General features: G+C 46.7%; 1 protein-coding gene across 4 annotated transcripts; it reads left to right on the top strand.

Annotated features, from left to right (window-relative positions):
* The first annotated feature begins 77836 nt into the window (after positions 1-77836).
* KY (kyphoscoliosis peptidase) lies at positions 77837-136980 on the top strand. Of its 4 annotated transcripts, XM_053600421.1 has the most exons (12): positions 77837-78064; positions 81296-81358; positions 85004-85066; positions 110834-110908; positions 112723-112785; positions 115755-115837; positions 120026-120134; positions 121580-121697; positions 130282-130470; positions 130664-130714; positions 131721-131911; positions 135822-136980. In XM_053600421.1, exons 1-12 carry the CDS (start codon positions 77929-77931, stop codon positions 136715-136717), a joined length of 2037 nt encoding a protein of 678 aa, XP_053456396.1. In that variant the 5' UTR covers positions 77837-77928; the 3' UTR covers positions 136718-136980. The 4 variants fall into 4 exon arrangements, with proteins under 4 accessions (XP_053456396.1, XP_053456398.1, XP_053456397.1 ...); XM_053600423.1 differs by lacking the exon at positions 85004-85066; XM_053600422.1 differs by lacking the exon at positions 130664-130714.
* The last annotated feature ends 7199 nt before the right edge of the window (positions 136981-144179 follow it).

The following is a 144179-nucleotide window of genomic DNA, read 5'->3' as shown; positions in this document are numbered from 1 at the left end:
ACTCGCTTGGTAGATGCTGGGCTGCAGAATGTCCTCCCAGATGAGTCTGCAGGCCACTTGGGGACTAAAGTATGGGTCCTACCTCCCATCCTGCCCCAGGCCCCCTCACACCCAACCTCCACAATAATTTCCCCATTGTCCCTGCTCCTTACCAACCATCCTTCTCATTCAGAATCACAGGGAGGGGAATGAATGAAATTTAGATTGAAAAGACCCTGTGTTCAAATCCATGCCCAATCCAACCATCTGTGTAATCACAGATGATTCATTTCTCTGTCATTGACTGATCGCCATCCTATTCTAATAATGCCAGGTGCATTCTAAATATCTTAGCTCTCTTAATCAAGAGTTAAATGACTCAACTACAGCCACACAGGTCATAAATACTAACTCAGCTCTGTTGGCACCAAAGTCGGAATTCTTTCCATTATTTCAGATCTGCTGTAAATAGAGAGAGACATATCTTATTCCCAGGAGGAATGCAAAGTTTCATTGGGAGAATGTTTGTAAACAAGTACTGCACAAATATTCATTTGTTAATTCAAGAATTATTTATGCAAGACCTATGCTAGGCGCAGTCCCTGTCCTCAAAGAGGGCAAGTCCAGCGTAGAAGAAAGACGCCATAACAAACAACTACCACTCCCTGAGAAGTGTCTTTGACCCCCTTCCCACTCGCCATTTACTGGGAGTCCTCAGATGTCTACTCTGTGCTTGTGAACGTGTCCCATGACTAATCAATCACATAGCAGCAGTCATTCTTCTCCTCGCCCATTCCTTGTTTCCCGAGACTATCCGTGTGGCTATTTCCAAGCACCCCAGTGTCAAGGTGCAGCCATCCTCACCTGCCTCCATCACCTCCCTCACCAGCAATGTACAATGCTCTGGAGTCCTGAAGCTGCCAAAACGGGGTGACAACCTCTGGAGCCCAAGAGCACCAAAGCCACACTGCATTCTGTGCTAACCCAGTGCCAAAAAGAGGTTGCCACACTCTTAAATCTTATCATTTGGGACAAAAGGGGGCAGGAAAGTACGTGCCTCCCCCTCAAACTCCCTCTTGCTACATCTCAGGAAAATGTACTGAAGTTTCAAGGGATAGAAATATTTAATAATTGATGGCTATGTAATAGAACATAAAACAAGGTAGTCTGGGAATAAGATGTACAATATGGGAGACATATCAGAACTGTACTTCATTCTGCAATGGGCTGAAAGGCACAAGTTTTCCAACCAGCTAGACACTGCAGAACGGGAGAAAAAGAGGAAGGTCACTCCAAGCCTGGAGTGGCTTGACTAACAGGCCCCTTCATGACCCACTGTTACACCGAGTTTATAAATTTCCAGACTTCCTGCTCACAATGACCCATCAAGATAATAAAAACTCCATCTTCTGTAACCCATTCCCCCGGGACCTTGTCTCTGCCAGGCAAAGCTTTATTATTGTTGACAATTCCTGACTAATTGGACAAACTAATCTGTGATAAAAGATTAATGCAAAGATGGCAAATGAACTTCATTTCTGCTACCAGCTGTAATTGGTGGGGGCTCTCTGGAGTGCTCATTTGAGAAGGACCACTGAGGTCAGCAAGCAAGTGTGCCAGGATTGATTTGCAATGTCTGCCCTGAGCCCTCCAGGGACCAGGGCAGCGCAGGTGCTGCTTGCTTGCCATCCTAGAACTAGCAGCTGCCCTTGCCCTAGGTTAACCTGCATCTCCCTTCATGTATACATACTTGAATTTCGGCACTGCCCTTAGGGAGGGAAATCTTATCCCAGTCAGTGAAGGGCCTTGAGGCCTTGAGGCCTTGAGGATATGGGTGGATCACATAGATCCTACTAGCCCTCTCTCCATGCACTGGGAAGACCTGACCTCATGAGCAGCATCTCAAGGGCTCTCAACAGTGCTGCAACCCAGGGGGAAAGGAAGATTGAGCAGTCATCAGTTCCAGTACATTTCAATGAGCATCATTAACTGTGTTCTCCAAGGAAAGGAAATGAGCAAAAGCACACAAATGTATTTCTTCTTTGCTAGGGGTGTATCTATCCCAATACATGGGAGAAAGCTGCACTGCTCTCAGCATCACCATGGTGCAACCTGAAGTTCTCTGTGCCTAGCAGCTGTTGCAAGCTCTACTCCCTCTCCTCTCTGCAGGGAAGAGCCAGAGAGGGCAGGGGTAGTTGAAACTAGTAGAACTGATCCAGCTGAAATATTGGTTAATGGGAAGATGCCTTCAGCCTAGAGAAAGGACAAGCAGGAATCCCTCATCCCCCTTGCTTGTGGTCATCCAGTTGCTTGCTCTGCCCACTCAGTCAGGTGTACCTAGCCCTTGATCGCCACCCCTTTTTCTCCTGGTGACCTCAGTCCTACTGGACTGTGTATCAGGCCTTACTGTTTTTGTATTCGTTGGGCTGGTTGTTCTGCCTCTGAGCTCCTAAAAAACCTTCTGAATATCTCAACTATTGCACCTAACATCAGAGTGTTAATTATCTATTTACATGTCTGCTTCCATTCTAAGGATCCTCCCTCCTGCACGGTACATAGACAAGAGCACTCATCACTCTAGAACAGGCCCTGTAAAGCTGTAAGCATTCGATGTAATTTTTTTTAGTGAATAGTGAAATGTGAGGCTATCGTGGTTAAATAGTATCCCCTTAAAAGAATATGTTCAAGTCCTAATCCCCGGTACCTGTGAATGTGAACTTGTTTGAAAATAGGGTCTTTGCAGACGTAACTAAGTTAAAGATCTTAGAGTGAGATAATTCTACACTTAGGGTGGGCCCCAAATCCAATGACTGGCATCTATATCAGAGAAAGGGGAGAGATGTTTGACACACAGAGATATATAGAAGGGAAAACCATGCGAAGACAGGAGTAGTGACTGGAGGGTGTATCTACAGGCTAAGGAACACTTAAGGATCACTGGAGCCACCAGAAGCGAGGGGAGAGGCATGGGGCAGATTCTCCTCAGAGCTTGCAGAACTAACCAACACTACCAACATCTTGATTTCAGACTTCCAACCTCAGAACTGTGGGAGAATAAGTTTTCACTGTTTTAAGCCACCAAATTTGTATAATGTGTTAAGACAACCCTAGGAAACTCCTGCATAAACTTAGAGGAAAACCTTCAACCTTGAGAACATCAACCATCTGCCTCACCCTAGGCCCCTCATCCTGGAACTAGGTGAGGCAGGGACCTAAGAACATCTCCTAAAAAGGCTACTTCTCAGGGCCATACAGGTGCCTCTCACCATAGAGCTAACAGTCCCTGCCTGGAGGGTCCCCAAGTACAAACTCACTCATTTTTTTGGACAGGAAACAGGCCTATATAGGAAAATAACTTGCTCGAGATAATAAAACCAATTAATTGAAGATCTGAGACTATCAGTTGAGTATAGGCTTATATCTAGCAAGAACCCTAGAGATCAAATAACCCTATTCCCTCAATTTCCAAGAATCCAAGCAATAGTTTGTCTAAGGCCTTTCTCTACCATATCAAGTTTTTCATGAAGTTGTGGAAAGAGATGGGTCAGGAACATTAGGGAACTTCTAATCAACCTGCTAAAATTTCTACCACTTAGTTCTATCCTCTCCCCACTACTCCCTAAACCCTGCTCCCATTTACCCTGTGGCCTTGAGTTAGTGTCCCCCACCCTGAGCCTTTCTGAGTCTCTCTCTATCTGTGAAATATAGGATTAGAGCCACGGACCTCTGGTTTTTCCAGTAGGTATTCCTGGCTTGTAACCAGTGCTTTAGCTTTTTCAGTAAAGAAATCACTTGATGTGCAGCAAGTTATATGAGGTTGTGAATCAAAAGCCTCCAGCTCCATCCAAATTCCCACCTGTATCCTGAGTCTACACCACCAAAAGCCTCCAGGACACTGACAGCTACCAACAGATGACTAGTGCAAGCTGCTCACTGGCACTCAGACCCAGGTAAAGGTGAGCAGCCACCACCCCTCTGGGATGGCTCTTTGGGAGAAGAGTTGGAGTCTGGTTGGCCACTCACCAAGGGGATAAGAAAAAGAATCAAACTCAGACATCAACCAGGGGTATATTGAGGTCCTGCATTTTAGGCCCCATAGTGGATCTGCTATGGTTTATATAGTTTGTCCCCAAAAAAACTCGTGTTGAAATTTAATCCCTGATATAGCAGTATTGGGAGATGAGGCCTGGTGGGAGGTGTTTGGGTCATGGAGGAAGATTGCTCATGAATGGTTTGGTTCCATTCTGGTGGTGGTGAGTAAGTTCTTGCTCTGGTGAGAATGGATTAGTTCTCATGGGAATGAATTAGCTCCTAAGAGACTGGGTCATTATAAAGCCACAGATGCCCCTTAGAGTTTGGCCCACAGCATCACCAGCATGTTATGATGCAGAATGAAAGCCCTCACCAAAAGCTAAGCAGATGCCAGTGCCATGCCCCCTGAATGTCCCAGCCCACAGGACCATGAGCTAAATAAACCTCTTTTATTTATAAATTGCCCAGCCTCAGACGTTCTCTTATAGCAACATGAAACAGACTAAAACAGGATCCAAAAGTGCTGAGGGAGCCCCAGCCCCTGGCAGGTTATTTTTGTTTGATTTTGTTTGCCTTTCCAGGGTCGTACATGTGCTTCCTACATAAGCATTCCATGTAGGGCTCCAAAAAGGACAGAAGCCCATGGGGTGCTGTATGGGGCCCATGGTTCTTAGAAACTGGATACAAGGCCCAGGACATTAAAGAAGAATCAAGCTGACTCTGCTCTGCTTCTGTAGGTCTGCCTTGTGTTGCTCCAAAGACAGACAGCCCAGAAACCCTTACCAGGCCCCACCTCTTCAAAAAGCCATGGCCCTTCCATTCTGGGATCCACACACACTATTTGCAGAGGTTTCCAGCCTGTGAACAAGTCCCAGCTTGCCCAGATAGTCAAAATAAAGCACCTTGGGACCATGATGGCAGATTGGCTCACAGGAGTGGGGCCCTGCCCAGTGTCTGGGAGCAGACTCCCTCTATGAATAGCAGGCTTGGAGAGAGACTGCTGGTGACATCTCCCCATGGACAGGGCTGGGGCTGGAGCAATTTCTGATCAAGATGATCTCTGGATTCAATTGGAATACACTTAAGATGGGCTTCCATCACATTCTCTCTCTCTCTCTCCTTTATCTAAGTCAATCTTCCCTCTTTTCTTCCTTGTCTCTTTCTCTCCCTTTTCTCCTTTATCTAACTTGGTCTGTCTTCTCTTCTCTCTTTCTCTCTCTCTCTCCCCTCTTCTCTGCCCCCCAGTCCCCACAAGTGTAGATGTCTACAGAATGTCAGGTATGACCCTGGGTGCTAGAGACACAGATGTGAGCAAGGCCCAATTCCTTCTCAGGAAGCTCACAGACTAAAAAAGGGAGGTCATAAATTCACATACACAGAAGCACAAAGCAGTGGAGAGGCCCAGGAGATTGGGCACCCAAGCCTGCTTCAGAGAGCACAGCATTTGAGTTGGAATTTGAAGGATTAATGTTCATTGGGTGGAAAACTAGAGGAAAGCATTTCAAACTAAAACACTGTAAGAGACAATAACATCCAGGCCTAAGAGAATATGAGGTGTTCGGGAAAGTGTGAGCAACAAGGTATTGACAGAGTCACTTATAAGATAAGCAGAGGTGAAGCTGAGCAGGTAAGTAGGAGATTGTGCAGAGCCACGTGTGCTGAGATAGAATTAACCCAGAGGCCAATGTGAAAGTGCAGTTTAAACAGGAGGAGAGCCTAACCGGATTTACTTTAGAGAGACTCCTGCATTCAGATAGGATATATAAGGTTCTGGCAGGCTAATGTTTCTGCTGCAACAACTAGTAATAAAAGGATAAATTGGGGGAAAAATATATTTTTTGAAAAAGAGAACTGTTGAAGCAATGAAGTCTACATTCCAGAGAAGGAAAAGCATTTGCTGGGTGAGCTACTGAGTCACTCTTTTCTTCCTTGGTAACTCCTGCCCTCTCAAGGCACAGGGTGGTAATCAAGCTTGGCCTAGTCTGAGGACCCTGACTGGAGAAAGAGAAAAAAGTAAAGCTCTTCAAAGACACAGGAAGCTCACTGAGGACACAGGAAACTAGGTTAGGTAGATTGGAAACGAGAGGACCACTACAGGCAAAACTAGCTTTTCCCTGGGGCAGCACAGGAGGCTGGACATAGGACTGAAAGATTAAAATCCCTCCTTCGTCAGAGGGGCCTGGTGCAACCAGACACCAGTCTTTTTTAGAGTACTGGCCAGATTTTGAACCATGCACATAGAAAGGATGAGGATCTAAACTCAAAATATCAATGATGCTAGCTGTGTTAACGTGACTAAGTTGGAAGTTTCTTCCCTAAGTTCCCTTTCCTATTTGATACCTGATCAAGTGTGGTTAATTTGAGTTAGTTTTGGTAGGTGAACTTAGGGACCAGTTAATTTGCTGATCTATAGTAACTTCAGATCAACTACTAGACCAAACACAATAGCCTTTCATAGGTTTCTCCCACCAGTTTCTGCAACTGCGTAAGGACTGATTCCTGTAATAAATTTCTTATCATTCTCAGTTACCCTCATTGATACACCAGAGTTCAGAACACTTTTTATATAAAGGGTCAGATAGTAAATGTTTTGCAGGCCAAAAGGAAAAAACAAGGGTATTATAAAGGTATTTAAATAACAAAAGAGAAAACAAATTTCCATTTTCTGGCTAAATTCAAAATATAATAATAATTGAATACAATTTTTCTTTTGTAATTCGGGTCTACTTATGAAAAAAACATAATTCTGTTGGCCAGGATAACATTTTACATAATAAGGATTCAAAGTTAGTGTTTCTTACCATCAAATAGATTGTAAATGCTTATCAGTAAAAATCATTTTTAGTTCATGGGCCATATAGAAACAGGTAGGAAGCAATATTTGGTCTGCAAGCCATAGCTTGCTCCTCCTTTGATACACCCTTCAGTGGGGAAGCACTTTCCAAGCTGACAGGACAGTGGACCATTGGGCTCTTAATCAAACCCTCAGGAAGATTTTACTCAGGAGACAAGGACAAACTAAAGATGGGCTAAATGGTACCAAATCTACAACCCATCCCAAACCCAGCTCAATCTCTGACTGGATTGAGGTAATAGACTTTTTACCCTATGTACCTAAAAAAAGGTTGTTGGTTGAAAATGTTACCTGAAGGCTCTAAAGTTTTGTTATACACAATGACCATCATATAATAAGAAATTACTAGATACACAAACAAGAAATGTAAGTAATATAATAATAAAGAGAAAATAAAACAAATAACAGAAATAAATTAGAAGAATTTACAATAACTTCAATTGCTATGTTAAAGGATGTGGACACCATTGAAGATGGATACAGGAAACCCAAAAACAAATCAATAGGAAATATTCAAAGTAAAGCACATCAGAAATTTATTATTCTGATGGCAGAGTATAGGATAGATTGCAAGGGACAAAAGTAATTTCAAAATACCTTAAGAAGATGGGTAGAGATTTGCTTCTTTAAGTCATCTAAAAGCAGTCCAATGAGGCACAAATAGCACCTAAAGCATTACTCTTCACCCACCTAAAGAAAATGACCTTATTTAAATCTCTTTTCCCCTTCACAGATGTACTCAACTGAAAGTAAGCAAAGTCAGAAGTCTCCGTGAGCAGCATTCCCATCTCCCCCTCTTATGAAGAGTCAGACCAAGGCTCTTCATTGCCCTTCAATAATGGTATTTCTAGCTTGACTTAGACTAGAGAAAAGAAGAGAAAGAAATTTTAAGATCCCCCCAATTGGCTCTTCTTTGAGCAAAGAGGGAGAGACTTCAGGTTCCAGCCCAGCTTGTTGAGTGTCTTTTCTGTGCCTGGTCGCCAGAGTGTTAGCAGAGGTCCTTCACTTCCACCAATTCTACTGGGGAAATCAGCAGCTCATGGCTGATCAGAAGTTACAAAATGCAGCCAATCCAGGTCTTGGAAGAAAACTAGTTCACAATTAAAACCAAATAGTGAGCTCAGGGTAAAGTTGGGGAGTAGACAAGAGAATTCCTACTCAATAGAAAAGCTCTGTGCAATGCACATTCGTTCAGGAACATGAAACCTGGAACATATGCCAGGTACAGTTCTAGGCTTGGGGACACAACAGTAAACAAAATGGGCAAGGCTACTGCCCACAGAGCTACAGTACTTTATTTTATTTTATTATTTTTTGTTTGTTTAGAGACAGAGTCTCACTTTGTCGCCCTCAGTAGAGTGCTATGATATCACAGCTCACAGCAACCTCCAACTCTTGAGCTTAGGAGATTCTCTTGCCTCAGCCTCCTGAGTAGCTGGGACTACAGGCACCTGCCACAATGTCCAGCTATTTTTGTTGCAGTTGTCACTGCTGTTTTAGCTGGCCAGGGCCGAGTTTGAACCCACCACCTTTGGTATATGGGGCCAGTGCCCTACCCACTGAGCCACAGGTGCCACCCCAACTATAGCACTTTAATACATCCCAAGCACTTCAATAAGTTTATACAGTAAATAAAAACACAAATGAGAACATGTCAGTTTGTAGAAAGTGCTATAAGGAAATAAAAATAAGATGATGTAATAAAAGGTGGTAATTTGGGTTTCTCTGAGTTAGTGACATTTCAATTAAGATCTGAAAGATAAGAAGGAGCCCGTCATATGAAAATTCAGATGAAGAGTATTTAAGCCAGTGAAAACAGATAAGTGTAATATCCAAAATGGAAAAGAGCTTAGTAGAAGGCCGGTGTGGCTGGAGAGCCATGGGTACCGGGAGCGTGATGAACAATAAAGTGAGAAAGGGAGGCAGAGGGAGATTATGTAAGTTCTTTATCATTACATTAGGGAGCTTTATTTTTTGTGCAGTGGAAAGTAATTCAGAATATAAACCAGACCAGAAGATCCCTCAGTGTCCTGCTACCCTGGCTTAATCTTGATTTCATGGCTCCAATTCTCTCATTATTCCTGAATCTCCCCTCCAAACTCCCCCCCAAACTCCCCCAGCCCTTGACAAAATTCCAAAATTTTCCCCACTTTTGCCAAAAGGCTCAGGCCAAAAATCTTGGAGTCATTTTGAACTCCTCTTTTTCCTCCCACACCCTACTTGAAACCTTAAGGAAATTCTACTGAGTCTACCTTTGGTGTGTATCCAGAATTCCTTCATTTCTCAACACTCTTCTGCCATCTCAACACCCTTGTCTGAACCACTGCCATTGCATACCTGAGTAATTAAAAATATTTCTCCCCTTGCCCAGTACACAGAATGAGCCTGATCAGATTAGGCCATTTCCCTCCTCTGCTTAGAACCTCTGTGGCTCCCATCTCACTTCGGGTAAAATCCAAGTTCCAGCAAGAGCTTACAAGGCCTTAGAGCATCTGCCCTTCATCATTCATTTCTCCCCTCTCACTTCCTCCCACTCCCCCACGCTCACTCCATCCCTGGAATACTGGCCTCCCTGGCCCCGGCAGTTGCCTGCACTGGGGCCCCTCCTTGGTAGTCCTCTCCCTCTGGAAGGCTTTTCTCCTAGGTAGCCCATGGCTCACTTCCTGCTCTCTTTCAGGTCTCTGCTCAAATGTTACCTCTTTCCGCATCTACCCTATTGAGTAATGCAAACTACCTCCATCCCTGGCAACTTGGACCCTCCTCACTCAATTTGACTTTTTATTTCCATAGTTGATGTCATCACCTTCTAACATATTCCATAACTTACACAGTCATTATGGCAATGTTTACTGTCCGACCTCCCGACAATGAGGATCAATCTCCATGGGGACGCACATCTTGTCTGCTTTGTTACCTTGATGCAAAACACCTAAAGCAGTACTTAGCACATACTCAGTGCTCAATCATTGTTTTTGAATAAACGTTTTTGGATGTGTATTGATAATTAAAATTTTTTTATTGCATTCCCTAGTTCAGTATTGGTCAGGTCCATCTGAATACCCTTTATATCCACAGTATTTTACTCAATCATTCAAGAAAGATAAAAAAAATTTTTTTGAAGGAAAGAAAAAATTAATTTTTGGCACTGTGTGCCAAATGCAGATGCACTATTTTGACTTCCAGTTGATCATGGTGGATGCGGGAAGATGGCAGCAGGCAAGACATATCAGCAAAAGACACTGTGGAAAGTAGGCAAACAGGGCCGACTACATTGGCAGTCCAGACAAGGATGAACGACGACCCTGTAAAGGGAGGAGAGCCGGGGAGAAAGCCAGTTTCTGCCAAACCCGGAACTGTAAGAATAAAGACTCTGAAGGTGAGGGGCAGGTGGGGCTAAAAACAAAACAGGCTGAAGAGCAGCCCAAGAGACAGTGAGACGCCCACACTCCTTCCCAGCCTGCACAAACAAGCTACCTGGACCAGTGGTCTGGGTCAACCAGTATGGTATGACTACATTGGAAAGATGTTATTAAGAAGTGTCCATAGGCTGGAGGAGGACAAGAAGAGAGACAAATCTTATTCCATGACTGGAATTTGGTTAAAAAAAAAAAACAAACAACTAAAAACCTAAAAATCAAAAGCTAACAGTATAAGATGGTGGAATCTGTCAAAATTATTGAAAGTGTTCACCTCTGGGAAGTGTGAATTGTGACTGAGGAGAATGGGACAGGAGCCCACTGTTTTTCATTATAAGCTTTATAGAAGTATTTGTCTCTTTAAACTATGTTCATGCATTACTTCTATAAAAATAAAAATTGAATTTCTGGCTGCTGTGTAGAGAATAGATTGGAGGCGGGCAGGAATAGCACCAGGGAACAGTGGTCCAGGGGAGAGCTGATGAGGGCCGGGGCTGCATAGTGGGAGTGGAAGTGGACGGGACAGGATGCATTTGCAGCGTTTGGAGGTGAAGTCAACATGGAAGGTGGGATATAGGCAGTAAAAAAAATGAGAGGTATCAAATAGAACTTCTAGGCATTTGGCTGAAGCAACAGGCTACAGGCAGAGCAGGGACTAGGATGACACAAGCCAGGCACCAAGGGCACACAATGTAAGGAAGCCGTCACTCTCACAACATGCAGATGCAGAGAGACACCTGAAAGTGAGTGGCCTGGGCATCTCATGGCCTTACCCTGGCAGCAAAGCTTTGGGGTCAAAAAAGAGGACAAAGAAGAAAAAAGTTTTCATTTTCACAAGTGTGTCATCATCAAGTCATCTTTTAGTGATCCATGTGACAGTTGCCAAGAATTACAAGTCTACAGCTCAGGGGAACAGTCATGGTTGGAAATAGGAATTTGTATGTCTCAAGCAGAGAGATGATGCTTGCAGTCATGGATGGAGACTGAACAACCTGGAGAGAGTGATCTTGACCAGTATAGCAGGGGTCAGATCAGAGTCATTCCAACATTCAACGGTGAGGACAAACTGCAAGGGAGACAGAGTTGCAGCCGCAGAAGTAAAGGATCAGCAGGAGAGTGTTATGGAAGCCATGAAAAAAGTATCTGCGGAGGGACACCCTGTCCTGAGTGCTTCAGCCTCCTGCTCTCAGCAGAAATCGTGCTGTGAGTAGGAACACAATGCTTCCGGCCTCTGTCTGGCCCAAGGCTAGCCCCTGTGAGTCTGCATGGGCCTTATGACCTGCTCTGTCCTCCTGCCATGGCATTGACCATCAATTCTGCCCCCTCCCAGCTTCCAGGGTACTGCCTGCCCCAAGATTGCAGCTCCCCTGTCCCAGGACATTCAAATCAAGCTCAGAAACTCCCATTAGACCCTGCTGCTTTCTAAGGATTGGGATTCATCAGTCATTCATTCAACGCTTATGTCTTAAGAAACTAAGGTGCCCAAATGGTGCTAGTACAGTAGATATAGGGGTTTCTAGGACAGATGTTGTCCAAAGGGACCCATGCTCCTCTGATTCACTTACTGTTCTGGACCTTCAGATAAATTACCCTACCTGCCTGAGTCTGAATTCAGCCCCAGCCCATCGGCCAGAGCCCTAGGCAAGCCCACCGAGCCTCCTTGGGTGGTGTGGGACCTGAGTATTTCCTCTCCCATGAGGTGCAGCCATGTTGGAGCACAGCACCATCCACTCTGGAGAAAGGTCTGCCTAGGATGGGCCAAGGAGGAGCCAGCTGGTGATGTGCCCGTCAGCTCAGAGCACAGTATAGTGCCTAGCACGTATCGGTGATGGAATGATAGATGGATAAATGAAGTGCTAATCCTGTACTAAAATACAAATGATCTTTGAGAGCAAGAAAAAGGAAGATATTAATAAAAAAATATCTTCACAAGAGACACTGATGGAGGTTGCCTGGGGGAGAGAGGGAGCAACATCAGACAACTTGGAGAAAAGGTGTGGGTAGGTCAGCCCAGAGATTTGCCACTCTCAGACAGCCTGGGCCTGGGCTGAGGGCACGTGCCTGCTCCTGGCTCCAGCTTCAGCATGATGCTGGCTTTGCTAGGGCCCCATCCTGGAGTTAGCTCAGCACCCCATTCTCCAGAGCATGTGGCATTAGCAGCAATTTGGAGACATCACTCATCAATCCTTATCTGACAGGCAGCTGCTGCAAATTCCCAGAAAAAGATTGCACTCTTGGTGTCCCCAGAGCCCATCTCTGAGGAAATTGGCCCTAGAGGCAGAGCATGGGGAGGGCACCCCCTCTGTGCATGAGTGTCGCCTCCATCTCTGCTCCAATCCCACCCCTTTCACTTGGAAGCCAGAGAAGCTAGCAGATGAAAGGTACCCATTTACTGGTGGTCTCCAGCTCAAGTGAGGGGCTGCTCAGTGCTTACCTCTGCCAGCTCTGTAGAACTTTCCAGAGTCACTGTCCAGGCACCTATATTTGGGTATCTTAACTAAGCCCAGAGCTGATTTCCACTCAGTCTAGCAGCTTTGGAAATCTCTCCACATGACTGCATAGATATACCAGCTTGCTGGTTTAAAAAAAAAAAAAACAACCTGCTCAGAGCTGCTGCAGTTGGAAAGTGCTCCATCCATGCTGTGCCAGGGGGCATCAGGCTGGCAGGGTATCTGCCCATGTCCCAACCACTCCAGCACATACCCTGTGCAGGATGACAAGCCCATGCAGCCAGCCTTCCTCATCTGGACAACCTGCACATACATGCTGTACACACAGACACCCCTATCTGAATAGAAGGACATGTGTGCATCCAGGGCCAACCCACGTTCTGCTCCACAGCCCCACACGCCAGGCAGCTGCAGCTCTACTCACAGTCCCATCAGCTTCATCCCTGTTGATTCATCTCTGCTGAATAGTTTACTATAGGTTTCTCTTATCACTTTATGAAAATGACGGAGAAATGAGAAGAAAAATCAAAGTGCTAATATTGATAAGAACAGGTCTCAGAAGCTCGACGTGGTTGACACAGACATAGAAATCTGTAGGCATTCCCAAAAGAGGTAAGTCTGTGGCTTCAAGTTGAGGCTCATTAGACTTAGCCCCATCAGCCATGTGCCTGCCTGTGTGTGTGTGTGATTGTGAGGGAAAAGAATGGATTAAAGAGCACACATGCCCAAAAAGACACTTTCAAAGATCATGTCTGATGGGAAAGTCCTATGACATTCAGCCCCTTGGGATGTTCCTCTCTCCCAGCTCCTTGTCTAACGTAGGATTCCATCTATGACCTGCACACACTCCACCAACATGCGTGTTTTCAAAAAAGCACATGCCTAAAACCGTGCCAGAGGGGCTGCTGTTACTTAAAATAGCCCAACAAGCTTCATCCTGTGGTGTCATGGCAAACCCCAACACCAAGCTTATCTTTAGAAAAAAATTCTCCTTTATGTTGAGCTGACATCCTACAACCTCTTCACATCTCTCCAGGGTGCTGGTTCCCTGTACAGAAGCATGTGTAAAAAATCCACTCCACCTCTCACAGGAGAGCCCTTCAAACATTTGAAGACAGCTGCTGTGCTCACACCACTTCCCTTTTCAAAGTGAAAGAGTTTCCACTCTCTTAATAATTCCTCAAGGGTGCAGGTGTCCAGATCAAACCAATACTCGCCCCCGGACAGGTTCCATCATGTCAGAACCCCCTGGAAATGGGCTGGTGCGTTAGTCACATCTATCAAAGAGTTTAACGAGGATCCTAGCTTTTACGGCCATAATCTGACTTCCAGAAAGTCATCCTAAGGAAATGGTCTTACACACACACACACACACACACACACACACACGCATGCACGCACGTACACACACACATTTTGCTCTTAAAATTCTTGCCTGAATTATTAGCCCTTATTGTGGAAGAACACACAATAATGGGAAAGTAGTCAAATAAAGTATGTCACATCCACACAATGACAGAGCCCTGTACGATCACAAAACACTGTCTTTTTGAGGAATCAGGAAAAAGCATTGTACGTACTTGGATGCTCACTATTGCACCCATGCGTGCCCTCATCACTCACGCTAGGCACAGATGCACACACAAAACAGGAAGGAGATGCCCAGGGACTTACTAGTCTGCATCCCTAAGGAAATTATGCAAACCCGCTGAGCCCCAGCTTCCACCACGTAAAATGGAGATTCTGCTAGAACCAGGGCCCCAGGTTGTTGCAAGGATCCAATGAGTCTGTCCAGGCGAGCCCTGAGGACCACAACTGTCAGCCGCCTGTGTTCACAAAATGCAGGCAGACCAGGGAGGAGACCTCTGTGCTCAGTCATCGCGCCTGCCACCCTCTTTCTTTCTCTGTCCTGTGATCCGTTTCCCAGGTGTGGCAGAGCTGCAGAAGTCAGCACACCTGTCTTTACACTTTGCCCTTGTCCAGAACCCTTTTCTCCCCCAGGGACTCCCACAGGGCTCTACCCCTGTGCCTCTGCTGTGCAGCACCTTGTACCCAAATTCATCACAACAGCTGGTGCGTGTGGCACAGCCTGTTCACAAACCCCCAATGGGCTACCACATCTGCCTGTGAGTCAAGTCCAAGGGGGCAAGAAAGGTCACCTCTAGGTGGGGGCAGGCCCTCTCCCTGTGAACTCCGATCTCAATAAATGATGAGTGCTGCCTCCCCTCACTCCAGATGCCAGACAATGTATGCTCAAATCCTTCCAATTAGGGCTGTTTCCACAAGCCTTTGGCTTCTGTGGGGAACATTAGGTTTCGACGGAAATGGGATTTCCCCTTCAATACTCTTCTTAGATGACAGGTCTGTGATTGGAATCAGGGCATGAAAAATCACGCCCCAGTGGCTATTTCCATTAGTGGCTTTTGACTTTGCAGAGACACCTGGAGCACAGAGCTCTCTGGCTTTTCCCACCTCCTGCTCCCCACAGCTCAGGAAGATTCTGACCAGCTGACATGCAGTTTTTTGGTATTTCAGAGCCCTGGGGTATCTGGTCAGGAGCTTGGGTAACTCGTTTTTGCAAGAGCCTGGCCCATGGCCCCTCCTCACTGCCCAGCTCGCGTCCAGCCATCTTCCACTCTGAAATGCGACAGGGCTCCTGACATGCGTGCACACACACACAAACACACCCACCCACCTCCATGAACACGCATGCAGAGAATGCTCGGTTCTCTCCTGTGATAAGCAAAGCTTGGGAAGTGCTCATTGTCATACATAATGAGAAAGAAAATAACGTTTATTTTCTAGGTCACAGGGTGCCAGAACCCAATGGACCCTAAGTGAAAGAAATGGAGAGGGGTTCTTGGTGATCAAGAAAGAGAAGGAGACCACATTTAAGAATGAATCCTTGAAGAAGGTTCCACAAGAAAGAGCACAGCCAAAGCAGTGGGTCTCGTCATAGCTGGTTTGTGAGTCTGTCCCTTGCCCTGCCCTGGAGCCCTGGAGGATGGCCACATGTCTGTGTGTCCCTCATACCCAGCACAGACTGAGGAACAGACAAGCACTCAGGAAATGTTTGTACATGGTGCAATGAAGGAAGAAACAAGAGGAATAGGTAGATGGCTTCTGTTCAGAGACTGTTTTACTTGACTTGGGGCAGGGTTTGGGGAAGGACAGTGAGTACACTGATTTGGATGTAAACTGGAAGGAGATTTCTTCCAGAGCCAGATAAGAAGCCTGGAGGATGGCTGGGAAGAAGGGTGCCTGACCACATAGCAGCCACAAGCCTGTCCTGGAGCAGAGCAGCTGGCACACAGGAGCAACACTGCAGAATGACTCCTGCCTATCTGCAGAGCTGACATCAGCGCGGAACCACCTTACCCCCAGCGAACTCAGGAGGACATTGAGACGGCCATGCCCGGGAATCTGGAGGCTGGAGGATTTACTTTCTGGAGTGGGAACAGAGGACAGAGGACTGATGGAGAAGGTTAGCACGGGGCCTGGGCCAAGAGTGCTGCCCACGTGCCTGCGGGTGACTGCCAACATTCCTGCAAGAAGCCATTGCCTGAGCCCAGGCCATGTGCAGTGAACAGCGATCCCTGGAGATCTCTTCTGAACAAAAGGCCCCCTGGAAACCAAGCTGGGTGTCCATGCAAGTGAGGCAAAAACTCCTGCAGCGTGCAGCTGGACCACAGCCCTCTCAGAGGCCCTTGCTCTCAGCTCCTCTAAGCTCTTTCTATGAGGATTCTAAAAGTCTGCTGACTATGGATAGAAATCAGTAGCCTCTGAATGCAGCCCTGACACAAAGAAATGTTTCTCTACAGAGGGAATGTCCCAGCGTCCTGGAAATGTCTGAGGTCCAAGTGCCATGACCGAACTTATATTTTTCTGCTCCTTGCCCTTTTATATAAAGAATTGTTTTATGCAAAGAAGAAAATAAAAAATATCTTACATTAATTAATAATTATGTTTGGTAACAGAAATGTGACAAGTGGTGAAAAAAACAATGAGCATTTTTTTTTAATTTTTATTTTGCTTATAGAAAATATGTGGAAATAATTATCCTAAGACTTGCTGGACAGCTCCACAAAGGACCCAGTCTCCTTTTGGCCCTTGGCCTTACTGTCCTCCCTCCAGGTCCAGCCCTGGCCCTTGAGTCTGCAAGATGACTCTGGAACTCTAGCCACCCCAGTTGAGTTGCAAGTGAGCAGATGGAAAAGGAGAACAGGCAAAACGTGTACTATGAATCCACTGTTTGAAATGAACTTTCTAGAAGCCCCACTCAACAATTTTATTGAGCATTTCATTGTCCAACTATGTCACATGACCTTCCATCAGCAAGGGATGCTTGGAAATATATTTTTTTCTTAGATACTGTCCCAATAAAATGGGGTTTCTGTTTAAAAAGAGGAAGAGGGAAATGGATAGGGGGTGGGCAACTGGCAGTTTCTATCAGGCACCTGTGTAAGGGTCTAGGAAATGGATTAGAGAGAGGAAGAGGAGAAAGAAAGAGGTGGAGAAACAGGGAGAGAAGGAGAGCTGGGATGCCCAGACTACCCCAGATGAAAGCATGTGCACATGCCAAGTATTAGGGTGACCAACAGTCACAGTGAGCTGGGAATACAGGACTTTCAGTATCAGAAACAGAACAGGCCCAGGAAAACAGGGACAGCTGGTACCTACACGTGCATATGTATGTGTGGAAAGAGTGTCATTAGACTAGATGTCCTGAACCAGTGCTGTCCAAGGACTCCTGAAGGCCCACATGACCCTTTCAGGGCGTCTGTGTGGTCAGACTAGTTTCCTCCTAAAGTATTAGTTGCCTAGTTCATTCCATTTCCTTTCATGAGTATACAAAGTTTTCCAGAGGTTATATGAGGTGTAGAGATTGCAACTGATTGAATGCAAAAGACAGATTCATGAATCCAGCTGCCTTGGATTATATTAGAAAAAGGAAAGAGAGATACCATATATTAAAGAGATTTCTAATAAATGTGAAAGTATGCTATTCTTCTTTTGTTTTGGAAAATAGTTATTTTCATTTAAAATGTGTTATGTTAACATATAATGACTTATTGTGGTTATTTTTTAATTGATAAATACTTTTTTAATTTCTTGGCATTACTTCCTAAAGTGATAAATATCATAATATGATACTTTTGTTTTTTTTTTTTTTTAATTTTTTTATTAAATCATAAGTGTATACAATGATATGATTATGGGGCATCATACACTCACTTCATAAACCATTTGACACATTTTTATCCCAGTGGTTAACATAGCCTTTCCGGCGTTATCTCAGTTACTGTGCCAAAACATTTATATTCTACATTTACCAAGTTTCGCAAATACCCCTGTAATATGCACCACAGGTGTGATCCCACCGATTCCCCTCCCTCTACCCACCCCCCCCTTTCCCACTTCCCCCTATTGTTAAGTTGTAGCTGGGTTATAGCTTTCATGTGAGAGTCCCAAATTAGTTTCATAGTAGGGCTGTGTACATTGGATATTTTTTCTTCCATTCTTGGGATACTTTACTAAGAAGAATATGTTCCAGCTCCATCCATGTAAACATGAAAGAGGTAAAGTCTCCATCTTTCTTTAAGGCTGCATAGTATTCCATGGTATACATATACCACAATTTATTAATCCATTCGTGGATCGATGGGCACTTCGGCTTTTTCCATGACTTAGCAATTATGAATTGGGCTGCAATAAACATTCTGGTACAAATATCTTTGTTATGTTGTGATTTTTGGTCTTCTGGGTATATGCCCAGCAGAGGAATTACAGGATTGAATGGCAGATCTATTTTTAGATCTCTGAGTGTTCTCCATATATCCCTCCAAAAGGAATGTATTAATTTGCATTCCCACCAGCAGTGCAGAAGTGTTCCCTTTTCTCCGCATCCACGCCAACATCTCTGGTCTTGAGATTTTGTGATATAGGCTAGTCTCATTGGAGTTAGATGATATCTCAAAGTAGTTTTGATTTGCATTTCTCTGATGATTAAAGATGATGAGCATTTTTTCATATGTCTGAAGGCCATGCGCCTGTCTTCTTCAGAGAAGTTTCTCTTCAAATCCCTTGCCCAGCCTGCGATGGGATCCCTTGTTTTTTTCTTGCTGATGCGTTTGAGTTCTCTGTGGATTCTGGTTATTAAACCTTTGTCAGAGTTATACCCTGCAAATATCTTCTCCCATTCTGAGGGCTGTCTGCTTGCTCTGCTTACTGTGTTCTTAGCTGTGCAGAAGCTTTTTAGTTTGATCAAGTCCCAGTAGTGTATTTTTGAAGCTGCTTCAATTGCCCGGGGGGTTCTCCTCATGAAATACTCACCCAGACCAATTTCTTCAAGGGTTTTCCCTGCATTCTCCTCTAGTATTTTTATAGTTTCATGTCTTAAGTTTAAATCTTTAATCCAATGAGAGTCTATCTTAGTTAATGGTGAAAGGTGTGGGTCTAATTTCAGTCTTCTGCAGGTTGCCAGCCAGTTCACCCAGCACCATTTGTTAAATAGGGAATCTTTTCCCCACTGAATGTTTTTAATTGGCTTGTCAAAAATCAAATAGCGGTAAGTAGCTGGATTCATCTCTTGGTTCTCTATTCTATTCCAGATATCTACTTCTCTGTTTTTGTGCCAATACCATGCTGTTTTGATCACTATCGATTTGTAGTAAAGTCTGAGGTCTGGTAGTGTGATTCCTCCTGTTTTGTTTTTATTTCTGAGTAATGTCTTGGCTATTCGAGGTTTTTTCTGATTCCATATAAAACGAAGTAATGTTTTTTCAAGATCTTTAAAATATGACAGTGGAGCTTTAATAGGGAGTGCGTTGAAAGTATATATTGCTTTGGGTAGTATGGACATTTTGATAATGTTGATTCTTCCTAGCCATGAGCATGGTATGTTTTTCCATTTGTTAACATTTTCAGCTATTTCTTTTCTTAGAGTTTCATAGTTCTCTTTATAGAGATCTTTCACGTCTTTTGTTAGGTAAATTCCCAAATATTTCATCTTCTTTGGCCCTACTGTGAATGGGATAGAGTCCTTAACTGCTTTTTCAATTTGACTGTTGTTGGTGTATATAAAGGCTACCGATTTATGAATGTTGATTTTGTAACCTGAGACGCTGCTGTATTCCTTGATCACTTCTAGGAGTTTTGTAGTAGAGTCCCTAGTGTTTTCCAGATACACAATCATATCATCTGCGAAGAGCGAGAGTTTGATCTCTTCTGACCCTATATGGATACCCTTGATCGCCTTTTCTTCCCTAATTGCGGTGGCTAAAACTTCCATTACAATGTTGAAAAGCAATGGAGACAATGGGCAGCCTTGTCTGGTTCCTGATCTGAGTGGAAATGATTCCAATTTAACTCCATTCAATATGATATTGGCTGTGGGTTTGCTGTAGATAGCCTCTATCAGTTTAAGAAAAGTCCCTTCTAGACCAATTTTTTTGAGTGTTCTGATCATGAAGGGATGCTGGATATTATCAAAAGCTTTTTCTGCATCAATTGAGAGAATCATATGGTCTTTGTTTTTTAATTTGTTTATGTGCTGAATTACATTTATAGATTTACGTATATTGAACCAGCCTTGAGACCCTGGGATAAAACCAACTTGGTCATGATGTATAATTTGTTTGATGTGTTGCTGGATTCTGTTTGTTAGGATCTTGTTGAATATTTTTGCATCTATATTCATTAGTGATATTGGTCTATAATTTTCTTTTCTTGTTGGGTCTTTTCCTGGTTTGGGGATCAGGGTGATATTTGCTTCATAGAACGTGTTGGGTAGTCTTCCTTCTTTTTCTACATTTTGGAACAGGTTGAGTAATATAGGTACTAATTCCTCTTTAAAGGTTTGGTAGAATTCTGACGTGAAACCATCTGGTCCCGGGCTTTTCTTTTTAGGGAGGTTTTGTATAGTTGATGCTATTTCTGAACTTGATATGGGTCTGTTCAACATTTCCACTTGATTCTGGTTAAGTCTTGGAAGGTGGCGTGCTTCCAAGTATCGGTCTATTTCCTTCAGATTTTCATATTTCTGAGAATAAAGTTTCTTGTAATATTCATTAAGGATTTTTTGGATTTCTGATGAGTCTGTGGTTATTTTGTCTTTGTTGTTTCTGATTGATGATATTAGAGATTTTACTCTTTTTTTCCTGATTAGGTTGGCCAGAGGTTTATCTATTTTATTGACCTTTTCAAAAAACCAGCTTTTTGATTTATTGATCTGTTGTATTATTCTTTTGTTTTCAATTTCATTTAATTCTGCTCTAATTTTGGTTATTTCTTTTCTTCTACTGGGTTTGGGGTTGGAATGTTCTTCCTTTTCCAGTTGCGTGAGATGTCCCATTAAGTTGTTAACTTCCTCTCTTTCCGTTCTCTTGAGGAAGGCTTGCAGTGCTATAAATTTCCCTCTTAGAACTGCCTTTGCAGTGTCCCAGAGGTTCTGATAGTTTGTGTCTTCATTGTCATTTTGTTCCAAAAAATTGGTGATTTCTTTCTTAATCTCATCTCTGACCCAGCTATCATTCAGCATAAGGTTATTTAACTTCCATGTTTTTGTATGGGTATGCAGATTCCTGTTGTTACTCAATTCAAGTTTTATTCCATGATGGTCCGAGAAGATGCATGGAATAATTTCTATTCCTTTAAATTGACTGAGGTTAGACTTGTGACCTAAAATGTGATCAATTTTGGAGTAAGTTCCGTGGGCTGATGAGAAGTATGTGTATTCAGTTTTGTTGGGATGAAATGTTCTGTAGATGTCTGCTAAATCTAAATACTGGATGGTTAGGTTTAAATCTAAGATTTCTTTGCTCAGCTTCTTTCTGGAGGATCGATCCAACACTGCCAAGGGAGTGTTGAAATCTCCAACGATTATGGAGCTGGAGGAAATCAAGTTACTCATGTCTGTTAGAGTTTCTCTTATAAATTGAGGTGCATTCTGGTTGGGTGCATAGATATTAATAATTGAGATCTCGTCATATTGAGTATTACCCTTAACAAATATGAAGTGACCATTCTTGTCCTTCCTTACTTTTGATGGTTTAAAGCCTACTGTATCTGCAAATAAAATTGCAACACCTGCTTTTTTCTGATTACCATTTGCCTGAAATATGGATGACCATCCTTTCACCCTGAGTCTGTATTTGTCTTTTAAGTTGAGATGTGACTCTTGTATGCAACAAATATCTGGCTTAAGTTTTTGTATCCAGTCAGCTAACCTATGCCTCTTTAGAGGACAGTTTAAGCCATTCACATTGATGGAGAGTAAGGATAAGTCTGGTGGAATTTTGGGTATCGAGTTTTTCAAAGGTCCAGTGGACATTTTTAATCCTTTCGCCAGTGTGGAAGTTGGAGTTTGATCCGAAGTTTCTGAGTGAGTTTACTTTTGTGGTATAGGATTGGGTTGGTCATTGTGGAGGATAGGTCTGAGAACATCCTGAAGAGCTGGTTTACTTATGGCAAATTTTTTCAACATATGAATGTCATTGAAGTATTTAATTTCTCCATCATAGATGAAACTCAGTTTAGCTGGATACAAGATCCTGGGTTGAAAGTTTTTTTGCTTTAGGAGATTAAAAGTTGATGACCAGCCTCTTCTTGCTTGAAAAGTTTCAGCAGAGAGATCTGCAGTTATTCTAATATTCTTACCTTTGTACGTTATAGTTTTCTTTCGCCGGGCTGCTTTGAGAATCTTCTCTTTCATGTTAACTTTAGTGAAGCTAATTATGATATGTCTGGGAGATGGCTTTTTGGGGTTGAATCGTGCTGGGGTTCTGAAGCTGTCTGCTATCTGAATTTCAGATTCTCTAGGCATGTCTGGAAAATTTTCTTTCATAATTTCATGTAGAAGGGCCTCTGTGCCCTTGGCTGCCACGTCATCAGCCTCCGAAATTCCTATAACCCTTATGTTATTTTTTTTCGAATTATCTGAGAGCTCTCTGAGTGAGTGATCCGTTTTTGCTCTCCATTTCTCTTCCTCTTTGAGAGATTGGGAGCGTTCGAAGACTTTATCTTCAATGTCAGAAATCCTTTCTTCTGCTTGCTCCATTCTGTTACTGAGGGATTCTACTGTATTTTTCATATCTTTGAGGGCTGTAAGTTCTTGTTTCAGTGTGTCTAAGTCTTTGGTGGTTTTGTCTTTAAATTCGTTAAATTCTTGAGACAGTTTTTGAATTTCTCCTCGAATTCCTAATTCCATTTTATTAATCTTGTCTGCAAACCAAATTCTGAATTCGACTTCTGACATCTCAGCCAGTTGTTTATGAATGGGATCTTCAATCACATCTGCCGTATCTTTTCTTGGGGGGGTTGATCTATTCTGGTTATTCATGTTACCAGAGTTTTTCCGCTGATTCCGCCCCATGGTTTACTCCCTTTGGTTTTTCCCCTGGGGTTTTATCGAGGGCCCGTACGGTGTTGTGGCCTGAGAAACTGGGGCCCTGTCTGGTGTGGTGGAGCAAAGTGGTTCTGTCTTGTTTTCAGCTGGTTTCTGTTCGATCCTATTGCAACTTCTACTCTGGCTTGAAGTCTCAGCTGTGTGGAAAAATCAGCAATTAAGTCACCCCGCCTGCCCACCTCTGGCCCCAGTTGGAAAAGGAGAATCAAACCTTCCTACAATCGCACACCCAGGGCACCACCTGAAAAGTCCTCAGTCTATTAGCCCAGTTCAAAAGGTCCGAATCAACTGTCTCAATCGGCACTTGTCTCAGGTGGAAGGGTTCAAGAGGTCTCTGGGAACTGGATCACAGGGGCCTGGTGACTCCTCTGAGACAGCTCACCCCAGTGCAGCGTGGAGTCAGGAGGAGCCACCCCGCAAACAGAGCAGTCTGGGAAGGTTGACGTCTCCTTCCCCACTTTGCCCCTCCGTCGGACCCAGTCACTGGTATCTCTGCAGATGGCTAACCCAGTTGCCTGCAGTGAACAGACACTCCAGGGGTTTGCACCTGCCTGAATCGCGAGGAAGTCTGCCAGGCCCCCGCAGACTGCCGCTATCTAGCAGGAGGAGATGGGGCCTGACATCTTTGAGTGTTTGATGCAGGTGATGGGAAGGAGGTGTTCACTCAGGCTTAGCCCCGTCCCTGATGGATGCTGCTAACAGAACAGAACAGAACAGACAACTTTGTGAGGTTCTGTCTCTGTTCCTGTCGTCGCCTACAGGAGACGGGCTGTTTTGAGTTCAAACGTCTTTGCTGCTGGGGAATTGCGTCTGAACACCTCTCTGGGTCGGCCCCGCCCTGGAGGCTTCTGGGTTTGTGAGCCGTGACACCGGTGGCCTCCTCTGGTTGCCCAGGGAGACAGGGGGTGTGGCCTCAGAATATCCAGAAGTGAGCGTTCTGCCGTTAAAGAAAAAACGGCTGTTGATCTACCTCCAGGGAACTGCTGCTCTGGTGTGGGCACTCAGGCGACCCTTTTCTCCTCTGTCCCGCGCCCCAGAGTCAGCACTGAGTGGCCGCAGTTTGTGCTGGGTCCACACCCCTTAAGAGATCCCCCAAGAATCAGAACTCTTGGGGGATGGGCCCCCAGACCCGGATTGGGAGTGGGGCGGGGGGAAGCAAGAGTTTCATTCAGTTTCACGCAATACTACGGTCCGGGGAGGGCTCCTGCACTGCACCGCAGGGAAGTGCCGCCAAGGCTTGATTTTCCCTCAGCAGAGTGCCCTCTCCTCGCTCACGTATCCCAGAGTCAGCGCTGACCTGACGCAGCTCAGGCACTGTGCACTCCCCTGGAGAAATCACCCAAGGAGCCGAACTCCGGAGGGATAGGCCCTCAGACCCCGAGTGAGAGTAGGGGCTCTCAGCTCTCAGCGGGGAGGCCAGAGTCTTATTCAGTCTTGTGCCCGGGGAGGGCTCCTGCACTGCACCGCAGGGAAGTGCTGCCAAGGCTTGATTTCCCCTCAGCAGAGTGCCCTCTCCTCGCTCACGTATCCCAGAGTCAGCGCTGACCTGACGCAGCTCAGGCACTGTGCACTCCCCTCGAGAAATCACCCAAGGAGCCGAACTCCTGGGGGATAGGCCCTCAGACCCCGAGTGAGAGTAGGGGTTCTCAGCTCTCAGCGGGGAGGCCAGAGTCTTATTCAGTCTTGGGCCCCGTATGCCCGGGGAGGGTTGGTGCACTGCACCGCAGGGAAGTGCCGCGAGGCGTGACTCCCCCTCAGCCCGGTGCCCTCTCCTCACTCGGCGCGCCTCAGAGTCAATGCTGACCAGTCGCAACTCGGGGACTGTCCACTCCCCTTGAGAAATCACCCAAGGATCCGAAGTCCTGGGGGACAGGCCTCCGGACCTCAGTGGGCGGGAGGGGAGCGCCGGGGATTCAGGGTTGCCGGCAAAGGATTCCCAAAGTTTTATTCAGCCCTATGTCCGGCAGGAGAACGCCACGGCACCCCAGTAGGGGAGGTAGGTCCAGTTTTTAGAAGGTCTCTCCCATGGAGTGTAGTGGGAGGGGCTTTAATTTCTGCCCACTTGTTCAATTGTAGGGCTACAGAGCCGGTCTCATGGGGGAGGGGGACTCCCGTCCGCTTGGTGGTGGATTTTGTACCTTTTGTTTGCGTCCTTGTGATCACAACTTGCCTCAGCGGTGTTGATGTGCGTTCTTCAGCCTTCTCTCTTGGTGAGGCTCAAGTCCACCAGGATACTTACTAAATTCCTGTCCCTTAACTCTCCTTCTGGACGGGAGCCTTTGTTGAAAGCTGGCTTCAGTCCGCCATCTTGTCTCCCCTCCTCCATATGATACTTTTGATTGATAAGTATTTTTAATTTCTTGATCTTACTTCCTAACATGATAATATGACCTATATTTTAAAGAAGCTCTGTGGCATCCTCAATAACTTTTAAGAGCTTAACTATTAAGAGCCTGAGACCGAAGAGTTTGAGAACTGTTGTCCTAGACTAGGCTAAAAAGGGTTTGCGAGTGAGGTGTCAGAACACAGACTCTACTGATTGGGAAGGGGAGGAAGGCTAGACCCCCTGGGAACCAGCATAGAAGGTGGCGTCTCTAGGAAGCTCAGCAGCTTTGTGTGTGAATAAATGCTATACTGCAGAGCAGCTCAGAATGTGGTCCACAGACCAGGGCCAGGTTGCAAATTGTTTACCACTAGTTACTATTGAGATAAGTTCAGAAATCAAGAGAAACTCTTGGAAGCTTCCATAGCAACTTGACATAGTAACTTTATGTCTGTTGAAAGTGACAATAAAAAATGTGAGGCCAGGCATGGTGGCTTACGCCTGTAATTCCAGCATTTTGAGAAGGGGAGGTGGGAGGATTGCTTGAGCCTGGCGAATTTGAGATCAGCCTGGGCAACATGGTGAGACCTCATCACTACAAAAAAATGTTTAAATAGCTGGGTGTGGTGGTATACCCCCACAGTCACAGCTACTTGGGGGTCAGAGGCCAGAAGATCCTTTGAGCCCAGGAGTTTGAGGCTGCAGTGAGCTATGATCACACCACTGCCCGCCAGCCTGGGCAATAGAGGGAGATCCTATCTCTAAAAAAAAATTAATTAAAATTTTTGAAACAAAAAATTTAAGTCAAGTAAAATAGAGTGCACCTGCAGCAGCACCCAGTTGAATTGTACACTTCCCATGGTCCTCAATTTCTGTCTCTAGCTGGAGTTAATGTGCCCAATGTCTGATCTGAGCATGGCCGACTGGGGGTGAGTCCAGCAGGCATCAGAGGGCTCGGGATTTGTTTTCAACAGAGAAAACACGGGGGAGAGCCCCACAGGGTAAGGACAGAGCCATCGTCTCCCAGCTCTCAGGCACCTCGGCAACACCAGCATGTTCATCCAGGCTGAAGCGCACCTCTCTGGACCCGCTGTAGGCTGAGTCGAGTTAGGGTTTCTCCATACATTCAGCAGAGAATCACATAAAGTGGAGAGAGGGGCCGGGAGGCTCTAAGAGGTTTGGCAGAAGGAGGAACACTTGCTGAATCTCATAAAATGTGTGTCACGATGCATTTCAAGAACATCTCCATGGTGAATTGTTCTTGGTGGCCAAAACTGATGCAATGAAAGCCCGAAGAGCTGTGTGTCCTGGAGTGAGTCACTTGACCTCTCTGAGCTGTAGTTTATAGGACCACTGCAAGGCTGGGGGATGAGGAGACTACCAGCATGACAGACACTTTTCCCAAAGTTATAGTTGTGGTGAAGTTTGCTGAAGAGAAGTGAAATGAAATAGTGATACTTCTCTAATCTCTTGGTTTGGGGGAAGCATTTCAGCACCATGGTTAAGAAAATGAACTTCCATGCTAGAGGTATTTAGCACAAGTCACAGTGTGCTTGCTGGGTACAGTCAGGAAAGTCACCCCATCTCATTTAGCTTCATTTTTTCCATCCCTAAAATGGTGTCCATATTGCTTCATTGTAGGGGCACCGAGAGACTCCTGTGAGACTGTGAAGAGAGAGAACTGGGCCCCTCTCCTGGACCCTAGAAGCGTTCGTAGCATTCACTGTTTTGGAGTTGCTGTTGCTTGCATCTGTTTTACCTTTCCTGGGTCTGGGAGCTTCCCGTCTTCCTGACGGATGGGGGGGCTGCCTTGGGGATGAGTCATGCATATGCCTGTGCAGGCAATGTGCAAGCATGGAGGGTGGGGGATTCAGGATAAAATAAGGGGAAGCCTGAAGGCCCAGAGCAGCACCACTTCCCCTGGCAGGCCCTGGTTGAAGGAGTTCAGCTGCCACGTCTTGCTAGGAGGCTTTGGCCAACTAGCCCCTCAGCCTGCCAAGGATCCTGCTGACCCCAGCCTGGGACAGAGGTATCCTCGGTCGCCTGAACTCTCCAGCCCATCCAAGCCCAGAATGACAGGTGTATGTGCTCAGTAACTCGAGCCTACCTTCTGAAGGCCTGGGAAATTGAAAGAGGACAGATAGCTCTTTCTTTAGACAACCACAAGGCCAATAAACAAGTTTTCAGGGAGACCATAGCCAGCTCTAAGTTGCACAGGGCTGGCTGTGGCTTTGGGGATTGTCCAGGACCGTTGCTTCTCGTGACAATAGCAGCAGCCACCACCACCATTTGTTGATCCCCCAGTGGGTGCCAGGCACCATGCCAGGTTCTTTCCCTGCTCTTTCCTGTTCCTTTCTCTCTGCAGCCCTGAGGGAGAGGGGCTGCAAAGAGAATAGACATGGGAGGCAGACAGACCAGGGCTTGAGCCCCAGCCCTGCCACAGCTGACCGTTCAACTCTGAGCGAGTCAGTTCACCCAGGGTTTTGAGAATTACATGAGGAAATACAGCACCTAGCACAGGGTGAACCTTCAATCCATGTCAGGCAAATATATTACGGGAGCAGTGTCCCCACCTTTCAGAATGGCCTGAAGATGGGCACTAAGAAATGAAACCACACGGCCCTGACGCAGGCCTGACAAGCTCTAGCGCTCATCCTCCCTGCACATGACATCGCCTCCTGGGTGCTTCCCCAGCCCTGGGAACCAACCCGGTGGGGAGACAAGGGAAAGGGAAACCCCAGGTTCAGGGCTCCAGCCAGAAGAAGGTGGGCAGCTCTAGCAAAGACGGGCATAGCTGGCACCATCTGGGGCTTCTTATTGGCCAAGCTCTTCTGCCCCCAAACCAGAACATTTTTCAGAATGGACTACAGATGGTCACTGAGAGATGAAACTTCAAGTGATCTTGCTCCGAATACAGTGTATAATTAATACACACAGAGCCACAGACCACATGTCTATGCCTGTGGTGGGACAAAGGGCAGGGATAAAAATAGATGAGACTCTTCATACAGAGGTGTGCTGAGCACCCCCAGCACGTCTGTGCATGTGCGTGTGCTCACGCAGGTGGCCAGGGCAGCAGGGCGCTACCCAAAAGCTCTGTGAGAGATCTGCCCACAAAGTCTTAATTATGTTGATCATTGCTCAATCTCAGCATAGTTTAAATTGAAATTATAAATAATTTCACTTATAAATAAGATATTTGGCATAAAGTTATACATTTTCTCCACCAAAACAATTTCATATATGATGTTTAGGTTGTAAGGTATGTGTGAGAGGGCACTGGGGGGCATGCAGGTGGCTACCAATGGCCACAGCCAGCTTGGGAGCTCACAGGTTGTAAGTTTAACCCGTAGAGTTCCATGTAAACCATGATACCCCTCATATGTGCACAATACTGTGTTTTAATGAGAAAATCTTTATGTTAGGACACATTAAACATGTACAGCCTGACTAAACACAACATACTGTCTACCCAGCACCAAACCTTCCTCTCTCCTCCACTCAGGCCAATGACCCTGAGGACCCTGAACTTAGGGCTGGGGGTGCCTGCTTAGTGGAGCCAGTGTTGGGTTCAGAGATCCTGAACCTGGCACCCCTCTAGTGACTGTCAGGACCAGGGAGGGGCGTGAGACCTAAGTTGATCTAGTTGAACATTCTTTCATACTGTGGGTGAAAGAGAGGTCTCCTGGTTCCTCTGCCACATATGAACACAGAAGCACCCTGTCCCTGCTACTGCAGGGGGCCGTCTTGCAAGTGCAACTGAGGTTGACCTGAGGACAAAACTGCAACTGATGAGCACAGAGCCAAAAAGACCACAGGGAAACCAAGCCTGGCTTCGGGGTACTGTGCCCCAGGCCAGCCCCACCTCTGGGCTTCCTGATTTGCAACATGGTACATTCCCTTGCTGAATTAGAGGAAAGTTTCTATCATTTGCAAGAAAAGCATCTTTGGGCTGGCAGGAGGTATGTCTAGAGATGGCTTGGGAGCGACTCTCTTGAGGTAACGAGGCTAAAGCTGAAACAGACAGTGAAAGAAGGTAAAGGATTAATGAAGGAGCCTTGTTTAGGCAAGGAACTCACTTCCCCACATGGAATTCTTGGACCAGAGAATCATAGAAGGGTGAAAAAGAGGACTTGATCTGGGCTCCATGCCCCTGCATGGAAAGAAGGAAAGTTGAAATGAAGAGAGTTCCCCATAGCTGGAAACAAAAACTCAGCCCTGAACAGCATGCCCACTATGATTCAGGAAAGAGGGAGAGAAGGGCAGGGGCAAGTCAGTGCACCCTGTGAGAGAGGGCACTGGGAGCATGCAGGTGGCTCCCCATGGCCACAGCCAGCTTGGGAGCTCACAGCCTCCCAAGACATGGACGCCTTTCTACTGTCTCCAAGCAATTAAGAGCGTAAATCCCTTGTAGGCAGTTATATCATCTGCCCGAGGTTTCCTTCTAGTCCCTGATATCCAAAAGACATATCTTTCGCCTTTCCCCTTGACCCAAGTGATGTTCTTAACTCTTCCTCATGGCCTTCGTCAACACCATACCTCCTTCCACAGTAAAAGTGAAATTAGAACAAGAAAATGTCTTACAAAGTTTGCTCTCATGAGATCACGTAGGGCACATCTATTGTTTTACCTCTCATGCATCCATTGCTCCTGGGTCTGTTAACAGCACCCCATTTTGCTCTGTGGCACGCGATATGCAGTGGGTCTGACCGCACCCCAGGTCCATAGATGAACGTGTGACTGAGGCCTACCCCGTGGGAACACCAGGCCTCTCTGCTTAGCTATACTCTCTGCACGTGTGGGCAGATGACCCAAGCCTGCCAATCACAACCAAAGAGATGGAATGAACGGGTGGTGGTAGGAAGGGGGGAAGATCCTTTATCTGCTAAAGCTTAAAGATGTGAACCATTCAGGAGCTGCTGGGGCCATTTTAGTAGCTGTGAGAAGAATCTCCTAAAAAACGAAGCAAACACAAAAAAGGGAAAGCAGAATGAAAGACATTAAGTCCTGGTTGCATCACTTGAGTGCCACGTCTAAGGCCAGTGTCCTGGGATTTTCACTTACATGACAAAATGATAATCTCTGGATTTCTAACTTAACCACTTCAGCTGGTGATAGCACTTGTAACTAATGGAGTTTGGATAGATAACAAATCTCAATGTTCAAAAAGAATGATGCTCCTTCTCTCCTGTTCTTTACTTCGTGGCCCCAAATGATCTAAATTATGTCTAATGTACATCAAATTCTTCCAGTCTGACCTTGAGCAAGTCACGTCCATGTGTCCTCATCAGTTAAATTAGGGTGTTGGACCCAATCTCTCAGGTGTCTTCCAGCTCTGAAACTGTATACGTCTATGAATAGTCTCTCAGCAACCTTCCACTCACCAAATTAGATACAAAACTATTTTCTCAAGAGCATGGATTCAAAACATTAAAGTGTCACTTTAAAAAGTTTAATCACATGTCAGATGATGAAAACCTCTTTGCTTTAGCAAAGCATATTAATGCAGATAGGTTGCCTGATAAATTCTGGGGCCTAAAAACTTCTGTTTCTCAAAAATTCCAATGAGTAATTCCTGGTTGTAGCTCTAGATAATCTACTGCATAGTTAATCCACAAACTCTTGTAGAGGTAGGGGAGGCTTAACAGTTTAATAATCTTTGAAAAGATTTAAAGGCAGAACTGTGATTGCTTTGTCCACAGAATCTAGGGTCCCTACTAAAAGCCCTATAATGACTCTCTGTCATGCCAGAAGCCAAATTGGATGCCTGCTGATGGGCTCCCATCTATTCACCCATGCCTGCCTCCTAAAGCACCACTGGTGCTTCCCTTAATCTCTCTGTGCCTCAGTTTTCCCACCTGTAAAATGGGGGTAATAATTGAGCCTTCCTCTGAGATGAGTACAGATGAAAGTGCTCACAATAGTGCCCGGTATGCAGTGGCATGGTATGAATGCTAGCTTGGATCTTCACCATGCATGTCCTTCCAAATAGACCCCTCAATGCTGGCTAAGTGGTCATGTGGGTGGGTGGGTGAACAGATGGATTAAAGCACGAACCACTTAAAAATATTTCACATTAAGCACTTCTGTGATATAGTGGTTAATATGTTCACCTAACAAAAATATTTCCTATACCACAGGTTATCAGCAAATATTTATTAACAGTGGTGTTCCAAAGATTTAGAAGCAGAAATTCAGAAGGGACAATCACACAGTGGGATCCACTTCTTACTTTCCTGTCCATCCCCTGGGTCCCAGCAACTCCCTTCTTTTGGAGCTTTTGCTATTGGCTTACAGGGCTATGATGTCTAAATGATGATTTGCAATTCTTAGTGTAAATTTGTTCTTCTTAGTACCCAATACAAACTTCTCCCAATACAATTGCAGCCATTTCTCAATTATGTATGTTTTAACTAAAAGGTACACAGAATGACCAGATGACCCCAGGACTCAGGTCCCCCTGGGCACTCCAAAGTAACAAGATTTGGGAACCAATTTTCCTGAACAGCCCTTCAATGAAGCCAATTGATAACTCAGAAAGACAATTTATCAGGTGTAATAAGAGATAGATTAGATTGGAGCCCAGTCCAGGGCACTGCTCAGAGAGCTCCCTCCCTGAGGCTTAGCCACTCAGAAAACTCACTCTCTGCACACTCCAGTGGCTGCTGACTGGCTGCAGAACTAAACAAAGACAGTTAAACCCTCTCAATGGCTTGCAGAGCTTAATTAGAGCAGTTGGGGGGGCGGGGGGAGGGTCATCCAGCAGGGCTGGGTTGCTTCTCTAGAGGGACTTGTTTGTTAGTTGGTTGGCTTTGGGCAAAGTTCTCACTTTACTGAGACTCCATTTCTTCAAATGTAAGATGGGGCCATGGCACTCACCTCATAAAACAGTTGTGAGAACTGAATGGAACCACACATGTTAAGAGCTTGCCTCAATAGCAAGTGGTAGCAGCTGCAGTGTGTCACACTTTTTTACCCCTCTTGGAAGAGTTTCTGTGGCAGGAGGGAGCTGGCTCTGCCCCTGGATCACTCCTCCATCCAAGCCCCAGCAGTGGTGAGAATCTTCCGGTGGTTTTCATGCTAATCCCCTTTTCCAACTCTGCCCCTGCTGCCATCACCTCCTCAGGGTCTTCCCACTGGTAAACACTCAAGCAGACTCTAGTTTAACATTCACTAGGTTTCACCCCAAATTATAGCCTCTTAACATTCTGGGGGTCAGGCCTACTTGAGAATCTAATGAAAGCTTTAGCCCTTGACTCTGGAAACATGACCACACATTGCATGTGATTTCCAGAGACTGTGTGGTGCCTCTCTGTTGCTTCTTGGGGCTGCAGGTATCCCAAGATAATGGCCTCTGCCTTAATTGACTTTCAGCAGAAGATCCTGACCTTCCTCTTGTAGTTCACATATTCACGGATCATCTCTGAAAGTGCAGGGTAATATCGGCCACTTCACAGTTCTCAAAGTGCCCAGAATGTAGTGACGTGATCTCACTTGAACACCACACACAGCCAGTTCCACCCCTCCTCAGCTCCCTTTCCATGGTGTGTGCCTCACAAGACATGCTTTCCCGGCTCTCTCTATAAAAATCAGAGGAGCTGGGCCCTGCAGAGGGTCTGCGCCTCCCCTCAGCTCTCCCAGGCCCTTCAACTGCTTCCTACTCTGAGGCCCACCCCTGCATGTTCCAAGGCTCCGGTCCTGGGTGCCACCTGTCCTGCGGCTTCACTAGCAAGTGCTACTGCCCTGCAAAGCTTTTTCAGGCTCAGCTGCCAGGGCAGGAGGGAGGAATTAAGACACCGGAGTTGAAAGCTATCAGGCTTCAGAAGTAAGCTCTGAGCAGACTTGAATAGCAGAGAGTCAAAGGCACACGCTGCAGTCCTCGTGCAGCTCCTGCCGCCCCTCTGTCAGCTGGCAGTTCCAGGCGTTTTTAGATCTCTTTGAGCTCTCTCCTTACAGAGACACTAGCTCTGGATCCTGCAGAGGAACCAAAGAGACTTTTATAGTTAAGTCTTTAATACAAAGAGGTTGGTAGAGGCTTTGGGCCCTTCCACCCTCAAACCTGAATGTTTCATAGCATCCCTAAGCCAGAAATTTTCCAGCCTCTCCCATCAGGGAATGGATGGGGGGAACTTAAAGTCCTATGTTTCAAGTTGAAGTTTAAGGAACTGAAGTTCAGCAAGTCCACTTACTTCACCGTACCTCTCAGGGAGTGATTGGCCGCACTGGGCAGGCATAGGGCTGTCCCGAGCTCTCGCCTTGTCAGGAAGCTTCTCAGCACACAGCCCTCTCACAGGCTGGCTCCAGGCATGAGCTACAGACTCCTTTCCTTGAGGGCTATCATTTTGGTGGACTTAGAGTTGATGGATTTAAGACTAAGGTGCTGAAAAACTGAACGTAAATATATTGTCACAGAGTCAGACAGTCAGTTTTAAAATGTGTGTGTGCGTTAGTATGCTCAGCCTGCCTTCACTCACCACCACAGACTGGGAGCTTCAACAATAGAAATGTATTTTCCCACAGTTCTGTAGGCTAGACGTCCAAGATCGAAGTGTTGGTAGGTTGGTTCCTCCTGAGGCCTCCCTCCATGCCTTTGCTCCCCCGTGTCTTCACCTGTGTGTGTCTGTGCCCTACCCTCTTCTTACAAGGACACCACCATATTGGATTAGGGCCCATGCTAATGACCTCACTTTAACTTAATTACCCCTTTCAAGACTCTATCTCTAAATAGAGTCACATTCTGAGGTACTGGGCATTAGGACTTCAACATAGGAATTTGGGGGTGACAAAATTCAGCCCATCACAGTATGAATGTTCTTAAAAGAGCAAAACGTAACTAACTTGGTGAATAAGCGCATGGCGAGAGGCCCACAGGAGAGGTGAATCTGTCCAGCCATAGTTGTGGGGACAGGCCACACCTAAGTGCAGGGCTACTTCTGACACCCACCACCTGAACAATGTTCCATGTGGGTCCACTCTGGGCAGATAGTGTTTAAGACTCTTGCATCAAGCAAGGAACACCCACCAGCATTAGAACTGGACAGACCTGGGTCCTAACGAGCTGTAGAGTCTTAGGCAAGTTACTTAGTGTCCTTGAAGAACAGTCTTCAGTCTTCTCTGCCATAAAATGGGGCACACACGTCCTGAACATGTCACAGGAAAGTAGGGAAGACCAAATAAGATAAAGCAAGTAAGTGGCAGCATTATATGAACTATAATTGTACCAAATAAATGAAAGACATTAAAATATGTGTTTATTTTTGCTTTTGAGTAAACTATCACATCCTCCCCCACAAAAAAATGGCATTTTCTAAGGCATGGGTATTAGTAGTGGTGTTTCTTAACAGCCTGTCCCCAATGCACCCGTAGATCACCAGCTCTCTTTATGAGGATACAAGGCAACTTCTGCTGAGACCTGAATGAGCTCTGAGGCCAGTATTCTTTGTTCCCAGTAAAGGCATATATATGCAAAGGACAGGTTTGCTACTGTGCCTGGAAACTCTGCACAGCTCACACAGAGGTAGGGCCTTGCTGGGTTCTAAACAAGAGGGCAAAAGTGACAGGCCACTAGCCCTCCCAGCAGAGGGGTGCACGAGCAGGAGCCAGCACTGGTGTGGGTAGATCTATAGAAGCAGCACAGGGTGGTGTGGGCCAGGCCCCTAAGGCTTGAGTGTAGAAGCACAAAACTCTGGCCTCATTGAGCCTTAGTGTTCTCATTCTTAAAATGGGGACAATTATGGTGTCCACTTCTTAAGTGTTTTTGAGTGGCTAGTGTCTGAAGAGGTCTCAGAGCAGTGCCTGGCATATAATGAGTGGCCAGGGAGGGTTAGCCACTATGGATTCACCCTATGGTTCACCCTACTCACTCATTACACATTGAATAACAGGCTTGGAAGCGCTGGGCTGGGTGCTTGGTACCCAGAACACACACCCTGCTCTGCGGAAGCACACAGCATAGATATGAAGGCTATTGGCCTATTGACACAGGGTTGTAAATAGTCCCACAGAGACAGGTCCAGCAAATTGTGGAGAAACGAGAAAGAGCATGTGACTTGGCCTGGGTGAAGGTGGAGAGAAGGCAGAAAGGGGGTGGGACATCCAGAAAAGTATTCCCAAGGTGTCACCTAGCCCAGTCTTACCGGAAGAGTAGGAATATGTTGGGAAGGGCAAGGAGGCTGAGAGTACCATGCCATGGACAGGGGTGGGCTGGGGAAGCGCAACATGAGCAGAGGTGGCAAGAAGGCATCTCAGAAGCAGGTGGAGCCAGCTCCTGGAGGTCCAGGTGCCCTGCCAAGGGCTTGAATTTGATCCATGTGGGTTGGAACAGGGAGTGGTGAACTCAGATTAGTGCTTTACAGCCAAGCATAGGGAGAAGTGGAGCTGGAGAGAACACTGGGGACAAGGTGACCAGTGAACAGACTGCCATAGAGGTGGCCACAGGGAGAGAAAGGACACCAGGAATACAGAAGAAGGGACATGATGTGACTGTGTGAGAAGGGGCAATGTTGCCAGTGTGAATACTCCACCCGGAGGGTGCTTACAAAGGAGAAAGGGACAGAGGAGGGCTAATCTGCAGCTCAGCTGGGGGTTCAACCATGAAGAATAGAGCTTCACATGGAGACAGCAGCCCAGGCAGAGGGAGTCTAGGCCAAGGGTAGAGCCCTAGCCCAGAGTCAGGGGAAGCACAACTGTCCAGGGATGAGCAGAGAAACCAGGGACCACCAAGGAAGCTGAGGAACAGAGGTCAAAGCAATGTCCAGAGAACCCAGAGCCCTCCCAAGTGGAGGCAGGCACCAGCCCTGGGGACACAGCAGGGAGGACAAGAAAGACTAAGCCAAAGACGCACCTGCAGGAGTTGGCCACAGGAGGGCGGTAGAGAGCCCCAGGGCATGGGCAGCAGGAGCGTGGTTGAGAGGTAAAGGCGTGGAGGGGGCAGATACAGCAAGTGGGAGAAAGAGAAAGCCGCAAAGCAAATCAGGGAGAGTTATTTTTTAATGGCAAGAGCATGAATGAGGAGTCAATAGGTGGAAGTGAAATGCAAAAAGAAATGGCATTGCCTGGAGGTCAGAGGGCACGTCTGCCTCCTTGGGCTCCTTTGAGGGTAAGTGACAGAAAACCTGACCCAGGACTGAAACCAGCTTTCTACAGAGGCTCCCGTCCAGAAGGAGAGTTAAAGGACAGGAATTTAGCAAGTAACCTTGTGGATTTGAGCTGCACCAAGAGAGAAGGTTGAAGAACACACATCAACCCCGCTGAGGCAAGCTGCGACCCCAAGGAGACAAACAAAAGGTACAAAATCCATCACCAAGCAGATGGGAGTCCCCTCCCCCATAAGAACAGCTCAGAGTGCCCCACAAACAAACGAGCAGAGTTCAAAGGTCCTCCCACTACACTCCACGAGAAAGATCCTCTAAAAACTGGACCTACCTCCCCTACTAGGGTGCCATGGCGATCTCCTGCCATGCATAAAACTGTATATATCCTCTACCTGCAACTCTGAGCTCCCAGCACTCCCCTCCACTCTCACTCTGAGGTCTGGAGGCCTGTCCCCCAGGAGTCCAGATTCTTGGGTGATTTCTCGAGTGCTGTGGACAGTGCCTAAACTGCAGCTGGTCAGTGCTGACTCTGGGGCACGGAGTGAGGATAGGACAGTCGGCTAAGAGGGAACCACACCAGAGCAGCAAGGCCCTGAGGCGCAGAGCAGCAGTCGTCTTTTAGCAACAATAGGGCTCACTCCCAGATATTCTGAACCACACCCCCTGTCTCCCTGGGCAACCAGAAGAGGCCAGGCATCTACTCAGGTGGCAACCACCACAAAACAGCTCTGGGATGGGAATGCAGGCCCTGTGAGTAAAGGATTTGCCTGAGGCGGTACTGACCTGGGTGGAGCGCAGGGAGTAGAAACGCACTTGCAGACCCGGGAAGTTTCCAGGGTGGGGCTGACCCAGAGGACCACTTTACTGAGCCTAAGACGCACCTAGCCCTCAGGGGATCGTCAGCCTATAGACAAAGGAAGACAGGAGGCTAGAACTGACAGGTAACCAAATACAAACCTGCAGGAGCAAAGACAGGGCCTGAGGCGCAGGCTCAGGGAACTCAAAACAGCTTCTCTTCAGCAGGGCAATTTAGCAGGGACAGAAAAAAATTCCCGCAAAGTTGTTCTATTCTGTCAGTAACATCAATCAGGGGCGGGGCTGGAACTGAGTGAACACCTGCCAGCCTCCATCAAGCGCCCAAGGTTGTCAGCCCTCACCTCCCCCTGCTGGATAGAGGCAGAGTGCAGCGGCCTGGCTAAGTAGAAATAGATTTCCTTGTGATTCAGGCAGGTGCAAACCCCTGGAGTATCTGTTCACTACAGGCAACGGGGTCAGCCAGCTGCGGGGCTATCAGTGACTGGGTATGACAGAGGTACAAGGTGGGGAAGAAGGCAACAACCTTCCCAAACTGATCTATTTGCTGGGTGGCTCCTCCTGACTCCACGCAGCACTGGAGCCAGCCATATCAGAGTAGTCACCTGACACCTGTGATCCAGTTGCCAGAGACCTTTTAAACTCTCCCACCTGAGACAGGTTCTGATGGAGACAATTGATTTGGACCTTTTGAACTGAGCCAGTTGCCCGAGGACTATTCAGGTGGTGCCCTGGGTGTGTGGTTGTAGGAAGGTTCGATTTTCCTTTTCCATTTGTTGCCTGTGGGGGGCGTGGTGACTTAATTGCTGGTATTTCTCCACAGCTGAGACGTCAACCCAGAGTAACTGTTTCACTAGGGTCGAACAAAAACCAGCTGAAAACAAGACAGAACCACTTAGCCCCACCACAACAAACAGGGCCCCAGTTTCTCAGGCCATAGCACTGCACGGGTCCTCGACAAAGCTCCAGGGGAAAAATCAAATGGTGTAAAATAATCATGGGGCAGAATCAGCGGAAAAACTCTGGTAACATGAATAACCAGAATAGATCAACCCCCCCAAGGAAAGATATGGCAGATGTAACTGAAGATCCCATTCATAAACAGCTGGCCAAGATGTCAGAAATCGAATTCAGAATTGGGATTGCAAACAAGATTAATACAATGGAGGAAAATTTGGATTAGAAATTCAATGAGCAATTCAAAACTCAGAATTACAAATTCGAGGAGAAATTCAAAAGCTGTCTCAAGAATTTAATGAATTTAAAGACAAAACCACCAAAGATTTTGACACACTGAAACAAGAACTTGCAGCCCTCAAAGATCTGAAAAATACAGTAGAATCCCTCAGTAACAGAGTGGAGCAAGCAGAAGAAAGGATTTCTGACACTGAAGACAAAGCCTTTGAACACTCCCAGACTCTCAAAGAGGAAGAGAAATGGAGAGCAAAAATGGATCATTCTCTCCGAGAGCTCAGGGATAATTTCAAAAAGGAAAATATCCGCCCCATTGGAATCCCTGAAAGTGATGAAGTGGCCTTGCAAGGCAGAGAGGCCCTTCTCCATGAAATTATGGAAGAGAATTTTCCAGACATGCCAAGAGATTCTGAAATTCAAATAGCAGACAGTTTCAAAACCCCAGCACGACTCAATCCCAGTAAGACATCCCCCAGGCATATCATAATTAACTTCACTAAAGTTAATATGAAGGAGAAAATTCTCAAAGCAGCCAAATGTAAGAAATCCATTACCTACAAAGGCAAGAATATTAGAATGACTGCAGATCTCTCTGCTGAAACTTTTCAAGCCAGAAGAGGGTGGTCATTGACTTTTAATCTACTTAAGCAAAAGAACTTTCAACCACGGATCCTGTATCCAGCTAAACTGAGTTTCATTTATGATGGAGAAATTAAATACTTTAATGACATTCATATGTTGAAGAAATTTGCCATAACCAAACCAGGTATTCAGGATATTCTCAGACCCATCCTCCATAATGACCAGCTCAATCCTCTACCACGAAAGTAAACTCACTCAGAAACTTTTGATCAAACTCCAACTTCCACAGTGGCAAAAGGATTAAAAATGTCCACTGGACTTTCGAAAAACTCAATACCCAAAACTTTAGCAGACTTATCAATATTCTCCATTAATGTGAATGGCTTAAACTGTCCTCTAAAGAGGCACAGGTGAGCTGACTGGATACAAAAACTCAGGCCAGATATTCGCTGCATACAAGAGTCACATCTTACCTTAAAAGACAAATACAGACTCAGGGTGAAAGGATGGTCATCCATATTTCAGGCAAATGGTAATCAGAAAAAAGCAGGTGTTGCAATTTTATTTACAAATACAATAGGCTTTAAACAACAAAAGTAAGGAAGGATAAGAATGGTCACTTCATGTTTGTTAAGGGTAATACTCAATATGATGAGATTTCAACTATTAATATCTATGCACCCAACCAGAATGCACCTCAATTTATAAGAGAAACTCTAACAGACATGAGCAACTTGATTTCCTCCAGCTCCATGATAGTCGGAGATTTCAACACTTCTTTGGCAGTGTTGGATAGATCCTCCAATAAGAAGCTGAGCAAAGAAATTTTAGATTTAAACCTAACCATCCAACATTTGGATTTAGCAGACATCTATAGAACATTTCATCCCAACAAAACTGAATACATATACTTCTCATTGACCCACAACACATACTCCAAAATCGATCATATCTTAGGTCACAAATCTAACCTCAGTAAATTTTAAAAAATAGAAATTATTCCTTGCATTTTCTCGGACCACCATGGAATAAAAGTTGAGCTCAGCAAAAACAGGAATCTGCATACTCATACAAAAACATGGAAATTAAATAACCTTATGCTGAATGATAGCTGGGTCAGAGATGAGATTAAGAAGAAAATTGCAAAATTTTTGGAACAAAACAACAATGAAGACATGAATTATCAGATCCTCTGGGATATCGCAAAGGCAGTCCTAAGAGGGAAATTTATAGCACTGCAAGCCTTCCTCAAGAGAACAGAAAGAGAGGAAGTTAGCAACTTAATGGGACATCTCAAGCAACTGGAAAAGGAAGAACATTCCAACCCGAAACCCAGTAGAAGAAAAGAAATAACCAAAATTAGAGCAGAATTAAATGAAATTGAAAACAAAAGAATTATACAACAGATCAAATCAAAAAGTTGGTTTTTTGAAAAGGTCTATAAAATAGATAAACCTTTGGCTAACCTAACCAGGAAAAAAAGAGTAAAATCTCTAATCTCATCAATCAGAAACGACAAAGGCTAAATAACAACAGACTCATCAGAAATCCAAAAAATCCTTAATGAATATTACAAGAAACTTTATTCTCAGAAATATGAAAATCCGAAGGAAATTCACCAATACTTGGAAGCACATCACCTTCCAAGACTTAGCCTGAATCAAGTGGAAATGTTGAAAAGGACAATATCAAGTTCTGAAATAGCATCAACCATACGAAATCTCCCTAAAAAGAAAAGCCTGGGACCAGATGGCTTCATGTCAGAATTCTACCAAACCTTTAAAGAGGAACTAGTACCTATATTACTCAACCTGTTCCAAAAGGTAGAAAAAGAAGGAAGACTACCCAACACGTTCTATGAAGCAAACATCACCTCGATCCCCAAACCAGGAAAAGACCCAACAAGAAAAGAAAATTATACACCAATATTACTGATGAATATAGATGCAAAAATATTCAACAAGATCCTAACAAACAGAATCTGGCAACACATCAAACAAATTATACATCATGACCAAGTCGGTTTTATCCCAGAGTCTCAAGGCTGGTTCAATATCTATAAATCTATAAGTATAATTCAGCACAAACATAAACAAATTAAAAAACAAAGACCATATGATTATCTCCATTGATGCAGAAAAAGCTTTTGATAATATCCAGCATCCCTTCATGATCAGAACACTTAAGAAAATTGGTATAGAAGGGACATTTCTTAAACTGATAGAGGCCATCTACAGCAAACCCACAGCCAATATCATATTGAATGGAGTTAAATTGGAATCATTTCCACTCAGATCAGGAACCAGACAAGGCTGCCCATTGTCTCCACTGCTCTTTAACATTGTAATGAAAGTTTTAGCCACCGCAATTAGGGAAGAAAAGGCGATCAAGGGTATCCATATAGGGTCAGAAGAGATCAAACTTTTGCTCTTCGCAAATGATATGATTGTATATCTAGAAAACACCAGGGATTCTACTACAAAACTCTTAGAAGTGTTCAAGGAATACAGCAGCGTCTCAGGTTACAAAATCAACATGCATAAATCGGTAACCTTTATATATACCAACAATAGTCAAGCTGAAAAAACAGTTAAGGACTCTATTCCATTCACAGTACTGCCAAAGAAGATGAAATATTTGGGAGTTTATCTAAGAAAGGACGTGAAAGATCTCTATAAAGAGAACTATGAACCTCTAAGAAAAGAAATAGCTGAAAACATTAACAAATGGAAAACTATACCATGCTCATGGCTGGGTTAGTATCGACATTGTTAAAATGTCCATACTACCCAAAGCAATATAAATTTTAATGCAATCCCTATTAAAGCTCCACTGTCATACTTTAAAGGTCTTGAAAAAATAATACTTCATTTTATATGGAATCAGAAAACACCTCGAATAGCCAAGACATTACTCATAAATAAAAACAAAGCAGGAGGAATCACACTACCAGACCTCAGACTGTACTATAAATCGATAGTGATCAAAACAGTATGGTACTGGCACAAAAACAGAGAAGTAGATGTCTGGAAAAGAATAGAGAACCAAGAGATGAATCCAGCTACTTACTGTTATTTGATCTTCGACAAGCCGATTAAAAACATTCAGTGGGGAAAAGATTCCCTATTTAACAAATGGTGCTGGTTGAACTGGCTGGCAACCTGTAGAAGACTGAAACTGGACCCACACCTTTCACCATTAACTTAGGTAGACTCTCACTGGATTAAAGATTTAAACTTAAGACACGAAACTATAAAAATAGTAGAAGAGAGTGCAGGGAAAACCCTCAAAGAAATCGGTCTGGGTGAGTATTTTATGAGGAGGACCTCCCACTCAATTGAAGCAGTTTCAAAAATATACTGCTGGGACCTGATCAAACTAAAAAGCTTCTGCACAACCAAGAACACAGTAAGTAAAGCAAGCAAACAGCCCTCAGAATTGGAGTAGATATTTGCATGTTATGTCTCCAATAAAGGTTTGATATCCAGAGTCCACAGAGAACTCAAGCATATAAGCAAGAAAAGAACAAGTGATCCCATCGCAGGCTGGGCAATGGACTTGAAGAGAAACTTCTCTGAAGAAGACAGGCGCATGGCCTACAGACATATGAAAAAATGCTCATCGTCTTTAATCGTCAGAGAAATGCAAATCAAAACTTCCTTGAGATACCATCTAACTCCAGTAAGATTAGCCCATATCACAAAATCCCAAGACCAGAGATGTTGGCGTGGATGTGGAGAAAAGGGAACACTTCTACACTGCTGGTGGGAATGCAAATTAATACATTCCTTTTGGAAAGATGTTTGGAGAACACTTAGAGATCTAAAAATAGATCTGCCATTCAATCCTATAATTCCTCTACTAGGTATATATCCAGAAGACCAAAAATCACGTTATAACAAAGATATTTTTACCAGAATGTTTATTGCAGCCCAATTCATAATTGCTAAGTCATGGAAAAAGCCCAAGTGCCCATCGATCCATGAATGGATTAATAAATTGTGGTATATGTACACCATGGAATATTATGCAGCCTTAAAGAAAGATGGAGACTTTACCTCTTTCATGTTTACATGGATGGAGCTGGAACATATTCTTCTTGGTAAAGTATCTCAAAAATGGAAGAAAAAGTATCCAGTGTACTCAGCCCTACTATGAAACTAATTTATGGCTTTCACATGAAAGCTATAACCCAGTTATAACCTAAGAATATGGGGAAGGGGGAGAGGGAGGGGAGAGAGGGGGGAGGATGGGCGGAGGGAGGGTGATTGGTGGGATTACACCTGTGGTGCATCTTACAAGTGTATATGTGAAACTTAGTAAATGTAGAATTTAAATGTCTTAACACAATAACTAAGAAAATGCCAGGAAGGCTATGTTAACCACTGTGATGAAAATATGTCAAATGGTCTATAAAACCAGTGTATGATGCCCCATGATCGCATTAATGTACACAGCTATGATTTAATAATAAAAAAATAAAAAGAAAGAGGATGAAATCCACAATTCTGGAAAGAAGCTCAGAATAATCACCCATATCAAATGATGCAAAGAGAGTGAATATAATAATAAATACAAGAAAGCTATAAAAAAAAAAAAAAAGAAAGAAGGAAAGGAATGAGGTTTGGAGGTGTTCCAGAGAAGGATTGTGATGAGATGATCCAGGGTACACAGAAGGGCAGCCTTGAAGACCACTAGAGGTTCTGACTCTCAGAGCTGTCCCGTGCTCCAGCAGAAGGAGGGACTATGAGGGAATCCTAGGAGCTCGTTGGGGAGCCACTGGGATGAGCCACTGAAGGCACCTTGCAGAGCAGGGAGGGAAGAGAAGCTAAAAGGAGCTGATGGCTGGGGAAAGAAGTCTCTGAGAGGTCCAGGAGCACTTATGTGAGGCCATGAGGAAAGGGCCTGTCAGGCTGTGGTTGGAGAAGATCTCAGAGGGGAGGCAGTTCCAGGAGAAGGAGAACAGAAACAGAACAGGGGTCATGAGACTGGGTCCTTGATGGATGGCAGCATCCCTTGGATTCTCATAGACTTCTGGTGGGGACAAAGGCAGGGCCGTTACTCCTAAAAACCTGTGGGAGAGTTGAGAGGAAGGTGACCACCCTCATTCAGTGGAGTTTAATTCTGGGAGTTTGCACAGAGGGGCAGACAGACCATCATGATGGGAGAACTGAGGTTTGCTGCTGAGGCCTCTGTGCAGGACCTTATAGGTCATATGAGCATCAGAGCCTCACCTAAAAGTAAAGGGAAGCCACTGAAATGATGGAAGCCAGAACGTGGCCTAATGAGTGCTGCATGACTCAATACTCACTCTGCTGTGCTGTGAAAAAACGGGGGAGGAAGCTGGTGCATGGCCCAGACGCTGGTTAACAGAGGCTGGGACCAGGACAGGGCATGCTGAGTGTCCAGCCCAGAGCTGGAGCTGAAGCCAGAAGGCAGAATGAGCAGTAGGGAGGCAGGACGGAAAAGGACTGAGAGTGAGAGAAAGGCCGAGAGCCAGCTTGTAAAGAGGGCAAGGGAGAAAGTGGGAGGACGACCAGTCTGTGCAGTGACTGGAGCCCCCCCAATGAGGGCGGCTCAAGAAAGACGGCCCCTCAGCAAAGTCAGCTGGCCTTTTGCCACATTTCCGATTATTTGCCTTCCTCCCTCCTTCAGAGACATAATTATAACATCTGTGGCATACCTAATTAGGAAGAAAATCAGCCAGAATCATGACAATTTTGAATTTAGCAAACATATTTTTCTCCGTGGCCTTATTTTCAATTCATAAATATCACTGGATCTAAGCTAGCTTTCTTGCTGATTGTTTTTAAGCTTAAACCAGACATAATAGTGGTCACAGAAACAGTTAACGCTCTCTGGCTGCTTACTGAATGCCAAGGTCTGCGCTAAGCACTCTACATGTGAAATCACAGGTACTCCTCAGGATGTCCCAACGAGGCTGATGCTACTGTTATCACTTGTTGTTAGAAGCAAGAAAAAAAACTCAGAGAGGTGACACATGAGTAAATGACACAACTGGGTGGTAGTATGGACTCAGTCTGACTCCAGTGGCCAGTGATGGAATTGGTGCATTCCTTTTATTTTTTAATAATTTTATTTATTTATTTATTAAATCATAATTTTGTATATAGAGGGGGTTTTGTGGGCCTTGAAGCAGTATGAAGGTCATTTTTGAAAGTTGTTTCAACACTCCAGCCTACACACTTGTTGAGTCAGTTGATGACCTGTCTGTTGCTGGAGGTTTCCAGGAGACACGTCTGCCTTGCCCAGGCATGCCCCGTGCTGTGTGTGACCCTTTGCTCCGGGCCCACCTCCATGCTCACAGCCTCTCTGGGCTCACATACGCCACTTCAGAGATGAGAAAACAAGAGATCACAGGGGTGGAGATGGCCCTGGCAACTGGGACGTCCCAAAAGCTATGAGAGCCAGGGCCAGGGCTCAAACCCTTTCTTCTGATTTCTAGGTCATCCAGGCCGACCCCACCGGTGCTCAGGAAGCGTTTGTTCACTGTCCCCAGCAGACACTTGCACAGCTTCTGTTTCAACACATCCACAAGGGCAAGACTCTGGGTTTTGCTTTTCCTTTGCACATTTCTTATTTACATTATGAAATATTTCAAGCACACAGAAAAGTCCATTTGGTAATATAACAAATCCCCTTGTGCACTGGAGGTGAGCAAAGGTTAACATTTTTTTTTCTGTGTTTGCTTCAGCTCATTTTTTAAAACAGAAAGTAAAATATTACAGATGGATCGATGATCTCTGTGAATCCCTGTCTAATTCTCTTTCCCCAGTGATCACTGGTCTGAGATAGTGGCGCGTTGTATTCGTTGTTTGACACGTTTGCCACATGTGTATGCCTAGGTAGACAGTGTACGATAGTGTTTTGCATATATTATCATACTGTAATACCCTTCCGACCCTAATTTTTTTTGTTGTAGATATTTATCCACACAGATCCATGTAGATCCAGTCCACCCATGCTGTGCAGTATTCCACTGTGGGAGGAGTCCACGATTTATACAAGCACCCCTCTGCCACGGAAATCTCCCACTTTTTAGGTTTTACAAACTCTGCTGGAATAAGCAACCAGGTATATGTGCCAAATTATTCCCTAAATTTATGATTACAGTTTATATTCCCACAAGTCAGATATGAGCATATATTTACCCACAGCCGACCATGGTGTCATCAGACTTCACCACCCTGCTAATGTGATACGTGGGGGTTCAGCGCTGTCCCCGGCAGTGCCAGCTCTGGCTCCATCGCTGACTCTATAGGACACTTCTTTACAACAATGAAACTCCACTTTACTTTTCCCCACCAATCCTCACTCTTTTCTCTTCATACTGAAACCTCCACTTGTGGCCATCTGAGCTCTCCCCAGAGCATTCTCTCAAGTGTTTCCATCAAATCAGGTATCCAATAGTTAGCAACTGGGGTATTTTTTTAACCCCAGGATAAAGTTGCAGAGGGCTGTGTGTGTGTTTGAGAGGAGTATGTTCATGTTGGAGGCAAACAATTTGCAAAATTGTCTATGAAAATAGCTCACAGAGCCTCAAGAGTCATATTTGGTTTGAATTATTGGAGCTGCTGTAACAAATTATCATAGACTGAGTGCATTATAAACAACAAAAGTTTTTCATAGTTCTGGAGTGTGGGACTGTGAGATCAATGTCCTAGCATGGTCAGGTGCTGGTGAGGGCCCTCTTCTCTTCCAGGCTGCAGATTGCCAACTTTCTCCGTATCCTCACATAAGGGAATGTCGAGGGAGCTCTATGCAGTGTCTTTTATAAGGGTGCCAATCCCATTCATACTGGCTCTGCCCTTATGATTCCCATCTCCAAATGCATCACATTGAGGATTAGTTCGCAGCATATGAATTTTGAGGGATTTAACATTCAGTCTATAGCAAAAATCTAATTGGCAATAGTTGAAACCATTTTCTTATGTTCATAAATTATTTGCCAGAGACCAAATTCCATCTTTGTAATATGCACTGACTCCATTTCTTTATTTAAGATCTTCAATTCCATTATCTAGTCATTTTAGTCTTCCAGAAACCTTGGAGAGCTTTGTCATCCCTGAAACCACCACGAGATTCATCAATAAGTAACGTGAACTGAGTCAGGGTTATCATGGAGCAGCAATGGTTTCATGCAAACTATTTAATGATCCACACCACACGGACACTGATCAATCAGAACAAATAGCAGCCGTCACCAGCCGGGGGCAGCCATACCACACACACATGCTAAACCTGGGCCCGAGGAGCCCCTAGGCATCACTACACTGCGGGGCTTCTGGATTATGTGGGCCACTGGGTCAGGGCTGAAGGAGCAGGAGGGTGAAGGAAGGAGATCAGCAACACAGTGTCTGCTGGAACCCCAGAACAGGCTACCAAGGAGGAGGAAAGGATGCTGCCCTAAACCCACGGCTGGTGCTCCTTTAACTGCCTCCTCTTCACTGTTTGCTAGTCTGAAAATGGAGATCTCTGAGACGCAGAACAAGTTCTTTTCAGGGTGGGGGTGAAGATGGTGAGGCTGGAGATGGTGGAGGCAGCAGAAATGGATGTGAGTTCTTGATAGAAGTGTGGACATAAGACCCAAGGACAAAAATAAAAAGGGTATTCACTTATACAGAAATCTGCAAGGTAGAGTGGCAATCTACCAGAAGAAGACATCTTCTTTCTGTTAAAAGAAGAACAGAAGTGACTTTATCATGAGAATGAATGGGACACTACTCAAGCACAAAGTGATTTAGAAGATGCTGAAAGTCTGCTTTGCTAAAAGTAGCTCCATGTTCTGTTCTTGGCTTACCTAGCTGGCCAAGGAGCCAATGAACTCATAATGCCACCTCCCAGTTCTGCTCCCTGCTCTGGCTAGGCCCAGTTCTTAGGGGCCTGAAGGCCAATGGGCAGCTCCCCTCTGGCCAGCCCAGACCTGGACAGCCTTTCTCAATCCTCAGCTTGGCAGACAGGGAGTTCCCATTGCTGTGGGCTTTACGGCTTCCTCCCTTTCTAGCCTGGCCAGGGTTGCATGAGAATATGAGGTCACAGCGACCCAGGAGTTCTCGAGGTGCAGGTTAGATTTACACAGATTTACACGCTCCCAACTCCTCTCTCTAGGACAGTCCCCCATGCCCCGTGTGCCCCCAGGCCCACATTAACCCCCTTCCCCGGCCCCTGCTTCTAGTTCTGTTCTGGACACTTCCATCAGTAGGATCTGGGAGAGATCGGAGGTCTGTCTGAACTGGGGAGGCTCCTGCAGGCCCCTGCTCAGTGAGACCCCTGGGCTGCTGCGAGTGTGAAGCATAGCAGCCATAGCACTTGAAGCCAGGGACATCCCCCCCACCCCAGGTTGTGTCCCCTAAGGCAGATACATATGTGAGGCAGACCCACAGGTGTTCCACTGAGCCTGTCGAGTTCATATTGTCAAGTCTATATATTTTTAAATACAATTTGAATTTGACCATGCTGGTTTATATTTTGTTGCCTGATTTACTCTGTATCATCTGACTCACCAGTACAAGTGCCTGCTGCACTGATACCAGTCTGTGCTCCTTAGCAGAGCTCTCTGCCACCTACCTCGTGGCCTGCCCCCAGGACAACCCAGCCCCTAGTGCCTTCTCTCCAATTCCCAACACCACCAGCCATCTCTGCCTCCCCAAGGAGTAGGGGCTGGACTTGGTGTGACCTCCATCATGACCCCCTCTGGGCATCGCCACAGCCAGACACCCATTGTGCCCCATGGCTGCCCAGTGAAGCCTGGAAGTACAGGGAAGTTAGTGCCCCATAGGGTGAACTCCACCAGCAAGATGAGAGACAGGGAGGAGTGGATAGATAAATTCCTTGCCCTTTGAAGGGAAGATGAGCCATGAGGATTTTTCTGAAAACAACCCATGTGTCTGAAGAAACAAACGTTGCTTCTAAGATTGTGACTGGCTCAGTAATGATTCCCCGTCAATTTCCTTCTCCCTCACAACCTTGAAGAATCCCCTGCCCCTCATTCTGCTGCTCTGAGATTGATAGAAACATGTTGGTAACTTTAAGAAGGAACCACCCCACATCCTCCCACTCCTAAAGTGTTAGCAAGTGAATTTGCCTCAGGCTGCTTGCGAGGGTACCTGGAAAGACGGCTGCCTAGAGTCAGCTCACTCACCTCCGGGGCAATGTCTGGGGAAATGAGCCCGAAGATTACTGCCTAGGTCTGGGCGAGGAGCACGAAGGCTGAATGTGGGGAGAGGTGTACGAAGGAGAAAGATGGCTGTGTGTGAGGCAGCTCTTTGGGGCAGGGCTGGCAGGTAGGACACAGAGGGACGGGAGTAAGTGGGAGAGGCCACGTTGGCTGAGCCTGGGATCGCAGCCCAAGAGGCAAAAGAAACAGTAATATAGGGGCGGCGCCTATGGCTCAAGGAGTAGGGCGCCAGTCCCATATGCCAGAGGTGGCGGGTTCAAACCCAGCCCTGGCCAAAAAAAAAAAAAAAGAAACAGTAATATAGATGCTGGGGTGGGGCGCACGTCAGGTAAGACAGACCTGGGTTCTGGTCCAAGCTATGCCACCGACAGGCTGTGCAACCTTGTGGGCACGTCACTTCGCCAACAATGGGCCTCGCTTCTTCAACTCCAAGGTGGGGTCCATGAAGATCCCCAATCCATTTAAGAGAATGGGATGAAATGAAATGCTGGCACAGAGCCTGGCACCTGTCATTTACACGGCTTTACACACTCCCAACTCCTCTCTCATCTTTGTTGCCTCTGCCCAGCCGCAGAGCCTCACCACTGCGCAAAGTGGCTGGGACTGAATCCTGACCTCTGAGGCGCCTCCCAGGCAACCCCTCCAAGGGCACACAAAGGGCCCCCAGCCCTTCCCGGGGCATCACTGGCTGATGAAGCAGAACTATAGGAGCCCCTGGGTCTATGGAGAAGCAGAACTATAGGAGCCCCTGGGTCTATGGAGAAGCAGAACTGTAGGAGCCCCTGGGTCTATGGAGAAGCAGAACTGTAGGAGCCCCTGGGTCTATGGAGAAGCAGAACTATAGGAGCCCCTGGGTCTATGGAGAAGCAGAACTGTAGGAGCCCCTGGGTCTATGGAGAAGCAGAACTGTAGGAGCCCCTGGGTCTATGGAGAAGCAGAACTGTAGGAGCCCCTGGGTCTATGGAGAAGCAGAACTGTAGGAGCCCCTGGGTCTATGGAGAAGCAGAACTATAGGAGCCCCTGGGTCTATGGAGAAGCAGAACTGTAGGAGCCCCTGGGTCTATGGAGAAGCAGAACTGTAGGAGCCCCTGGGTCTATGGAGAAGCAGAACTGTAGGAGCCCCTGGGTCTATGGAGAAGCAGAACTGTAGGAGCCCCTGGGTCTATGGAGAAGCAGAACTATAGGAGCCCCTGGGTCTATAAAGAAGCAGAACTGTAGGAGCCCCTGGGTCTATGGAGAAGCAGAACTGTAGGAGCCCCTGGGTCTATGGAGAAGCAGAACTGTAGGAGCCCCTGGGTCTATGGAGAAGCAGAACTGTAGGAGCCCCTGGGTCTATGGAGAAGCAGAACTGTAGGAGCCCCTGGGTCTATGGAGAAGCAGAACTGTAGGAGCCCCTGGGTCTATAAAGAAGCAGAACTGTAGGAGCCCCTGGGTCTATGGAGAAGCAGAACTGTAGGAGCCCCTGGGTCTATGGAGAAGCAGAACTGTAGGAGCCCCTGGGTCTATGGAGAAGCAGAACTGTAGGAGCCCCTGGGTCTATGGAGAAGCAGAACTGTAGGAGCCCCTGGGTCTATGGAGAAGCAGAACTGTAGGAGCCCCTGGGTCTATGGAGAAGCAGAACTGTAGGAGCCCCTGGGTCTATGGAGAAGCAGAACTATAGGAGCCCCTGGGTCTATGGAGAAGCAGAACTGTAGGAGCCCCTGGGTCTATGGAGAAGCAGAACTATAGGAGCCCCTGGGTCTATGGAGAAGCAGAACTGTAGGAGCCCCTGGGTCTATGGAGAAGCAGAACTGTAGGAGCCCCTGGGTCTATGGAGAAGCAGAACTGTAGGAGCCCCTGGGTCTATGGAGAAGCAGAACTGTAGGAGCCCCTGGGTCTATGGAGAAGCAGAACTGTAGGAGCCCCTGGGTCTATAAAGAAGCAGAACTGTAGGAGCCCCTGGGTCTATGGAGAAGCAGAACTGTAGGAGCCCCTGGGTCTATGGAGAAGCAGAACTATAGGAGCCCCTGGGTCTATGGAGAAGCAGAACTGTAGGAGCCCCTGGGTCTATGGAGAAGCAGAACTGTAGGAGCCCCTGGGTCTATGGAGAAGCAGAACTATAGGAGCCCCTGGGTCTATGGAGAAGCAGAACTGTAGGAGCCCCTGGGTCTATGGAGAAGCAGAACTGTAGGAGCCCCTGGGTCTATGGAGAAGCAGAACTATAGGAGCCCCTGGGTCTATGGAGAAGCAGAACTATAGGAGCCCCTGGGTCTATGGAGAAGCAGAACTGTAGGAGCCCCTGGGTCTATGGAGAAGCAGAACTGTAGGAGCCCCTGGGTCTATGGAGAAGCAGAACTATAGGAGCCCCTGGGTCTATGGAGAAGCAGAACTATAGGAGCCCCTGGGTCTATGGAGAAGCAGAACTGTAGGAGCCCCTGGGTCTATGGAGAAGCAGAACTGTAGGAGCCCCTGGGTCTATGGAGAAGCAGAACTGTAGGAGCCCCTGGGTCTATGGAGAAGCAGAACTGTAGGAGCCCCTGGGTCTATGGAGAAGCAGAACTGTAGGAGCCCCTGGGTCTATGGAGAAGCAGAACTATAGGAGCCCCTGGGTCTATAAAGAAGCAGAACTGTAGGAGCCCCTGGGTCTATGGAGAAGCAGAACTGTAGGAGCCCCTGGGTCTATGGAGAAGCAGAACTGTAGGAGCCCCTGGGTCTATGGAGAAGCAGAACTGTAGGAGCCCCTGGGTCTATGGAGAAGCAGAACTGTAGGAGCCCCTGGGTCTATGGAGAAGCAGAACTGTAGGAGCCCCTGGGTCTATGGAGAAGCAGAACTATAGGAGCCCCTGGGTCTATGGAGAAGCAGAACTGTAGGAGCCCCTGGGTCTATGGAGAAGCAGAACTATAGGAGCCCCTGGGTCTATGGAGAAGCAGAACTGTAGGAGCCCCTGGGTCTATGGAGAAGCAGAACTATAGGAGCCCCTGGGTCTATGGAGAAGCAGAACTGTAGGAGCCCCTGGGTCTATGGAGAAGCAGAACTGTAGGAGCCCCTGGGTCTATGGAGAAGCAGAACTGTAGGAGCCCCTGGGTCTATGGAGAAGCAGAACTGTAGGAGCCCCTGGGTCTATGGAGAAGCAGAACTATAGGAGCCCCTGGGTCTATAAAGAAGCAGAACTGTAGGAGCCCCTGGGTCTATGGAGAAGCAGAACTGTAGGAGCCCCTGGGTCTATGGAGAAGCAGAACTGTAGGAGCCCCTGGGTCTATGGAGAAGCAGAACTGTAGGAGCCCCTGGGTCTATGGAGAAGCAGAACTGTAGGAGCCCCTGGGTCTATGGAGAAGCAGAACTGTAGGAGCCCCTGGGTCTATAAAGAAGCAGAACTATAGGAGCCCCTGGGTCTATGGAGAAGCAGAACTGTAGGAGCCCCTGGGTCTATGGAGAAGCAGAACTATAGGAGCCCCTGGGTCTATGGAGAAGCAGAACTGTAGGAGCCCCTGGGTCTATAAAGAAGCAGAACTATAGGAGCCCCTGGGTCTATGGAGAAGCAGAACTGTAGGAGCCCCTGGGTCTATGGAGAAGCAGAACTATAGGAGCCCCTGGGTCTATGGAGAAGCAGAACTGTAGGAGCCCCTGGGTCTATGGAGAAGCAGAACTGTAGGAGCCCCTGGGTCTATGGAGAAGCAGAACTATAGGAGCCCCTGGGTCTATGGAGAAGCAGAACTGTAGGAGCCCCTGGGTCTATGGAGAAGCAGAACTGTAGGAGCCCCTGGGTCTATGGAGAAGCAGAACTGTAGGAGCCCCTGGGTCTATGGAGAAGCAGAACTGTAGGAGCCCCTGGGTCTATAAAGAAGCAGAACTATAGGAGCCCCTGGGTCTATGGAGAAGCAGAACTGTAGGAGCCCCTGGGTCTATGGAGAAGCAGAACTATAGGAGCCCCTGGGTCTATGGAGAAGCAGAACTATAGGAGCCCCTGGGTCTATGGAGAAGCAGAACTGTAGGAGCCCCTGGGTCTATGGAGAAGCAGAACTATAGGAGCCCCTGGGTCTATGGAGAAGCAGAACTGTAGGAGCCCCTGGGTCTATGGAGAAGCAGAACTGTAGGAGCCCCTGGGTCTATGGAGAAGCAGAACTGTAGGAGCCCCTGGGTCTATGGAGAAGCAGAACTATAGGAGCCCCTGGGTCTATGGAGAAGCAGAACTGTAGGAGCCCCTGGGTCTATGGAGAAGCAGAACTGTAGGAGCCCCTGGGTCTATGGAGAAGCAGAACTGTAGGAGCCCCTGGGTCTATGGAGAAGCAGAACTGTAGGAGCCCCTGGGTCTATGGAGAAGCAGAACTGTAGGAGCCCCTGGGTCTATGGAGAAGCAGAACTGTAGGAGCCCCTGGGTCTATGGAGAAGCAGAACTGTAGGAGCCCCTGGGTCTATGGAGAAGCAGAACTATAGGAGCCCCTGGGTCTATGGAGAAGCAGAACTGTAGGAGCCCCTGGGTCTATGGAGAAGCAGAACTGTAGGAGCCCCTGGGTCTATAAAGAAGCAGAACTATAGGAGCCCCTGGGTCTATGGAGAAGCAGAACTGTAGGAGCCCCTGGGTCTATAAAGAAGCAGAACTATAGGAGCCCCTGGGTCTATGGAGAAGCAGAACTGTAGGAGCCCCTGGGTCTATGGAGAAGCAGAACTGTAGGAGCCCCTGGGTCTATAAAGAAGCAGAACTATAGGAGCCCCTGGGTCTATGGAGAAGCAGAACTGTAGGAGCCCCTGGGTCTATGGAGAAGCAGAACTGTAGGAGCCCCTGGGTCTATGGAGAAGCAGAACTATAGGAGCCCCTGGGTCTATGGAGAAGCAGAACTGTAGGAGCCCCTGGGTCTATGGAGAAGCAGAACTGTAGGAGCCCCTGGGTCTATGGAGAAGCAGAACTGTAGGAGCCCCTGGGTCTATGGAGAAAGTGCCTCAGAGCCCTCCCTGCCCACCCAGGGGCCCACAGTAGGGGAGAGGAGGGACTAGAGCCCAGCTTAGCTGGGGCAGTTTCCCACTGTGATCAGTGAAATCCCTATGACAGTATCTCTTGCAAGCATGTTAGAAATGCAGATTCCTGGCCTCCCCCCACGGACCAATGAAGCAGACTCTGGGATGGGCCCGGGCACCCGCATCTGAGTGTGCCCCCCAGGAAGTTCTGCTGCCCACTCACATCTGAGAACCACCAACAGGACTCTGGATACACAGGCCTGTGAATGTGCTGAGGCTGAAAGGATCTTCGTTCAGGAGGCTGCTCCTTCCACCAGAGAACTCTTCTAAAGGGACCTTTATCTCTTTACCTCCACTCCCAGCCACCCTCCAAGCACCCTCTCTCTTCACCCAAGTCAGGGAACTGCTTTGCCTCTGTCCTTCTCCCTCCCTAACGGCCTCCCTCTCTCTCTCCTGCCCTCCCCCCACCCTGTCTCTCTCTCTCTCCCCTCACCTCAGTTCTCACCATCTCACTCTCCCTGACCCTTTGGCTCTCTCTCTCCCCCCTCTCTCTCCCCCCCTCTCTCTCTCTCCTTCTCTCTCTCTCTACCCCCTCTCTCCCTCCCTGTCCCCCTCTCTCCCCCCTACCCCCTGTCTCTCTCTCTCCCCCCTCTCCCCCCTCTCTCCCCCCTCTCTTCCCTCTCTCTTCTATCTCTCTCCTCTCTCTCCACCCTCTCTCTCCTCTCCCCCCTCTCCCCCGTCTCTCTCTCCTCTCTCTCTTTCTCCCCCCTCCTCTCTCTCTTTCCCCCTTCTCTCTTCTCCCCCTCTCTCTCCTCTCTCTCTTTTCCCCTTCTCTCTCTCCCCCTCTCTCTCCTCTCTCTCCCCCTCTCTCTCTCCCCCCTCCCCTCTCTCTCTCCTCTCTCTCTCCCCCTCTCTCTCCTCTCTCTCCCCCTCTCTCTCTCCCCCCTCCCCTCTCTCTCTCCTCTCTCTCTCCCCCTCTCTCTCCTCTCTCTCTCTCCTCCTCTCTCTCTCCTCTCTCCCCCCTCTGTCTCCTCTCTCTCTCTCTCCTCCTCTCTCTCTCCTCTCTCCCCCCCTCTCTCCTCTCTCTCTCTCCTCCTCTCTCTCTCCTCTCTCCCCCCCTCTCTCCTCTCTCTCTCTCCTCCTCTCTCTCTCCTCTCTCCCCCCCTCTCTCCTCTCTCTCTCTCCTCCTCTCTCTCTCCCCTCTCCCCCCCTCTCTCCTCTCTCTCTCCCCCTCTCTCTCTCCCCCCTCCCCTCTCTCTCCTCCTCTCTCTCTCCTCTCTCCCCCCCTCTCTCCTCTCTCTCTCTCTCCTCCTCTCTCTCTCCTCTCTCCCCCCTCCTCTCTCTCTCTCCTCCTCTCTCTCTCCTCTCCCCCCCTCTCCTCTCTCTCTCTCCTCCTCTCTCTCTCCTCTCTCCCCCCTCTCTCTCCTCTCTCTCCCCCTCTCTCTCTCCCCCCACCCCTCTCTCTCTCCTCTCTCTCTCCTCTCTCTCACCTCTCTCTCTCTCCTCTCTCTCTCCTCTCTCTCTCCTCCCCCCCTCCTCTCTCCCCCCTCTCTCTCCTCTCTCTCTCCTCCTCTCTCTCTCCTCTCTCTCTCCTCTCTCTCTCCTCCCCCCTCCTCTCTCCCCCCTCTCTCTCCTCTCTCTCTCTCCTCTCTCTCTCCTCCTCTCTCTCTCCTCCCCCCCTCCTCTCTCCCCCCTCTCTCTCCTCTCTCTCTCCTCCTCTCTCTCTCCCCCTCTCTCTCCTCTCTCTCTCTCCTCCTCTCTCTTTCCTCTCTCCCTCCTCTCTCTCCTCTCTCTCCCCCTCTCTCTCTCTCCCCCTCTCTCTCTCCCCCCTCCCCTCTCTCTCTCCTCTCTCTCTCCCCTCTCTCTCTCTCCTCCTCTCTCTCTCCTCTCTCTCTCTCCTCCTCTCTCTCTCCTCTCTCCCCCCCTCTCTCCTCTCTCTCTCTCCCTCTCTCTCTCCCCCCTCCCCTCTCTCTCTCCTCTCTCTCTCCCCCTCTCTCTCCTGTCTCTCTCTCCTCCTCTCTCTCTCCTCTCTCTCTCTCCTCCTCTCTCTCTCCTCTCTCCCCCCCTCCTCTCTCTCTCTCCCCCCTCTCTCCCTCCTCTCTCTCCTCTCTCTCTCTCTCCTCCTCTCTCTCTCCTCTCTCCCCCTCCTCTCTCCTCTCTCTCCCTCCCCCAGCCTGACCTCTCTCCCTGAGAGGACATGGTCACAGCAGTTGAGATGCCCAGGACCCATCCCTTATCACCCCAAATACCAGGAGGAAGAGAAGCAACCAGGCTGGTGGGAGTTCTCTAAAACCCCTGCCCAACTTCTCTCTCCTCCCCTCTCTCTCCTCTCTCTCCCTCCTCTCTCTCTCCTCCTCTCTCTCTCCTCTCTCCCCCTCTCTCTCCTCTCTCTCCCTCCTTTCTCTCTCTCCTCTCTCTCTCTCCGCCCCCTCTCTCTCAGCCCTCACTGTCGCTCTTGCTGACCCTTCGGCTCTCTCTGTGTCTTGCTTTGTGTCTTCCTGTTCCGCCCTCCTCTTTCTTTCCCTATGTTGTCTCTTTGTCTTTTCCTCTGGCTTCCTCTCCTCTGCAGTTGTCTCCCCTTCTGCGTCCCTGTAGTCCCTTCTTGCTCTCTGTCACTATACCTGTGTCCCTCCTCTCTTATCTCTCTGTCTCTTAGTGTGTTCCCGTCTCGCTCTGTCCCTCTCTCTGCCCCTGCTTCTCTTTCTCTCTCTTCCCCGTCTTCTCCCTCTCTGGAGGCCTCCAGACTGGTGGCCTTGGCCAGAGGCCCCATGTCATCACAGAGGCTCCTCCCTTGGTGGCAGCTTTTCACTAACCACCTGGGGAGTGCAAACTGTCCTGCTACAAACCAGTGGCTGTCACCACTGTGATCCAGAGCCTGGCCCAGCCATGGGCCCAGCCTGCCTCAGGTAACCCTGAGAGCAGCAGCCACTCCAGGGCCCTGAAGCCCAGCCTCAGGGGAACTGAGGCAGGAGAAGGGGGACCTTTCATTCACTCAGCTTTTCACAGGTCCAGGGCAGCACCAGGAGGTGGGGCTTCCCCCATGGACACCAGCCCAGCCTGACCTCTCTCCCTGAGAGGACATGGTCACAGCAGTTGAGATGCCCAGGACCCATCCCTTATCACCCCAAATACCAGGAGGAAGGGAAGCAACCAGGCTGGTGGGAGTTCTCTAAAACCCCTGCCCAACTTCTCCTGGACCTATAGGCAAGGGTCCAAAGCGGCCTTGTACAGCTGACCTGCAGTCAGACCTGTCCCTGCAGTCTGCAGGGCACATCAGTGTCCGGTGGGAAGCCAGGCCCTGCCCTGTTGCTGTCCTGTGTCCCCACCATTCCCCTCCCCTGTTATCTGGGTTAGACCCCAAAACAACCTGAGGAAAATCTCTGTATGCAGGTGGGGCCAGCAGATGTCCAGGGACCTCTTATTTACTATATGCCATGCAGTGGTCCAGGTGTTGAATTCAGAACAAATGTTTCAGGCAGAAATCAATACACCCATTTTTCTGATGAGAAAACTAGGGTACAGGGAAGTGAAAGGACTCCTTCAACATCCCACAGCACCAGTAGACCCTTAAAGTTCAAATGGCCTAGTTCCACACAGGCGCACGGGCGCACACACAGAATTGCCTGAAGGAGGAGCACCTTTCCTATGCCACGAAGTAGCTGTTCTGGGAAAACTGTGGAGAGCTCCCCACTCAAGCAGCTGGTGCGCTCCCCACCACCGGGCTGTACCTGAGGTCCCAGGGTAAGCTGCAGTGGCAGGGGCTGTTTCTGTCCCCGCTGCCCCCAGGCGGCGTGGCAGACATGCTCCTGAGAATGAGGTAAGCAGCGGTGCTTGCATATCTGTGGTTTTGTTCTAGGTTCAGGATGAGCCTGGTGCTGCTTGTGAGTAGTCAGTGCCGCGCACCTGGCTGTGTGCTGAGGGCGCACTCTGCCCGTCTCACGCTGCCTTCTACCCTGGGCAGTGGGCGTAGGTGCTGCTGGATCACAGATGAGAGGGCTGAGGCTCTGACTTGCCTAGGAACACTGGGACATCAACTCCCTACTTCATTTTAGGATGAAAATTAAAATTAGCTCTGGGCACAAGGCTCACACCTGTAATCCTAGCACTTTGGGAGGCTGAGGCAGGTGGATTACTTGAGCTAGGAGTTCAAGACCAGCCTGAGCAAAAGTGAGACTACATCTCTACTAAAAATGGAAAAACTAGCCGGGCATTGTGGTGGGCACCTGTAGTCCCATCTACTCGGGAGGCTGAGGCAAGAGGATAGCTTGAGCCCAGGAGTTTGAAGTTGCTGTGAGCTGTGATGTCAGGGAACTATACTCAGGGAGACAGAGTAAGACTCTGTCTTAAAAAACAAAGAAACAAACAAAATTACCCAGCAGAGGCCCTGAAAGACACCTGGGAAGCAAGAGAAGGCACAGCCTTGGGGAAGGCAAGACAGGCTCTGCTGGGCTGACCCTGCTCCTCTGTGCATGCTCCAGAGAGAGGGAAGGCCTGAATCTTGTTGTCTCCATATACCCCCCAGGCTGCCCACCACTGCAGTAACCAAAGGCAGCTGGGACTGGAAGCTCTTCCCAGCCCTCCCCTGCCCTGTCCCCACCCCACCTTCCCCTCTCCTGGCTGGACAGGAGGGCAGGATGCAGTAGGAGAAGGCCCAGCTCATGTTTCGTCCCTCTCTTCTGGCAGGGATTATATGGTGAGCAAAGAGGACAGCTGAGCTGGCCAGTGGGTGGCCTGGCCATGCCAAGAGGAAAACTGGGGAGGGAGGACGGCTGAGGTAACTCAGGCCCACAGCAACCACTCTCCCCATCCCCAAGTCTCCTTTTCCTGGCCACTAGGCTCTGCCAGTGGCTGATCCACTGGACCCAGCACCAGGACATGGGCACCAAAACTCTGCTGTCCCCAAAAGCATAGAAAAAAGGAAAGCCAAATAGGTTTCCCAGCAGACAGGCTGACTTTGAAGAACAGAAGACACTTGAGTCCGTGGGAAGCAGCAGGACTCAAGTGAGTGACAGCTGTGCAGTTCTAGAAGCTCCGGTCAGCACTGGTGCCCTCACTAGCCTCCACCACAGCCCCTACGCAACAGGCTCTGCAGCGGTTAAAAGGCATCTGTCTAGTAAACTGCAGGTGAACCTCACCCCAGCTAAGCTCCTCCCCCCACCCGAGATGTCACTAAAGCCACCTACCACCATCTGAGCATATCCCAGGCTTGGGACAGAGACTGTCCATCAATGCTCCTCAGGACTCATCAAAATGGTGCAGAACAGTGTGGTGGTATCAAGCAAAGAACCGGGTGTGGATCTGGGAAGCACCAACTATGCACATCCTGGGTGCCAAAGGGGCCTGGGTCTGGGCTTGAAGCCGTAAGTAAAGCCTTAGCAGATAGAAGCTGGCCTCTCCTCCCAGGCGCTCTGCTCCGCGCCTACCCCATCCCCAGGAGAAAATTCTAGACCAGAAAAAGGAGGCTATGTGAATACTCACAGATCTGCCCTAAGGGTACTTGGTAAATTCTGGCCAGAGAGGGCCAGAGCGGGAAATCTTCTGGATCTGGCACAGCCACCAAAGGATGCTCCAATTCCAGGTCAAACAGCTACAACCTGGCTTCAGCCTTCAGCGGCTGAGCATGCCCTACAAACCCTCCTCACTGGGTGCTATAGGAGCCGCAGACCTTGTGCCTTCCGCCCACATACGTTCTGGGCAGCACAGGCCAGAGGTTGTCTGTCAAGCAGCATGAGCACGCTTTCCAGTGGTCCTAGACCTGTCTGCATTAGCAAGCAAATTCTTCCCAGCCCTGCTCTTTGTGTTTTATTCGTGCCAAAGGTGCCCTCTCTGAGCCTATTTCCTCATCACTGTGATCAGGTATCTACCTCAAAAGGTTACTGGGATGACTAAGTGAAACTGGTGGCAGCACCTAGCAGAGGGCTCATAATATTGGGTGTTTGGTCACAGTTCCCCCTCCTTCTTTGCCTGTGTCTCAGTGTGTTCAGGCTGCTATAACAAAATATCATAAGCCAGGTGGCTTACAAACAACAGAAATTTATTTCTCAAAGTTCTGAGCACCAAAAAGTCTAAGATCAGTGTGCCAGCAAATCCAGAGTCTGGCGAGAACACACTTCCTGTTCGTAGGTGGCACTTTCTCACCTGGGGGAAGGCGCATGGGAGGCTTCATGGGCTGCTTTCCTCAGAGCTGGTGGCATTCATAAGGACTCTGCCCCCATGACCTAATCATAAGGACTCCCCCAGGCTGCTCCTCCTCCTACCATCACCTCGAGGGCCAGGATATGCACTGGGGGGCACAAACATTCGCACCATAGCACCCTCATTCTCTGCTCCTTCCCTCCCTCCTTCCCTCTATCCTTCCTTTCATTCTTCCTTCTTGCCTTCTCTCTTTCTCTTTCTCTTTCTATCTTTCTAGTGCAGAGTCCAAAAAGGAGAGTGCCACAAATCTTTGTTTGTCTTCATTCAGCTCCCTCTCTCTCTTTTAAGCCAAGTTCTTTGTGAGGCTTCTCTCAGGACCTTGTTCAATTCCATTGTTTCCTTCATAAATGGATCTGCATGTTATTTTCTAGGTCAACGATAAGAAAGATACTCAATCATCTGGGTCCCCCAACACCAGACTCAGGCCTGGGACATGGTGTCTGGTTCCAGATGGAATGGAGGAATTGTAATTGGATGGGGAAGGAAGTGACAAATGGATGAATAATGAATAGGTGGATGGGAGGAGTACGTTAGATGGAGGGATGGGGTTGACCAATAAATTGAGATGTGATGTTTCTGTAGAGATGGGAAGACTAGCCAAGGGAGATGGATGGATGAGAGTGTGAACAGATGGGTGGATAGACTGAGTGAGTGGAGGATGTGAAAGAGCATGGGGCTCAAGGGCGTGAGAGGACGGATTGGTGGATGGTATGCAGATGGACAGAGGCACATGCCATGGTTGGTTTGGGGCTGATTCAGGAAAGTTGTAAGTAACTTCACTTCAACGCTTTTACCCCAAATCAGTGTTTCAGTCTATCTCCCTACAGCCCCTACACAACAGGCTCTGCAGCAGTTAAAAGGCATCTTTATGCTCTCAAACCATAAAGTTTGGGGCAGTGAAGAAAGGAATAGCTGGCAACAGCAGGGCTCAAGTGCTACCTCTGTTCCAGCTTTGCACAAGCTCTCACCTAGGGAGCCTTACCATAGATTCCAAGCATCATGATGACACTTGGAACCACACGGCCCATGAAAGGTATAAGGGCGCATTTGGCCCTCCCTGACCATCTCCCCACTCTCATCCTTAGAAGATGCTGGACAGGAGAACTGGCTGTGCTAGTAGAGCTTTTATTGTCCTCACCCTCGACACCATGGACTGGAAATCTGCTGATTTCACCCCCAGCTGCCTCTCCCGAGTGCAAGCTTGCACACTGGCCACCCAGAGGTTCAGCTGAGAGTCGCCTCGATATGGCCCTCACTAAATCAAGAGCCCCCTAAGAGCAGAAATTGTGTGTTCCTTATCAACCTATCCCAGTGAAAGAGTTTCTGACACAGAGTCAGCATAGAAAAAATGTTTGTGGGTTAAACACAATGAATAAAGAGTCTTGGGCACAGCTGACTGTCATTGGGGAAAAATAGTGGTAGACCCTGGTTTAGGACATTGAGTTGGAATCCCAGCTCTGCCACTTCCCAACTATGTGACCTTACCCAGTCCCTGCACCTCTCTGAACTTCTATTTCCTCATCTGTGAATTCACAGTAAAAGCTGATACCACTCAACTGTTCCCTATGACTGCAAGGATCATATTGGGAACCAGCTGCTGATCTGGTCCTTTTAAGAACCCCTAACCCCACCCCTCACCCTAGGAGCCTTGACAGCCAAGCACCAATCCTGCATGTCCCACCTGCCAGCCTCTTTAGCATGAGGGCAGAACCGGGGCCTTTGACGAGGGGACCTGCAGGCCCAAGCACGTGAACATGCCCCACTTACAGGTTTCTGCAACTGGGGCTGCACATAATCACCCTGACCTCAATCTTTCTCTGTGAATTATAGAAAAATAGTTCTCTGAAAATGAGACATGCAAAAATTTCCACCAGGCCCCCTCTCCTCCCCTCATTTTCCCCTTCTCAACTTAATAAGGACTATGGCTTATTAGCTGTTCCTGTCCAGCTCGCCTTGTCCTGAGACTGTGTGCCTGCACACGTGAGACTAAAAATACCCACAGCTTCTATTAGAAGCTCTGCCCCAGGGACAGGCAAGGCTGAAGTCTGCACTGACACTAAACGCTGACTCCCTCATGCCCCTTGGGATCCAGGCCACTAAGCCTGTCCTGCTTGGGGCAGATGGGCACCAACATCCTCCTGATAGATCCCTGGGGTCGACAGTAATGATCTAGAAACTGCTCTTAGTTCATTTATGGTTATGTTGAGACCCTCCAAAGCCCTTCTCTGTGTCCCTTCTCACCAATCATTAGACGACTTCACACTACAGGGAAAGGATCCTCTCCCAGGGGACTGGTGTCACGCAGAACACTGACCAGGCCCTGCTGCAAGTGACTGGCCCACATCTCAGCCTGCTCTTGAAAAAGACTCCTTTGCACTAAAACATGCAGAATGGCAAGTGCACCATGCTCCTCAGGCGGACTGGCCCCATTCAGAAGCCACTGGAAAACTGTGGGAACCAATTTCTTGATCCTTTGTTTCTGTATCAGTAACAAGAGCATAAAGGCACTGCCCCAGCCCTGGGCCATTGTGAAGCTACATGAGTCCATGGAAGGGAAATTGCAGAATTCTGTACACAAGGTGACTGGCACCAGGAAGGTTGTGAAGCATGGCCTGCACAGGACTCCTCCTTACATCAGAGAGATGGGCAGATCGAGAAATACACAAGGGGCATGGCCATAGCTCGGCAATAAACACTTGGCTAGGCCGAAGAGGTAATCTCTCCATGGGCTTTCATGTGCCACTGGATACCTCTCTTGGCATTGCTGAAGTTATTTTGGAAGTGGTGGTGAAAGACAAATTGATTTTCATCATCTCCTTCCCCAGTAAAAGGCCAAGAATGCCACAGAGTGTAAAGACTCCAACATCCAAAGTACCTGAAATTTGGAGTACGGAGCTTCCCACACTTGCACACTCCCTATACGCATGAAGATGGGATTTTAATGAGCTATGGAAAGAAAATTACGGAAAATCAATTAAGGTGTCATGGACAGAAATACTCAGAGAAGGAATGGCTGAGGGGCCGATCAGAGAGAGAGATACTAGAAAGGTTGAGAACAGAAGTTGTTCTTACCAGAACAAGTCACGGTTCACAGCTCCCGACTCGGGGAGGGATCTGAATGAATGGTGGCTGCGTGGAACTGAGCAGTACTGTCTCAGAACCAAGCTCTTCCCCGATTCGTGCTCCAGATGGTTCCGGCAACACCGCGGACAGTGCCTGTAGAGTCACTTGTCCTCACGTAACCTTCTGCTCCGTTCCCTGAGGTCTGGGAGAAAGATGCAGAAAAGTAAATACCAAACGTCTCTGGAAGGCTCAGGGATCCCACCAGGCCAGAGGAGAAGTCTTGGCTTGCTGAGAGCATTGATTCTGTCCAATTTGGTTCAAGTATGTATTGAGAACCTCCTGTGTGCAACACACGTAGGCACAGGATGTGGGAGAAAGGGGGATTCAGGAATGAGCAAGACCATGGCACGGCCCTCAGATACTTAGATCAGACAGAGCTATGGCAATGGCTTTGCCATGAAAGACAACAGATCTGAGTCAAGCTTAGAAAAGTATTATTTTTTCCAACTAACATTTAAACATTTGTGACAATCACGTTGAAAAAAGGAATGAAGGATATGAACCAAAAAAATACACACACACAAGTAAATGTATGTCTAAAGAAATTGTTCAATCTTAGTGGCAGTGAAAATGAAAATTGGAAAGGGTTACCATGTATCAATTTGCAAAACGGCAAAGGTTTACGTAATGGTAGTATTCAGTGCTTGTGACGGTATACTGGGAGGCTGATCTAATGAGTGTAAATAGGAGGCACAATCCTTCTGCAAAGTAATTTGACATTATATATATCTCAAGCCTTAAAATAGTCATAACCTTTGACTCAGTAATTCCACTTGCAGGAATCTATTCTAAGGAAATAACCAGATATGTAGTCAAAGGCATTTATCATCACATTATTTATAAAAGTGGAAAATGCAAAATAAACTGAAAGTCCAACAATGGAAAAAGCAATCATGGCACATCAGTATAATGGGTACTAAGACAGACTTTTTAAAATGGGTTTTAAAGAGCTTTTAGTAAACCACTACATGTGTTGAATGAAACAAAATCATGGTGTCAAACTGTATATGGTGCTATTGCTATTCAAATTTTATTTTAAATGAAAATGTTCATTTCTATTTTCATACTTAAAAAATAAATATACTACAACCTGAACTTTACCTAAGAGGTGTAAACAATGTAACCTAATAATTTGTGCCCTCATATTAATTTGAAATTAAAAATAATAGTGATAAATAAATATTGATTTATTATATTTTATGTTTTAGTAGTAATAGAAGGAAAAACTAACTGGCACATATTCTTCTTAGCAAAGTATCTCAAGAATAGTATACTCAATGTACTCAGCCCTACTATGAAACTAATTTATAGCTTTCATGTGAAAGCTATAACCCAATTATAGCCCAAGAATATGGGGAAAAGGGAAAGGGAAGGGAGGGTAATCAGTGGGATCACACCTACTGTGCATCTTACAAGGGTACATGTGAAACTTACTAAATGTAGAATATAAATGTCTTAACTTAACAATAACTAAGAAAATGCCAGGAAGACTATGTTAACCAGTTTGATGAAAATATTTCAAATTGTATATAAAACCAGCACATTGTACCCCATGACTGCATTAATGTACACAGCTATACTTTAATTAAAAAAAAGAAGGGAATACTAAGTAACAGAATGTTTACAAGTGATTATCTCTAGATGATGGGATGATGGGGTTTAGATGGTTTAGTTTTCTTCTTTATACAGTTTTTACATTTTTTAAATTTTCAATAATGAGCATTCATTTGGAAGAGCAACTTGTCTCACTGATGCCATAGGGAAGCCCATGACCCAGCTCACCACATTGGTCATCTGAATCTGAGGCCTGAGCTGGAATTGCCTCTTCAGCTAAGTCAGGTTCTGTGTCTCCCCTGCCTGATGTCTCCATCAGAGCCCAGGTCCCCCCTTGTCTGGCCACTCTCCTCACACTCCTAGACCCTCCTTTTCTTATACAGCACCTATATTTGGTGCCAATCACCAGCCTTTCTTCGTATCTTCTCTAGAAGACAAGTTTGGGGTATTTTTTTTTTTTATTGTTGGGGATTCATTGAGGGTACAATAAGCCAGGTTACACTAATTGCAATTGTTAGGTAAAGTCCCTCTTGCAATCATGTCTTGCCCCCATAAAGTGTGACACACACCAAGGCCCCACCCACCTCCCTCCTTCCCTCTTTCTGTTTCCCCCCCCATAACCATAATTGTCATTAATTGTCCTCATATCAAAATTGAGTACATAGGATTCATGCTTCTCCATTCTTCTGATGCTTTACTAAGAATAATGTCTTCCACGTCCATCCAGGTTAATACGAAGGAGGTAAAGTCTCCATTTTTTTTAATGGCTGAATAGTATTCCATGGTATATATATACCACAGCTTTTTATCCATTCCTGGGTTGGTGGGCATTTAGGCTGTTTCCACATTTTGGCGATTGTAAATTGAGCTGCAATAAACAGTCTAGTACAAGTGTCCTTATGATAAAAGGATTTCTTTCCTTCTGGGTAGATGCCCAGTAATGGGATTGCAGGATCAAATGGGAGGTCTAGCTTGAGTGCTTTGAGGTTTCTCCATACTTCCTTCCAGAAAGGTTGTACTAGTTTGCAGTCCCACCAGCAGTGTACAAGTATTCCCTTCTCTCCACATCCACGCCAGCATCTGCAGTTTTGAGATTTTATGATGTGGGCCATTCTCACTGGGGTTAGACGATATCTCAGGGTTGTTTTGATTTGCATTTCTCTAATATTTAGAGATGATGAACATTTTTTCATGTGTTTGTTAGCCATTCGTCTGTCGTCTTTACAGAAAGTTCTATTCATGTCTCTTGCCCATTGATATAAGGGATTGTTGGCTTTTTTCATGTGGATTAATTTGAGTTCTCTATAGATCCTAATTATCAAGCTTTTGTCTGATTGAAAATATGCAAATATCCTTTCCCATTGTGTAGGTTGTCTCTTTGCTTTGGTTATTGTCTCCTTAGCTGTACAGAAGCTTTTCAGTTTAATGAAGTCCCATTTGTTTATTTTTGTTGTTGTTGCAATTGCCATGGCAGTCTTCTTCATGAAGTCTTTCCCCAGGCCAGTATCTTCCAGTGTTTTTCCTATGCTTTCTTGGAGGATTTTTATTGTTTCATGCCTTAAGTTTAAGTCCTTTATCCATCTTGAATCAATTTTTGTGAGTGGGGAAAGGTGTGGGTCCAGTTTCAGTCCTTTACATGTAGATATCCAGTTCTCCCAACACCATTTATTGAATAGGGAGTCTTTCCCCCAAGGTATGTTCTTGTTTGGTTTATCAAAGATTAGGTGGTTGTAAAATGTTGGTTTCATTTCTTGGTTTTCAATTCGATTCCAAGTGTCTATGTCTCTGTTTTTGTGCCAGTACCATGCTGTCTTGAGCACTATGGCTTTGTAGTACAGACTAAAATCTCGTATGCTGATGCCCCCAGCTTTATTTTTGTTACAGAGAACTGCCTTAGCTATATGGGGTTTTTTCCGGTTCCATACAAAACGCAGAATCATTTTTTCCAAATCTTGGAAGTACGATGTTGGTATTTTGATAGGAATGGCATTGAATAGGTAGATTGCTTTGAGAAGTATAGACATTTTAATATTGTTGATTCTTCCCAGCCATGAGCATGGTATGTTCTTCCATTTGTTAATATCCTCTGCTATTTCCTTTCTGAGGAGTTCATAGTTTTCTTTATAGAGGTCCTTCACCTCCTTCGTTAGGTATATTCCTAAGTATTTCATTTTCTTTGAGACTATGGTGAAGGGAGTTGTGTCCTTAATTAGCTTCTCATCTTGACTGTTATTGGTGTACACAAAGGCTACTGACTTGTGGACATTGATTTTATATCCTGAAACATTACTGTATTTTTTGATGACTTCTAGGAGTCTTGTGGTTGAGTCTTTGGGGTTCTCTAAGTATAAGATCATGTCGTCAGCAAAGAGGGAGAGTTTGACCTCCTCTGCTCCCATTTGGATTCCCTTTATTTCCTTGTCTTGCCTAATTGTATTGGCTAGAACTTCCAGCACTACGTTGAATAGTAAAGGTGACAGAGGACAACCTTGTCTGGTTCCAGTTCTAAGAGGAAAAACTTTGAGTTTTACTCCATTCAGTAAAATACTGGCTGTGGGTTTGTCATAGATACCTTCAATCAGTTTTAGAAATGTGCCACCTATGCCTATACTCTTCAGTGTTCTAATTAGAAAAGGATGCTGGATTTTATCAAATATTTTTTCTGCATCTATTGAGAGGATCATGTGATCTTTATTTTTGCCTCTGTTAATATGGTGGATAACGTTTATAGACTTGCGTATGTTAAACCAGCCTTGCATCCCTGGGATGAAGCCTACTTGATCATGATGACTGACTTTTTTGATGATAAGCTGTAATCTATTGGCTAGGATTTTGTTGAGAATTTTTGCGTCTATGTTCATGAGTGAGATTGGTCTGAAATTCTCCTTTTTGTTTGGGTCTTTTCCTGGTTTTGGTATCAGGGTGATGTTTGCTTCATAGAATGTGTTGGGGAAGATTCCTTCTTCCTGAATTTTTTGGAATAATTTCTGCAGTACAGGAATAAGCTCTTCCTTGAAGGTTTGATAGAATTCTGGAGTGAAGCCATCTGGACCAGGGCATTTTTTAGTTGGAAGCTTTTTTATTGTTTCTTTGATCTCAGTGCTTGAAATTGGTCTGTTCAGGAGGTCTATTTCTTCCTGGCTGAGTCTAGGGAGAGGGTGTGATTCCAAATATTGATCCATTTCTTTCACATTGTCAAATTTCTGGGTGTAGAGTTTCTGGCAGTATTCAGAGATGATGATCTCTTGTATCTCTGTGGGATCAGTTGTTATTTCCCCTTTATCATTTCTGATTGAGGTTACTAGAGATTTTACTTTTCTATTCCTCGTTAGTCTGGCCAATGGTTTATCTATTTTATTTATTTTTTCAAAAAACCATCTCCTTGTTTCATTAATTTTCTGAATGATTCTTTTGTTTTCAATTTCATGATCTCTGATTTGATTTTGGATATTTCTTTTCTTCTACTGAGTTTAGGCTTAGATTGTTCTTCTTTTTCCAATTCCATAAGATCTCTTGTGAGATTGTTGATGTGCTCTCTTTCTGTTTTTCGAATGTAGGCATCTAAAGCGATGAATTTTCCTCTCAAAACTGCTTTTGCAGTATCCCACAGGTTTTGGTAGCTTGTGTCTTCATTGTTGTTATGCTCAAGGAAGTTAATGATTTCCTGTTTTATTTCTTCCTGCACCCATCTGTTATTCAACAGAAGATTGTTTAGTATCCATGCCTTTGGGTGAGGTCGAGCATTTTTGTTAGAGTTGAGTTCCACCTTTAGTGCCTTATGGTCTGAGAAGATACAAGGTAGAATTTTAATTCTTTTGATTCTGTTGATATTTGTTTTGTGTCCCAGGATATGATCAATTTTGGAGAATGTTCCATGGGGTGATGAGAAGAATGTATATTCTTTATCTTTGGGATGGAGTGTTCTATATGCGTCTATCAAGCACAGTTGTTCTAGGGTCTCATTTAAGTCTCTTATATCCTTGTTTAATTTCTGTTTAGAGGATCTGTCCAGCTCTGTAAGAGGAGTGTTAAGGTCCCCTGTTATTATGGTATTATCAGATATCATATTGCTCAGACTGAGTAAGGTCTGTTTCAAGAATCTGGGAGCATTTAAATTGGGTGCATAGATATTTAGAATTGAAATGTCTTCTTGTTGTATTTTTCCCTTGGCCAATATAAAGTGACCATATTTGTCTTTTTTGACTTTAGTTGCTTTAAATCCACATGTATCTGAAAATAAGATTGCAACTCCTCTTTTCTTCTGAATTCCATTTGCCTGAAAAATTGTCTTCCAACCCTTGACTCGGAGCTTTAATTTGTCTTTTGAAGCCAGGTGTGTTTCTTGCAGACAGCAAATGGATGGCTTGTGTTTTTTAATCCAGTCAACCAATCTATGTCTCTTCAGTGGGGAATTCAAGCCATTAACATTTATTGAGATAATTGATAAGTGTGGTAGTATTCTATTCGTCTTATTTGGTGAGAGTCCATTCCTTAGTTTTATCTTTTGCATCAGTGTGGAGGTTTGGTTCTGTCCTTTAATTTCTGAGTTCTTACTTTGCTGCTGATCCATTGTGGTGGTCAGTGTTCAGAACAGGTTGAAGTATTTCCTGTAGAGCTGCTCTTGTTGTGGCGAATTTCCTCAATGTTTGTATATCCGTAAATGATTTGATTTCTCCATCAATTTTGAAGCTTAGCTTAGCAGGGTACAGAATTCTGGGCTGGAAATTGTTCTGTTTAAGTAGATTAAAGGTAGATGACCATTGTCTTCTTGCTTGGAAAGTTTCATTAGAGAAGTCTGCGGTCACTCTGATGGATTTGCCCCTGTAGGTCAACTGGCGCTTACTCCTGGCAGCTTGCAGAATCTTTTCTTTTGTCTTGACTTTGGACAGGTTTGTCACAATGTGTCTTGGAGAAGCTCGGTTAGAGTTGAGGCGACCTGGGGTCCGATAGCCCTCTGAAAGCAGTGTGTCAGAATCTTTGGTGATATTTGGGAAATTTTCTTTTATAATATTCTCTAGTATGGCTTCCATTCCTCTGGGGCATTCTTCTTCCCCTTCTGGAATTTCTATAACTCGTATGTTGGAACGCTTCATAAAGTCCCATAATTCTGACAGTGAACGTTCTGCTTTCTCTCTCTTCTTTTCTGCCTCTTTTACTATCTGAGTTATCTCAAGAACTTTGTCTTCTACCTCTGAAATTCTTTCTTCTGCATGGTCTAACCTGTTGCTGATACTTTCCATTGCATCTTTAAGTTCCCTGATTGACTGTTTCATTTCCTTCAGCTCTGCTATATCCTTTTTATATTCTTCATATCGTTCATCTCTGATTCGATTCTGTTTTTGGATTTCCTTTTGGTTATTTTCCACTTTATTAGCAGTTTCCTTCATTGTTTCCGTCATTTCTTTCATTGTTTTCAACATGTGTATTCTAAATTCCCTTTCTGTCATTCCTAACATTTCTGTATAGGTGGAATCCTCTGCAGTAGCTACCTCATGGTCCCTTGGCGGGGTTGTTCTGGACTGGTTCTTCATGTTGCCTGGAGTTTTCTGCTGATTCTTCCTCATGAGTGATTTCTTTTATCTGTTTCCTTGCCCTAATTTTCCTTTCACTTCCTCTTACTCTTTAAGTTCTCGTGCCTGTGGACTAAGGGTTACAGGACCAGAAGTGTGAGAAGGTTTAAGAGCAAAAAAGGGATGAAAGAAAGGAGGATCGAATGATAAGGAAAAAAAAAGAAAAATAGAGAAAGGAGAGGGGGTGGGTAAAAGGAATATTGACAAAAAGAAGAGAGGCACAGAAAGAGGGAGACAGAGCAATATAGGTGTACAGTAGGGTACTTTGATACAACCTTAAAAAAAAAAAACACCTTCTGGGGGTGCCCAGTTGGGTGGTTCCCTTGAGGTCAGCAGCTCTTTGCTAACCTGATCAGACAGAGTACCCCACCTCCACCAAGTAGAGAGGAAAGACAAAAATGCTATAAATCAAACCAAAACAAACAAACAGAAAACTTTACAGGATAAAATTGGCTGGAAAACCAAATAATAGCGGTAGAAACACTAACAAAAATGAAGTTCTAATTATTGAAATAGGCAGCAATGGGAAATTATAATTAAACTAGAAAAATTGAGAAAGAAAAAGGATCTGTATGGAAAAGGTTGAACTTAAAAAACAAAACAACAATCCACAACATCAAAATAAACAAAAGAAAACAACCAAACAAAAAAAAAAAAAAAAAACACACACACAACCAAAAACAAAGCAGTATGTATATGTTATTGAATATTGTCTGGGCAACACGTGGTCTTCTGGGGTATGAGATGTTAATCACAGTTCTGATACGACTGGAGGCTGCTAGTTTCTCAAACCCCAGCAGGTAGACACCCTAAATCTCTCTTCGGCCCACTTAAAAGACACTTTGAACTTGTTCACTTACTGAGCAGAAGCTTTCTCAGGGAAGTGCTTGTCGCTGGAATCACTGCTGAAGTGGCTATCCACTTACCCTGTGTGTCAAAACTGGTGTCCCTCTGCCCCCGAGGGTTAGGGCTACAAGGCGGCTCAGACCCTGCCCTTAGGCTACTCGGTGGCTGGGTTTCCACCTCCCACCCAATTCCAGCTCTGCGACCCTGAGGGCGGAGCTTGCCGGGGCAGATCGCTCACAATGGCTGCCTGTGACCCAGAGCCAAACACTATGAGCTCCGTCTGGCTCAGCAGCTCAAACTGGGGCCCTAGACAAAGGCCAAAGTTCTCCGCACTCCCGCTCAGGCTCTCCCCAAGGCAGTTCAGCTGAGTGCCAAGTCCAAAGACACCAAAACAGTTCACAGGTAAGGCCTTTCTGGTTTGCAGTCTCGCTGCTACTGAACTTACAGTTGCGGGCAGGTTTAAAGGGATTGAACACACGTGACCACTTGCCAGTTTTCCACTGTTTTAGTCCTCCTCTTGGGGTCCAGAAGTCTCTCGCTGACTCCCTGTATCCTCTCAGGGGTGATGATAGGCAGATCCCACCAGCCAGAGATGCCTGGAGTCCTATATCCCCAGACTCACGGTGCCCAGATGCAAGGAAGCTGTTACTCGGCTGCCATCTTGCTCTGCCCCCAAGTTTGGGGTATTAATGCCCACAGTAACTTACCCTTGGGAAAACTTCCTGCTCACCCCTCCCTACTGACAAGGATCCGTATCACTGCCCAGATGGGCAGCAGGAGCTCCACCCACAGCAGATGGGCCCTGCTGCTCTTGGGCTCTGCTCAAACCTCTTCTCCCTGCACCATGGCACCAAACAGATCCCCCTGCTGTTATCTTCTCTCTCACCTCCACAGTCCTTCCAGCACCTTCCCTCCACCCAGGCTTCTGCCCTGCCCAGAAAGCCCTGGCCTTTCTCCTGTACCTCTCTGTCTTACACTTTCATCCCAAAGGACACTGTTTGGGTGTCACCTCCATCCAGGCACCTTCTTGGGCTCTCCTCTCTAGGAGCACAGGCACCTAGTGCCTGTCTTTTCATTTCATCTGATGGCATTGCACATGGGGGCTCGAGAACAAGCTGCTACCTGGGCTGGGCAGCATCCTCATGGTGAACAGAGCAGAAGAAAGCCCTCTTTACAGCATAACCATCCTCCCCTCAGAACAGTACAGAGTGTATTCCTTTTCATGTCTGCAACAGAGGCAGTCCTCTGCCTCCCTCTCCATCTGGGGCAGGCCTATCTCCCTGCTCCTAAGAATTCTACGTGCTCCTAACCAACTTTGATCACTGCCACTACCACCAATTTTCTACCCACGAATGCCACAGACCCTGGAAATCTGTCCACAAAGACCCAGTTCAGAGCTTGAGCTCAAAGAGTATTTCAAAGAGCCTCAACAGAGGTCTTGGAACCCCATGTCAAAGTGTGCTCATAGTGGTTTTTGAGAGAATCCCCCCTGCAGGCTGACCGCTGCTCTTCCCCTTAGCCTGAGGACCAAGTGGCCTCAACACACAGCTATGTCATGGTCATATGGAGTGGGGTGGGGGGATTTAGCAAATGAGCTTGAAAGCATGTAGAGTGTGTTGGGGTTTCAAGGGTTGAGGTGTCCCCTGCCACATATAAGACACCTGTGAGAGCTTGAGTACATCATTTTAGGTTTCTAAGCCTCCATTTTCTCATCTATAAAAAGGAGCTAGTGCAAAGCCACATCATGAGTGCAGTAAGGCTGGAAAGGAGCAGAGCTGTGCTGAGTGGGAACTCCTGCCAAAGAGGCTGCAGTGCACAGATCTGATGTCAGTTATTCAAGGAATGGATTCTGGAGCTCACTGAGTTTCTCTATGACGGCAGAACAGCGGCATGGAGCAGTGACACAGGAAGGCAGGCAAATTCCTGCTCCAAAGGGGTGTTGGGCATGACTCCAGTATTTGTGGACACCCCTTCCCAACTGTGGAATTACATACACAAGACCTTCCCCAGAGCCAGACCAAGGCAAGGGTCTGTCCAGAATACAGCAAGCTGCCATATGTATATGCCACACAAACACACACACACACACACACACACACACTCCATATGGCTATAATTAAGCCATAGCAAAGCAGTTTGCCTCATTTAATCCCAGAAACATCCTTACCCATTGACCTATGAGTAAAACTGAGGCTCAGAGAGATTAAGTACATGTTCAATGTTGCCCTACTAGTAGGCACATTCATCTGAGAATGTGTTTTCCTGGCATAACTGTCCCAAAGAGTATTGACACGTTTTCCAGATTTGGTGGGTATGTGACAAGAATGGAGGTGATCTCCCAAGTCCTATTAGCTGTTGCGATTGTAAAAAGGGGGCACAACAGACTTGGCATTCCCCAGGAGCTCCCACGGCTGGAGTAGCCAGGAAGACTTCAAGACAGAAGTGAAGGCTGGGGTCTGACCTTGAAGGATAGCTAGATTGTACTTGTCAGGATGATCAAAAGAGGATTTTCAGGCACAAGTCACAGCAATGACAAAGATTCAGAAGTAGAATCCAGCTAAGCCAGGCTGCTCAAGGGACCGTGAGAAGCCTACACCAACTGCAGAAAAGCTTTCTGGGAACAGTGTCCACTATTCCAGGTAAAGATCCGCAGGGGAAGCTGAGGGAATTAGAAGGTGGGACCTGATCTGTGGCTCTTGCTCAAGTTACCCCATTCTCCACGTGCCCATTCCCCACTGCATCAGTGGAGAGCCTTGGGTCCTTCTGCACACTCCCTGCTTAAAAGCCTTTCTTGCACTGGCTTGGCCTGCTCTGAAGAGAGGATGCCCAGAGAGGCAGAACAGGCTGACGGTCCCTGTGGAATTCTTTGGGGAAAAACAACAATGGGGACCAGAACATGGCCCTCTACCAGGGGCAGGCCCTCCCCTGCTGGGCATTCCTCCCCTCCAAGACAGCCCAGCTAGCTCAGGGCCCAGACCATTCAGACAATGGACAGATCTCGCCTTCAAGCAAAGGGGTGGCCACATCTGAGTGTTAAATTTGTTGAAAGACAAAGGTAACAATATAGCTATTTTGTCTTCTGGTGTCTTGAAATGTCCAATTCATTGTGATTAAAATAAAGTTTTGCTCAAGAAGGGAGATAGCCCCTGGTTTGTCAGATATAAACCAGTAGTATGATTACTTTGTAGTATAATCAGTTTGGTCAGAATACAGAGATCGTTGAATCCCATATTAGTCACAATCGGGGTAGAGATGGAGGGGCTGGTGTGATGGGGCTGGAGTGGGGTGTATGGAGCATGGAGGACATGACTCTGGCCGCAGCACGTGTGGGTTTGGCAGCGAAACAGGAAGAGAGGCTGTGGCTTTATAGAGTCACAGGTTGGAGAGGAGGGTCTGTTCTTTGATAGTGGTGTGACTGGAGGGGGGACTTGAGCAGCAGAGATAGACCCCCAGGCTGAAAATATCTCAGTAGCCTTAGTGTTCCCTCCTGAGCCTCCTCCCCTTTCCTGATGTATCCAAATACCCTCAGCTACAACATCTTCCCCATGGTGACTGCTCTCAGGACATGAATATGTAGTGAGGAAGGGGGAACCCAGCCAGGTCAACTGAGGCCAGGGTGCGTGCAGAGTAGGCAGTGGAAAGAGCACCTCATCTTTCTACCTGTGTTCCTGGCAGGGAGCAGCTCTGCAGGCCCCAGAAGTGGGGCTGTTTGACAGACAGCCACTGGGGAACCTCAGGGATGGGTCCAGGATCTGGGCAGCCTCTCCCAGAACAGCCATGGTGACCTCTATTTCAGTAGTTTGCTCCAAAGCAGTGTTCTCACTGTAGTTCTGTTCCCCAGAAACCACTGAACTAGTCAATATCTGGGGACAATCCAGGTCGTCACGACTGGGGAATAGGTACTATTGGCATCTAGAAGTAGAAGCCAGGGATGCTACTAAACATCTCACAATGCACAGGATTGCCCCCATGATGAAAAATTACAGTGGTCTGAGGGTGAGAGATCTTGCTCCAAAGGCTTTGTTTTTAGACACAACAAAAAGTCAGGAAGCCCCACACAGTCTTCCCGGAATCCTGGCTGGCACAGTCCAAGGTCAACATCTCCTTCCCGCCAGGCATCTCTGGGAGAGGGCAGAGTTCCCAGGGTGACCCTCTGCAGCAGGGGAGTAGGGCTTGGAGAAGGGGGATGCAAGTGTAGGGAAAGGGGCTACAGCTTCTTCCCACCCACCCACCCACCAGTCCACTCCATCCCACAGGGAGGTGCTGCACAGGAGCTCACGTTGGTTTCTGTACCTTAGCCTGACCTTTGAGGGAGTTAGACAACACCGTCCCAGTGTTGGGGGTCAGGTGGGGGAACTCTGGGACCTGAGCACCAGCTGCCTTGGCAATCTCCAAGACCCCAGGAGCTTCATGTCATCCATAGTTCCCTCTTCCCCATCCATACAGAGAGCAAATCTTAGCCAGACTCCCAAGGGTGTGTGTGTGTGTGTGTGTGTGTGTGTGTGTGTGTACGCGCATGCGTACTCACATGCATACAGAGAGGACAGAGCTCACTGTAGCAAAGAGAAACCTGCCTTGGGATTCACACACCTCCACCTGTCTGTCCCGCCCACGTGCGTACTCACATGTATGCAGACAGGACAGGGCTCACTGTAGCATACAGAAACCTGCCTTGGGATTCACACACCTCCACCTGTCTGTCCCGCCCACGTGCGTACTCACATGCATGCAGACAGGACAGGGCTCACTGTAGCATACAGAAACCTGCCTTGGGATTCACATACCTCCACCTGTCTGTCCTGGGCTCAGCTCCCTAGGGACTCCAGTTCAACCTTATTGGAAACCAGTGATCAACCCTTTGAGCAGGTGCCCCGTGGTTGAGGAGGTGGTCGTGATGCAATAAGGCAAGAGCCTTCACATGAGACTAAACCGTGAGCCCCAGGCATTGCGGGAAGACCTTCAGAATATGAGAATATGGCCGTGAGCTCCTCTTGCCCTCAGCTCTATCACTAACTTGTCACCCCACCTGTCCCTTCTCTTACCCTTAAAATAAGGTAAGAATGAAAACTATCATTTGAAGACCACTTACTGTGTACCAGGCACCTTAAATTCTTTCTCACAACAGTCCTGTGAGAGTTTTCATCAACCCAGTGCTATGGGTGAGAAAATGGAGGAGAAATGGCTGGTCCAAGGTCACATGGCCAACATGTAGCACAGCTGGTACTAGAATGCATTCTGTGTGATGCAGGCTGCTCCAAAGAGAAGGCTGAAGCTCTCAGGGCTCATGTTGCAAGGTGGGCTCAGTATACCCCAGTGTGGGGGTGGGGTCCCCAAGCAAAGGCCTTCCTGTGAGGGCATTTATTACTGGTGGAAACTCGAACTGAGGGACTGCCCTCCGCAGGGTAGACCTACAGTGCCTGGGGCTATCAAGCAGATGCCATGTAAACACTCCTGAGACCTCCAGCCAAACCCTGCTGCTGCTGGGGGGGGGGGGGGAGCAGGCCAGGCCCAGCTAAAAATAGGTATGGTTCTCAGGTCCAACTCCCTGACCGTGGCCAGCAGCTCCCTGTGCCCCAGCCTGCTCCTCTTCCCCTCCACCCTTTCCCCACAGCAGGAGCCAGGCTTCTAGAAGGAACAGAGATTTTAAGATTTTCATTTCAGGCTAAAGAGGATCGTTAGCTTAATGCACAGAGGGCGTGTTTCAAGTTCTGGAGGGGCCAGCATTGGAGAGCGGTCCTGACACCAACACTCCACCCAGCTGGCTCTGAAAGAGAGAGCTGTCAACCTCCAAAACCAACCCCGGGGAATAAGTGAGGCCAAGGAGAAAGCTCTGCCAGTATCTGCACACCTGCGATTCAATCTGGGACCCTTCCTTATCCCTTCCTTATCTCAATGCTGACAGCACAATGCAATTTCTGTATTTGCCAGCAACTTCTCAGAAGCATTCTCGGGAACCCCTAGAGATCTTGGAGATGAGGCAGTGCTCAGCCAGTGGGAGCACAGGCCTAGAGCTCAGCATCGACGTTTCAAGTGCACCTGGCGAAGTTAGAGAACAGGGAAGGAAGGAGGCTCTGGGACAGGCCGCCTCTGCGGTTGCGGCTTCCCTGCAGGTCAGGGCTTGGCCGGGGATTTCCTTTCAAAGGTGACTTAGAGCCGCTTCATTAGGGTAGCGCCCTCTCGGGCGGGCCTTAATGGCATGTTTGGCAGAGTCAGCGAAACGCTGCGCCCAGCGGCTCCGGCGGCGGGGGAGCGCCCTCTCCCGCGCCCTCGCCCTCTCCGGCGCGGGGCAGCGGTGCGCACGGGGCCATTTGCAGCGCAAGCAGCCTAGCGAGCAGCCGCAGCGCCCTAGTCCGGAGGGAGGCGGCACCATGGAGTTGAAGAAGGACATCAACGCGGTGTCTATCGACATGCTGCTGATCGTGCACTCGGAGAAGCGGCGCGCGGCACAGAGTACGCACTCAGACCAGCAGGCGGACCCGGGCGCGCTGCTGCAGCGCGGCGGAGGTAACGCGCGCCTGGCCTAAGCCCGGGGGCCCCGACCACCTCGGCCGCCTCGCCCTTCTCGTCCTAGGGCGCGCCCGCCGGGGGGCGCCCCACGCAACCCCAGTCGAGGTCAGCGAGCCTAACCCCTCTTCCCCATCGCCGCCTTCGCCTCCGTGAGGTGGCACCGGCGTCCCGTGGCAACGCGCGATTGCCCTGAACTGACTCCCGGTGCAGGCCGGTGGGCGCTTCAGTCACCCCCGGGGAGCCTGTGTTCTCACAGCCACTCCCTGAAGGGCACCGATCAGGGTTGGAAGATGCCCTGAAGGAAGCGGGCCAGAACCTCAGACTTGACTCACGGGTACAGCGGCCCACCCCCACCCCCACAGCACTCGGCAGGGCACCGGGGACGCTGGGAAACCCGTTTGTGAGTCCGACTTTGAGACTGGGCGCCCAATTTACAATTTACAATTTCCAACCTCAGTTTCCCCTCTCTTGAGCCTCTCTCCAGGCTTCCTACAGATAGGGGCAGGAAAGGGGGAACACAGGCTTGTATAGGGCAAGGTTTAAAATCTGCTCTCCCCACTGAAGCTTATCCATCAGTTGACTTGTCCTGCCAGATTGGCAAATAAAGAGACTTTATAAAGTGATGGTGGAAAGCAGGACCCAGGTTCTGTGTTCTCTACACAAGATGACAGGACGCAGTATGAATAGAGTACAGATGGATAATAGTGGGACTTACATAAGCCCCTGAGAAGTCTGGGAGCCTCCATCCTGGGTCCAGAGCCCTCTTGGAGGCGGGTGTGTGGGTGTGGGGGCATCGTGTGCCAGTGCTTAGGAGCCATGCTTGATAGCCTAGGTGGAAAGATTACTTTTGCCTCCTGCCTCTTCTCCCCGCTCTTGAGCTCCTTTGAGTTCATGCTGCTGCTCTGTCCCTGGCTACTCTGTCCCTGGCTCTTCTGTCCCCAAAGACCCTGTGCAGGTTGAACATCCACCTTCCATCTGCCTTGCTAAAGCAATGGTGCTGTGGATGGCCTTGCCGCCTCCAGCCACAGAGGCTGCAGCTGGGGACCTCTTAGGGAGGTAGGCCGGGGAAAGAAGTAGATTCCGGAGGGCTATATTGACAGTATCAGGTGCTCCAGAATCAGGAGGGATTTGGGAGCCGAATTGTTTGGGACAAGTGTTCTTGAGTTCTTAGAACTGATCCTGGGAGAGGGGGAAACGGCCCACCCTGGTAAATGTCCTTAGAAAATCAGCAGAGATCATCAGTTTCTCCATAGAAATGAGATCCCCCTGTGTGTGGTGAGGCCCAGTAATAGGTCAGCCAATGAGTTCCCATCTCTGCAGTCCCCTCTCAGCACATCTTTTCTAAAGGCTCTGACATTAGAGAGAGTAAAAAAATGCAGAGGAGCCCAGGAAAGTATAGGTACTGGGACTGTCCTGAGCCGTGTCTGACACCTCACACAGGCCCCTCCCCCCAAAACTCCAGACCACTTACCACCATGCCTCAGGGGAAGAAAGACTCCTACTTGGAGTCTTGGGCCCAAGTCCTTGGGTCCTTTCTGCTGGCATTGTTCTTTAAATATTATCTCAATGGAAGTTTCTCACAGATGCTATGAAGGACAGTGGAGAGACCTGTGTAACTTATTCACAATCAGTTCTGCATCAGAGCAGGGGGGTTGTGAATGACTTCTGATGGCTGCTGGGCAGTGGTGGTACCCAGAAGACCCCGGGCTGAGCTGGCTTGCAGACCCACTCCTCCAGACACAGCCTAAGGAAGGAAAATGCTAAAAAGGACTAACTTGTTCCAAGGCCCCTCTTGGGTGCAAAGACCCAAAGCAAACCCCCACACGTTCACACCTCTCCTCCTGTCTCCTCTGGGCTTCAGCTCCTTCCCTGGGACCAGATCTTCCTTTGGCTCTGCAAAGGAGGCCCAGTGCTCCATGTCCCAAAATGTCAAAACTCATTTACTGTCCCAATGCAGGGGATAGAGTGAAGCTGTAACCAGGTGGCTTTTGCTACTGGTGGCTTGGTGGCAGAAAAGAATCAGAGGGACAAAAGGGCAAGGAGAGTACGGACAGGCTGGGCCACCAGGGATTGGGGGCTGCAAGGCCAGCAGATGTCCTCTCTCATTTCTCTAGGGCCCTAGCATCTCCCAACCATTTCCTTAGAGCAGTGCTTCTCAAAAATGTGCCCAGAAGCCTCAACTCCTGTCAGAGAAGAAAGTGCATGTATTCATGTGGCAGTGGAGGAGGTACCCCAAATCTACCTGCAGCTACTCGGAAAGAGCTTCAAAGTCTTAGCTTTTATACCAAACGTCTATGTGACTTGTGTATTCCACTGCATGAGTGTGTCATTGAGAGTCCCAAGTGGTAAGCCACAGACACTGACTGTGGAGGACTCTGCAGAAAAGAAGAGTGGGTGTCTGTGTAATTGAAAGGGCTGAGAACTGGACATGAAGTTCACGTTCCAGGAACAGCACCACAGAGCTCATCTGGTGAGGAAACCCCTGCGGCCACCGAGGAGCACTAGACGCTCTTTCTGTGCCAGGAACTTAATTTTATTGCAGCAGCTCCTGCTGCCAGTATGTATACTATTGCAGTGCCAGGAACTCGACCTTGCAGCTACCGCTTACAGCCACCGCCAGAGTGAGAGCTTCCCTTTCCTTCCTGTTGCATCACCAGGTCTCCAGACAGAATAGGACATAGGTGCATGATTGGCCACAGCTGGGCCACATGTGTCCGTGTTCCAGATGCAAGGGAGGCTGGGAGAGCAGGCAACTGTAGCTTCTCATCCCCATAGGGATAGGCAGTATTTGCCCACCCCCACCCAGTGTCTACACTCCAGCAGAGGGGGACTCACCATATACAGAAATAGGCAGGCAAAATGGATAGCAAATATCTTCTAAAATAGTGCTTTTATATTTATGTGGCAGAGATGTGAAAGTGGAAAATCTGCATCAGAGATTCCGAAATTCTAGACATCACAAATTCTGAATTCTAGACATCAGAAATTTTCCCTGAATGACTGTGATAATGAGTCTCACCACTCTTGAAAACTGTTTTGACATTTTTTTAGTGCTTTGAATTTTGAGGGTTGCTTTCATTCCCCAAACTGCATCTCATTCATGGGCAGCCTCCCTCAGATCCCAAGAGAGCCAAGCACCACCTGCCCTATTTTAACACAGATAAGTCTGCAGTTGGTGCACTCACTTGCCCTGGGTCTCCCACCTCAGAGAACATTGTTTTTTCACAGGTTTCCAAGGTGTTGGAAATGGAGTCCGAAGATGGCAGAAATTAGAAGGAAACGACCTTCAGGGTAAATTCTTTTTCTTTTTATTTTCTCCTCAGTCTCTAGGATTCAGTACGTTGAATAATAACCAGAAGGACTGGGTTTCACTCATTTGAAGACTGGCCCTTAGACTGGCCCACTGAGCAGAAAGTGGCTGCTCCTGGCCTAGCCAGGCCTGTAGGTCCACTATGACTATGGGAAGTGTCTCCTGGTATCAGGTCTGTTGGTCGCTGGAGGCTGTATCTGAAGAGCAATACCTTGAATTTGGTCACCCACTTGGTTACTGGCTGAACTATAGAGGAGGACTTGGCAATACTTGGGATGGTGAGGTTTGAACGTGCTCCCGTGGGAGGTAGGGCTGCTCATGTCGTGCAAGCCACCCATCTTTTGGAAATGTTTTCTAACAGAGGGAACAGTGGTTTGCCTTGGGACAGCATTACTTGAGGCCTAGGGAGACATCACTCAAGGGTTTTGTAGCTCCCTACTGGCCTAGAAATCAAGAAGAAGTCAGCTTTCAAAGCCTCTTCTTTCTGGTGCCAGGTGTCTGTGGCCTCTGCAGCCCAGAATCTCTCAGGGAACGTTATGGATGGGTCAACTCTAATGGTCCTTATTCTGTGCCCTTCAGAGATTCAGTAGCCCAGCCTCCAGAGACAGACCACTGTGACAGTGCCCAGTGGGCATGTGGGAATTGTAATAACAATCAGACCTCTACTCCAGGGCCCCCAGAGGGAGCTTCAGGAGACCCCAGCCCTGTGAGCCCTGGGGTCAGACAACTGGCTCTTCAAATGTGAGTCTAAAGGAACCACCCTCCCTGACCTTCCACAAGTGGGGAAACAGGACTGCAAATGAGTAAGACTAAATAGCTATGCTCTGCCTTCCTTCTGACAGTAAGGAAGGAGGACAAAGTTCTAAGAGTAAATTCATTCAGTCTTCCCCTTAACCAAATAGCACAGTTCTAAATGTTTGGGATGAAAGAGTAGAATAAGACAGCCAACAACCCTGCCTTTGAGGTGCCACGTTAAAATAATGGGAACTGTATATTCACTGCAGCTGAGTCTCCACACCCTGGAGGTGAAGAGCTTTCCTATGCCTCCTGCCTTGCTCATGGGTAGGGGTCACCCCTGAGAAATGCCAGGACAGCCACCCCTCTGTGTCCTGGTGGATGGTGTGTGTGGGTTCAATGGCTTCCTTAACCTTGCTAGTGGGGCCAAGAGGAGGTAGTCATGCAAGGCTTCTCTGCTGAAGTAGCTGCCCAATCTAGCATCTGCGTGGGGCAGTGAATCAGACCTCCAGAGAGCTGTCAACCACAAAAGTGACCATGCAGGGCATGCCTTCTAGGCCTGTGTGGAGTGGGAGCAAAAAGACACAGCATCTTTGTTTATTGCAGCTCTCTCTTACCTTGCCGGGGATGTCTGATATCATCTTAGGGCTTTTCAGGAAGGGTTATTCCAGCAGGAGAAGATTGAAATATACTGAATTCAGCCTATTTTTACCGTCTTCCAGGCTTCTGATTTGGGAGAGGATTAGTTGACAAAATACAACACAACACAGTGACTATTACAAGACTATTACAAGACTCTTGTAAAAGACATGAAGTGAGTCTTAGTATAATGTGTCAGCTAATAGAGGACGATTAAAGTATTTCTTGCAAAACTACTATGAAAACTGAGAGCTTTGTATAAATGCAGGGCTGGAGAGAGGCTCTACAGAGGCCTTGAGTCCATAAAAGATGATGGTTCTACCACTACACTAATATGTGTTAAGCAGAATTTCATTTATTTTTCAAATGGCACATTTGCATGCATGCAGAAATTGAAATGATAGCTTCTTTCTGTGTTTTCTGATGTTGAGATTATGGATACATGTTTGGAAGCTGACTTTTCCTCATACCTGCCTTGTTGGTGCCCAAGGCACCCAGCCGTGGTAACCAGCAGGCCGCCCAGCCCTGGTAACTGGATGCTTTCATCTGAGAAGGAAGCAGCTGATGGCATGTGCTGGTGGCGTGTGCACAAGTGAGGCTGAACATGGGGCTGATCCAAAAGGGCACATGTTCCCCCTCTTGCTGCCCTGTGCACTGCTCGGGTTGGGGCACTGGCAGGGTGGGGGGAGCCTGGAGTGTTCCAAACTTCTCCAGGCAGCAGGTGTTTGGGCCGAGCCAACCACCCCACCCCACCTGCCACCCCTATAGCTTGCCCAGCAACGGGCTTCCCCTGCTGTGATTGGCTGCTTTCCTTAGTCCTGGCTGAAGTCTGCCTAGCAGCACAGGGACTGATGCCCCATAGCTTACAGGGATACCAACTGTGCAGCCCTGACTATAAATATCCTGCAGCAGCTATGCCAGCCAATCACCCTCCTGGAGGATTCCCTTCCCAGATCCTGTTTCCTCCCTCACTCAGCTGAGATGCTGCCAGCTGTGACCACAGGAGGCAGCCTCCCTGTCCTCACCTGAGTCTGGCCTGGGTCTCCAGCCCAGCATGCCATATTACCCTCTGTTGGCACATACCATGGACCTGGCCGTTGGCTGACTAACAGAGGGTGCAGGGACCTGACTGGGCCTGTTCATAGAAGGCGAGAGCAGGCAGGCTTTTCCAGGGCAAGACCCTGACAGATTGATCCCAAGTGCAGACCAGCTAGCTCAGTGCCCCACTCACCCACATTAACTGGCTTCTGCTGGGCCCAGGCATGGGGACCACTGAGTGGCCGTCTAGTTGGGTGCACATGGAGAGTCATCTGATGGAACCTGTCCAGTCAATACCCCAGAGGCATCCTTGTTCCCAGACCAAGGCACTGGTCCCAGGGGTCACTACCAGTGGCAAGTCCAGCGCAGGCCAGTGGGATGCCAGAGGAAGAAGATGGCAGGCAAGGGCGGTGATGGTGAGGGAACCTTTGGTGCACTACCTTGGCTGGCCCTCTCACTTTTCCTCTGAAGCAGAGGTTCAAGGGCAGCCTCAGTAAGACCAGGCCACAGCCTGAACTGTAAAGAGGGGATGCAAAAAAGGTCATGCTTCCTATGGGAGGGGCAGGTTAGCCTATGCCATGAATTAATCATCTCTGTATCGCAGCCTAACCCCCCTGGGCTCTAAAGACATCTCCGTGTCCCAGGGACAGAAAGATTCCTAGTGTGTGGAGAGAACTTGGATATAGTGGGTGCCATGCAGATGTCTATGAAACTGAACCAAAGTGTACATCATCCCAACTCCTACACTGGAGTAGGAGGCAGCTGGCCCCTTTTTCTCAGAAGGAGTCAGAGAACTTGGGGGTCAAATCCCAGCTCAGAACCTCCCAGCCTCTACCACAGAGAGGTGTGAAGACCGGGGAGGCATCTGTGTATAGCAAAGTGCTTGGGAAACTGCCTGTTGGCACCAAAGTGAAGAATTATGGCTACACAGACCATGGAAGGCTTGAGAAGAAAACCAGCATGTGCCGGCACCTGCTGAGAGGCAAGGGGTGTGTACATTCAGGCTCACAGGCATTTGCCTCCATGTTCATGGTGTAACTGCTGGTTCACAGCCGTGCACACTGTGAGGGTGCACACAGGTTTAGACCTGTAAATAGACTTGGCCCCCACCAGCATGTCTTTCTTGCAAACACACACCACTCCCTGCTATGCCCAAGGAAAATTCCAACGTGGTCCCAGTGGTCATTGCAGGCCTCTCTGTCTTCCTTAAATAGGAAACCGGGTGGAAAAGCAGCACCTTCAGCAGCCCCAGGTCATCACTTCCTATGAAAACCAAGGTAAGTGGTCGCACTTAGTCATGACCTCTCTTGGGGCTATGTTCCCAGATCTGCTGCCCCAGCCAGAGACAGCCTGGGCTGTGGAGTTCAGGCTGCAGGGAGCAGGGTCCTCTCTGCTCTGTAGACATTGGAGCACCTTTCCTTTCCTTGCATCCTGTGGGAAGCAATGAAGCTGCAGGGTCAGCATCTGCCCCTATGATGGGATCAAGAAACAAAGTCCTTGGGCAACAAAGCTCACTGCCTATCATCATCTTCACCAGTGCTGTCTTCACTATCGTTAACATTTATTGATTGCAAATCATTTGCATATGTAAATTAAGCAATCCTGTTGGATGAGTACTCTTACTATCCTTGTTTTCTACATGAGTAAACTGAGGCTTGGAAAGACTATCTGTCATGTGTCCAAGATCACATGCCCAGCAAGAGTCAGAGCTGGGCAGTCTGATCCCCCTCACCCCACCCTTCAAGCCCAGCAAGGCTTCAGCTGTTACCCTTCACATGGCTCTGTGCCCACAGCTCCCTGTGCACTGGCCTCGCCGCTGGCTCCTGACATCCAAGCTCTCATGAGTCATGGCAGTTCTTCCCAGAGCATTCTACCCAGCATGAGTTTACTACAGCAAGGCAGAGGGAGAGGGCCCTTCCATGAGAATCCTTGCTTTTCAGGGATAGGCTCTGGGAGCTCAGGGAGGGCAGGCGAGGGCATCACTGATTTGGTGGTTGACTGGATTTGAGAACTTGTTGGGAAGGGACAGGAGGGCTCCACAACCATGACCGAAAGTGAGGCCAGGTTAGACTCCCGGGCCATCTTGATTAACTGCTCTGCATTAAAGACTGGGGCCTGGTGTCTGAGAGTTCTTGCAAGCTCACCCCTAAGTTCACCACAATTGCTGTTGGTGCTGTGAGGACATTGATCACATGTGAGGGCAGTGGCATCACCCCCACCCCATGAAGCAGGAGGACCCTGGAAGCCCTGGGAGATGAGCGCCGCCAGAGAGTTAACTCTCCGAAATATGGGCTGGCCCAGCATCTCCAGGCACTGACATAGTGAAGAAGGGCCTGCCAGCCCAGGTCACCAGCATGAGGGAGCTGTCTCTCCTTGCAGTCAGGGTCAGTATCCATTTAGGGCAGAATTCCCAAGAATACAGTTCTACGACAGGCCTTAGAGCTCACTGTGTGGCCCACTGAGACCTGCCACCTGTCCTGAGCACCACAAGGACAAGCCAAGCCCCCACCCATTGTCTGAAATAGACTCAACTGAATACAGCTCACCACAGAACAAGACTCAGACCACATAACAAGTCCTCACTATGATAGGAAATTAGTGACCACTTACCTTATTAAGTGAGCAAAATGAACAAAGCCTCCTGTCCTCACAGAGTTGATGTCCTAGTGAGGAAAGACAGGAAATCCTAACAAGTAAAATAGAATGAGTCATAATAGGTCGAGGAGGAATAAAGCAGGAAGGCTGCTGGGGGGGGTATACGGGCATGGGGTGGGAAGGGTATGCAGGGTATATATTCGTTTCCTGCAGCTGCTGTAGCAAATTCCCCAATTCTAGTGGCTTAAAACAATACAAACGGGCGGCACCTGTGGCTCAAAGGAGTAGGGCGCTGGCCTCATATACTGGAGGTGATGGGTTCAAACCCAGCCCTGGCCAAAAAAAAAAAAAAAAACAATACAAACTTATTCTCTTTGGTCCAGAAACCTGCAATCAGTTACACTGGGCTAATGTCAAAGTGTCAGCAGGATCGGCTCCTTCTGGAGGCTCTAGAGGAAAATCCCATTTGTCACCTCTTCCTACTTCTAGGAGCTGCTGGCATTCCTTGGCTTGTGGGTGTGTCACTGCAGTCTCTGTTTCTATTGTCATATTGCCTTCCTTATAAGTAGTCAAATGTCCCTTTATCTCCCTCTTATAAGAATATATGTGATTGCCTTTAGGGCCCAGCCACATAATCCAGGATAATCTCCCCATTTTAAGATCCTTAAATTAATCCCATCTGCATGATCCCTTTTGCCATATGAAGCAATCTTCACAGGTCCTGGGGATTTCAACATGGACATCTTTAAAAGCCAATATTCAGTCTACCATAGGGGACATCAAAAATTAGGTGAGACAGGCCTCACTGCAAAGGGGACATTTGAGCAAGGATGGAGACGAAGGAGCAAACCATGTGGGCATCCAGGGAAGAGCTTCCGCAGGGGAAGCTGTGGCTGTGAGGGCTCCAGGGCTCCCAGGCAGTGGCACGTGTGGCCTGTGTGCAGGGGGCAGGGAGCAGGGCCACGGGATGGAGAAGGAGGGCAGCAAGGGCAGGCAGGGCAGTAGGGGACGATTCAGGGGCACCCAGGATAGAGCTCCCGGGACCTGGGAGTCTGCCTGAATGTACCGGCTTCTAATCTGAGTGTGACTGAACCATTCAGGGTGTTCACCCTGCAGCCCATGAGCCTGCATGCTGATTTTGCAAGGACTTTTTTGCTTATCTGTGGTGTTAGATATCATGAAAAATATGCATAGACCCTTTATTTGCTAATCAGCTCTTGTTAGGGTTTTTGTATTTAATATGCGACCCAAGACAACTCCTGCTCCTTCAACACGCAGTGGAGAAAAATAAAAGTTTGGACACCCCTGTGAGATGGTTTTAGACATGTCAGCCTCCCACTGGTGGAGAATTATTACAGAGGGGGCAACATTGGAGCAAAATGTTTCCCAAGGAGCAAATTTGGGCTGAAGGGAAAGAGCAGAGCGAGTGTGTGTGCCTGGCTCCCGGGCATTCAGGTGTGTGCTGAGCTCACTGGGGGTGCATGCTATGCCCTGTGCACACATTTCCACCTGTATGGGTGCTCTGCAGAGCTGTACAGTCCCTGACACCATCCAGCTTGCTTGTTTCTGAGGTGTCACAACTCACCACTTCTTGACCACTGCATCCTGGGTGGAACTGCACCATGTCTTTGTTGAACACCAGCCAGGGTCTGTTTAAGGATGTTTTTAAAATTATAAATGGCTTAGCTAAGGTTTTCCTGACACTCAGCTACTGCATGAAAAAATTCTAAGGCAAAAAATCTAGGTTGTAAATGTGGCCGCCTATTGTAGAAAGTTAACAAGCACCTTAAGCCAGTGATAGCAAGCATCTCTCATGAACTCCACAGCCCCTACATACACACATACAGTCATGTGCATGCACACTCACACACACACAAAGCCGCCCCGACAGTCGTTGTTAATTGATCGCTTCAGGCAGCCACTTCCAATCAGTCAGAGTTAATGAACAACACGAGACCTGTTTGTCATCCTGCATTAGGTGTTCTGAGCAAATTAGGCCTTTACATAAATCCTGATTGAAACCTGAAGAAATCTGCAGAGAAGACATCAGGTAGGGAAATATACTGACTGAGCAAACAGCAGACCCCGGGCAGTGTGCAGGTAGACATGCTTGGACTTGTCTGTGCCCATCTCTGTTTCTGAGAAGGCAGGGACAGGAAGGAGAGATAGTGTGGTCTGGGGAAAGGGCCTGGGAGCCACTTCTTAGGGTTAGCAGAAAATAATCACTGATACACTTTTACTAAGACAAACAGAGCTGCAGCTTCAGAAATGTGATTTGGTTGTTAACTGGCAGTGCTGGGAGCGGCCCCTCAGGGAGGCCAGCCAGGTGGCCTGGAGTCCCAGGAAGGGTCTCCTTTAAGTTTGGTTGTGATGGCCAATGGTCAAGATTGGTGTCAGGGTACCTGGTTGTACTTATGGTTTAGATCTGACTATGAATTTTGCTCCGAATGATATCCCACTCTCTGTAATTAGAAACTGGTCATGTTAATATTTTTTTCTTACATTAAGAATTTTGTTTGACGCAAGTAGACTCTCCCTCTGCTTTATGCATTTAGGAAGCATGAAGCTATATGGTGAATGATGCTCACCTTGAGACAATGTGCCCAGCCCAGGCCCAGTTCCTGGAGCCAGCAAAGCTGCCCAGTATGTCCTTCCACAGCTGTAGGTGAGAGCAGGAAACACACTCCCCCATGTGTCAAGGAGGCCGAGAACTTGGCTAATCCCTTTGAAGGAATACTAGTAGCAGCACAGCTTTGGGGGAGAGCCAGGAAGTAGGATTCAGGAAAATATTGGACCTTGTCCCTATCCAAGTGGAAAGAAGAATTGCAGAGAGGAGAAAAGGAATTAGAAATGGACATTCCAGGCCAGAGCCATGTTCTGAACATGAGACCACCTAACCAACCCAGGTCTCGAAGGGCTTTAACAGCATTCTGTTTTTCAGCTCAATCATTCTTTGACAAAGAGACAGGACCCTGGAAATACCTGGATGTTATGAGAAGTTTGGGAAAGAGGTTTGTTGTTGAACCTTATGCCAATAAGTTGTTCACTTGTGCAGCTTCTCTAAGTTTATGGAGATTGTTCCAGTCCAGCATTTTCCAAATTGTATCTGACAAAATAGTGCTAGATTTAATAGAGTTTTTTGCTGCAGACCTTCTCAGAGCATTGCATATGGTGACCTACAAGAGAGTGGTCGTGCTCCTTAATTCATTCTTAATAAGGCATCTTGTAGCCAAGTACTTGGCATCCACTTTGAAAAACACTTCAGAATATTTTTCAGGTGGAGAAAGTGAAAAGACAAAGGAGAACAGGCTGCCCAAGCCCAATGTATCGCAGAAGGACACACAGGAAGTATTTGCTGATGGGTGGTGACATCACCCAATCCTACCATCAGAACTGAATTAGGCCTTGAACTCTGAAACGCTTCACATCTTTGATATAGACTTAGGGTTGATTTTCTCTGACAGTGATTGTTCTAGGAACTGGACTTCAAAATGAATGTCAATGCCTCCAAAGTAAATGTCTGGAGAGGCCACATTGTATTTTTAAATTATTTGAGAATTACCTTCTTTGGCAGTGAGAGCAAGTTTATGAGCTACAGTATTGTTACTCTATGAAAAATAATTGCAAGACATTTAGCAAGCAAAGCCTTAGTAAACAGAGCTCTTTCAAAATCAATAAGAAAAAAATAATAAATCAAAGGGAAAATAGCCAATTCATGAAATAAGAATTTAACTATAAATATGTACAAAGAATGTCACTAAAAATTAAAGAAATGTACAAAAGAAATGTACAAGGTATCATCACTTATTGATAAAAATTTAAAAGATAAAATCATACATCAGTGAGTGTATTGGTGATCTATTTTTACATTACGAACCATCACAAAATTCAGCAAACCTAATAAGCGTTTATGGGCTCACAAGTCTGCAGGTCAGCAGGGCGTTCTTTTCATCTGAGCCATAACCAGCTGATCTGGACCTTGGCTGAGCTTGCTCCTGGTGCTTGCAGTCTGCTGGTGGGTTGGCTAGAGACCAGCTGGTCTAGGATGGCCTCACAGGGAGGCCCTGCTCTGCTCCACGTGGCCTCTCATCCACAGCCTGGATGCACATGGCAAGCGTGGCTGGGATCCCAAGACCAAGAGTGGAAGCTGCAAAGTCTCTTGAAGCCCAGGCTTAGAACTTGTACAACGTCACTTCTGCCACATGTTAGTTGGCCAAACCTAGTCCTAAGGCCAGCCCAAATTCAAGGGGTGGGAAAAAAAGAGCTCTTATTGGGAAGCAGTATAAAGAATTTTGGCCAATTTTTTGATAAACCAAGAATGAGCAAAATGGGCATTCTCTTTTACTGTGGGTAAGATCATAAATAATGAAATCATTTATGAGAAAAGATTGCCAATATATAACAAAAGCCTTAAATATTTTCATGCTCTTTGTTGCATATTTAAGGAACTGAGTTGCAAAGTGTGTAAAGATGCATGTGTCAGAATATAGGTTGCCTCATTTTTTTCTTAATAGCAAAACATTTGGGAAAAGTCAAATATCCAACCAAAAGGAATTGTTTATCTGGATTATAAATCATCTATAAAATAGAGCACTATGCAGCCATTTAAAATGATGACATATGGCTATTACTTTTTTTTTGCTCATCCATTTTTTTATTCACATTTTATTTTTTTATATTCACTTTTATCTAAAGACTTAAATGAAGAAACCAGGTTACAAAAAAGCATGTTTACTATAATCTTGCTTTGGATTTTTAAATGTAGAAATGAAGTCTTAAGAGAATTTTTACTTTCCACTTTATATCTTTCTGTACCATCCAAGTTTTTGTTTTAATTCTGCTTAGGGGTTTTTTGTGTGGTTGCTATCTTTATTTTTACTTTATTTTAAGTTAACATACAGTGAAAGCATATTTTCATGGTATGTACTTTTGAGTTTTAATACATGCATAAATGCATGTATTCACCAATGTATCAGGATATAGAACAGTTGTATTTCTCCCCCCAAATTCTCGTGTGTGTATTCTGCACTTGCTGGTACTCAGCATTCCTTTGTATTGTTTAGAACTATTCCTTGATGTGGATGGTTGTTTATTCATGTACTCATTGAAGGATATTTACGTCATTTCTGATTTGGGGTGATGCTGAATAGAGCTGCCATATAAATATTGGTATATGGGTTTTTGCATGAACGTAAGTTTTCATTTCTCTGAGATAAACACCCAAGAGTATAATTTTTAGGTCGTATTCTAAATACATGTTTTGTTGTATAAGAAACTGCCAAACTCTTCTGCAGAGTGACTGTTCTATTTTACAATCCCACCAGCAATATATGAGACCCAGTTTCTCTGCATTCTTGTTAGCATATGATATTATCACCATTTTTAAATTGCAGTCGTCCCTTTGTATGTGTATATATGTGGGGGATCGGTTCCAGGACCACCCACGTATAACCAAATCCACACACACTCAAGTCTGCACAGTCAACCCACCCTGTTCTGCAGAAATGAAAAGTTGGCCCTCTGTACATGCAGGCTTTGCATCCCATGAACACTGCACTTTGGAAAGAAGCCACGTGTAAGTGGACCCACCCAATTCGAACCTGTGTTATTCAAGGCTCAACTGTATATTATTGGTTTTCTAATAGATGTGATATCTTGTGGTTTTATAAGAATTTGCCTTTTCCCGGGTGGTGCCTATAGCTCAGTGAGTAGGGCACCGGCCCCATGTACTGAGGGTGGCAGCCAAACTGCAACAAAAAAAATAGCTGGGCATTGTGGCGGGCGCCTGTAGTCCCAGCTACTCGGGAGGCTGAGGCAAGAGAATCGCCTAAGCCCAAAAGCTGGAGGTTGCTGTGAGCTGTGACGCCACAGCACTCTACCAAAGGCGACAAAGTGAGACTCTGTCTCTAAAAAAAAAAAAGAATTTGCCTTTTCCTAATAGCTGATGATGCTCAACTGTTCAACATCTTTTCAAGTGCTTGTTTTCCATCTATAATCTCTTTTATGGTAAAATATCTGTTCTTTTTCCCTTTTCCAAATTGGACTTCCTTTGCACTTTTGTAAAAAATAATTTTGCCATATTTGCCTCAGCCTATTCTTGACTATTTTATTCCACTGATCTATGTATCTATCCTTTTGCCAATATCAAACTGTTGTTATTACAGTAGCTTTATTAATACTTCTTAAAATCAGATTGTGTGAATCCTCCATTTTTTTTTTTTCAAAATTGGTTGGGTTATTCTGGTTTCTTTGTATCTGAATTTTAGAATCACCTTGTCTATCTCTACAAAATTCCTCCCTGGAATTTGGTTGAAGTTACATTAAATCTATAGATCCATTAAGAGAATTACCAGGTTGACAATATTGAGTTTTGTGATTCATAAATACGGTATGTCTCCCTATTTATTTAAGTCCTCTTTAATTTGTTTAATGTTTCATAGTTTTCAGCATACAATTCTGCACTTGTTTGCTGGGGTTTGTTGATTTCTTTTTTTTTTTTAGAGACAGGGTCTCTCTCTCTCTGTTGCCCAGGTGGGAGTGGAATACAGTGGCCTTACTGTAACCTTGAACTCCTGGGCTCAAGAGATTCTCCCACCTTAGCCTCCCAAGTAGTTGGGACTATAGGTATACACCACAATGCCTATTTTTTAAAGATAGGTTCTCATTACATTTCCCAGAATGATTTTGTACTCTTGGCCTGAAGAGGTCCTCCCACCTTGACCTCCCAAAATTCTGCAATTACTGGCATGAGCCACTGCTGGGTTTTTTTGGGTTTTGTTGTTTAATTTACACCTAAGTATTTCAATTTTTGGAGCTATGGGATATGATTGTTTGTAAATTTGAATTTGAACTGCTTATTGCCAATATGAGAAATAAAATTGATTTTTGTGTGATAATTTTGTATGCTGTGACCATGTTAAACTCACTTATTAGTTCTACGCTCTTTTTCTTATAGGTTACTTGGAATTTCTATGTAAACAGACATATCACCTATGAATAAGGACAGTTTTATTTCTTCCTTTCCAATATATATGACTTTTATTTCTTTTTCTTATCTTATTGCACTGGGTAGGACTTTTAGTACATTGTTATTAGGAGCAGTGAAATGGACATCATGACTTGTTCCCAATGGTATGAAGTTATAATTAACCATTTTCCAACATTAATTATGTTGTTATGAACCACTGTATGCTTTTTGCAGATGCCCTTTTTCAGATTGAGAAAGTTCTGTTCTATTCCTAGTTTGTTGAGATGTTTTATCATGAATTAATATTAAATTTTATCAAATGCTTTTTCTACATCGATAGATATAATCTCACAGTTTTCCTTCTTTGGCCTGTTGATATGGTGAATTACATTCACTGATTTTCAAATATTACACCAGCTCTGCATTTCCAAAATACACCACTTGTGATTGTGGTGTATTATTCTTTTACTATATTGCTGCATTTAATTTTATAATATTTTCTTGAACATTTTTATGTTTATGTTCAGGAAATTGATCTGTAGGGTTCTTTCCTTATCTTGTCTTTATCTGGTTTGAGTATCATATTAATTCTAGCCTCTTAAAATGAGCGTTAAGTGTTCACTACTCTTCTGTTTTCTGAATGATCTTGTGAAGAATTCTTTCTTTTTTTGTTTAATGTTTGTTTGAATTTACCACTGAAACCATCTGGACCTGGCTTTTTTTTTTTTTCTTTTTTTGTAGGTTTTTAAACTACAAGTTTAATTTTAAAAATAGATATGGGAATGTTTAGATTATCTTCTTCTTGCACGAGTGTTTATGGCAGTTTGTGAATTTTAAGGAATTGGTCTATTTCATCTAAGTTATAGAATTTGTGCACATAGAGTTTTTTATAGTATCCCTTTATTATTATTTCAATATATGTGAGCATCTACAATGGTAGCCTCCATTTCATTCCTGACGTCCATGTCTTGACTCCTAGTTTGTGCTTACCTCTTTTTTTCTTGGTGACTATAACTAGAGGTTCATCAATTTTATTGATTTTTTTTTTTAATTGTTGGGGATTCATTGAGGGTACAATAAGCCAGGTTACACTGATTGCGATTGTTAGGTAAAGTCCCTCATGCAATCATGTCTTAATTTTATTGATCTTTTAAAAGGACCAGCTTCTGGTTTCATTCATTCTTCTCCATTGTTATCATTTTCCATTTCCCTAATTTATTCTACTATTTTTATCATTTCCTTCCTTTGCTTGCCTTGGATTTCATTTGCTATTATTTCTCTACTTTCATAAAGTGTAAGTTTAGACTGGGTGCGGAGGCTCATGCCTGTAATCCTAGCACTCTGAGAGGCTAAGGCGGGTGGATTGCTTGAGCTCATGAGTTCAAGGCCAGCCTGAGCAAAAAAGCGAGACCCTCGTTTCTACTAAAAGTAGAAAAACTGAGGCAAGAGGATCACTTGAGCCCAAGAGTTGGAGGTTGCTGTGAGCTATGATGCCACAGCCCTCTAACCAGAGCAACAGCTTGAGAATCTGTCTCAAAAAAAAAGAAACTTAAAGTGTAAGTTTAGATTATTAATTTGAGGCCACCTTCTTTTCTAAGAATTTAATGCTACCAGCCTGAGCAACATGATGAGTAATGAGACCTCATCTCAAAAAAAAATAAGAAAAATTAGCCAGGCACGGTACTACATGCCTATAGTCCCAGCTACTTGGGAGGCCGAGGCAGGAGGATCACTTGAGCCCAGCAGTTGAAGTTTGAGGCTGTAGTGAGCTGTGATTGTGCCAATGCAGTTCAGCCTGGGCAACAGAATCAGACCCTGTTTCTAAGCACTGCTTTGGCTTCGTCTCACACATTTTGATATGTTATATTTTCATTTTTGATGAGTTCAAAATATTTTTTTATTTTCCTGAAGACTTTCTCTTTGGTCCATGAATTGTATAGGAGTGTTTTTGTTTTCAAACACTAAATATTTAAGTGTTTGAATATTTTCCAGTTACTTTCTGGGTTTTTATTGTTTGTTTGTTTGTTTTTTACTTCTAGTTTAATTCCATTAAAGTTAGATGTTGCTGTTCCATTTCGGTGGATGGACCAGCAAGGGGGTTATATGAGAAAAAAGACACACTCACAGTTAGTTATTAGTTATGCAATAACTGATGGGGCTCCAAGAGGCAGCAACTCCATATGCATAAGAATGGCAAAGAAGTGTTGCTGCCTCCAGTGAAAACCTCAAGCAAGAGTCTTTTATCAGCAAAGTTAATTATAGAGAGAGAGGACTTTACCCTGGCCGTAAAGAGTAAGGAAGTAAGGGAAAAAGCAGAAGAAAATAAGAGTCATGTAGTTGCAGAATCATAAAACAAAAATAAGAACAAATACCATGCTTTCTATAACTCTATTGATCCCTATTTGCTTAGACTTGCCTAGTCAGAGCTTAATCTTTTTATTGCTAAACATTTTCTTTGAATTCCTAGGGTAGTGCTAACCACTGCTGTGAGCAGCGTGGGGAGTTATCAGAATTCTGGCTGTCGCCATATTAACTTAAGAATGTTAGCTCTGGGCAGTCTGAGGTGCTTAAAATCCTGTTTAAACCCCAAGGATTCTACAGCCCTATGCTGTTTGCAACATGGGGGTCTGAAGAGCCCAGACTTTTATCTACAGGACCACTGGGATTTAGCCTAAACTGGTTTATATCTCTAATCTTTCACACACAGTTAGAGAACAGCTTTGTATGATTTCAGTTCTCTTCAACTTTTTAAGTTTTTTTTTTTTTTTATAACCAAAGATATAGCCCATCTGGATGACTATTCTGTAGTCACTTGAAATAAATGTGTATTCAGCTATTATTGGATGGAGTATTCTATAAACACGAAATAAACCCTGTTAATTAAGTTGATGATGTTGTTTAATAATTCTATATATTTGCTGATTTTCTTCATATTAAATCTCTCAATTATTGAGAGGATAGAGCTGAAATCTATGACTGTAACTGTAGGTTTGTCTATTCCGCTCAGTTCTATCAATTCTTGTTTTACATATTTTAAACTTTGCTGTCAGATACATGCATGTTTAAGATTGTTAGGCCTTCTTGGTGAATCAACTCTTTCACCATTATGTGAAATTTTTTTCTATCCCTGTTATTTTCCTTGCTCTGAAATCTACTTTGTCTGATGTTAACACAGCAACTCTAGCTTTCTGGTGTTTTTCTAATCCAATATATATCACAGCAGTTAAACTTAGACATGAGAAACAGAATGTAATTTAATCATTTTGTTTATAATTTCTTACAATCTCTATTTTTAATTAGGGTGTTCGGATTACTTATGCTTAATGTAATTATTGATACATTTTCATTGAGGTATGTTCCATCTGAAGAACTTACATTAATAATTCCTTTGGAACAAATATGTTGGTAAAAATTCTCTTGGCATTAAGTTACCTAAGAATGTCTTTATTTTTACCTTCATTCTTTCTTTTATCAGGTTAATTTGAGGGTATAAACAACTAGATTATAATATTTGGATTTGTTAGGTAGAATCCCTCTTGTAATTGTGTTCTACACCAAAAAGCTGTGCCATATACCCTTACATCGTGCCCATTAAGTGGGAGCACACTATCCACTCTCCTCCTCCCTTCTTTCCCTTCCCTCATTCCCCCTCCTCCCAACTTGAATTGAATTTTTTCTCTTACATGGGCATGTATTAGATCATCTACTGGCTTCATAATAGTGTTGAGTACATAGAATATTTGCTCTTCCACTCTTGTGATACTTTACTAAGAAGAATGTGTTTCAACCCCATCCAGGTTAATGCAAAAGAGGTAAAGTGCATCTTTTTATGGCTGAATAGTATTCCATGGTATACATATACAACAGTTTGTTAATCCATTCCTGGGTTGATGGGCATTTAGGTTGTTTCCACATCTTGGCAATGGTAAATTGAGCTGCAATAAACAATCAAGTGCAAATGTCCTTATGATAAAATAATTTTTTTTCTTTTGGATAAATGCCTCGTAGTGGAATTGTAGGATTAAATGGTGGGCCTAATATGAGTTCTTGAGGATTCTCTATACTTCTTTCCAGACAGGCTGTATTAGTTTGTACTGCCACCAACAGTGTAAAAGTGTTCCACTCTCTCCACATCCTTGCCACCATCTGCAACTTTGGGACTTTGTGATGTAGGCTATTCTCACTGGAATTAAGTGATATCTCAGGGTGGTTTTGATTTGCATTTCCCTGATGATTAGGGATTATGAGCAATTTTTTATATGTTTGTTAACCATTCGTCTGTCTTCATCAGAGAAGGTTCTGTTCATGTCTCTTGCCCAGTGATAGAGGGGATTGTTTCCTCTTTTTTGTAGATTAATTTGAGTTCTCTGTAGAGTCTAGTTATCAACCTTTTGTCAGATTCATAGCATGCAAATATCTACTCTAATTCTGAAGTTTGTCACAGCTGTACAGAAGCTTTTCAGTTTAGCTATGTCCCATTTGTTTATTTTTGTTATTGTTGTGATTGCCATTGAAGTCTTCATAAAATCTTTCCCCAGGATGACATCCTCAAGAGTTGTTCTCACACTTTCTTCTAGGATTTTTATCATTTCATGTCTTAGATTTAAATCTTTTATCCATCTTGAATCAATTTTTTTTTTCTTTAGGGAGACAGAGTCTCACTTTGTTGCCCTCAGTAGAGTGCCATGGCATCACAGCTCACAGCAACCTCTAGTTCTTGGACTTAGGCAATTCTCTTGCCTCAGCCTCCTGAGTAGCTGGAACTACCGGCACCTGCCACAACGCCCAGCTATTTTTTTGTTTGTTTGTTTGTTTGTTTGTTTTTGCAGTTTGGCCGGGGCCGGGTTTGAACCTGCCACCCTCAGTATTATGGGGCCAGCACCCTACTCACTGATCCACAGGCACTGCCCCTTAAATCAATTTTTATAAGTAGTGAAGGTGTGGGTCCAGTTTCGGTCTTTTACATGGGGTTATCCAGTTCTCCCTGCACCATTTATTGAATAGGGATTCTTTTCCCCAGAGTATGCTTTTGTTTGGTTTATCAAAGATCAGATGGCTATAAGAGACTAATTTCATCTCTTGGTTTTCTATTCTGTTCCATATGTCTATGTCTCTATTTTTGTGCCAATATCATGCTGCTTTGATCACTGTGGACTTGTAATATAGAGTGATGCCTCTGACTTTGTTTTCATTACTAAAAATTATGTTGGTTATATAGGTTTTTCTTCTGGTTCCATATGAAAAGAAAAAATGTTTTTCCAGTTCTTCAAGTATGATGTTGATATTTTAATGGGGATTGCATTGAATCTGTAGATTACTTTGAGTAGTATAGACATTTTACCAACTTTGATTCTTTTCAGCCAAGAGCATGTTTTTCCATTTGTTAATGTCTTCTGCTATTTCTTTCCTTAGGGTTTCATAATTCTTTTTTTGTAGAGATTCTTTACCTCTTTTGTACATATATTTCTAGGTGTTTCATTTTCTTTGAAACTACAGTGAAGGAATTGTGTCCTTGATTAGTTTCCCAACTTGGCTGTTATTAATGTATACAAAAGCTACTGATTTGTGGACATTGATTTTATACCCTAAGATGTCACTGTATTTCTTGGTACTTCCAGGAGTCTTGTGGTTGAGTCTCTGGGGTTTTCCAAGTGAAAGATCATATCATCAGCAAAGAGCAAGAGTTTGACCTCCTCTGCCCCTATTTGAATGCTCTTTATAGACTTCTCTTTCCTGATTGCACTAGCTAGAACCTCCAGAACTTTGTTGAATACTAGTGACAAAAGAGAATATTCTTGTCTGCTTCTAGTTCTAAGTGGGAAAACTTTCAATTTTACTCCATTCAATATGATATTAGCTGTGGGTTTGTTGTAGATGGCTTCAATCTGTTTGAGAAATGTGCCACCTATGCCTATATTCTTAGGTGTTCTTGTTAGAACAGGATGCTGAATTTTGTAAAATGCTTTTTCTGCATCTATTGAGAGGATCATATGGTCTTTGTTTTTGCTTCTGTTGATACGCTGAATTACATTTATGGATTTGTGTATGTAAACCAGCCTTGCATCCCTGGGATGAAGTCCACTTGGTCCTAATGTATAATTTTGTTAATGTGTAGCTCTAATCTGTTGGATGAGATTTTATTGAGGATTTTTGCATCAATATTCATTAGTAAAACTGACCTGTAGTTCTCCTTTTCAGTTGGGTCTTTTCCTGGTTTTGGCATCAGGATGGTGTTTGCTTCATAGAACATGTTGGGGAAGGTTCCTTCCTTCTCAATATTTGGAATAGACTCTGAAGTATAGGTACAAGCTCTTCTTTGAAGATTTGATAGAATGCTGGTGTGAAGCCATCTGGTCCAGGACCTTTTTTCGTTGGAAAAACAAAATTGTTTTCAATTTCATTTATTCCTGATGTCTTTTTTTATTGTTCCTTTAATCTCAGTGCTTGATATTTATCTGTTCAAGAAATCTATTTCTTCCTGATTAATTCTAGGGAGATGGTGTGATTTCAGGTATTGGTCAATTTCCTCCTCATTGTCAAATTTCTGGCATAGAGTTTCTTGTAGTAGTCAGAGATAATCTCTTATATCTCTGTGGTATCTGCTGTTATTTCCACATTTTCATTTCTGATTGAGGTTATTAAAGATTTTACTTTTCTTTTTATTATTTTTTTTATTATTATTATTTTTATTGTTGGGGATTCATTGAGGGTACAATAAGCCAGGTTACACTGATTGCAATTGTTAGGTAAAGTCCTTCTTGCAATCGTGTCGTGCCCCCATAAAGGTGCTTTACTAAGAATAATGTCTTCCACGTCCATCCAGGTTAATACGAAGGATGTAAAGTCTCCATTTTTTTTAATGGCTGAATAGTATTCCATGGTATACATATACCACAGCTTGTTAATCCATTCCTGGGTTGGTGGGCATTTAGGCTGTTTCCACATTTTGGCGATTGTAAATTGAGCTGCAATAAACAGTCTAGTACAAGTGTCCTTATGATAAAAGGATTTCTTTCCTTCTGGGTAGATGCCCAGTAATGGGATTGCAGGATCAAATGGGAGGTCTAGCTTGAGTGCTTTGAGGTTTCTCCATACTTTACCTTCCAGAAAGGTTGTACTAGTTTGCAGTCCCACCAGCAGTGTACAAGTGTTCCCTTCTCTCCACATCCACGCCAGCATCTGCAGTTTTGAGATTTTGTGATGTGGGCTATTCTCACTGGGGTTAGATGATATCTCAGGGTTGTTTTGATTTGCATTTCTCTAATATATAGAGATGATGAACATTTTTTCATGTGTTTGTTAGCCATTCGCCTGTCGTCTTTAGAGAAAGTTCTATTCATGTCTCTTGCCCATTGATATATGGGATTGTTGGCTTTTTTCATGTGGATTAATTTGAGTTCTCTACAGATCCTAGTTATCACGCTTTTGTCTGATTGAAAATATGCAAATATCCTTTCCCATTGTGTAGGTTGTCTCTTTGCTTTGGTTATTGTCTCCTTAGCTGTACAGAAGCTTTTCAGTTTAATGAAGTCCCATTTGTTTATTTTTGTTGTTGTTGCAATTGCCATGGCAGTCTTCTTCATGAAGTCTTTCCCCAGGCCAATAACTTCCAGTGTTTTTCCTATGCTTTCTTGGAGGATTTTTATTGTTTCATGCCTTAAATTTAAGTCCTTTATCCATCTTGAATCAATTTTTGTGAGTGGGGAAAGGTGTGGGTCCAGTTTCAGTCTTTTACATGTAGACATCCAGTTCTCCCAACACCATTTATTGAATAGGGAGTCTTTCCCCCAAGGTATGTTCTTGTTCGGTTTATCAAAGATTAGATGGTTGTAAAATGTTAGTTTCATTTCTTGGTTTTCAATTCGATTCCAAATGTCTATGTCTCTGTTTTTGTGCCAGTACCATGCTGTCTTGACCACTATGGCTTTGTAGTACAGACTAAAATCTGGTATGCTGATGCCCCCAGCTTTATTTTTGTTACAGAGAACTGCCTTAGCTATACGGGTTTTTTCTGGTTCCATACAAAATGCAGAATCATTTTCTCCAAATCTTGAAAGTACGATGTTGGTATTTTGATAGGAATGGCATTGAATAGGTAGATTGCTTTGGGAAGTATAGACATTTTAACAATGTTGATTCTTCCCATCCATGAGCATGGTATGTTCTTCCATTTGTTAATATCCTCTGCTATTTCCTTTCTGAGGATTTCATAGTTTTCTTTATAGAGGTCCTTCACCTCCTTCGTTAGGTATACTCCTAGGTATTTCATTTTCTTTGAAACTATGGTGAAGGGAGTTGTGTCCTTAATTAGCTTCTCATCTTGACTATTATTGGTGTACACAAAGGCTACTGACTTGTGGACATTGATTTTATATCCTGAAACATTACTGTATTTTTTGATGACTTCTAGGAGTCTTGTGCTTGAGTCTTTGGGGTTCTCTAAGTATAAGATCATGTCGTCAGCAAAGAGGGAGAGTTTGACCTCCTCTGCTCCCATTTGGATGCCCTTTATTTCCTTGTCTTGCCTAATTGTATTGGCTAGAACTTCCAGCACTACGTTGAATAGTAAAGGTGACAGAGGACAACCTTGTCTGGTTCCAGTTCTAAGAGGAAAAGCTTTCAGTTTTACTCCATTCAGTAAAATATTGGCTGTGGGTTTGTCATAGATAGCTTCAATCAGTTTTAGAAATGTGCCACCTATGCCTATACTCTTCAGTGTTCTAATTAGAAAAGGATGCTGGATTTTATCAAATGCTTTTTCTGCATCTATTGAGAGGATCATGTGATCTTTATTTTTCCCTCTGTTAATATGGTGGATAACGTTTACAGACTTACATATGTTAAACCAGCCTTGCATCCCTGGGATGAAGCCTACTTGATCATGATGAATGACTTTTTTGATGATAAGCTGTAATCTATTGGCTAGGATTTTATTGAGAATTTTTGCGTCTATGTTCATGAGTGAGATTGGTCTGAAATTCTCCTTTTTGTTTGGGTCTTTTCCTGGTTTTGGTATCAGGGTGATGTTTGCTTCATAGAATGTGTTGGGGAAGATTCCTTCTTCCTGAATTTTTTGGAATAATTTCTGCAGTACAGGAATAAGCTCTTCCTTGAAGGTTTGATAGAATTCTGGAGTGAAGCCATCTGGACCAGGGCATTTTTTGGTTGGAAGCTTTTTTATTGTTTCTTTGATCTCAGTGCTTGAAATTGGTCTGTTCAGGAGGTCTATTTCTTCCTGGCTGAGTCTAGGGAGAGGGTGTGATTCCAAATATTGATCCATTTCTTTCACATTGTCAAATGTCTGGGCATAGAGTTTCTGGTAGTATTCAGAGATGATCTCTTGTATCTCTGTGGGATCAGTTGTTATTTCCCCTTTATCATTTCTGATTGAGGTTACTAGAGATTTTACTTTTCTATTCCTCGTTAGTCTGGCCAATGGTTTATCTATTTTATTTATTTTTTCAAAAAACCAACTCCTTGTTTCATTAATTTTCTGAATGATTCTGTTGTTTTCATTTTCATTGATCTCTGATTTGATTTTGGATATTTCTTTTCTTCTACTGATATTAGGCTTAGATTGTTCTTCTTTTTCCAATTCCATAAGATCTCTTGTGAGATTGTTGATGTGCTCTCTTTCTGTTTTTCGAACGTAGGCATCTGAAGCGATGAATTTTCCTCTCAAAACTGCTTTTGCAGTATCCCACAGGTTTTGGTAGCTTGTGTCTTCATTGTTGTTATTCTCAAGGAAGTTAATGATTTCCTGTTTTATTTCTTCCTGCACCCATCTGTTATTCAACAGCAGATTGTTTAATTTCCATGTCTTTGGGTGGGGTCGAGCATTTTTGTTAGAGTTGAGTTCCACCTTTAGTGCCTTATGGTCTGAGAAGATACAAGGTAGAATTTCAATTCTTTTGATTCTGTTGATATTTGTTTTGTGTCCCAGGATATGATCAATTTTGGAGAATGTTCCATGGGGTGATGAGAAGAGTGTATATTCTTTATCTTTGGGATGGAGTGTTCTATATGCGTCTATCAAGCACAGTTGTTCTAGGGTCTCATTTAAATCTCTTATATCCTTGTTTAATTTCTGTTTAGAGGATCTGTCCATCTCTGTAAGAGGAGTGTTAAGGTCCCCTGTTATTATGGTATTATCAGATATCATATTGCTCAGACTGAGTAAGGTCTGTTTCAAGAATCTGGGAGCATTTAAATTGGGTGCATAGATATTTAGAATTGAAATGTCTTCTTGTTGTATTTTTCCCTTGACCAATATAAAGTGACCATCTGTCTTTTTTGACTTTAGTTGCTTTAAATCCACATGTATCTGAAAATAAGATTGCAACTCCTCTTTTCTTCTGAATTCCATTTGCCTGAAAAATTGTCTTCCAACCCTTGACTCGGAGCTTTAATTTGTCTTTTGAAGCCAGGTGTGTTTCTTGCAGACAGCAAATGGATGGCTTGTGTTTTTTAATCCAGTCAACCAATCTATGTCTCTTCAGTGAGGAATTCAAGCCATTAATATTTATTGAGATAATTGATAAGTGTGGTAGTATTCTATTCGTCTTATTTGGTGAGAGTCCATTGCTTAGTTTTATCTTTTGCATCAGTGTGGAGGTTAGGTTCTGTCCTTTAATTTCTGAGTTCTTACTTTGCTGTTGATCCATTGTGGTGGTCAGTGTGCAGAACAGGTTGAAGTATTTCCTGTAGAGCTGGTCTTGTTGTGGCGAATTTCCTCAATGTTTGTATATCCGTAAATGATTTGATTTCTCCGTCAGTTTTGAAGCTTAGCTTAGCAGGGTACAGAATTCTGGGCTGGAAATTGTTCTGTTATGTAGATTAAAGGTAGATGACCATTGTCTTCTTGCTTGGAAAGTGTCATTGGAGAAGTCTGCGGTCACTCTGATGGATTTGCCCCTGTAGGTCAACTGGCGCTTACTCCTGGCAGCTTGCAGAATCTTTTCTTTTGTCTTGACTTTGGACAGGTTCATCACAATGTGTCTTGGAGAAGCTCGGTTAGAGTTGAGGCGACTTGGGGTCCGATATCCCTCTGAAAGCAGTGTGTCAGAATCTTTGGTGATATTTGGGAAATTTTCTTTTATAATATTCTCTAGTATGGCTTCCATTCCTCTGGGGCATTCTTCTTCCCCTTCTGGAATTCCTATAACTTGTATGTTAGAATGCTTCATAAAGTCCCATAATTCTGACAGTGAATGTTCTGCCTTCTCTCTCTTCTTTTCTGCCTCTTTTACTATCTGAGTTATCTCAAAAACTTTGTCTTCTACCTCTGAAATTCTTTCTTCTGCATGGTCTAACCTGTTGCTGATACTTTCCATTGCATCTTTAAGTTTCCTGATTGACTGTTTCATTTCCTTCAGCTCTGCTATATCCTTTTTATATTCTTTATATCGTTCATCTCTTATTTGATTCTATTTTTGAATTTCCTTTTGGTTATTTTCCACTTTATTAGCCGTTTCCTTCATTGTTTCCATCATTTCTTTCATTGTTTTCAACATGTGTATTCTAAATTCCCTTTCTGTCATTCCTAACATTTCTGTATAGGTGGAATCCTCTGCAGTAGCTACCTCGTGATCCCTTGGCGGGGTTGTTCTGGACTGGTTCTTCATGTTGCCTGGAGTTTTCTGCTGATTCTTCCTCATGAGTGATTTCTTTTATCTGTTTCCTTGCCCTAATTTTCCTTTCACTTGCTCTTTAAGTTCTCGTGCCTGTGGACTAAGGGTTACAGGACCAGAACGGTGAGAACGTTGAAGAGTAAAAAAGGGATGAAAGAAAGGAGGACCGAGTGATAAGAAAAAAAAGAAAAACAGAGAAAGGAGAGGGGGTGGGTAAAAGGAATATTGACAAAAAGAAGAGAGGCACAGAAAGAGGGAGACAGAGCAATATAGGTGTACAGTAGGGTACTTTGATACAACCTTAAAAAAAAAAACCACCTTCTGGGGGTGTCCAGTTGGGTGGTTCCCTTGAGGTCAGCAGCTCTTTGCTAACCTGATCAGACACAGTACCCCACCTCCACCCAGTAGAGAGGAAAGACAAAAATGCTATAAATCAAACCAAAACAAGCAAACAGAAAACTTTACGGTATAAAATTGGCTGGAAAAACCAAATAATAGCGGTAGAAACACTAACAAAAATGAAGTTCTAATTATTGAAATAGGCAGCAATGGGAAATTATAATTAAACTAGAAAAATTGAGAAAGAAAAAGAATCTGTATGGAAAAGGTTGAACTTAAAAAATAAAACAACAATCAACAACATCAAAATAAACAAAAAAAACAACCAAACCAAAAAAAAAAAAAGAAACAAAACACACAACCAAAAACAAAGCAGTATGTATATGTTATTGAATATTGTCTGGGCAACACGTGGTCTTCTGGGGTATGAGATGTTAATCACAGTTCTGATACGACTGGAGGCTGCTAGTTTCTCAAACCCCAGCAGGTAGACACCCTAAATCTCTCTTCAGCCCACTTAAAAGGCACTTTGAACTTGTTCACTTACTGAGCAGAAGCTTTCCCAGGGAAGTGCTTGTCGCTGGAATCACTGCTGAAGTGGCTATCCACTTACCCTGTGTGCCAAAACTGGTCTCCCTCTGCCCCCGAGGGTTAAGGCTGCAAGGCGGCTCAGACCCTGCCCTTAGGCTACTTGGTCGCTGGGTTACCAGCTCCCACCCAATTCCAGCTCTGCAACCCTGAGGGCGGAGCTTGCCGGGGCAGATCGCTCACAATGGCTGCCTGTGACCCAGAGCCAAACACTATGAGCTCCATCTGGCTCAGCGGCTCAGACTGGGGCCCTAGACAAAGGCCAAAATTCTCCGCACTCCCACTCAGGCTCTCCCCAAGGCAGTTCAGCTGAGTGCCAAGTCCAAAGACACCAAAACAGTTCACAGGTAAGGCCTTTCTGGTTTGCAGTCTCGCTGCTACTGAACTTACAGTTGCGGGCAGGTTTAGAGGGATTGAACACACATGACCACTTGCCGGTTTTCCACTGTTTTAGTCCTCCTCTTGGGGTCCAGAAGTCTCTCGCTGACTCCCTGTATCCTCTCAGGGGTGATCCCACAGGCAGATCCCACCAGCCAGAGATGCCTGGAGTCCTATATCCCCAGACTCATGGTGCCCAGATGCAAGGAAGCTGTTACTCGGCTGCCATCTTGCTCCGCCCATCATGATTTTACTTTTCTGTTTCCAGTTAATCTGGTCAAAGCCTTTTTGATTTTATTTATCTTTTTGTTTTGTTCATTTTTGATTGATTCTTTTCACTTATTTCTGTTTTAATTTTGGTTATTTCTTTTTTTCTGCTTTAGAAGTGGATTTCTCTTCCTTTTCCATTTCCTTAAGATAATTAGATTGTTGATGTGCTCTCTTTTAGATGTAGGCATCTAATTTGATAAATTTCCCTCTCAGGACTGTTTTTGGAGTATCCCACAGGTTTTGGTAGTTATGTTCTAAGAATTTAATAATTTCCTCTTATATCTCTTTCTCGATTCAACTGTCATCAGCATAAAGTTGTTTCATTTCCATGCCTTTGTGTGAGGATAACAATTTATGATGGAGTTGAATTCTACCTTTATTGCCTTGTGGTCTGAAAAGATACAAGTTATAATTTCAACTCATTTAATTTTGTCGAGGTTTGATTTGTGTCCTAGGATGTGATCTATTTTGAAGTATGTTCTACGGGCTGACAAGAAGAACATATATTCCTTAGTTTTGGGATGGTGCATTCTGGGTCTATTAATCCCCATTGTTCCAGGGTGACATTTAAGTCCCTTGTATCTTTGTTTAGTTTCTGAATAGAAGATCTTTCCAGTTCTTTCAGAGGGGTATTAAAGTCCCTAGCTATTATAGTTTTATAGAATATCATATTACTCAAACCAACTAAGTTATTTTTCATAAATCTAGGAGCATTTCAGTTGGATGCATAAATATTTAGAATTGAAATGTCCTCTTGTTGTATTGTTCCTTTGACCAGTATAAAGTGACCATCTTTGTCTTGCTTAACTTCAGTTGCTTTAAATGCACTTGTATTTGAAAATCAGATTGCAACTTCTCCTCTCTTCTCATTTCCATTTGCCTGAATATTATTTTCCAACCCTTTGCCCTGTCCTTCAAGGTTCGATACATTTCCTGGTGACAGAATAGAGATGGCTTGTGCATTTCTATCCAATCAGCCAGCCTGTACTTCTTCAGTGGGGAAATTCAAGCCATTTACATTAATAGAGATATTTGATAAGTGTGGTGGAGTACTGTTCATCTTATTTTGTGAAAGTCGATTGCTTAGTTATCCTTTCCATCCTTTGTGGAAGCTAGATTTTGTCCTTAATTTCTAGGTTTTTACTTTCCTGGAGATGCATTATGATGGTCAGTGTGGATAATAGGTCTAAGTATTTCCTGTAGAGCTGGTCTTGTTGTGAATTTCCTCAATGTTTGCATATCAGTAAAAAGTTTGATTTCTCCATTGATTTTGAAGCTTAATTTAGCAGGACACAGAATTCTGGGTTGAAAATTGTTTTGTGTAAGAAAGTAAGATGATTATTATCTTGTGGCTTGGAAAAGTCCACTGTCACCTGATAGACCTGCCTCTGTAGGTTAATTGGCACTTACTCCTGGCAGCTTGAAGAATTTCCTCTTTCATCTTGACTTTGAACAGGTTGAGTACAATGTGTCTTGGAGATGCTCTATTTGTGTTGTAATGACCCAGGGTTTGATATCCCTCTAAAAGGAGTGTGTCAGAATCTTTAATAATACTTGGGAAATTTTCATTTATGATATCCTCCAGTAGGGCTTTCATTCCTTTGGGATATTCTTCTTCCCCTTCATGGATACCTACAGTTTGTATGTTTGGACACTTCATGTAGTCTCATAATTCTCTAAGCAAATGCTCTGCTTTTCTCTCTCTTCTTTTCTGTCTCTTCTGCCTGGGTTAGCTGAAGAGCTTTATCCTCTAGCTCTGAGATTCTTTCTTTTCTCTGGTCTAATCTGTTATTGATACTTCCACTGCATCTGTAAATTCCCTGATTGACTCCTTTAATTCCTTAAGCTCTGCTATATCCTTTTTATGTTTTTTCATATCTTTTTTCCATTTTTTGGCTCTGTTTTTAGATTTCCTTTTGATTATTTTCCACTTTCTCATAAATTCTCTTCATTGTTGTTGCCATTCATATTTTAAATTCTCTTTCTGTCATTTTCATTATTTCTTTATAGGTAGAATCCTTGAAGTAGCTACCTCATGATCCATTGGGGAGTTGTTCTGTTCTGTTTTTTTTATGTTGCCATAATTTTTCTGTTGGTTCCTCCTCATGTGTGTTTTCTTCTTATTCACTTTCTTCCCCTCCTTTTTCCCCTCACTGCCTTCTTTACTTTTAATTACTTTGTCTTTGAGCTTAGATGTGGAAATGGCCTTTTGGTATAAGGCCAAAAGGAAAAGAAGGGTAAAGAGAAAGAAGGAAGAAAGGAATGATAAAGTAGAAAAGGGTGAGATGAAAGGAAAGAATTGAAGAAAAGGAGGCAAGAGAGCAGAAAGAGAAAAAGAAAACAACAAGGGAAATGGCAGTGTTTGTCAGGGTGCTTTGAGCCACATTCACAACACTAGGACTTGTGGGGGGCCAAGCTGGGTACTTCCCTTGAGGTCAGGAGCTCCTTACCATCCTAAGCAAAAGCAAGACCCCACCTCCATAAAATATAGAAAAAAATCAACAGTTTGTCATAGTGGTCATCTACCAATACCCTCTTTCCTAAGTTCAAAGGTAAACAGACACCCTAAACCATGAGTTCATGGCCTCCTTGAGCCAGTCCATTACCATAACCCCTCCAGTCAGACTAATGCTGTGACCCTCCAGCCCTCACAGAAAAGAAAAAAATTATAAGAAAAATTAAAACTACAGTTATGTAAAATGAAGAAAAAAAGGGTATCTTAGTTGTTGTATGAGAAATTTAAGTGAGAAAGATGATAAAAGTGGCAAATCTCTACCACAAGAAAGAAAAAATGAGAGAAATAAAAAATAAAAAAGGAATAAAAGGGGCTGAAAAACTCTAACAACCATGAAGAAGCACTTGCTACCGAAAATGTAAAAATGAAACATAGGTCTCAAACTCCTGGCCTCAAATGATTCTCCCCACTTGGCCTTCCAAAGTGCTGAGAATACAGACATGAGCCACCATGCCCCCTCATAGATCAGTTATGTCTATTGATCTGTCTTTCAGTTCTCTTTTTACTCTGTATCTCCATTCTGCTACTGGGCATCAATATCCAGAGAATTTTTTTTTAAATGATACTTCATTTATTTTCAAAATTACTTGCCCTCACTTTTTGGAATATGGTTATCATGGCTATTTCAAAGTCTTTGATAATTCCAATATCTGTGTGAACATGGAGTTGGTATCTATTGATTATCCTTTCCTTCTCAAATTGAGATTTTTCTAGGTCTTCCTATACTGAACAATTTTTAATTATAACCTTTGCAATTCTATACAGATCTGCCCTGCATGTGTACCACCCAGTGGCCATACTGGGACCTGGGTATTGGTCTACCCCATAATTGAGTTCTCAAAGACTGTACTATGTTGTTTAGGATGAGAGCCCATGCATGAACAGCTCAGAGGTGACTGCAAGAGTTTATCCACAATCTTATGGAATTACTATCTCAAGCTCCCTCCTCTTCATGACCCCTTTCCTTGTCCTCTGGCCAAAAATCTGGAGCTTTAGTTTCCTTACTTTCTCATGCATTTGTCACAACTGTGTCTGCATATGGGGCCATTTAACAGGAAAAAAAAAAAGAGAAAAAGTAATGAGTATTGTCCTCATACTCTTGGTATTATAGGTTCTCTGGTAGGAGAAAAGAGTTATCCTACCCCCAAAGACTTAGGTGCCTGCCTGGCCACCAACATCATTGCTGTCACTGATTCCAATAGGATTATTTGGGTGCTGAGTTGGGAAATAATAGAAAAAGAAGGACAAAATAACAAAAGATATTTTTCAGTCTTCCCCTTTTTTACTCATTAGGACAGAAAGGGTTTATCTTGAGTATTTTTTTCTCTGCACCTATTGTCCATTTCTGGTTTTAAGAATGTCTTTTGGTCTTATCTAGATAATATCAGAGGGACTAGAAAAATGGCAGATTTACTGCCAATTTGGTAATGCTTTAAATTCTGATTTTCTTTACCAATCAGCCCCTTCTACCATTTACTTTGCAGAGTCCTCAAATAGTTATCCCATGTATTCTGTCCAGGGTTTATAGTTGCATTCAGTGGGAGAGATAGGGTGGTCCAGTGTGCTCACTCCATCTTGCCCGGATCTAGAAACTATCTGCTTGGTTTATTGTTTTGTTTTCTAAAAAAGAGCAAGAATTATTTGTGTATAAAAATGACAGTTCTCAAACCAGTTATATTTAGCTGTTCAACTGTTAGTCATGGAACTTTCACCCTTTCCTGGCAGCATCTAGCTGAGAATGTTATTTTCTTTTCTTTTGCAGGGACACAGCTGACTGTGGAAGTTCACCCTCGAGATGCCATGCCCCAGTTTCTCAAGAAGTTCTCCTTGGCTAAACGTATGTATGTACAGGACTGTTCAAGATGGAGGGATGGCAGGAAGTATTGAGGGCAGCTGGGTGTGTTAGACTCCAGCCAAGGCATCTTCTGAAGGAAGGAAAATCATGATGTGGGTCTACAAAGCAGAAAAAGACAGAGGCATAACAGCTTCCTCCTGGGAGACTTCTCTACATTCAGCTACCATTGTTTTGTGCATTTCTGAAATTAGGCATGTGTAACACAAGGCATTTAAATAACTGAAGTTGCATTTCATTAAGAGTGGCATGCACAGTGCACTTTTAAAAATGAACTCTACATTTATTAATTTATTAACCCTCTGACATATATTATCTCCACTTTTCAAATCAGCAAAATAAGTCTCAGAGAGATAAAATAACTGCCCAAGTCACCCAGCTAGGAAGTGGATTATAACCCAGGTCCAACTCTGAAGCCTGCGATCTTAACCACCACATCTGCCCTCAGTGTAATACAAAGATACCCAGACCCAGTACCACAATGATTTCTCCACTCCTTTCTCATCCATCTCTCTGCATCTGTTCATCTCACGGTTAGGGGCCTCAGAAGGAATGCAGGCCATGAAACAGAGGTCATAGAACAGCTGAGGCTCAAATATTTTCCATGTCCATTCAGTGAGCCAGAGTCCTCCAAGGCTGTCTAACCCTGTAGTCTTCAGCAGGCAGGCCCTCAGGAGGGCAGTCCAGTGTAGGTAGGATAGGCCCCAGGCCTAACTGGCTGAGTTCATGTATTTCAGCTGTGTAATCTTGAGCAAGTGGCTTAATCCCTCTTTGGGGCTTGATTTTATCTATAAAAGAAAAAATATATAAACCTTTCTCATCAGATTATGTGGCTAAATAAGAAAGTAAATATAAAGTCTAGGCCAGTACACAAGAAATGCCAACTACCATTCTATCAAAAATACAAGTGGAAGCCAGGCCACCAGGAAAAGCTCCTTTCTTCTTGCCCATGGAGTCTAATAACTATTGGCTACCCTTCCGCCTTAACAGTGCTGAATTTGTAGGATTCAGTTTCCCTTTAACCTTCCCAAGGAATAATTCTATGATACCTGGCCTGGTATGCTGGCTCACACCTGGAATCCTAGCACTTTGGGAGACAGAGATGGAAGCAACACTCCAGGCCAGCAGTTCAATACCAGCCTGAGAAAGATTAAGACCCCCATCTCCACAAAAAATAGACAAATTAGCCAGGCATGGTAGTGTGCCTATACTCCTAGCTACTTAGGAGGCTGAGGCAGGAGAATAACTTGAGCCCAGGAATTTGAGGATGCAGTGAACTATGCTATCACCACTGCACTCTAGCTAAAGCAACAGAGTGAGACCCTGTCTCAAAAATTAATAATTACCTACCATTTCTGGGTTTCAGATACTATGCACACTTTCTTTACCTCTTCTTATTTTTGTTTTTGTCCATGGTCTGTTGTCCTGGGGTTATCTGGCAGTGAATTCATTAGTGCTCTCAGTATCCCCCACTGTGAATCCAGAGGAGGTCAGGTTTTAGGAGGACCCATTGAATAATCAAAAATGTTGGGGTCAGAGAAAATTTTAACTCTGCATGAATTTTAATTCTACACTTTCCTTTCTTGTCATCTACTGCCTGGTTCCCAGTCTCCCCTCCGCTACACCAGGAAGATGGCAATTCCAGTAGTTCAGTGGTGGATGGGATAGGAGCAGGGAGCCTATAAAAAGGAGAGTGAAGAGGAAGAGCTGGAAGCATGATCACCACACAGAGAACCATCAGTGCTTATATTTCTGTTTCTTCTGAAGTGTCTCTACTTCTGACCTTTGAAACATTATAGGTTTACAAGGTGACAAAAATGGAAACACAAGACCCCGACAGCCTGGAGGGAAAGATGCCCATGGTAAGTTCCAGAGCCTTCTCCAAGGCCATTCTCAAGAGAGCACATTGATTTAGCCTTATGGCCCAATCTCCAATCAATTGGCAATGACTTCCTGGGGCACTAAGCTGAGAGTCTAGGGCCACTTCTGAGTTCAGGGGAAGAATTCACAAAGTTCTGTCAGAATTGGTTAGGGATGTGTGTCATGGACATAGGTAGAAAAGGAAAAAGCTCATACACCAGATATAATACCAAAGCTAAAGCATAAACCCCACAAAAGCTGTGTTAACTTTCAACAGGTTGTCAAATGTGTCTGTAAGATAGGAGGCCTGTGAATAAGCAGAGTGAGGCAGGGAAAGAAGCACTGAGTGGGGTAATAGATGATCTTGGTTAGAATCCAGCTTTTGCCCCTCATTTGCCTTCATGGGGCCTCAGTTTCCCCCTCAGTATAGACCAGATGGCATCAAAGGCTCAATGAGGTTCATCAGTTCTTCTCATTGTTCTACTTTAATTTAGTTAATGACATTGGTATTTTAAACGTATTTATGCAAAATCAGATTTGGATCTTATATAATCTGCTCAGAAAATAAATTTAATGAGGCATAAATCATTATGGATATTTTTAATGTTCAGATGTTGTAAAATGGAACCAAAAAGGGGAAAACTAGTAAAATCCCATTTTAGAAATGCCATCCTTCTTCTGAATGGGGGTAGCAGAGACCTCATTTGCAGAGCTCTGCTGAGTGGAAACCTGAGTTTACTTCATGTCCACTTAGGCGACCCTGATGACTCTTGTCAGGTAATAGCAGGAGCCAGATTCTAAAGAGGAGACGGGCCTATTAGGGTACCTCTGCCCTTCTCTATACAGCTGGCTGAAGGATGGTTGCACCTGGACCACACAGGATGGGGTTAATGGTGATCTAAGTCATGGCAGCCAGGCAAGAAATCCCAGCTCCAGCACCAGAGGGGTTAATGGGAGCCACAAAAGTGCTGGGCTTAAAGGGAGCTTGAAGTGAGAGTGTATAACAGAAAAGGATCTTGGAGGTGTCTGGGAAATGTCTTGGTTCTTGTAGAAAGAGCAGAGAAATAAATAAAAAGAATGCTAGCTTGCTGGGTGAGGCCATGGTGCCATGGTAGAGTTTGCACAGCCTGCCTGCCCACCACACCCCAGCCCTTCTGTGGAGAGGCACAACCCTCATATCCTGGAGGTATCAAAGCAAGTGACAAGGTGAGAACCCAATCAGAGACCTCAGGTCCAAGGGCCTAACACCCCAGGGGCTGCAGTGTGAAAGGAGGGAGCATAATGAGGTGCCCTTGGGAATTGTGTCCTATCTTGTCTGGGGTTGAGAAGATGGAAGCCCTGTTTCCTAACAGGTAGGGCCATGGAGCATTCAGAAAGTTCTGAAGGACCTATATGGACTGCTTCTTACACCTGAACTTGACTGGAGGCCTAGGGCTCCTCTGGCCCAGACATTGGCCAGTTCCCTAACAAGTAGGCATTTTTTTGCCTCTCAACCGTGCTGGCCCAGAAGAGGGTCTTGGAGTGGCTGGGACCAGGGCTGAGGTGATACTTTACCACCCTCCACTCTCTCATCACATCTTGAATCTATAGCGCCAAAGTAGCAGACTCACAATTAAGGGTTGATTTGGGGCGGGGGGGCAATTGCTGCAGTTTCAAGGCAGAAAGCCCACATACCCCTGCTCCTGCCCTTGCCTGCAGAAGAGCCCCACATCCTGCACCCTCCCAGAAAGCAGTGTAACACTTATGTCACAACATAATTTGCCCTCTCATTCATGCTCCCAGGAGCCCTCTAGCTGCAGATGTCGGGCCAGTAGCTGGTCTAATGCCCCCAGCCAGGTGGAGGTCAGGCCTGGACTGCCCCATGCCTCATATAACCCCAGCGGGCACTTCCTCATACCACCTTGCTCCACTCAGCACTGGGCCCACCAGCGCTCCTGGGCCCACCAGCGCTGGGCCCACCAGCGCTCCTCGCTCACCCAGAACCCTGAGGCTCCTAACATGGCAGGCTGAGAGCTGGGTGGGTAGGTCCACCCAATGCAAGGGGTCAGTTTCTCTTTGTCCCCCACTCTGCTATCTCACCCTGCTTCCCTAATTTTTGTCTGCCTGGCTCAGGGACCTCTCATTACAAAAGACCTTGCCAGAGCCCATGCTCTCTTCTGGGTTGGGACAGGGACTACTGTCCACCCATCTTTTGGTCTGACAGTTGACTGGTCAGCCATGCATCAGCCCTGCAGAAGTTGGCTAGGGCCTTCCTACATCCATCCGGGGTGGCTGCTGATCCTGGTCAGCACTGGTCTTGAATTTTCTTTCCTCCCTGTATCTTTGTCCTAGTGACCTGCCTCAAGCTTCCCGTGACAGAGGCTGGCCATAGATGATTCTAAGGCTCAGCCTCCCCCAGTGCCTGTTACAAGAGCACCACCACACAGTTGACCATAGCAAGGGAGGAAGCCCATCTGGATTTCACACACAGCTTTCCCTCTGGGACCCAGCTGGCCTGACCCTACTATGCCATCCTCCCATGCCTGGGCTACTCAGTGGCCCTGCACCCCAGCACCACAGCCATGGCACAGACTTCCCTCCTTGAGCTTGGCTGGGACTAGCAACAGTGCAAGAACACTGCTCACAGAGCACTGGTTCCTGGGGAGAATAACAAGGGCTCTGCAGAAAACTAAGTGAAGGAGAAAAGCAAATTCCATCACCAATACATCTGGGACTACTGGGTTCACTGAGGTTGAGCCAGTTTCTTTCTGCTGACTTTCCACAATCTAAAAAAGAGTCTAAAACTCCCTGCAGATCTCTGAGAGATCTATGGGAGTTGCCATAGTTCCCATACTAATTTGGTCTGGGAACCCTTCTAGGAGATACAGCCCTTGGGCTCAGTGTTTCTAGCTTTGTAAATTGTGTTAAAGGTCACACAGTCACAGCTCCTCAAAGAGACTCAGCTGCTGACCAAGCCTCCCTGTGTTTCCAGCCTACCCCTGGGACCGGTCCAGCCTGAAATCCATGTCCCTGGACCTACGGCAGTTTGAGAAACTGGACACCTATGCCTCACAGGTATGAGAGCTGGCCCTTCTAGCCATGGGTTGCTCAAGGAGTTCCCCAGTCCAAGACAGCAAAGCCTCGCCTCTCTCCTGTCTGAACATGGCCTAGGAGTGCCACGACATAACATGTAGATGGAGAGCAGAAGGCCTCAGGTAGCAGGCTCCCACCAAGGACCCCAGGCCACTCCATCCTCCACCCCACCCATGGTTCTGGTGCTACCACCCTAGGCTGCACACCTGGACCTCCTCCTGACAGGTACAGTTGCCAACCTGGCCAGCCCTCCCCCTTCCCACCTTGGGCACTGCTGCTGCTAAGCCATGCCACCCTCAGCTGGTGGAGGAAGGGAGGAAGAGGAGGACCATGGCTGCAGACAGCCACTGTGACCATGCTCACCTCTAAAGGGTGTGAGCTACTAGGCTCTCCTCCTCTGGCCTGGGCCGCCAGGGGTGAGTTGGGAGGGCTGAGCACTGGGTGGACATGTGAGCCCTGGGGCCAGGCAGGAGCTCAAGGTCAGAGTCTGATCAGAGGGCCAAGGTGCTGGACTCTTTTCTGAAGTCAGAATGCTCTCTCCCAGGACAGTAAGTGATGTTAGAAAGATGACCTGTGGGTGGCACATAGTAGGTGCTCAGGAACTTTGTGGAGATGATGAGTGGATGGATAGGTGCCTAGAGGCAGGGGCATCAGTCAGGGGCATCCAGCTGTCCTGGCAGAAGACATGATGTAGATTAAACAGGGACAGAGAACAGGGAAGAGCAGAAAGGCAAATCCTGGGCTGGAAGCAGAGGGGAAGGCCCCTGTCCCCAGTGTGTGTGGCAGTGGGTGGGAGATGCAGGAGTCTCCCAGATGGCTTGGTTGAGTTGTAGCAGAGGCCAGGGAGTGCCTCACCACAAGGAACAGGTTTGAGGGGGATGATTAGTATGCTTGGGGTGTGAGGAGCTCTAGCATCTGTGGTATATCCAGGGGAAATGCCCACCTATCCACTGTATGTAGGAGCCTAGAGAAATCTGGGCAGGAAACACTGACTGGGAATCACTGTATTCAGTAAAGAGCTGAAACCAAAGAATAGGATTGTATTGGGGAGATCTGGGACAGCCCTGGAAGAGAGGCTGGGACAAGGTGAGGACAGGTCCTAGAAGGGTGACAGTTGGGGGTGCTCACCAGGGCATGTTTGGGCACCAGCAGAGCTATGTCATCTGGTCAAGTGAGATCTGGACAGACTCCTTTCTGCTAATTCAGCAGTGCAGCACGTCTGGCCTCTGGAGGGCCAGCTCAGAGGAGGCTGGAGGATCAGCCAAACTACAATGGGCAAGCAGGAGGGAGGAGGAGGGGGTACAGAGGACCCCCACAGGGCCTGCAGGAGGGGCACTGGAGTGGGCAGCATTGAGAATGAGATAGAGCAGGGGGCATGTGGCAACAAGCAAAGGAGGGAGGAGGACAGGATGCAGGAGAGGCAGGAGCCCTGGACCAAAGCTGATGCACTTGTGCCTGCAGCAGGAGGGAGAATGAGGCCTCATGAGAGTGGGGAGTGCAGGGCGGTCCAGAGTCTGCAACGAGGGGGGTACTTTGTAAAGGCCATCAGAAGGGGTGGGACAGGCTGCGGGACAGGGTCTGAGAGTGGTGCCAGGAGCCCAACAAAGGCCAGAGACCCAACCACAGAGCAGAGGTAGACAGCTTGAGGGTGCCAGGAGGAAGCCCTGGTGCTGAGATTTTAAGTCGGGACCCCAGGCTGAGGTACAGGCCTGCAATTCTAGGGGCACCATCCTGGGCCCCGGGAGAAGGACCAGAAAGAGACTGTGGTACTGGACACAGAAGAAGATGAAGTAGGAGGCATCTGGGAGAGTGGGTAACAAGGGGCATGGAGGCCTCCTCAGGTCAGAGAACCAGAGTGCGAGGCACAGGCAGCAGCCCTGAAGTCCCCATGCCAGCAAAGGGCCATTCCAGAGGCCCCAGAGTACCCCAGAGGTGAGGTGGAGGGGAGCGTGGTACCAGTGCGGGACCAGTGCCCCAGCTTCTCTACAAAGATTGAACATGATCAGGGCCTCCTCTCCAGCCACCCTGGCTTGTCTCTAGGGCCCCTGTGAGAAGAGCTAGTTTGTTTTCTTTGTTACTATCACAGTAAAATATGTAGAACTTAAATTTGCCGTTTCAATCATTTTTAAGAGTACAATTCACAGGCATGGATTATATCCCCAATGTCCTACAAACATTACCACTATCTATTTCCAAAATATGCTCATCATCCAAACAGAAACTCTATACCCATTAAGCAATGACTTTCAGGTCCCCTCCCCCAGCCCCTGGCTGCTTGCTTTCTCAATTTGCCTGTTCCAGATATTTCATTTAAGTGAAATCATACAGTATTTATCCTATTGTGTTTGGCTTATTTCACTCAGTATCATATTTTCAAGGTTCATCTGTGTAGTATACATAGAGCTTAATTTCTGCTTTGTCAGGTTAAATAATATTCCATTGTATGTATATACTGTATTTTTGTTTATCCGTTTATCCATGAGTGGATTCTTCAGTTATTTCCACTTTTTGGCCATAGTGAACACTGCTGCAATGAACATTTGTTCTCAACCCTATTCATTTGAACATTAACTCTATTAACATTCGAACCCAACTCTATTCCATTGGTCTATGTGATCCTTAAGACAGTACCAGTATCTGTTTGAGTCTCTGGCCTTCGATTCTGGGGGGTATGTACCATGGAGTGGGATTACTGAATCATATGGTAATTCTACATTTAACTTTTTGAGAAACTGCCCAAGGGTTGTCCACAGCAATTGCACCATTTGACCTTCCCATCAGCAATGTACAAGGGTCCCAATTTCTCCACATTCTTGCCAACCCTTGTATTTTCTGATTTTATTTTTTAATAGCCACCTAGTAGGTATGAAATGGTATCTCATTGTGGTTTTTATTTGTATTCTTCTCGTGCATGACTGATAATTTTGAGCATTTTTTTTAAAGACAGAGTCTCACTTTGTCAACACTGATAGAGTGCTGTAGCATCACAGCTCACAGCAACCTCAAGACTCTTGGGCTCAAGCAATTCTCTTGCCTCAGTCTCCTGAGTAGCTGGGACTACAGGCGATTTTGAGCATTTTTTCATGTGTTTATTGGCCATCTGTGTATCCTCCTTGGAAAAGTATCTATTCAAGTCCTTTGCTGGTTTTTGAATTGAGTTGTCTTATTGTTGTTGAGTTGTAGGAGTTCTTAATATATTTAAGAACTCCATCACATTTAACCCCTATCAGATACATAACTTCTCCCTTCTGTAAGATATCTTTCTGCTTTCTTAATAATATCCTTTAATGCACAATTTTTTTATTTTAATGATTGTCAGTTTATCTTTTTTTTTTTGGTTTTGTTGTTTGTGCCTTTGTTGTCACATCTAAGAGCTTATTGCCAAATTCAAGTGAAGGATCATTCCAGGCAACCCTGAGTACCGTGGAGGGGGGATTGAGGGCACCAAATTGGGGTCTGGTGCCAACAAGGTCATGAAGATTTACCTTAATGTTTTCTTCTAAGAGTTTTGTAGTTTAATCTCTTAAATTTGGGTCATTGGTGACTATTCTGTACCCACTGAATGGACATGGCACCTTTGTCAAAAATCAGTTGGCCATAGATGTATGAGTCTATTTCTGAACTTAACTCTATTCTATTGGTCTATATGATCCTTATGACGGTACCAAACTGTTTTGATTACTACAGCTTTATGATAAGTTTAGAAATTGGAAAATGAGTCCTTCAACTGTGTTCTCCATTTTTCAAAATCATTACAGCAATTGGGAACACCTTGTAAATCCATAGTAATTTAAGGACTGGCTTTTCCATTTCAGCAAAAAAAGCTATTAGAGTTCTGATAAGGTTGTGTTAAATGTGCAGATTGTTTTTGGTAGTATTGACCATGACTAGGGTCTGCTACAGCCACCCAGATGCCCACTTGACTGGCCCTAGGATCTATGGGGAAAAGCTGTGGTGGCTCTAGGGCCCACGATTTAGCTGGTCAGCACCACATGCCCTGTGCCACCCCCTCCTCCTCTCAGTTTGCCTTGAGCCAGCCTTCATCCCTCTGGGCCTCTCCACCAGTTTCTCCACCTGGAGGAGGGACAGCACTGGCTGCAGGTGTAGGGTCCTGGGCCCCTCACGAGCCCTCCCTTGGCCCTGATACAGCACACCCTTCCTGCTCCCCAGGTGACGGCCAAGAGCGGCCTGGATGAGCTGGTGAGTGACCTGCTTCAGGAGGCCCACACTGACCTGGAAATGGTCCGTGCCATCTGGATCTGGATCTGCCATCACATAGGTAGGCACACCTGTGATGCAGCTGGGTCTAGAGCCCCTTGCTGCCACTTCCTATGGGCCCCTACAGGGAAGTGGAAGGTAGGGGAGGGGTGCAGATGGCTTGACCCAGTAACCAAAGACCAACCAAGGAGGGTCAAACTTACCATGTGCTAACAGTCTCCATAAAGGCTATTCAGAGGATGGGGGATCCCTTATGATCCTCTGCCCATAGCCAGTGTCCAGAGCTGGGGCACTAAGCAGAAGCCTTCCCCAGCTCTGGCTTCAGAGTAAACCTGCTTCACAAAGATGAGAGCCCGGGACAGAAGGGCATCTCTAAGAAGGACAGACATTGGTTAAAGGGAAGTTGCTGTCTGAGAAGTTGTTGATACTGCAGAGGTTTCATTAAGTGCCAGTGCCAGGAAGGGCGGGTACTCCTCTTCCTGCTCCCACACTGGTGGCCTCTGTCTCAGGTGCCAGCCCAGTCTCAGGGTTCTCAGAGCCACCAGAGGACATGGGCCTGCACAGCTGCCCTTAGCTCTCCACAGGACAGCTGTAGGAAGCTCGCCAGGTCAAGCCAAGCCACAGAGGTGGTTGCTAAGGGGACACTGACCCTTGCTGCCTTGCAAACACAAACGAGGGGGTGGAGGACCAGGTTTGGGGTACAGTCCTAGTCCTTTGATAAGGATCAGCTAGGCCTTTCCTGACCCTCTGCCACTGGGCGATTCCTTTGTCCTGAAGCAGCAGCTGGGGATGAAGCCTTAGAGGAGGAGCCCACCTGGCACAGGTGGGAGGTCTGAATAGAGCCTGGGGCCACTTGTTCCGACCCCAACCCCACTGGCTCCACCTGGACCTTAAAGGGGCAGGATAAGAAACAGAACACTTGGTAGGACCTGGTTTACTGCGCCCAAGCCCACACTGACGCACACGCATGTGCGCACACACACACAGTCCCTTTGGGCACCAAATGGCTAGTCACTCCAGTCTCAGGGCCTCACCACAGGCCTCAGGCTCTCTTCCCAGTCCCCATGTGCCCTTATTAGTAAAGTGACAGGCCGTGGGAGAGCAGCCTTCTCTACTTGGAGGTGAGCTTTAACCACAGCTCCATGTGCCCTCTAGGCCAGCATGAGGCCTTGTCTTGGGGCACCTGCACAGTTTCACTGGAACTGTGTACAGAACTGTGAGGTGGGGACAAGCAGAGGCAGCCCTGCACCCATGTGCTGTCTTGGTCCCTTCCCTTCCCAGCTTCTCCTCAGAGGCCTGAAGGGTGGCCTGCTCTGCCTAGGCCTTCTCTTCCTCTTTTCACTTGCACAAAGAAGTGACAGTTCCCAGGTCTCACTTGGACCAGGACCCTGCTTCCATTCAGTCCTCCATGGTTCCCTGGGGCAGGGATGGAGCCTCCATCTCCCCACACTGGTCTCACCACCTCCCAGACCCTGGTTCCTCATGACCTCCTCCTCTGCCCTCCAGAGTATGACATTGCAACTGCCCAGGAGAAGGACCGCCAGGCCTTCAAACCCACTGACATCCTGCGGACCCGGAAGACCAACTGCGATGGCTATGCTGGCCTCTTTGAGAGGATGTGCAGGTGGGAGAGGCCAGAGCCCCAGACTGACCCCCAGATCCCATCCCTCCTCCCCCCTCTGAAGTGCTGTGTACCTTCACCCACATGCCAAGCCTGAAACCTGAGTTTGCAAACTCTGCTCTGGAATCCAAGTGAGTCTTGAAAAGGTCAATTTCTCCCTTTTTAACACCAGCATAATTGACTTTGTACCATCTGCCGGGCTTCGCGATGCATTAACATAATGGCAGATGAATGCACAGAGATAATTTGGTTATAAAAAGCCCTTTTTCTGCCTTCTCTCATCTCTGTGCAGCTGAAGGTTAAAAGAACGACAGGCCTGGGAACGGGAGGACAGTGGCTGTGGGTGCCAAAGGAGCTGTGAAAGGCCGTTCTTGGGGGAAACTAAAGATCTCCCAGCTGAAAAGATTTGTCAGTTGGAAAGCTGAATAAGTAGGAAAGAGTTGTTCTTGGAACCTTTGGGGTCCATTTTCAGCAGTCTGGGAAGTGAGCATGTGGCCAGGCTACTGGGGTGCGTGACAGCTCTGTCCTGAGCAGGAGAATGGGCCATTGGCGGTTCCCAGTGATTTGAAAGTCTCAGGGCTGGAGGAGACCTCCTGACTCCCACAGCTTCCTGTGCCCACTCTCTGAGGTCTGCTGGACTCCCCCAAGAAGAAATCAGCTAGGCCCTGGCTAAGAGCCCTTCCCCAGGGGGTGCTGAAGGACTGCCCACTGCTCTGCTGGCCTCTGAGAGTAGGTATTCTCCGACACCCTGATGTCAGCCCACCAGAGCTGCGGATGGCAGTTCATCATGCTAAATACAAGGAACGCTGAGTCCACAGGTGGGCAGCTCCCAGGCATCTGCAGCATGCGGCCTCTTCTGGCCTGAACTCCCTTGTACATAGTACTGCCCCACCTCCACTGCCACTGCCAGCCCTTCCCTTTCCTCACTTCCAAGGCCTACCCCTGAGACCACAGCCCCAAAGGCAACCAGGGAGGGTCAGGGTACAGAGAACATGCCACCCTGGCCACGCCCCAACCATTCCTCAGAGCAGCTCTCTGCACCCCTCCATTCCCATCACTATTCCCCACCCCACATCCAGGAGCCCCCACTTGCCTGTGGGCCTCTGCCAGTCTGGATCCTCTCCGGCCCTGGATTCCTAACCATGGCTAAAGGCTCACACTGTCCCACGAAGCCCTCCAAACTCTGGCCTCACCCCTCTTCCATCCCTGCATGCTGTGACACATGCACTTCCATCTGCTCACACATACCGGCATGTCCCTAATGCCCCTTCCAGGCCCCACTCCAGGAGGGCCCCCCACCTCCCTGCCTGGATAGCCTCAGCGTGCGCGCGCACACACGCGCACACACACAAATACTCCTCATTGCAGACAATTTATAAAATACACTAAAGTGAAAAGAAATTGTTACTCTCCACTTAGAGCTGACACTGTTAACATGGTGTCCTTTCCCTCCCTGGCTCAGGTCTTTGCAGGCAGGCAAGCTCTATGCTTATTTCTTTTCGTCTGTCCTGAGTTTTCCATGTCCGTATGCTTTAGCCCTCTCTCCTTCTGGTTCCCTAATGATTACCCACCCCAGAATCCTATACCCGGTAGGCCCTCGATAGACAATATTCCTAGCAGATTTCCATAAAATGGGCCTTATTTTCTTTTTAAATAGTGGAATAATTGCCACTTTTTAGCTCCATTTTTCCTAGCTTTTTTGTTTTCTTTTGTTGAGACAGTCTCACTACATCACCCTCAATAGAGTACTGTGGCATCACAGCTCACAGCAACCTCAAACCCTTGGGCTTAAGCGATTCTCTTGCCTCAAGCCTCCCAAGTAACTGTGACTACAGGCACCCGCCACAATGCCCAGCTATTTGCCTAGCTTCTTTAAGAAGAAGATTATTATCATCTGATTTTGCAAATTTGAAAACACGTGGGTATTTTTTTGCATATGATACACAGGATATATCCTTTATTATATGACAGGATATATCCCCTTTTATGCAGTATGAACTTTCTAGCATACTAGAGAAGATGAAAGTCAAAGCCAGAAAGACCTGGGTTCTAGTCCTTAATTTACCACTGTTTAGTTTTCTTTGTTTTCATAAGGTGCTTAGCCTCTTAAAACCTCAGTTTTCTTGTCTGTGTATTGGGGACTGTGTCACCTGCCTGGCAGGACCACGAGACTAAATGAGAAATGCAGTTTGGGGTTTGCTAACCTGATTTGGGGCATTGTTTCTTTATTAGCCTTTCCTGAGTATTGGAATGCTTTTGCTCTGTGGAACTTTCCTACAGACTGCTGGCCCACATAGACTCAGAAAATTGACACTTGCTTTTAGTGAAACTGTCAGCTTTTTGGCCTGGTCTGGATACTTAACAATAGCCATGTTCTGGCCTACAGCTGATCATTAAAACACATCCCAACATTTTTGTCATTTGAAGTTAGTACCAACCTAGCAATTACCATGTAAAAAATTCCTCACCCTGCCTGAGACACATAACAGTAGCTCACCGTTCCTTAAATTCCTTTAGCTTTTGCTTTAAAGATCAATAACCTATCCATGCATCCCTTTCCTATTTCTCTTTACCTTTAAAACTGCCAGAAGTTTGGTAAATTCATTAGCTAATTCCTTAATAACTGAAGACAAGTAATCCACACTTGCTGATTTATCACTGAGTGGCTGTCAGGGTGGCCTGTCAGCAGGAGCTGTACCCCACCCACCCACCCATCCTACCTCCTAGCAATGGCCTCGTTAAAAAATGATTTAATAAAGCAATTTGGTGGAGGATTCAGATAGTTTCACATCACTCGTTTCCTTCTTGTTCTTTCCCAAGTTACTGACATGTGGTTTTTCTGTGATTGCCATTGCTTGTAACTGCTGGACAAATTTCTTTCTGACTCTATCACCAAGCATTAATCTCTTTCTTTTTACCTCGATTGCCCACGTCCATACTTGATTCTGCCTAATTTCCTTGCAGGAGCCGAGTTTAATTCCCCAGGCTCCTGCCACCGAGTCAATCTCCCAAAAATCCTCTTCCCCTGTTATCAAGCCCCTAGCACCACGCACTAGCAGATTCTTCAGAGACTTTGGATAAAGCCAGGGGCTTATTATCAGTTTGAGGCTCTGGTGCTGAGGGGAATGGTTGTCACCAATCAGATGTCGGGTGGTGTCCCATTCATCCTCCAGCTCAAGGTCCCCCTCAATCCCACAACATCTCTTGGTTCCAAAGGTTTCCAAAGATGTAGGCCTTCAGGACAATGCAGATTAGTTTGATAATCTTAAATTATCACCAAATCCAACTTTGTCATATTAGGCCTCCGAAAAGGATATCTAAATTTCCCCCACCATTATACATGCCCTAGAGGGTGGCACCCACAAATCACTGTAGCAAAAAATGTTCTCATTTTACTCTGTATGCTACCTATAAATTTATAGATTAAAACAAAATCTTGATTTGCAAAAGGGCTGGTGCTCCCGAGCTGTGCATTAGGACAACTGTGTCCCGGTGCTGCTTCAGCTGCTGGCAAGCTGTGTGTCCTTGGGCAAGGTGGTCTCCCTCTCTGAATTGCTGATTCCTCACCTATTGGAGAGGAGGTCTCTGAGGTCACATCTCAGGAGCCTCTACATAGGCAAGGTCTTGGATCCAGAATTATTATCATGATTTCAAGGTAGCCTTTAAGGTAGTATAAGAAAAGGGAGCACATAGGAGAAATATAAAAACACTGTCCTATTACAAGAAATCAAGTACTTAAATTATGAAAGATAAGTCATGCTTTGTCCTGCCGCAGTGTAGAAGCCACAGTTTATCAACAAAATACTGAACAAAAAGCTTGCTTTATCATCTCTCCTGCTGCTGTGGTCCCGCTCTCCTGTTGTTTCCCCACTTTGACTGAGACATCCTGGGACAAGTGACCAGAGCTGGGTGAGGGATGGTCAGAGCCCACCGTTGCAGGACACCCTGCCCTCCCATCAGCCTGGCTGTGGTGCTGGGTATAGCACAATCACGTGGTTCCTATGGCAGGCCCTGGGCCATTTCAGTACAAAACGACAGTCATAGTCTTCACCCGCCACCTAACTCAATCAGTATCTGAGGATACACTGCACCAGACTAGAACACACTCATCTTTTTTAAATAATGAGGATGATGCATTCACAGAAGCCTCAGCAGCTGTGGGGAATGCCCAGGTCATGGCCTAGCTGCCCCTCTGTTCAGTCCTGCTCCATCAAGCCGCATTTGGTGGCCATGTGGTCTTTTGCCGCTCTCAGGGCTTCTCTCGTTGGGTTCCTAAGGCCTGACACTTGCCAGCAAGTGGCTGCAGCGTGCCCAGAGAAGCTTGCTCAGGGTGTCTTGAATCCAGGTTTTCACTGTGGCTTGGGATACATATCTGCCACAAGCTATGGAGGTGGCATTGGACTTGTCAAGACTGTAAATTAGAGCTAAAGGTCTGCAGCCTAGGGTTGTTCAATAGCTCTCCTCCCCTCGGGTAATGTTTATTTAGGCTGTAGGATAGCTGATTGGAGCTCTTCCTCCATCCCTCCTTCACTGCTGTTGTAGCTCCTGCATGCAAAGTTTATTCCTCCTCCCTTGGACTCCCCAGGGCTTTGCTTGTTCACTGGTGTTTTAGTGACAGTTCAGATGTCTACCCACCTTCCACCTGTGAGCACATCCAGGGCAGTCACTTAGTCTTATTTTTGGAGTATCATTTTACTACAGTAGAGTCTCCATAGCTGCCCACCTCCCTCCACTGACCATGTCCTTAAGTTGACCTACTGGACATGCGCCACAGGTACTATCAGTACAGTAGGCCTAGTTCCTTGTGTTGACCATGTGTTTGTTACAGTCCCTTAGACGGCCAACTTACAGAGTTCCTGGACTGCTGTGCTGGGTTGTGCCAGGTCATGTTATATTATTCCAGGTGCCCACCACAGTGCTTTGTACACACTGTGTGCAGTCAGCGGTCTTTGGATGACATGAAATGGCTGTGGTCATTCTGACTAACCACCAGTGACTGGACACAAAACTCCAAGTTCCACAATCATTATCTTATACATACGGGTTATTTTGCATAAGAATTATGGGGTATTAACAACAAGGCTTTACATTATGACTTCATTTGTCCAATTCATCTCGCACATTGCTGCCAGGTAATAAATTATCCTCATATCATCAAACAGGGCATTAGCTTACAGCCGAGTTTCTTTTTTCATCATTGGCCTGTTCCAGGCATTTCCCCACAGGCCTTCCGGCTTCTCCTCAGCCCATCAGAGGGGAATCAATCCCTGGAGATCATTCCATGCCAACCTTTCTTTCTGCCTATGATGAGCCAGGCAAGGCCCCCCTGGAGGTCACCTGCAGAGCTGGGGAGGTGGCCTGACTTCCTGGCCCAGCCTAGCAGCCACCACCGTGCACTGGGAGCAGCACAGGTGGATGTTCCTGCTACTAGGTTCTTCCTCCTCCATCCCTTTCCAGGTCAGGAGAGGCTCTCACTGAAGCTCTCCTACGTGGTCCTCAGATCTTGCCTCTACTTCATCCCCCTAAAGGGAGGACATCCCCTGGGGACACTGCCTGAATATGGCTTCCTCCAGGAGGACAATCAGGCAGAATCTGAGCTGAGCACAGCGCCCACACCAGTGCCCATCCACCTTACCCCAGCGCCTGGACGTCGCGTGAAAGCTAAATGCTGCTTCTTCCTCCCTTAACGCCAAGTGGCTCTGAGCAGAGGACGAGCATCGGTGGGCACTGCGTCCAGAGGGCCACAGCACCACTCAGTCAGCTCACCTTAATGCAAAATGAGCCATTTTCCAAACCCTGCTGCTCCCAGGACTCCTTTTATCCCTCCACAGCATACTAGAAAGTGATGTGCACAGATATTCCGGGCGAGAATGAGAAGTCATTCACTGAAGAATATAATTTCAAATGCTACTTATGGATTATTTTTCCAATTTGAAAACACATAATCATTATTGAAAATTTAGAAAATAGAGTGAAGTTTAAGGAAGAAAATTAAAATAAATCACCCATAATCCAGTGCCTTTTGCGCTGTCTCTCCCTGCCCCCCCTCTCCATGTGCACACACACTGGCTTGTACTGACCGGAGAGTTTGATGTGTTCTTGTCGGCTGGTTAACATTGTGTCAGAAGCACTGTGTACTTCAAAAAATACAGGCAGTCCCTAGGTTATGAAGGAGATAGGCTCTATAGGTTTAAGATGAATTTGTATATAAGCCGAAACAGATACATTTACTATTACCTGGAATAGCCTCAGAAAAGAGAGTTGTCCGTCCGTTGGATGTTTGTAACTTGGAAACTAACTATAATAGCCTCCACTCATTAAGTCAAAGTTGTACGTATGTTGGGTGTCTATAACATGGGGACTTACTGCAATAGCCTCCACTCATAAGGGCAAATTAAATGTTTGTAACTCAGGGACCACCTGTAAGTTTCACATTTCTCCTCACCTAATCTCTGAGTGGATGGGACTCACCTCCCACTTCCACCCCTCACTTCCATCTGCTCTTGTTTTTGACCCTCCCCTCAATGCTGGAGTTTTTCTCTCAGACTATAAGGACCTTCCCTCAGGTGTCCCCATCCTGGGAACAGCTCCACTCAGTCCGCCTGGCCCCAGCATCCACCACCTGATTGCAGAGGAATGAGACAGGGCTGCCCTAAGGATGTGGCTGCTCCTCCTTCCCTCCCACAGGCTCCTCGGCCTCCTGTCTTCTTCTCCAGGAGTCTTTTATGGCCTTTACCAGCAGGAAACCCTAACACCAGGGTCTAGTTTCTCTTGATGTCTTCTCCTGTCTCCCTAGCTCCTGAAATTTCTCCCACAGGGCCAGGACCCAACTCCCAACTAGTAAGTGCTCGTGGGATTCCCCTAGAGAGCCTGGGAGGGCAGACTCTCCTTCTGAGAAGCTGCAGGCAGAAGGGTAAGGGCCGTGAAGTTTCCAGGCTCCTAGGGAACCTCAGCATGGGTGGCCTGGCCTCTCCGCAGGTGAGGAACACCAAGGCAGACGTGGAACACATAACTGTTCCACTCAGGTGAAGTGACACCGGTGGCAGGGACATTAGAATCTGTGAACCTTCAAGATACCACAACGAACGATATGTCAATATGGCTCTAATATGCAATCAAATCTTCTGCTAGTTTTTAATTGTATGTTCCTTCTTATAGACAAAATCCACCTCATTCTTACAGTAAACGCATGACCAGTTCACCCCATTTACCCTGAGAGGTTCCATGGCCCTCTTCTTTAGAGCACCGAGACTACAGTCCCAACCCACGGAAGGACCCCAGATTCCACAGGCCGACTCACTGACACAGGCCTGGCGGATGTCCCTGACTGCAGAGTCCACTTGTGTCAGCAGAGTGCAGGGTCAGCCCCGTGTGGGGAGCTGGGCAGCTGGGGCACTGCTCGAAGGAGCCACATCACAGGGGCAGTGCACACAGCCTAGATTCCACAGATTTCTGCGTTTGCTGTATTAGTTTACCACAAGTGCAAGGAAAGTGTCTTGAGGAAGGGGCAGCTTTTTCTAATTCACATAAAATCCCCAGAAGAGCTGGCATGGTGCATCCCTAGGTTAGACTAGTAGTGGAATTGTGCACACACGCCATCCCCACAGCTGTCTTGTGCAGGGCAGGCATGCTGAGGAGATAGGGGAGGTGACAACAGCAGGACACTCAGGGGCCCAGACCTGAGCCTCCGGGTTTCCTGCTCCAAATGCCTCCTGTTATGTGGTCCCTAGAGGTGAGCAGTGCCCATCCCCATCCAGGTTCCCAGAAAGTGGTGCCATCTCAGCTGTGAGCAGTGAGGGAACACAATGTCAAAAGGACCCCAAAGCTCAGGATGGCCAGCCAGCAATTCCAATCCCACGGGTCAGCTACAGGAGACTCCAAACTGGGGTCCAAGCAGCCAGTCAGTGAATAACCTTAATGTGTGGTAGTGGCTCGCTCCCTTTTCACAGGGCACAGGCCCGTCGGTCAGACTGGACAGATCCTGACACTGGGCCATCCTCCCTGGGCTGGGGCTGCAGACACCAGCTTGCCTTCCCCTCAAGCCCCCACACCGACGTCCTTGGGAGGATGCGGCAGCAGAGTCGGGCTCGCTTCCTTTGGCACCTCACAGTCAGCATCCCCAGCACTTCACTCGTGGCATGAAACCATTTCTTCAGTCACATGTCCAGAGGAGCCCTGGCTGTCCCTGCAGCTGTGCTCACCCCTTCTGTATAGGTTTAAACCCAAGAACATTGTCATTTCCCTGGCTCCCTTGTTCTGGGGGCAGCCTCACACTTGCCCTCATTCTTTCCTCCTGAAGAGCTGCTCGTGGAGCGTGTCAGGCAGGCTCTAGGGAGGAACATGGCAGAAGTGATCTGAATGGTCTCTGGGGAGGAGCAGACAGCGGAGACTGCAGCCAGCACTGTGCCCAATGCCCCACTCCCAGGATAGAAGCCCTCAGGGCTGTATTTATGTGAGTGTGTGAGAGGCAGGGGAGAGGAGCAACACGGGAGGACTGATGGACGGCAGACGCACCTGAGGCCTGGGGTCACAGACAGACAGACCCGGGGGCCACGGGAGCCCTGCTCAGGCCCCTGTCTTCCCCCAGGATCGCGGGAGTGCAGTGCATGACTGTGCCCGGCTACTCCAAGGGCTTCGGCTATCAGACAGGGCAGAGCTTCTCTGGGGAGTTCGACCATGCCTGGAACGCTGTGTTCTTGGAGGGGAGATGGCACCTGGTGGACAGCACCTGGGGCAGCGGCCTGGTTGACACCACCACCTCCAAATTCACCTTCCTGTAAGTACAAGTCTCTCCGTCTGGTCTGCTGGGTGTCCAGTCAGTGGAAATGGAGGAGGCAGCAGGTGGGAAAGGAGAGCCGGGAGACTGCGACATCCCCACTTTTCTAAGTCTCGGATATAAGCTGGCTCTAGGCCCATTGTGCGGGCCCAGGCCCTTTTGTCTGTCACCTCACCCTTCTATCCCCCTACAGCTCCCTCTACCAAAGCACTAAAAGCCTCCAGCACGTGCCCACAGGCCACAGGTGAGGAAAGGCAGAGCTAAGACACTACTTCTGTTGTGGGCCGTTTCCCTCTGGGTCTTTGGCCTATTGCTGTTACTGCTGGGACACCACACTGTTCTCCTGCTATTGGCCCCTGCTAGGCTCCTTCTCCTCTCTGGAATGAATGAAACCATATCACATCTCCAAGGAAGGGATGCCATGGGTGGTGCAGGGTCACTGCAAGCCATGTGGGCCAGGTGGCTGGGGTGCAGGGGACTAGAGAAGAGCTCTGGCCAGCCCTGGCCTCAATCAAGGCCATGTACAACATCATTCATGGAGCAGGCTGTCCACCAGCAGCTCAGATCCCTTTCTATTCAGAAAAGTGAATGTGCTCTCTCAGATGTACGCAGCTTAAATCTTGGCACTCCCACACGTGGGACAAATACAAGCCAGGCGCATGCGCCCTGCACACAGGGCCTGTGTGCTCACAGATGCCTCCTTCACCTCCGTTTCTCTGAACACAGCTCACCTTAGACAGAGCAAAGCCTCCCCCCTTCACGGGGTAAGTCTCCCCATTCTTTTCTTGATCCCCTTTGTGACCTCCAGGGAGCTGCAGAGGCCCCCTGTGGCACAGCCACCAGGCAGAGCCGAGACGGGGGATGAGACGAGGGCCTCCTCACAGCCCACTGCCAGCACCTGGTCTGCAGGTTGCTTTTTCTCCCTTCAAGTTTCTGTTTATCTTTGAGAGCAGGTGGAGCGCATTCTCTCCAGCCCCGACACCCCAGGTGCTGAGAGCGGGCCACAGTTTCCGGCCTCAGACCCTGGCTTGGCTCCAGTTTCTGGAAGCATCCACTGAGGAGGAGTTTCTATTGTCCATGTTAGGACTGGAGATGGTACCTCCTCCATTGGAGTGTTGATAGGACCCCTCCTGTCCATGTGTTAAGCAAAAGAAAGCCTCAGAGGTCCCCCGTTGGCCCTGCCTCTCCTGCCCAGAGCCAGGCACAGGCTTAGCCCACACGACCACTGACCAGCTTGTCCCCTGCTTCAGCTACAACGAATTCTACTTCCTCACCCATCCTGCACTGTTCATTGAGGACCATTTCCCAGACAACAAGAACTGGCAACTGCTGAAACCACCACAATCTCTAAGGCAGTTTGAGAACAATATGTATCACAAGAGTGAATTCTACAATAAGGGGATGCTGAGTGCCCACCCGGAGACATCCACGGTCAGAACAGGTGAGCCGCAGCAGGGGCAGAGCAGCATGGGCCCTGCCTCCAGGGGCCCACCTGAGGCTGCCCTGCCAGGCACCCTGTGTGGCCCATGAGCATGTCAGTTTGTGGTGGCTGCGGAAGCAGCCCAGGTCCTCGGGGAAGGGCATGGACATTGGCACAGGGGCAAGGGCAGAGGCTCACTCACACTGGCATAAACCAAGAAGGGGACATGTCGAAAGACTGCAGGGTTCCCAGCACTGAGGCCCTGTCACACAGCCAGAGCTGGAGGTTCAAGCTGGGTGAGTTTCTCTGTGCGCACGGCAGGGACAAGGACTGAGGACTGCCCAGGGCCTCCTGGTGAAGTACCACAGACATTGGCCATCCCACTTTGTTCTCCTCCCAGACTCCCACCAGAGAGAATGTGTGGCCCTAACAGTTGGTACCTGTGTGCCTGGGTCTAACCACCGAGGTCTACGAGCAGCAGCAGTCCCCACAGGAAGCTGGGGGGGGGGGGCCCACCCAGGACAGAATGCTGGGGCAGGCCTTCTTAAGGAGTAGTCGCTGAGCCAGGTCTTGGGAGGTGGGTAACAAGTGCAGTGGGTAGTTGGCAATAGATGTATTTTAGGCAGTGATAGGAGAGGAGGGGGCACAACAAGCCCCCATTTCCAAACTCCAGCACTCCAAAGGAGCCCTGGGTTTCAGAAGGCCTAGCCTGGCCTGGCCAGCTCAGCCACCCCCCACTTCCTAGAGGCAAGATCCAGCCTTCCCCAGCCAGCTTCCTGGGGCTGGGCAGTGCAGGACACGGAGTTTAGTGTCTTCCGTGGCTGGCCTGGGCTGACATTGGGCCCCTCACCCATGGGGCTAGCCGGGGGAGCCAGAACTTTGTCATGAGAAAGCAGGGCTTTTTCTAGAAGGCTGTTATGCCTCTCCATGGCCCCAGGCTCAGTGAGTTGAGCAGGCTCAGTGAGTTGAGCAGCCCACCCTCCCACACGTCACCAAGGGACTGCCTGTTGTTATGGTCTGTGCCACCAAGAGGCATCCGTAGGTCCAGAACAGGAGGCCTGAGTTCACACTGGCCACTAGGGTGGCCTATGAGTGGGCCCAGGATGAGGGGGAAGCTGGGGAGCAGAGATGCCCCCAAGTTTGTTCCAAGCGACTTGTCCCTTCCTCTACACACAGGCTTCCTTAGCCAGGCTGCCGAGCTCTTGCATATTCTTCAGAACTACAAACACCTGGCAGCTCCTGCTGCTGAACTAGCAGCGTGGGGGTGCTCGGCTGAGACTCTTGTCTCTGGCACTTGCATAGGGTGGCGAGCCTGTGCAGTCTGGGGCAGGCCACTGTACCACAGGGAGGAACCCACCAGGCCCCAGCAGCAGCACACTAATGCCACCAAGTTCAGTTTGCCTTTTCAAGAGACATAAAAATGTAAACATCAGATTGTTTAATTTATAGCATTTGAGAACTTGATTCCATATTTGTGACACATATGTAAAGAACATTTCTTTGTGGTAGCTAGTTATGTTAAGAGTAGGGATGAGAAAGAAACCAGAGAGAAACTAAGGACAGAAGGAAGAGGGTGCCCAGACGGGGGGATGGGAGAGAGCTAAGGAGGGGCTCAGGAAGGAGGATGCAGGGACGTGGGAAGAGGCCACCGGCTCCTACAGAGGGTCCAAGGGCCCCAAAGCTCAGTGGTTATATTGCCGGCCACGTACACCAGGGCTGGCAGATTTGCACCCGGCCAGGGTCTGCTAAACAGCAATGACAACTACAACAAAAAAATAGCCAGGCATGTGGTGGGCACTTGTAGTCCTAGCTACTTGAGAGGCTAAGGCAAGAGAATTGCTTAAGCCCAAAGAGTTTGAGGTTGCTGTGAGCTATGACACCACAGTACTCTACCAAGGGTGACATATTGAAACTCTGTCTCAAAAATAAATAAATAGGGTGACGCCTGTGGCTCAGTGAGTAGGGCACCAGCCTGACCAAACTGCAACAAAAAAATAGCCAGGCATTGTGGTGGGCTCCTGTAGTCCCAGCTACTCAGGAGGTTAAGGCAGGAGAATCGCCTAAGCCCAAGAGCTGGAGGTTGCTGTGAGCTGTGATGCCACAGCACTGTACTGAGGGCAACAAAGTGAGACTCTGTCTCTAAAATAATTAATTAATTAATTAATTAAAAATAAAATCTTAAGGGCAGCGCCTGTGGCTCAATGGAGTAGGGCGCTGTCCGCGTATGCCAGAGGTGGTGGGTTCAAACCCAGACCCGGCCAAAAACTGCAAAAAAAATTTAACTTTAAAAAAAATAAAATCTTAAGTCTCCCCCAGAGGCTGACTGAACCCCAGACAGTGGGGTTCTTCTTTCTTCTGGAGAAAGGAGATCAGACATGCCTCAGCATGTCCCACCCCGCTTAGAGAGGTCCTTTGTGACTCATTAACAGCCCTAAGACTATGCAAAAAAAAAAAAAGAATTAGCCACAACACTGGTATGTTCTCTGTGGCAGAGCCAGGGTCAGAAAAGAGGCTTCCAGGGAACCCAACCTCACCTGATGGGGCCAAACAGACTTCTTTCCAGGGAGGCCTCATTTAGTCTTGGGGGAGGCGTGGGGAGGGAGGACCCTGCAGCATGGAGGGGTGTGACCCCGGCAGCTCTGAGAGAACAGAGGAGACAGACCTCTCCAAGGGGTTCTAGTTTGAGCTGGGTGCAGTTAGAGGGGCTCAGATAGGAGGGGTGAGCAGATGGACATTTGCATAGGAACCTGTGGGCTTGAAGCTCCACAATCAAAGGTGGTTGCAGGGGGACTGGACCTCATGGTGTGGGAAAGATTCACAACCAACTCTGATGTGAGATGGAACAGGACGGGCTGAGAGCTGTGGAGGGCTGAGTCAGCCTCTGCCCTCTGAGCTAGTTTAGAAGAAACAAGAGGAGGGAAGGGTTTCCACCAGGAGGGGATACCAAGTCTGCTGCTCTCAGTCACTTTCCTGCAGAGGTTCCCATGGGACAGATGTGACTGAAGGCAGGCATGCATTCTGCCTCCCCAGCAAGAGAGTCTGAGCCCACACCAGGGAGGGTTCCTAGTGAGCCCAGGCTGCATAGCCTGTCTCCTTCCTTTGCATTCATCTATGAACAGGCTGGGGTCCTGAGGCTAGTGGCAGGTGACCAGCTTCTGAGGGAAGGAAAAATCAGGCTCTCAAAGAAGTCATTGCCTCTTCTCATGGTCCTGGGAGCCAGGGAGGACCAGATAGGTGAGTCCTCACAGGCTGCAAAGACCAGGGAACTGACCTCCTGTCCCTAAAAATTAATCACCAGAACAGAGGAAACAAAACTGCAGGGTAAAGGGAGAGCCAGAGGGAAGGGGGTGATGCAAAAGACCCCCTGTGCACACACTGACCCTTCAGGGTCCCATTCCAGAAACATGGCTAAGACATACCTAGGTGAGAAGCAGGCAGGGGCCAGGGGAGCACAGTCTCCTGGAGTGAGGCCAATCCAACTAGATTCAAGGTCATGTGTTGACATGACAGCTGTTGATGCTGTAACAAACCGATGCTGGAGGGGGTGGCATGAAAGTAAGACCCAAGACTTGGGGGAGATGGTGCCCTTCCTGCCCTCTCTAGAATAAGGCCACCTTCATGTAATGGGAATTAAAGGGGGACGGAGTTTTCTTGACACACACACCCCCAAGCTTTCAGTGCTCTGAAAGAGATCCACCTAAAGGGGGTAGAGGAGCCCTTCCAGAGGAGAGCTGCAGACAGCTGGTACTTTGTTCAGTGTTGTCACATCAGTTGCTTAAAGTCAATCATGGTGATTACGGCACAGAAATGGGCAAGTGCCACTTGTACGAGTCAGAGCTGTTTTCCCCAGAGAGAGAGAGAGGTTAAACATTTACCAGCACATCAGCACATGGAGGACCCATCCCTCCTGACCCCAACTTTCTTTCCACAGTAAATGGGAAAGCTACAATCACCATTGAGAGCTGTGCCCCAACACTGTTCATGTTTATGCTCAATGGCAAGCAGGAGCACGGGCTGCTGAGCCTCCGGAAGAACGGGATGAAGCTGGAGGTGTACCCTGCAACCATGGGCACCCACAAGCTGCAGATCTTTGCCAAAGGCAACTCTGACATCTACAGCTCGGTGCTGGAGTACACGCTCAAGTGCAACTACGTGGATTTGGGAGTCCAGCTGCCGTCTGAGCTTCACCAGCCCGTGGGCCCCAGCTGGTTCTCGGAGCAGATGGGCATCACGAAGCCCTCCCACCCTGACCCCATCATCCACACCAGCGACGGGCGCTGCTCCATCAGCTTCGGCGTGGAGGAGGGCATCAGCATCCTGGCTTCGCTGCATGGGGATGACGGCCCCGTCACTGAGGAGACGCAGCGGCGCTACATCTTCCAGCTGCACCGGGAGAAGCGGGTAGAGCTGAGGGTCCAGCTGCCCCATGCCGGCAAGTTTGCCCTCAAAATCTTTGTCAAGAAGAGGCAGGAAGCAGGAAACTATGTCTTTGTCTTCAATTACCTCCTGTGCTGCGCCAACACCAAGGTCAACTGGCCTGTGTTCCCCGAGAGCTTTGGCAACTGGGGGCAGGACAATGAGCTGCTAGAGCCCCTGTCGGGTGTGCTTCCCGCCAACCGGAACATCCCATTCAAACTGAAGCTGCACGGCATTGCCAAAGTCCTAGTGAAGGGGCAGGACACGTGGCCCCTGACCCTGAGCCATGAGGGCTACTGGGAGGGCAGCTGCAGCACAGCCGGCTGCCAGGAGGTCTACGTCATGGTGCTGGAGAACGCTAACCACAACTTCTACTCCTACATCCTGAAATACAAAGTGAATGCCCAGTGAGGGCCTGGCCCCACAGGCCCTCCAAAAGGCCAAGGCCAGGCCTGCCTGGAGGGGTCCAAAGGCAGTGCAGAGAGCCCTGGACACCACTGAGTCTGCATGAAATCACTTCTAGGCCTCTGCCTCAGTCTCCCTGCTCTGCCACAGAAGCTGTGATATTTATGTTCTGAAGGCTTCACTCACTTGTCTCCCTGGCCCAGGGGACAGAGGCAAAGGCTCTTTAGAAGAAAAAGGTGCTATGTAAATCCAAGGTATTGTAAACTGTACACCAGCGCCCAGATGCCCCCTTCTCGTGTCCACGCTGTTGCGTTGTTGTAGGCCCCTTGTGGGAAAGCAGGGATATTGCCCAGGCTAAAAGCTTTTCACATAATGCTTAGAGAATTCCCCTCCATGCCCAAGAGGGGCCTGATTTGCAAGGCTGAGTCAGCCTTGAATCCCAGAGCCCCTTTCAACAGCATGACAGTGTTTCTCCACAGCTCCAGGCCCCCAGGGAACGTCGGACTCTCCTCTTTTCCCAGACTTGACCATCTTCCGCATTCCTGCTGCCTCTTCATTAGCTACTTCTTGTTCTTCAAGAGCCCTAGACAGAAGGTGCCAAGAGGAAGCTGCCACCCCACGACCCCCGCTGGAGGCTGAGCACCCACCGAGTCCCAGGGCATACCTGGGAAGGTGACGACCAGAGGTGTGAGGGGAATCCAAAGAAAGAGCAGCCAGTGCCCACTGTGGTGACCTGGTGGGGAACCGAGGGACATCATTGGTGGTCCAGTGACCAGAGTCTAAGGGCATAAGACCTCTGGCTCTGGGTTTCTAAGGAATGTGCAGGGCAGTGAATTCAGCTCGGGGTGAGGGATCCCCACCCGTCCCTCTGCACCTGTGCCTTGGGCCCTGCCTCTGCCTTCGCAGGGATCCTTTAGGTAACCCTAAGCAAAGGCCTGGGAGCAAGCCATACAACCGTGGCCATGACCAGGAGACTCGCAAGGTAACAAACTGGTCTCTGCCTGCTCCCAGCATCTCTGCTATAACAAACACAACTAGAGAGACCTGCAGCTACACGGGGACAGTTTTTGTGTTTTTCCCTGAGAAAAAGCCCTAAGCTATCTCCATTCCTCCCTTTCTCTGAGAAGAGAGACCCCACCACACAGAGCCCCTTGATGGCTCAGGCCAGGCCTGAGGAGTCTGGCTGTGCAGCTAGCCCTCAGCAGCGCCTGGAGCTGGCGTTGCCATGGCAATGATGGAAGGGCTGACTCTGGCGAGGGCAGCCAGGAAGAAAGGACAGAGAGGCCCCTCGTGGCTGCTGCAACACCATCTTGGCACACGGACACACTCTGGGATGACCTCTGCCAACCTCCGGGCTTCTCCCAGCACCCTGGTCCCTGCCTGTCTCAGAGCCCCACCCTTGAGAGCCAGGCCTCAGCACCTCTCCCCACTGTTGCTTCACTCGCCCCCCATCTCAACTATAGCCAAAGCTAGACAGGATCCTCATGGCCACGCCCTCTACATTCGTATTTGTGTATCCAACAAATGCTCAGGGACACTTAGTAAGTGCCAGGAGCCATGCTAGATGCTGGGGCTACAGAGGTGAACCGTGCCAGCCCAGGCCCTGCCTTCCCAGAGCTCAGGGTGGGAGGACCAGCCACTACTCAGCAAGGACCTGGCCCACAGCCAGCTCACAAGGGTGCCCCTCCTGCACTAACCTGGGGGCCTTGAGCACAGGGAGCATGCCTTCTGGGGGGCTAAGCTGCCCCTGTCTGGTCCAGCACCCTCTGACAGGCTCTGCCCCCTGGCCAGCACCCTGTCACTCACACCCAGAAAATACACAAAAGGCCCAGAGCCGTAACCGATATGCACCACCACAGGGAAACAAGGGGACTTTTTACATCCTGAAAACAGCCTTTTTACACACCTTTGATTTTACAGGCTGAAAGAAATGGGCTGTGTTTCATCAAAATAATAAGTGCTTTCCATGACACATGTCATGGAACTGGACTCAATGGACTCAATGCTGGCTGACAAGGCTAGTCCCGTTGGAGACCTAACAAAAGATGTACCTTCTGACAGACAATGTAATTAATCAGTAAATTCTGCAGCATGCAGGGGATGCCACCCAGCAAAGCAGGAGCTGTCCCCAGCACCAAAGAAGGAGGTCCAGCCCCTCAAAGTGCCCGCTGGGCGTCGTGCTGTCCCTCCCTCTTCATTTAACCAGCCCTCCCCCACCCCTTTGTAAAGACAGCTGTAGGCACAGTCAGAAAATCACCTGCATTTCTTTCCCACTGAAGTAAAAATACATGGAATGAAATCCAATCTTCATGAATTTTTACACGCATGCTGCTCAGGGTAGAAATTCGGGATTGCATTTTGAAGGCCTTTATTCAAATCCTCATCTTTGTTTCCCCGTCCGCGATCCCGGTGGCCGGTGGAATGGCACGGGTGCTCCCTGGTGGCTGAAGTGCGGCACTGCGGGCGCTGCACACCTTCGTGAGGCTGGATCCATCATCCGGGTTTTTACGCAGAACTTGAAAAATACTGTGGAGTTGTTTGTGTTAAAATGATCGGTGCTTTCTCGTGGCTTCTCAGAGCTTCCTCGTGTGTACGTGGAGCACATCTTTGCTACTCACAAGCTGTGAGGGGAGCATGGGGACCTGCTGGCGTGGCGAGAAGATGGAATGCGAGAGGTAATTAGGAATGTTTTGCCTGGAAATCCTTTCTTGAAACAGTGGACAGAGGACTGGATAGGACGGCTTTGACCGCGCTCATTGCTATACCAGTGAAGCATCAAAACTGTTCAAACTCAGAGAACATTGGCTAGCAAGTTCTAGGATGGTAGCCCCCGGGCTACGGGGCAGAAAGGTGCCCAGGGCTCTGGAGGGTGGGGGAGGAGAAAGGTAGAGGCCTCCAACCACAACTGCAATTAACTTCTTTTCAGCTTGTTTTAGATGCGCCACCAGCACAGCTGAACTCCACTTTCAATCTGATTATGATCATTGTAAGGTCTCCTATGCTACATTGTCCCACCAGGACAAACTTCTCACAGCCTGCTGAGATTAAAAGGACAGAAATAGGTGAAGTGAAGCATGAAGGATTTAGGCTAGCCATAAAGAACCATTTCCTGTTGTTAAGCAGGAGGGACAGGTTGCCAAGAAAGTCTGTGAAATCCTCTTCTCAAAGGACCTGAAAAGTAGAAGAGATTTCCCAGTATTTTAGATGCTCACTGCTTGCTGGACAGATTAGGTTCTCTCCACCCCAATTAATTCTTACAACACATTGGCTCACCCATAGCAAGCAAAGGGTTAACAGTGTTGCCAGGTTTGCTATTGACAAAGTTTTCCTAGGTGGTGTGCATCTGCGGCCCACGTTGGTTTATCTGAGGTCTGTAATTTCTTTTCATTTGGAATAAGTAGTTGGAAACCTTAAGAGGTGATTATTTCTCATAATGTGTGCATTGAGTTGTGTGGGCCGGTGGCTGTTTCTGCTTTCCCCACATTGTTGCTGGTGTTCTTTTTCAATAAAATTTGTATTCATTTTTATCCAATAATGTAATTATCGATTCATTCTTATCACTGCTCTCACAAGGTGTGGGGCGGGGGAAACAAGAAAAAGTATTTTCATGTTCAAAGGGAGCCCTAGAAAAAATCAATGTCCCAGCCATTGAATGTGATGGTGAGATGCAAATGAATGTCAGGCAAATAGCTATTTCACATTAAAGAAAACATAATTAGGTTAGCTCCGGCCCCTCTATGGCTCACATGCCTTTGAAGAACATGAAGGCAGTGTTTCTTTCATTGAATCTTGTTTAACTTGAAATTTTTTAAGTCAACCCTAATTTCTTTTTATAGTGAGAGGGAAAAAAATGTACCAAAAATGCCTATCAGCCTACTTTTTTGTTTGTTTTGAATATATATAAATATATATTTCTTGATCATCATTTATGTGCAGAAACTTTCCAGCAGGTTACCTAAAGCAGATTATTCGTAAATTAGACATTTAGAAAAATACAGAAAATGAAAATCTAGGCACCTCTGAGAAGCTGCTGTAACCATGGAGACCATTCTCGTAGCTGTAGTGTGAAGGACAAAAAGAACTTGTGTTCCCAAATCTGGCCTCATCATGTCTTTCGCTGCTAGAGCCACAAAAATGAGACCCAGCATGCTTGTCCTTAGGAAGGAGGCACAATAACATATTACTGGGAAGACAGAAGAAAATGTCTCCTGCACAAAAGAAGGAGTAACTCTTGAGTTATTAAAACAGTCTGAAAATCCCAACCCGAGGCTGGAAGGGATGACCTCCAACGTCCCTTCCAGTCCGGAGAGTTTGTGATGCTGTGTCTCTGTGAACAGATGCTGGCAGGCGGTGGGCCTGAGGTTGTCAGCTGCAGAACATCTGAAGGGCCCTGCTGTGTTAAGAGCCTGCCCCTGGAGCCCCTGGCAGACTGCGCTGCTGGCTCCTCTCTTGCCTGAGGGCAAGGGGCTGGAGAAAAGCCCCGCAGAGGGACTGGAGGGGAAGCAGCAGCCTCTGACAGGATGCTAGTTCTCTCTGATTTTGCAGCATGCTGAACCAGAGAATAATAAAAGTCAACTGGGATGTCCTCTCCTGGTTGTCTCACAGGCATCTCTGAGTCAGAGATGCTGAAATGGAGCTCTTCCCCCCACCACCACCCCCTCCATAACTCCCAACCTGTCCTTCGGCCCCCAGTTCAGCAAATGCATCCCCACGCACCAAGATACCTTAGTCAGACTCACAGTGGTCCCCAGTGATTCCTTCACCTCCCCCCTCCTGAGTAATGAAATGAAATCTGGTCCCTTCTGGATGAGTCTCACGTCCGACCTGCTCTCCCAGCTACACAAGAGCAGCTCCATGCGCTTCCTACGGCCTGCCGAACATAGATTACGATCATCTCAGCTGGGCTGCTGGGATTGCTTCCTGTGAGAAGTGAGGAAGCCCCACTTCTGTCCCGCTGGCCTTTGGTAAGAGCATCGGAACAACACGGTTGTGTTCAAAGTTTCCATGAATCTCTTCAGAATATGCTCACCATCTCCAGAGAAGGCACAATTGGTTTCAGGCACCAGTACAAAAGGTAGATCTTCAGACAGAAACTGGTTTTAACAGGGAATCCAGGAAAAGCCCAGTCTTCTCCTTTTTCTCTAAAGAGACGAGATGCTGTGGTCCTCACTCCTGGGAATGTTTATGCCAGTCAGCTCTTCCCACTAAGCCACCTAGAGGACTATGGCGGTGTCCAGAGTGGAACCCAACCTGCAGGTGCACAGGACACCCTGGAAGTCAGATTCTCCACATCCATGGCCCAGTTTATTTCCCTGTCATCCTCCTGGACCCACAGAGCACTGAGCACATGTTCAGTGGCCTGTCCAGGGAGACACACTGAGATGCAGTCAGGAATGTGAGCAGGGTGCTGGAGGGCACTGCTGTGACAGGGAAAAGGGGCAGAGAGCCTCAGACCGTGGTGCAGCCCTGACCAAGCCCTGACCAACACCAATGCAGCAGGGTGTTCCAAAACAGATTTTTATTAGAAGAATCCCACAGTGCAGAAATGACCAGGCCCTGGACAACTCATCCTGCTCTGCTGCTGACCTCAGTATAGAAGCTAAGAAAGCCCCTGGAGGTGGCAGTGGTGGAGACTCCCCGCTAACCACGCTCCCTGTGGCTTATCAGCCAGCTCTTTCCGGAAGGAACACCTGAGCAGTGCGCTCCATGTCTGCCACACAGGTTAATCTGCCTGTCCTATAGGGGACTCGGGGAAGATTGAGTGAAGGCTCTGGAGTGGATGCAGCACCCCCGAAGCCATCTGGGATCCAGTGGTCACTGGTGAGACTTCCTGAGATAGTTTGTGGAAGGGACAGGCAAGGCCCAAGTCTTGCTGCCTCTGTGTAGGAAGAACACCCTCCACGGGCCTCCCAGGAGCTATGGGCAAATTGGATGGAAGGCAGATTCTGTCTTACTGCTGCCTTGACCTCTTGCCCCCTGCCACCGAGGGCAGCCTCAGTGTGACAGCCAGAAGGACCTGTCCATGTTACACTTTTACTTAGAACCTGCCAATGCCCCTCCCCATTGCTCCAAGATGGGGCTTAGACTCTCACTGTGGCCTCACATTACTTTCCAACTTTGTTTCTCCCCAAGTTTCCCTGAGCATAGCTTGTTAACTGTGTGACACCAGGCTGGCCATGGACCTCCTGGCAGCAGGCTACGCACACATTGTTCCCTTTTAACCAAGATGCCTTTCCCTCCCTCTCTCCCTGGAAAAGCCCTGCTTGGCCTATCTGCACTGGGCCAGGCCACTACTTTACCAGCCCCTCCCAGCCCTCCCACTGCCAGCCCACAACATCATCTGCCCGTCCTCCCACTCTCTCACCCTCTGCGGCTCCTCTGTTGACCCAGCACTGTCCATGTGAGTCCGCTAGAGGAGGTACTAGGAGGGCCTGCCCCTCATTGGGAATTCCTTAAACATACATGCTCTTGTTCTCCACTTTGGCACAAAGAAGGTGATTGGTAAATGCTTGGCAAGTGTTTCATTGGGAAAGCTGAGAGGTAAAAGGAAGATGGGGCGCAGGACTACTGTAACTCAGTAGTCCAGTCTCCATTTGCTGGGCATGTGTCAAAGCAGCTTCCCTTTTACCAGGACTGGCCCTTGGGCCTTTTGCCCAACTCTGGACAACACAGTCTGGACATTGAGGAAGAGAGCCCAAAATGTTCTCAGGGAAGTCAACACCCTAGGGAAGGGCTGGGAATGTGAGGTGGGATAATCATGCTGGAAAAGGCTAAGGCTATAGCTAATGGTGGTCTTCAGGGACATAAGGGGCCCTCTACCAAGAGCAACTGTCCAGACTTACTTCTGAGGCTCTAAAACAGGACCGACGCTTATTCTGCCGCACATGACTTCAGCTTGGCGAGAGAAGCATGGCCACCCTGCCTGTGAAGGCAGGTGGTAGAGGGTAGTCACATACTGTTTTATGGAATTCTCTCTCCTTTGTCTGGTTTGGTTTCTGCCCCAGATTTCATCCATGACCCTGTTAGAAGGAGAGTCTATAACCTAAGCTGGATGCTTCTGTTTGGCCCAAAGTAACACACAAATCAGCTAAGGGCATCTGCCTTTCTCAGCCCCACCCACCCAGAGACCAACAAACGGGAAAGCTTCTGAAACTCCAGAAGAACCTGTTGTCTTAGGAAAGAGCTACAAGATGCAGACTTGGCTGTTGAAGACCTAAAAGCCTAAACATTTTCTACTGGCAAAGCCTGAGGCTGTGTGACTATCTTCAGGGAGGCTGATATTTTAGAAAACAGTGCTGGGGAGAACACTCAAAGCTAATGGTTTCTTTGAGTGTATTTGTCCTCCAGGCTGATCTTTCAATGTTTTTTATCCCGTGGCACACTTGAACCCACAGATAAACTTCCACAGCACACTTTAATTATGTTGATTTTTTTAAAAGAGCAAAAGAAAGGGAATATACTTACTATG

Source organism: Nycticebus coucang, chromosome 8 (assembly GCF_027406575.1).
Source record: "Nycticebus coucang isolate mNycCou1 chromosome 8, mNycCou1.pri, whole genome shotgun sequence".
In the NCBI taxonomy this organism is placed as follows: Eukaryota; Metazoa; Chordata; class Mammalia; order Primates; family Lorisidae; genus Nycticebus; species Nycticebus coucang.
This window is presented reverse-complemented; position numbering and strand designations above follow the sequence as displayed.

What these genes read in the sequence shown, in the direction of transcription:
- KY (XM_053600421.1), top strand. Translation starts at nt 77,929, where the DNA reads ATGGAGTTGAAGAAGGACATCAACGCGGTGTCTATCGACATGCTGCTG. An exon ending in GAAGTTCTCCTTGGCTAAAC is followed by an intron (nt 110,909 to 112,722) that starts GTATGTATGTAC and finishes GAAACATTATAG; the next exon opens with GTTTACAAGGTGACAAAAAT. An exon ending in ACCTCCAAATTCACCTTCCT is followed by an intron (nt 130,471 to 130,663) that starts GTAAGTACAAGT and finishes ATCCCCCTACAG; the next exon opens with CTCCCTCTACCAAAGCACTA.